At 41.7% G+C, this 144,179-nt stretch overlaps 1 protein-coding gene and 1 pseudogene across 1 annotated transcript; one reads left to right on the top strand and one right to left on the bottom strand.

The window, feature by feature from the left end:
• The first annotated feature begins 25,657 nt into the window (after window positions 1–25,657).
• MAOB (monoamine oxidase B) lies at window positions 25,658–139,457 on the top strand. Its single transcript, XM_065901093.1, has 15 exons — window positions 25,658–25,824; window positions 70,388–70,482; window positions 71,912–72,049; window positions 110,462–110,566; window positions 111,822–111,913; window positions 116,404–116,545; window positions 117,777–117,926; window positions 119,132–119,291; window positions 125,573–125,669; window positions 126,701–126,754; window positions 128,733–128,790; window positions 131,539–131,636; window positions 136,872–136,983; window positions 137,549–137,611; window positions 138,469–139,457. Exons 1-15 carry the CDS (start codon window positions 25,779–25,781, stop codon window positions 138,619–138,621), a joined length of 1,563 nt encoding a protein of 520 aa, XP_065757165.1. The 5' UTR covers window positions 25,658–25,778; the 3' UTR covers window positions 138,622–139,457.
• On the bottom strand, window positions 61,772–62,072 carry LOC136142976 (non-histone chromosomal protein HMG-14 pseudogene; annotated as a pseudogene).
• Window positions 139,458–144,179: the final 4,722 nt, after the last annotated feature.

Genomic DNA, 144,179 nt, shown 5'->3' with positions numbered 1-144,179 from the left:
TAAGAATGGAGAGGATTTAGATAGGGGAAGAGACTCAGGCATTCTTAGGCAAGACGGAAAGGTTTCAACGAAAGTATTAGAAGAAAAGGTACTTATGCCAGATTCTTAACTGAATGATTTTAATATTTATTCTGTTCCCAGTATTACAGTTTATGAGTAGACATTCGTGCTTACCCTCTTTAAGTTAAAGTATAGCATCATGTACATTTAAAGACTATTAAGTAAACTTTTAAGGAAATTTCATAAGAAGATAAGCTTGTGTTATTACAGGGCAATTAGAGACTTTGTAGATTAAAAATAAGGACAATACATACTAAAGAGCTGACATCGAGATTAAGTAAAATGGATATTGGAAATTCAGTGAGAATTGGCCAAGAAGGAACTCTAGATTTAAATTCCTTGAAACTTAATATACTTTGCCCTAGGTAAGATTTATGGCCTGCATGCTTGTGGTTTTGTATTCTTAATAAAATGCATCTAAGGCAAAGCCTAAGAATGGCAAAGAGAATGAATTTAAGCTTACTTTGGCAAAGTAAGCCCTTTAAGGTGTAGGGTACCTAATATATTAATGCCTAGTTACAGGGCAGAGGTCATGGGATCTCAGTGGATTTATTATGGATAGTAGTAAAATTATGTCATGATTTGAAGTCAGTGACATTATCACAAACCAGCAATTAAAAGCCTTTTTCTCCACCTTTTATTCTTTAAAAGAAATGTAATCATAAAATATATAGGTATGCATGAAAATGCACAGATAGTAGTTCTTTCTTTATTCTCAAACTGGGCAGGACCATGCTAAAATGCCATATCTATTCCATGCTCTCTAACGTAGGACGGATCTAGAGACCTAATAGTTCAAAGGAAAGTCACTTTGCCCAGGAGAACAAACTCCATAAAAAGCTGTTATTATTTTTGTCTGAGAATGAGATGACCTAGGGGTCAACTTAACAGTGCTTTAAATATACAAAGCACAGGTTGATGAGTGAGGTTTATTTTTCCATTTCATTGAAAGAAAAACCAAAGCAAGACTTTAACAGAATGAAGCTCTTAGATAAGATGGAAGGAAAGAAGGGCTTTTTGATAATAAGTATCTAATAAACACTCAAATGAATTACTCGATGACCTTGGAAATCTTCCATCCAAGTCTTCTGTAGACAATTACAAGAGTACTGGGCTGGGGATCAAAAGACCTTTAACCCTTAGTCACTAATTAGTTCCATGACCTTCGACAAGTTACTTAGTTTCTCTGGGTTCTAATTTCTTTATCTGTAAAGTGACAGCTTTTGACTAATAAAGGACACTTTCAATTCTTACCTAGATTCTCATCTTGCTGAGATGATTCCTATCTCAAGGAAATGGAATAGATTTCCTTGCTGGGCTAGCTAATGGCTGACCTCTTATGCTTTTCCTCTTAAAGCACTAATTCCTTCACATTTTCTTATCATTTCATCAGCACTCTGAAATAGAAAAATGCAAAATATCCTTTTTTTTCCTAAAGATTCATATCAAACATATATTTACACTGAAAGGTCAAACTTCTATGTTGTTTGAACGTTGATGCTTTGCAGAGAGTACTATATGATTTTTTGGAGCTCTATACAACAATTCACCTAGTACCAACAATAACTTCTATATGCTATGATGGAGGCAGATGTGTGAGTCCAAATGTGCCCAGAAGAAGGTATTCAGGCCAACTGAGGGGATTCAGGGAAGGCTTCCTGGAGGACAGGACATTTGAAATGCATCCCAAAGAATGAGTAAGAAAGCATTCTAGTTAGGGTGGCCAGATACAACACAGACACACACTGAAATCTGAATTTCACACAAACAAATTTTTAGCATAATTTTTAGTATAAATATGTCTCAAATATTGTATGGGACACACTCACTCTAAAAAAAATTATTTATCGTTCATTTGAAATTTACATTTAACTGGGCATTCCAGTTTTTTGGTTTTTTTTTTTTTTTGCTAAATCTGGCAACCTGAATTCCAGCCTCAGCTCTATCTGCTCTTCTATGCCTCTGACATACTACATTACTCATCTCTCTCCAAGGCAGTATCTCCCTTCTATAGCATCTTCCCAGAATGGCCATCCCTGACCATGGGGGCCCCACCCCCATTAAAGTTAATTACTCTCTACTTTGTGCCAACCCCATTCTTTAACATTAATCTCTATGTCAGGACATCATACTGTATTGCAATTATTTTTTATGTCTTCAATAATATTTTATAAAGAGCCAAAAATACACAGCGGGGAAAAGACTGAGTCCTCAATCAATGGTGTTGGGAAAACTGAATATTCACTTGCAAAAGAATGAAACTGGAACCTTATGCCACTTTAGAAAACCTGAAATAGATTAAGGACTTAATTGGGATTGTAGCCATAAAACTCATAGAAGAAAATATAGGAGAAAAACTCCTTGACATGGGTCTTGGCAATGATTTTTTAGATATGACACCAAAACTTCAAACAATAAAAGCAAAAATAAACAAGAGACTTAATCAAATTAAAAATCTGCTGTACAGCATCAGTAACAATAAACAAAATGAAAAGACAATGTACAGAATGGGAGAAAATATTTTCTTTTTTTAAAAATTTTTATTGGAGTATAGTTGATTTACAATGCTATGTTAGTTTCAGGTGTGTATTGCAATTATTTATTTAGTGTCTATCTTACTATTGGAACATAAGCATCTGGAGGGCCATGTCTCATTTATCTTGGTATGTTCAGAGTGCCCGGAAGCAGATGAGATCTCCGTGAACATTTGTTGCCTAAATGAATATATGGATGTAGATATGAGTGAATGGTCCATGTAACACTGATTTCCAAATTAATCAGAGGACAAATAGGAATGACACTTTGTATAAGACCGTTTATATATTTTTTTCTATTTTCTTCTGCAAGTTGCATATATTGGACATTTATCATGTAGTGGACATTTTTCTCCCTTTTGATTGCCCAGGATCTAAACTCCTTTCTTTTATTTGGGGAATCTGCTATTGAATTCACACAATGACACGGTGGGAGACAGGTCCTAGCAACTAGAGCATGGTCATGTGACCCAAGCCCAGTCAATTAATATGGATTTTGAATTCAGAATGCATTCAGGGTTTGGAAATCAGAATGAATGATAAGGGGAGTTTAGGCTTTATTCTGCCATTGCTAGTGGTGGCCAGCAGTGCCCAAGGGTGACATGCTAACCAGGGAATTTTCCTTCTGCACGACTGTGACAGTCCTGAGTGCTGTTTGTCATCTATTTCCAGTTTTTTCCTTCTTCTGGGAACATGGTACAGTTTCATTTCCTGGCTGCCTTGTGGTCGGGTGGAGCCATATGACCAGTTATGGCCAATGAACTGGGCTGGAAGCGATGAGCGTTCCTTCAGGGCTGAAGATTTAATTGGTCTAGTGAGAACCTCCAGAGTTATCTTTTCCTTCTGGTATGGCCACTGGCAAGGTTTGTATCAGCCTGGGGCCCTGAGCAACTATATTGAGCAGAGGTCCTCTGTCAACCCAAAATGGATATGTGGATTGAGTAAGAAATAAGCCTTTATTGATTTACGCTGCTTAAACATAACCTAGGCAACCCTGTAACTTTGGTTCCTGTTTATTTATTAGCCTAGTTCTTTAGTCTTCCCACTGATTCTGTTAGCCAACCTATATCTTTCCAACAAATCTTTGTTTCGTAAGATAGATAGAATTGATTTCAGTTGTTTACTCAAGAATATAAAGTGGCCCACTAGGGATATAGTGACAACTGTGACAGAAGATGGTCATTGCAATGTTCTACCTTTAATTTGTAAGAAGAAAGTTATTTGTGCCTAAGAGCTGTTTTCCCAAATTGTTATGAAGAAGAAGTAGAATATCCAGGAGGAAAGAACATTGTCAGAAATCCTAACATTTTATGGCTTGGTAGCTATGCTACCTCTGGAATGCAGCTGTCACTTTTACCATTTACCTATTCCTCCAGGGTTGATGTGAAGGTCACATAAGAAATATCATGTGAAAATGTTCTGTAACTTTAGCAAGGTTGTACACATGTGACAGCTTACTCCTCACCCAGGCTGGGACTGAGCCAGTCTAGGCCATGGAGAATGGAAGGAGGCCCATTGCAGTAACACTTGAGACTGAATTATTAAGTCTTTATGCAAAGAGCAGATCACTGCGACCACTGTGTAAATATGGGAGGAAAGTAGGGACCTTGGGAAGTAAGAAACCCTAAGACATCAGCTTGAGTTTCAGCTGGGCTTGGGTACATGGCATGTCAGAAGAACATCTGCCTGGATGTAAGCTTTTTCTATATAGAATGGATAAATAACAAGGTCCTACCATATAGCACAGAGAACTATATTCAATATCGTAGGATAAACTATAATACAAAAGAATATTAAAAAATAATGTATATATGTATAACTGAATTGCTTTGCTATACAGCAGGAACTAACAGAACATTGTAAATCAACTATACTTCAACAAAAAAATAAAATAAGTTGCGCTTCCCTGGTGGCACAGTAGTTAGGAATCCACCTACCAATGCAGGGGACGCGGGTTCAAGCCCTGGTCCGGGAAGATCCCACATGCTGCGGAGCAACTAAGCCCGTGCGCCAGAACTACAGAGCCTGTGCTCCAGAGCCCGCGAGCCACAACTACTGAAGCCTGTGCACCTAGAGGCCGTGCTCAGCAACAAGAGAAGCCACTGCAATAAGAAACCCACACACTGCAATGAAGAGTAGTCCCCGCTCACCACAACTAGAGAAAGCCTGCATGCAGCAACAGACCCAACGCAGCCAAAAATAAATGAATTTCAAAAAATAAGTAAATTGGGGCTTCCCTGGTGGCGCAGTGGTTGAGAGTCCGCCTGCCGATGCAGGGGACACGGGTTCGTGCCCCGGTCCGGGAAGATCCCACATGCCGCAGAGCGGCTAGGCCCGTGAGCCATGGCCGCTGAGCCTGCGCATCCAGAGCCTGTGCTCCGCAACGGAAGAGGCCACAACAGTGAGAGGCCCGCGTACCGCAAAAAATAAAATAAAATAAAATAAAAAATAAGTAAATCAATAAAATAAGTTAAAAAGAAGAAGAAAAACATCTGCCTGCCCTCCCAAGCTGTCACTGGGATGAGGCCAGAAGGGCTATAGGCTAATGGGAAGAGAATTACATCCAACTGAAGATTCACTTGAAACCTTGTTTCTTATCATGAGGCAACTGCTTCTGGATTCTTCTACTTGACAAAAGCATTGTATCAGACCCTTCAGGTGCATTGCCTCATATCCTGCTAGTACATCATTTACCACCACTCTTGAAGTAGCAGCCCGTTTTGCCCAGGTATATGCTCATCGTTCTGTCATTTATTAGTTGTGTGATGTAAGGAAAGCCCCCATGCCTGGTAGTCATAGTGTCCTTCTGTGTGTGTTTTAACTGAGGAGGAGACTTGGGTTTCAAGTCATCTTGTAAATAGCCAAAGGTAAGGCTGTGACCTCTGGAATTTGGACTCTGCTACCCTTGCCCCTCTGACATTGGCGGCCTCTGCCCACTTAGGAATTCTCAGTCGCTCTGCTATTGCTTGTGCGGTCGTTATTTTTCCTCACAGTGATTGGGTATACATTTACTTTATTTTAGAGTTATTTGTAGCTTGGCATTTCTGGTTTTGTACACTCTTACTCTGTTTAGCCTATTTTAAATAATTTTTCTATGAATTACTACTCTATTTTCTTTTCTATTCTTTGACCCTCTAAGATTTATACTTAAAAAAATTCTTCCCTTTGATTATCTCTTCATTTTACATGACATTTTACTTTTCAAATCACCTTTATAGTATTTTCATTCTTTTTTTACTTCCAAGACACTAACAAACTCTTTTGATTTCAACTCCTTACGTTTCCACCATTTTGTTTAATTTTATTCAATTGTTTAATATGCTAAATATTCCTTTTTACTATAAGTTTTTAACTGTTACCTTTCCCCATCACTTTCCCCATCATTTCTACCACTCACTGTAATTGTAACCTGCTGTTACAGTTTTTCAGGAAGAAACTGTTTTGGTGTGTTTTTTTTCACATCCAGACCCCAAGCTGAGATATGTTCTTTTTCTTCTGCCTTTCAGGCAGGTGGCTTGTGTCCAATGAGCCCTTTCATTGACCCATTCTTCTTAGTGTTTGGGCTTCATCCAGTGGTCTCAGCTTCAACATCTCATGCAGCATGAGTCCAAAGCACTGCCTCCTATCCTGTGCTGCTCTTAAAAGCCAGTTCCCTTGGTTAGGAAAATCATCAAAGCCGCACCAGAGCTATAGTTTCATATGACCACTTGCATTTCCATCTGCCTCCTAAATTTTAGCCCCTCGTGATTTCTATCACTTTCTTATTAACCTGGCCATACATTTATTTACTTATTTATTTTAATAAATTTATTTATTTATTTATTTTTGGCTGCGTCGGGTCTTCGTTGCTGCCATAGGCTTTCTCTAGTTGCAGCGAGCAGGGGCTACTCTTCGTTACGGTGCGCGGGCTTCTCATTGCAGTGGCTTCTCTTGTTGCGGAGCACGGGCTCTAGGCATGTGGGCTTCAGTAGTTGTGGCGCACAGGCTCAGTAGTTGTGGTGCGTGGGCTTAGCTGCTCCGCAGCACGTAGGATCTTCCTGGACCAAGGATCAAACCTGTGTCCCCTGCATTGGCAGGCGGATTCTTAACCACTGTGCCACCAGGGAATTCCCAGGCCGTACATTTAAAAAGATGTTTGTTATGTCTCTCTATGTTTTGTATTGAGACAAATTTCACATAACATGAAATTAACCATTTAGAAGCGTACGATTCAGTGATATTTAGTACCTTCACCATGCTGTGTAACCACCACCTCTGTCTATTTCCACATTTTTATCATCCCAAAGGGAAACCCTGAACCCATAGAGCAGTTAATCCCCCGTTTCCCACCCCCCAGCCCCTGGCAACCACTATGCTGCTTTTTGTATTTATGGATTTACCTACTCCGGATATTTCATATAAATAGTATCGTATAATATGTGATCTTTTGTGTCTGGCTTCTTTTATTTAGCATAATGTGCTGTCTGTTATATTTTATCTAGTGTTTTTAGCTGTTTTGTGTTGGGAGAATTTTCAGGACATCTAGTATATACATCATGTTGCTGGAAATAGAAGTCCTATATCTGATTATTACCGTGAGTAGGAAATTAAGGGACGTTACTGAAAATCCTTTTCACTGATATTTATCTGTTGGCGTTCAGAAACTTTCACTCAATGTTTTACTTTTTTTTTTTAAAGCAAGAATAAGAGAGTTTCCTCTACAGTGGGCATTCAAAGTATACTTTCATTTTATCCATATTTTGAATACACTAAATTACACTTAATAAATTACTAGAAAAAGTGACTTTTTTCTAACTTCACTATAGGGAAAACAAATTCTTGAATCAGGAAAAAATGTGTTGTGAATACATCTCCTTGCTTATCTCTCCCATAGGGATCAATTCTTAATGAGCTTCCAAATACTAGTTAGAAGTAGCAATTGTTTCTCAAAGTGAGGAAATAGAGGCTCTAGGATAGTATAGCCAGACGCAAACAGTATTCTTTTGATAGAATAATTTTGAATGTGCAAGATTTTCATGCGGTTTTGAACTGATAGAACAGTGTTTATCAGCTGAAGAGATTTGCCTCTTGGGAAGGACTCCGGATTTTCAAGGATCTTTCTCCTTTTCCTTTACCATGGGCAATTTTTCTTCTCCCCCAAATTGTAGATGAAGAAACATTTATTAAAGGTAATCATCTCTGCAATTAGCCAGTAATAATCCGGCTTTCATTTTCGGATGCACTTATTTTAATGAGCGAATCTGACGAGGTCAACGCAGGACCACTGAAGACAGGATCTTTGAAGTGAATGTGTGTGATCTTAATGGATGTAGTTCATCATTTGCCTTTTCATCACCCAGTATTCATGTCTCGCGGCACCTTTATTCATCTTAGAGATGAGCTTCTCAAATGCCTTATTTGCTCAAATTGTCCCTTATTTTTCTCAGGTGGATAGGAAAATAATTACATTAGAGACTTCTTAGATATCTAATTCAACCAGTACGGGGTGCTTTCATCTAGACCAATGGTTCTCAGCAGGGGGTGTTTTTCCCCCCCAGGGGACATTTTGCTATGTCTGGAGACATTTTTGTTTGCCATTAACAAATGGCGAGGGAGGGGAGAGCAGTGGTGATGCTACTGGTGTCCAGTGGGTAGAAGCCTGGTATATCATTTAGGGTTCTCCAGAGAAACAGAACCAGTGAGATGTACATATATAGATGACGAGGACTATTGGCTCACCCAACTGTGAAGGCTGAGAAGTCCCATGATCTGCCATTTGCAAGATGGCGATCCAGGAAAGCCAATGGTATAACTCAGTCCAAATCAGAAAGCCTGAGAACCAGAAGAACCAGTGATTTAAATTGCAGCCTGAGGGCTGGAGATCAGATGAGATCCTTCAAGTCAAGCAGGCAGGCAGGAAGCAAGAGGGGCAAATTCTTCTTTCCTTCACCTTTTGCTCTAGTTAGGCCCTCAATGGATTGCGTGATGCCCACCTACACTGGAGAGGGCAATCTGCTTTACTAAGTCCACAGATTCACATGCTAATCTCATCTATAAACGCTCTCATTGACACACCCAGAAATAATGTTTAATCTGGGCACTCTGTGGCTGGTCAAGTTGACACATAAAATTGACCCTGGTACCAGGAGTGCTGCTAAGTACCCTACAATGCTCAGGACAGCCCCCATAACAAAGAATCTTCCTGTCCAAAGTGTCAGCTGTGCAGAGGTTGAGAAACCCTGATCTAGCCTGAAGCAATTTCAGAATTTAAATCATGTTCCTTCTTGGTCTCAGATGATTTTTTAAAATTATTTATTTATCTATCTATCTATCTATCTATTTATTTATTTATTTTTGGCTGTGTTGGGTCTTAGTTGTGGCATGCGGGATCTTTCATTGTGGCATGCGGGCTTAGTTGCCCCACAGCATGTGGGATCTTAGTTCCCCTTCCAGGGACTGATCCCACATCCCCTGCATTGGAAGGCAGATTCTTAACCACTGGACCACTAGGGAATTCCCTCAGGTGATTTTTAAAGACTTTTTTGTTGTTGTTGTTGTTGTTTATTTTTTTTAACATCTTTATTGGGGTATAATTGCTTTACAATGGTGTGTTAGTTTCTGCCCCATAACAAAGTGAATCAGTTATACATATACATATGTTCCCATATCTCTTCCCTCTTGCGTCTCCCTCCCTCCCACTCTCCCCATCCCACCCCTCCAGGCTGTCACAAAGCCCCGAGCTAATATCCCTGTGCCTTGCCGCTGCTTCCCCCTAGCTATCTACGTGTACATATATCCCCATATCTCCTCCCTCTTGCGTCTCCCTCCCACCCTCCCTATCCCACCCCTCTAGGTGGTCACAAAACACCAAGCTGATCTCCCTGTGCTATGCGGCTGCTTCCCACTAGCTATCTATTTTACATTCGGTAGTATATATAAGTCCATGCCACTCTCTCACTTCGTCCCAGCTTACCCTTCCCCCCACCCCGTGTCCTCAAGTCCATTCTCTACATCTGCGTCTTTATCCCGTCCTGCCCCTAGGTTCTTCAGAACCCTTTTTTTTTTTTAGATACCATATATATGTGTTAGCATACAGTATTTTTTTTCTCTTTCTGACTTACTTCATTCTGTATGACAGACTCTAGGTCCATCCACCTCACTACAAATAACTCAATTTCGTTTCTTTTTATGGCTGAGTAATATTCCATTGTATATATGTGCCACATCTTCTTTATGAGGAAATAAGCAGTCTACCTGAAAAAGAATTTAGAGCAATGATAGTAAAAGATGATCCAAAATCTTGGAAATAGAATGGAGAAAATACAAGAAATGTTTAACAAGGACCTAGAAGAACTAAAGAGCAAACAAACAAAATAAATGAAATTTAAAATTCTCTAGCAGGAATCAATAGCAGAATAACTGAGGCAGAAGAATGGATAAGTGACCTGGAAGGTAAAATAGTGGAAATAACTACTGCAGAGCAGAATAGAGAAAAAAGAATGAAAAGAACTGAGGACAGTCTCAGAGACCTCTGAGACAACATTAAATGCACCAACATTGGAATTATAGGGGTCCCAGAAGAAGAGAAAAAGAAAGGGACTGAGAAAATATTTGAAGAGATTATAGTTGAAAACTTCCCTAATATGGGAAAGGAAATAGTTAATCAAGTCCGTGAAGGGCAGAGAGTCCCATACAGGATAAATCCAAGGAGAAACACACCAAGACACGTATTGATCAAACTATCAAAACTTAAATACAAAGAAAAAAAATAAAAGCAGCAAGGGAAAAATAACATACAAGGGAATACCCATAAGGTTAACAGCTGATCTTTCAGCAGAAACTCTGCAAGCCAGAAGGGAGTGGCAGGACATATTTAAAGTGATAAAAGGGAAAAACCTACAACCAAGATTACGCTACCCAGCAAGGATCTCATTCAGATTCTACAGAGAAATTAAAACCTTTACGGAGAAGCAAAAGCTAAGAGAATTCAGCACCATCAAACCAGCTTTACAACAAATGCTAAGGGAACTTCTCTAGGCAGGAAACACAAGAGAAAGAAAACACCTACAATAACAAACCCAAAGCAATTAAGAAAATGGTAATAGGAACACACATATCGATAACTAGCTTAAATGTAAATGGATTAAATGCACCAACCAAAAGACATAGACTGGCTGAATGGATCCAAAAACAAGACCCGTATATATGTTGTCTCCAGGAGACCCACTTCGGACCTAGGGACACATACAGACTGAAAGTGAGGGGATGGAAAAAGATATTCCATGCAAGTGGAAATCAAAAGAAAGCTGGAGTAACAATTCTCATATCAGACAAAATAGACTATAAAATAAAGACTATTACAAGAGGCAAAGAAGGATACTATGTAATGATCAAGGTATCAATCCAAGAAGAAGATATAACAATTGTGAATATGTATGCATCCAACATAGGAGCACCTCAATACATAAGGCAAATGCTAACAGCCATAAAAGGGGAGATCGACAGTAACACAATCATAGTAGGGGACTTTAACACCCCACTTTCACCAATGGATAGATCATCCAAGATGAAAATAAATAAGGAAACACAAGCTTTAAATGATACATTAAATAAGATGGACTTAATTGTTATTTATAGGACATTGCATCCAAAAACAACAGAACACACTTTCTTCTCAAGTGTTCATGGAACATTCTCCAGGATAGATCATATCCTGGGTCAAAAAGCAACCCTTGGTAATTTTAAGAAAATTGAAATCGTATCTTTTCTGACCACAATGCTGTGAGACTAGATATCAATTACAGGAAAAAATCTGTAAAAAATACAAACACATGGAGGCTAAACAATACACTACTTAATAACCAAGAGATCACTGAAGAAATCAAAGAGGAAATCAAAAAATACCTAGAAACAAATGACAATGAAAACACGATGACCCAAAACCTATGGGATGCAGCAAAAACAGTTCTAAGAGGGAAGTTTATAGCAATACAGTCCTACCTCAAGAAACAAGAAACATCTCAAATAAACATCCTAACTTTATACCTAAAGCAATTAGGGAAAGAAGAACAAAAAAACCCAAAGTTAGCAGAAGGAAAGAAACCATAAAGATCAGATCAGAAATAAATGCAAAAGAAATGAAGGAAACAATAGCAAAGATCAATAAAACTAAAAGCTGGTTCTTTGAGAAGATAAACAAAATTGATAAACCATTAGCCAGACTCATCAAGAAAAATAGTCTCTCACTTTTCAGTGTTCCAGCTCAAGAAACTTAACACCTATATTCTGGTTGGATATTTCCCAAAATACAATCCTTAAAACACTAATGGGTGACAAGGGTTCCCCTGGAGAGCTGTAAACAGACCTAAAAATGTAAATTTTTACATTGCATCAGTGTTTCTGATCACATGCAATTCCATAGACTTTTACTGAATTTTGTGGTACTAGTTCTTTTTCTACTGGAAAGTGCAATGAGTAGCAACAACAGCTATGGAATCTTTTTCTCTGCAGAAGTCATTCTCAGTCAAAAAACGATCGAGAACCACTGCTATGAAAACTTTTCTTTTCAACAGCTCCTCCTGATCAGTCTCCTGCTGAGATGGTCCATTCTTTCTGTCTGCTACTCTTTTCCTATAGATCTTGGTCTTCCTTCAAGACCTACCTCAAGACCCCTCACACTCATGGATGCATTCATTTATTTGTTCATTCATTACACGCATTGAGAATCTACTAAACACCACCACCACTATGCTAAGGGCTAGGGACATTGGAAAACCCCCCAAAGACAGAGTCCCTTGAGTAGCTCATTGTTGGAAGAATTCTGACCTCTGTTAATACTTCCCTTTCCCTGCACCCCACAATTGAATACTTAATTATATCCTGCTACTTATTACTCTCAAATTGACTTTTTTGGCATTGATTTCTCCTCCTGAACCAGAACAAAATATCTTTTCAGGCTAGGGTTGCCAGATAAAGTATAGGCCATCCAGTTAAATTTGAATTTCAGATAAACAACATCTAATGTTTTCAGTATGAGTGTGTTGCAAATGTTGTATGCAACTCATTTATATTTTAAAAGATTATTCAAACAACAAAGTCCTACTGTATAGCACAGGGAACTATGTTCAATATCCTGTGATAAACCATATTGGAAAAGAATATGAAAAAAATGTATATATATGTATAACTGAATCACTTTGCTATTCAGCAGAAATTAACACAACATTGTAAATCAACTGTACTTCATTCAATAAAATAAATTAAAAAAAAAGACTATCCAAGTGTACCTGGGCATCCTGTATTTTTATTTGCCAAATCTGGCGATCTTGTTTAGAGCAAGCGTTCTCTAGTGTTTTTCCTACATCTCCAAGGACATATGAGAGAGGCCCGGATGTGCAGTCAGGACTCAAACAAGCACTCAAATAAGCAGCTGTCTCATTCCATTGAGGAACACAGAAAATTAAAATATTCGTCCTCCAAAGGTAAGAACAGTGAGTAATTTGTTCTGGTTGATAGTGACATCAGAGCTAAATCAGTTGTGATCTGAAGCAGGAGGATAGGGTGGATGACAGTCTGTCTTTTAGTCCCATCCATTCCAAGGTGAGTTTCACATAGGGCATGTATACTGATAATGCAGGGAAACAACTTGTTTCAGTCTCAATTATTTGGATAATTAATCACGGAAATTTAACCACAAATAGTATTTTTTTTTTCATCTAGCACTTTGCTATCAATGAACACTATGCTATTTCTGTGGTCAACATTGTAACTGAAAATACCCAGAGTTACTCCTGAAATCTCGACAGTGATGAAATGACTTGACTTAAATGTCCAGAAAGCATAAACAGCCATTGCCAAATAGCATCCATTCTGAGCCCAGCAGGTCAGAGTTTCTATTTGCAACCTCAACTACAAGTATTGCTTTTTGGAGCCTGAAAATGCCCTGCTATGTGGAATTGGTCGGTAAATGTCACACACATATAGTCCAAGTATTATATAAACAGGAACTACTGTCACACAAAATGCCATGACAACTTCACGACACGTGAGCTTTTTCATCCTTGTTTTTCATTGCCAGGAGTCCTGCGTTTTAATCTTGGCTGTATAAAAGGGTGCTGTTTTTTGCAGGAGGAAAGAGTATCAGAGATGAAATTACTTCCTGTTCCTATTTAGAGCCTTCTGTCTGTCCCATTGTCTCACTAGTAGGGCCTGCCTGACACTGACATTGCTCCTTGGTCCCGAGGCTTTAGGTGGACTGCTGTAGGGACGTGACTGGAGATGTAGACCAAATAGCTCCAAAGGTCTTTTCTAGCTCTGTGGCCCATATCATCATTCCTCTTAAGATGGGAAGGTATTAACTTTTCATCTGTCTTGAGGAGATGGAAAGTTTATTTGAATTTGTTCTAGGTTATTCCAGGTAAAGAACCAAGAAACTGAATAATTTACTAGAGTAGGAAGTAAGGAAGATGGGGAAACTTTATGTTCTCTGGAATACAGTAAATCCTCTATTATCCAACATAATTGGACAGTATTTTTTTTTTTTTTTTGGACAGTATTTTTTAGATTAACACAAATTTATCAGCCAATTACCAGTTTTCAAATGTTTTGAACATAATCAAATATGCTTAATAAAATTACAGTAAACAGATTTTTAAAAATATCTTATTCTGAAAAATTTCATAAATGTACACAAGTAGAAAGAATAGTATATAAGTGAAGTAAGTCAGACAGAGAAAGGCGAATATCATATGATATCACTTATATATGGAATCTAAAACAAATGATACAAATGAACTTATTTACAAAACAGAAATAGAGTCACAGACTTCGAAAACAAACTTATAGTTACCCAAGGGGAAAGGTGGGGGGGAGGGAAACTAGGAATTTGAGAGTAACGTATACACACTACTGTATATAAAATAGATAAACAACAAGGACCTACTGTAGAGCACAGTGAACTCTACTCAGTGTTTTGTAATAACCTATGTGGGAAAAGAATCTGAAAAAGAATATACGTGTGTGTGTGTGTGTGTGTGTGTATATATATATATATATATATATAACTGAGCCACTTTGTAGTATGACTGAAGCATTGTAAATCAACTGTACTTCAATTTAAAAAATAACAAAATAATGTATTCCTCATGCACCTATCACTTATCACCCAGCTTCAATATCTATCACCATTCTGCTAGTCTTGCTTTATTTATAGCAATCACTATGCCCTCTTAGTGTATTTTAAAGCAAATCTCAAACACTATGTTGTTTTACACTCAAATATTTAGTATGCATCTCTAACTGTTAAGGATATTTTCATATAACCACCATGCCCTTATCACATATGTCAAAATGAACAATAATTGCTTAATATCATCTAGTAGCCAATCCATAGTCAAATTTCTCCATCTGTCCTCAAAATATAATTGGTGTACTCTAATCAAGATACAAACAAAGAAAAAAATGAAAGGGCTTCCCTGGTGGCGCAGTGGTTGAGAGTCCGCCTGCCGATGCAGGGGACACGGGTTCGTGTCCCGGTCCGGGAAGATCCCACATGCCGCGGAGCGCCTGAGCCCGTGAGCCATGGCCGCTGAGCCTGCGCGTCCGGAGCCTGTGCTCCGCAACGGGAGAGGCCACAGCGGTGGGAGGCCCGCGGACCGCAAAAAAAAAAAAAAAGATCGAAACAAGTCTACACATTGCATTTGTTTGAGCCTTTCAAGTTTCTTTTCTAGTGAGCACAATTTAATCTGTTTTTATTGGACAATTTAGAAAGCATTCCAGGATTTCAGAGACTCTTGGGATCCTTAGCATAATAATAATTACACTGCATATGGCCAGATGTCTGTGAGTAAGTGATTATAGTATACAGAATATCAGACTGTGGTTTAGAGCTTTGGGATAGAGAGCTTCTTCCAAGTGATACACAAAGAACCAAAGTGAGACCATGGCCTTTGTCACATAGCTTCTTTCAGAAAAATGTGTAAAAGACTTAGTTGAGCTTTGTTGCCTTTGTTGTACAAATGCTTTAGCTAGCATTTTCCGGTTTAAAACAAACACCTCCAAAACACTACCTAAAGTCAAGACTATCAATTAGAGAAATCACAGTAAAATTTGAAGACATTTCTACTGCAAGATTTTTGTGGGTGTAATGTATGTCAAGAAAGAGCTAATGGGTCATTTGATTTACTGAGAGAGAAAATACACTGTTTCCAATAGGACGAGAGGCTTCACCAAAGCAGCTAGCTAGGCTCAGGAAATTGGGGAAACCACATGACAGGGGACCGAGAGGGAAAAAAAAAAAAAAATCAAGCGGTGGTAACACAGAAGGTATTGGGTTGGCCAAAAAGTTCGTTCGGTTAGTGAATACATTGTTCAATACACTTCTTGGTGAAAATGAAAAATGTCTTATTTTTACTTAAAACGGAACGAACTTTTTGGCCAACCCAATACATGAGGTTTCAGCAAAGTGACTCAGAAAAAGGTACCTGAAGAGGGCTAAGATAAGGGGAGAAAACAATCCTGATACTGTGCATTAATCTGCCATAACAAAATATCACACACTGGGTGGCTTCAAACAACAGAAATTTATTTCTCAGTTTGGGAGACTTGGAAATCTGAGATCAGCGTGCCGACATGGTCAGGGTGTGGTGAGGCTTCCTGGCTTGTACATGGCCACCTTCTCACTGTATCTTCACATGGCAGAGGGAGAGGGAGCAGGAGAGAGAGAGAGAGAAAAAAAAAGGAGAGAGAGAGAGCTAGAGGGCTTTGGTGTCTCTTTCTAATAAGGGCACGAATCCTATCATTAGGGCCCGAGGGGACTCATCTAAACCTAATCACCTCCCAAAGGCCCTACCTCTATATATCATCACACCGAAGAAAGGGCTTCAACATATGACTTTTGGGGGGACATGTAGCACACGGGAACCAAGGGAATGGAAAGGAATGAAGGGCAGCGTACCGCCAATTGTCTGAAGACAAGAGTGCCACTGTTCTCTTGGGAAATGCAAAGACAGAAAGTATATTTAACAGTTTTCCTACCCCTGTATAGGAAGTGCAACCTATATATGCCTTGGATGGAGCAGGAAAAAGTGAAAGTGATAATGTAAGAAGCGTGATGCTGACTTATATAAAGTATAGGAAAGCAAGGCTCAAGAAAGGCAGGCAACCATTTGGATTTTCCAATTAGTTTTGGGTGCAGATAGAACTGTTAAACAGGGCTTCCCTGGTGGCGCAGTGGTTGAGAGTCCGCCTGCCGATGCAGGGGACACGGGTTCATGCCCCGGTCTGGGAAGATCCCACACGCCGCGGAGCGGCTGGGCCCGTGAGCCATGGCCGCTGAGCCTGCGCGTCCGGAGCCTGTGCTCCGCAACGGGAGAGGCCACAACAGTGAGAGGCCCGCGTACCGCAAAAAAAACCAAAAAACTAAAAAACCCCTGTTAAACAGCTGGACTTAGCAAACTGCTGAAAACTAGACTGAAAGCTCTCTAAGGGTAGGGTCTGGGTCTCTACATCATTGCTGTCTTTAACACTTAACAGTGCATCTGCCCTGTGATGGGCATTCAATCTATACATGAATAAGTGAACTATTTAGTCCTCATGGAAATAAAGTGACCACATGTGTGCGATGGTTACTGTGTGCCTGCCAGCCTGGCTATATCAGGAGCTTTGAGGATGTGATAGCATGTTTCCTGTCCTCAAGGTAGACATATTGCAATCAACAGAGTTTAAACCGAGTGATAGGGAATTCCCTGGCGGTCCAGTGGTTAGGACTCCACGCTTTCACTGCTGTGGCCGCGGGTTCAATCCCTGGTTGGGGAACTAAGATCAGCCAAGCAGCCAAAAAACAAAATTAAATATTGGTGTTTTACGGATTCAGTGTAGGTGGAGATGAAGGGGGCCTGAGGACCCCGGAAGGTTAATGTGAGCAGAGAGACTGACCTAGACATTACAGGAGAGGCAAGGGGCTTGGGTAGGCAGCGGGAAGACAGAGCAGTCTGGTGATGGGTTGGTAAAGACAGGGAATGGGTAAAAAGCAAAGATGCAGGGGCTGGAATGAGCCTGGGTGGTGGTGAGGAGGCTTGCTCAAAAGGATATGCATGGGGAATTATGGGGAGGGCTGTTAAAAGCAGGGGGACCAAGGTCAGCTCAAGGGATGCCATGAAGCCAGGTAAAGGGTCTTAGACGTCATGCGAACACCACGGGGGCAAGGTTGATCACATTTTCCCCTCTTTTCGCTTAATATTTCTGCATTCGAGTCATTGTTAGGAAAGTTTTACCTACTCCTAGTTTATAAAGGATTTCTCTGAGCACTTGTATAGTTTAATCTTTCACATTTAAATTCCTGATCTGTTTGGAACGTATCCTGGTATATATTGTGAGACATGGATTCAATTTTATCTTTTGCTTTATGGCTATCTAGTTATTTCAGTACCATTTATTAGTAACTCCATCTTCGGGGGGACATGTCAGAAAGACAAAGAAGTCAGCTTGAAGGGGCACCCCAACTCACAGACAATTTGATCAAAATAAATATAGTAGTGGATTATAACCTACTGAATAAAATAAGGATCCATGAGTCCATCCTGCTGTAAATAATAAGCAAAATACATTGAAGATTTGATGAGGAATAAGATATTTACATAGTCTCAAAGTACCTCTCCACAAAATAGTTATTAACTACAAACGAAAAAAGTAACTTTACAGAAGAAGCCTGGAAGATACCACCTTAACCAAGATATCAAAATTAACATCACTAGTAACGGGACCAATTGAAATTGCACCTGATAGGATGCAATTAGGAGAACACAGACTTCTGTGAGATCCCTACCAAAGATGCATAAAATGAATCTAATCACAAGGAAACAACAGACAAACCCATGCTGAGGGACATTCTACAAACTTCCTTGACTAGGGTCTTCTAAAATGTCAAGGTCATGAAAGTCGAGGCAAGACTGAGAACTGTTCCAAATTAAAGGAGTCTAAAGAGACAGCACAACTAAATGCAACATATGATTCCGGACTGTGTCATTTTGCTAGAAAGGACATTATTGGGACAATTGGCAAAATCTGAATGGAGTCTGAGGAGTAGATCACAGTTGTGAGACAACATTAATTTTCTCATTTGGGGGGCTGTATTGTGGTTTTGTAGGAGAATGACATTGTTCCTAAGAAAGACACACTAAAGTATTTGGGGGTCGTGGTGATGGGACATCATGCCCACAATTTATTCTCAAATGCTTCAAGGAATAAAAGGTTCTTTGTACGTACTTGTAACTTTTCTGTAAGTTTGAGAGAGACTGTGTAAAACAACATAGTTACAGAGAAAAAACCACCTCCACCTTTTCCTGATTTGAGATTCACCTTTTATCACATGGTAAATTTCCATATGCAACTGAATCAATTTATGCAATTCCATTCCATTGAGCTGTGGATTATATAGTTCATGAATTAATGCCACCCTGTTTTAATCATAGAACCTTTTCTACTGTTAAAAAACAAAATTCAACTGAGTAAATTTAAAGATCTAATCGGCTTTATTCAATGGTTCATGAATTGGGCCAATATTATAAAATATTGGCTATATTCCCTGTGCTATACGATATATCACTGTAGATGAGAGATTTTAATAAAGTAATAGGCTATAGAATAAATATACAAAAATGAAAGTCCTCCATTAAAGAAAACAATATTATATTCAAATATATAATGAAACAAAAGACCTCATTCACAATAGAAAAAAAATACCTTGGCATAAAATTAATAAGACACATCCAAAACCTATATGAGTAAAATTACAAAACAGTTTGGAAATACACAGAATTCTACTTGATTGAGTAGAAAAATATATCATGTGCTTGGATAAAAGGAGTCAACATCATAAAAATGCTCGCTCTTCCCAAGTTAATTTTATAAGTTTAACAGATTCCAGTAAATCTGTCAGCCCCCTTTAGGGGGTGCCTCAGCTGTTGAAAGCCGTGTCACCATCCCCAGGCAGCCCACTGCCAACGGAAGATGAGGCAGGAGTACAAAGGCCTGGCCCCTGCTCCAAGGCGGAACAAGTATGCAGGGCCATTCCAGTCCCAGAATTCCCTGCACAGTTGGCTGAACCTTCCACTGGGACTGAATTACAGGTCAACTTCTCTAACTTCCTGCTTCCTTCCTTTCCCATCTGCAGTCCTGGATCCTGAGAGCACTCCCTAATAAATCTCCTGTTCACTAACCTCTGTTAAAGTGATAAACACCCAGATGCCTTGATAGTTTATGTGAGCAAACTGATACCTAACTCAGTTCAGGCAGTTGTATCCAAGAAATGGAAATTCAAGAACAACCAATCACAAACAGCCAGCTAGGCTTTTCCAGATAGGCAGCTGCTTAAGCTCTAGCCAATCAAATAATTCCCTTGCTTTGCTTCCTTTTCTGATGTGTAAAAGCCTTGCCCCTAGCTCCTGCCATCCAAGTGCCCCCCAATCACTTTCAGTTTGGCGCTACTCCATTCGAATAGATTTTTGCTCAAATAAACTCCTGAAAATTTTAACGTGCCTCAGTTTATCTTTGAACACCTCTATTTCAGAGTCTGTTTCCTGAGTAATCTAGACTGTGACCGAGGCTGTTGGAGTTGGCTTGATCTGTGAGGACAGAATCCTCAATTCTTCATGCTTTGGGCACAAGGCTGGTCTCTACCCCTGAAGAAAATTATCTCAAACTCATTATGATACCACTTAGGTTCCTGAGGAACGGTAAATTCCTGCAGTGTCTCTAGGTTGCCCCCTCTCATCGAATATTTTTCTTTCCTTGTAGATGTGGGTGTCTGACTTAAAAAACATGATGATGCTATATACCTTCTGAAGAGCCCCCCACCAGCCTCGGCTGTCGGTCCACAATCCTGGCTGCACTGCCACAGACAAGTGGATCTCCGTGTGCACTGCCAAACACCATATTCATTATGTAATATATCTACTTAAGATATATTATTTTATGTGAATAGTTAAATATACATTAATATGGACTACATTAATATATGTATATGTAATATGTAGTTCTATGTTTACATTCAGTCTATTACTATATATTTCAGAGGTATGCTCAGGTTTTCTACCTTCTGTATTACATTTCAGGTTTTTGTAGTAGACTGCCCAATTCCCGCTTCACTTATCTTTACAGTTGTTCATAGTTAAAGCCCCTAATGGTCACAACATCCACAGTGAAGAATACTTTTTTCCTTCTTTAACACCTTGATTTCAATCATTTTGTATAAAGTGAATGTCTATTACTTAGAAGAGTTCAAGTAGCTCAAGCTCCAGCTATTAGCATCATTCTGTAATGTGTAACCCTCTCCACCAGGAATATGTCTTGCTGTGATAGCCGTCTATGAGGGGAGATTATTCAACACAGGACTACATAAAGATAACCAAAGGATTGATTCTGCATCCGTGACCTCACACTATGAAATGAGAATCATATAAATAAGAATAATTAATTTATTCAACAACGAATAGTTAGTATATGGTGGGGCTCTAATACTCATTTCTAATTTCTTCTTCCCCGAAGAATTGGTGAACACCCTTAACACGGTGTCCTTGGGAAATGTTCTGAGCTTCTCTTCTTCCTGAGCTGAATAGTTTGCAGTTTGCTCTTCCGCTGTGTGTCCCCTACAATCCTTGTCATGTCATCCGATACGTCACCCCTTGTTTAGGAAACTTTATTGTGATTCGTAGAAATATTCTTAGTCGCAACATACAGTCGTTGTAAAAAAAAACACACCACTTTGGGTCCAGTTGGTTTAGCACTTATGTTGCAAATAAGATTTGTTTTGCTTCATCAGGCTCTGCAACATGTCTAGGTATGACCTCTCTCTTTCTGAAGCCTTGGAGCTTGGCGTTTTGGCCTGAGGCCATATGTTCTGGGGCCCACCCCTCTGTGTTGTGCCCCTTTGTCCCAGTCCTGCCCTGTTGTGGCAATGAGGTCATAGAGGAAAGAGCCATCCTCTGGTTCCTTGGGCAGGAAGAGTCATTTCTCTTTCCTCTCAACCTTGTGTCTATGAGCCAGCTCAGAGCATCCATCTCACTGCCGGCCTGTTAAGGGCAGTCGTGAAGACCCACCTGTCCTCTGCCTTGTTCTCTGCCAATTCTGCTTTGATCCAGTTCCTGACCAGTCCCCTGTCCCTGGGGCAGGTCTTTCCTTTGGCATCTCAAACCAGCCTGTGGACTTTTGAGTCGAACCTCAGGCTTCTAGCCCAAAGTCCCGTGAAGGGCTTTGACTTTGAATGCAGCTAGGCTCCCCCAACTCTCTGGCTGCTTGAGGCTGTGATTCCCCTCTAAGCAAGTCCTTGAGGCCAAAGGTAAGGTCTTGGCCCATCGAAAAATCCCCTACTGCCTTTTTGTTGTCCCCAAGGAGGGGATTTAGACACTCTCAGATTAGGATCCAAGCTGATGATGGATTTTTCACTGGGCTGAACCAGAGGCCCTATAATATTTAACCATTGTTAAGTTGTTAAAATTCCTATTTAACATTGTTAAAAAGCAGCTATGGCTGAGACCCTTTCATCATTTGATACTTCCATGTATATTTTAAAAAAAAGATTAACAGAGAAGTTGGGGAAAAGAAACTGGTAAACCCTAAAGAATCTAATTTTAAAACAAAATTTTCTATTTCCTGTCAGGCTTCCAGTGTTCAAAAAAAAGTGAAATGTACAACTTAGATAATATCTGGTGAACTCTGTTCTGCACAGACTGCCTCTTTATTGAAACCTCCTGTGGCCATCATAAGAGACTCACCTAGACATCTGTTAATGAAAAGCTGGACAGCAAGAAAGAAGTAATAAGGACATTTTATCTCTTTGGCAGTCTTCTAATAAAAAAAAATGAAAGGAAAGTAAGTTCATTTTAATTGATGAAAGAAACACGGATTTCATCAAGCTGGAAAAGGCAGATAAACACTGCTCGGGGCAAACAGCATTCCTCTGTGCTTCTTGTTTAAAGATGCTGAGCATCGCTCTACTGGATGAATTAGGTTCATGGTAATTATCTGTTTTCATATTTGGTTTTCCTAGGATTAGCATCATTTCTGATCGATAAGGGAATATTTCCAATGATAAGCAGAGTGCCTGACACAGAGCTGGTGTTCAATAAATCATTCTGGAATGGATGAATAAAAGATAATGCAAGATCTCTTCCTGCAGGAATTTATTATCTACTTGGGAAAAGAAACACACACACACACACACACACACACACACACACACGATGCTTCCTATCATTTTCTTCATTGTTAATATTTCACTGTTATCTTATTTTTCATTATTAGTTTTGTAGTGCTTGTAATAAGTCCTAAAGGTGGTCAAAAATGTTCTTTGTAGGGCTTCCCTGGTGGCGCAGTGGTTGAGAGTCCACCTGCCGATGCAGGGAACACAGGTTCGTGCCCCGGTCCGGGAGGATCCCACATGCCGCGGAGCTGCTGGGCCCGTGAGCCATGGCCGCTGAGCCTGCGCGTGCGGAGCCTGTGCTCCGCAACGGGAGAGGCCACAACAGTGAGAGGCTCGCGTACCGCAAATAAAATGTTCTTTGTACCCTGGACTGTGTCCAATTTTTCCAAGTCTCCAGCCTCAAGCTTTCCTCCCAACTCTGCCTGGAGTGCTCATCTTCCTCGGCAGTTGATTAACTCCTCTTCATCCTTCAAGGCTCAGCATAGTTGATGTTCCATAAATGCTTGTATAATGAACAGACATCTTATCATTAAGATCACCTTGAGATAGGTCAGGGGCTCTGGACCGTGGAGCTGGTTCTGAAACTGATGGGGAGCAGAGGCCTGGAGAAGAGTGGAATGTGTTCAAGGTGTGTGGTCCACAGACAGCAGCACTGACATCACCTGGGGCTTGTTAGAAATGCAGCTTCTCAGGCCCCACCCCAGACCTGGGTGATTTGTACCCACATCCAAGTTTCAGAAACACTGCTCTTAGGGAGGGCTTCCCTGGTGGCACAGTGGTTGGGAGTCCGCCTGCCGATGCAGGGGACATGGGTTCGTGCTCCGGTCCGCGAAGATCCCACGTGCTGTGGCCGCTGAGCCTGCGCGTCCGGAGCCTGTGCTCTGCGGCGGGAGAGGTCACAACAGTGAGAGGCCCGCGTACCGCAAAAAAAAAAAAAAAAAAAAAAGGAAACACTGCTTTTAGAGGCTTCATTTTGCTGCATGATGCCAAGGGAGAAGATGGACCTTGGCAGTTACCCCACCTAGGAGGCTGAGGACCCTGAACAGGCCTGGACAACTGCCCGGATGTGTCTCTAAAGGCTCCTTTTCCCTCCACAACCAAGGCTTGAGTTCAAGCCATTTTTGGCCTCGTAGAGCACAACGTAACTGATTACTTTTGTCTGGGGAAAATGCTGTTTGCCAGTGAGTTTTCTCCGTAAACACCATGGAACTGCAGTTCCTCTCCCGGCCTTGCTGCCCGTTGAATAACGAGAAAGGATAGTCAACCTTCATTGGACTCAAAGTTTTATATGCTCAGGCCTCTGGCTGACCTTGCATTGCTGGAACCAAGCAAAGGACATTCCAAGCAGATCTCACAAGCATCCTTTCCACCCATCCTGTCCCACCCTCCTGGATGTGTGATTCTCTTGCAGGCTAGGTAAGGGGACAGAGTGTACACAGCTAAGGAGCCCACAACTTCAGGGACCTGTGGATGGAAGTGGATGAGTAAGACTTGACAAGGAGGAGGCCAGCACAGGCTGCCTGCTGGGTGAGGCAGTGGGGATGTGGGCTCAACATTCAAACACAAGAACTGTTTTACACCGAAGCGTGAGAGATGGAAGTTTCCAGAATTCAGCTTAGAGCTGGACCAAGACTTTCTCTGCCACCAGTGACTTCTTAGTCACAGACATGCCCAAACCCTCTTCTAGCCTGAGGGCGGCAAGAGCTCAGAATTCTTTGGCAGCAAGTGGATACATGGACTGGGGTGGGATGAGATAGAGGTGTACTTCAGGCTTCATCAATTCACCAGACCTGGAGCCAGGCCCCCACCAGGCCCACAGCTTCCCTATTCTGAACAGAAGCACTTCACAGTTATTTCTTGAAAAAGCCACACTACACTGCTTCTTTCTGCTTTTGGTTCTCAGAGGTGGCTTTCCGGGTGGTATGAAGAAGTACACCTCTGTATTACTTAGAGCTGCCCCAGCTCAAACATCTGTCATCTCGTTGAATCATCCTACGTTTGGCAAAGCCCAGGCCCATGTCCCAGGGCCATAACTAACTCCCCTTGCTGATTCAGGGAGGCCTCTGAATTCTACCCCGACCATCCAAGGCCTCACGCTGACACCACCAGTTTCCTGGGTTCCTGCCTCGGCAGCTCCCACAAGGGACACACTGGGCTGCTCAAGGAGCAGCTGGCTGTTTTGATCACTTGCAAACATGAGACTTCTTAAGATAACCTTTAGGTGTTGCATTTGCAATACCAGGGAAGAACCTGCTTGAGTTCACCGTGGGCATAAGGGCAGGGAGAGTGGGGAAAGAAGTGGGTATTCGGAAGCAGGTGAGAGGGGTTGGCAATCCCACTCAAGTATATGCCAAGGTAATGGCAATACTGTGTGGTAGATCAAGGTGGGTCTTGGAATCTTCCTGGCTTTTTAGAAAAGCATTATTTCTGGCTTTTTATCCTGCCTTTGCCCCTCGCTAACTACTTTATCTCACTTACCTCATCTGTAAAATGGGCTGTTGTAAGGTTTAACTGGGAATTACGCATGTAAAATGCTTAGTACGGTGCCTGGTACCAGAAAAGCCCTCATTTACTGTTTGCTATTCTCTCCACTGATCCTTTCCAGGGAGTCACTGGGGTGCTGGAGGAAGACACCCAATCTGCCATGCTCCCAGCCCCCAAGCTGAACAGCGCACCAGGGAAGCTGATGGGAAAATACCGTGCAGTGCAGAAGGCCAAAGGGTGGTGGTTCCGGGCATGGACTCTTGCAGGCCCTAAGTAACCTCTCTGCCCCGGCGTCCGCCCTCCGCAGGTTTGAGCGGCGGAGCTCCGGGCGGGGTCGGGGGCGGTGCGCTCCAACCAGGCCGGCGCGTAGGCGGGCGGGCGGGGCTCCGCGACCCGACGCCCTCGGCCGGCAATATAGCCGCTCGGCTGAGGCGCTGGTGCGCGGGGGCAGCGCAGCGGGCGGGGGCCGCGATCCAGACACGGGAGCAGCTGGCACCGAGGTGGCCCGGAGAGGGACGAGCAACATGAGCAGCAAATGCGACGTGGTCGTGGTGGGGGGCGGCATCTCAGGTCAGTGGCGGCTGCGCGCCCTCCTTCCTCCTCCCGGGCTCCGACAAGTGGCCGCCCAGGGAGGCACGCAGGGCGGCAGTGGGGCGGGGTGCCGCCAGGAGCCCCTAGACCCTTCGTGCGCCCCTCGGGGGAAGGATTTGGTGCGCCCCTGGACAGAAGCCGAGGGCTGGAAATGTGTTGAAGGTCTGGGGCTGGACTTTGAACTTTTCCCCGGACAGCTGCCAAGCCTGAGCTAGCTGGAATTTTCAAATCGCGGGGGAAGAAAATGGGCAGGGGACAGAGTCTTACTAGGGGGTGGCATAAAGGTCAGTCACTTGCCCCAAGCAAAGGTCAGTCACTTTGTTGCAGCCTGACCTGGACACTCTACATCCTTACTTGGAGCAGGCGTGCACCACTGCGTGTTGTTATTCTGGAACCAGGAAAACGACCTTGAACAGCTCCCAGTTCAGAAAGGATTGGACCCTGGGGCAGTCGATTACCAACGACCCTCCTCACCCTGATTCTTTGTGGTTCCATGATTGCCATGTGTCTGCCTGGGGCTGCAGGGCCTTCTTGTCAAATGCCTCTTCTCCTCTCATTCCCTCCTCCCCGCCCTCAGTGGCGGTGGCCAAGAAGCCCAACAGGGATGGGGACAGAAACTACCCTCTTAGACACGGGGGGAGAGGGGCCGTGCACACAGCAGGGCCCCCAGAAAAACAGAAGCCAGAAGAGGGATGGGGTCAGTGGGGGAACCCACCCTCTCAGGAGGGTCAGGCGGCTCCTATGGGATGGAGTCAGTGGAAATAAGGAATGCTTCCAAAACAGCCTGGCTAACAGACCCCTGGCGATGCTTTGGCCGAACCCGCAGGACCTCCTGGTGCTTGAGCAGTAATTAGGACACCTCCACAACCCATGAATGTGTTGGCTAAAATGTGCCCTAACCAGATCTCAGGAGCAGGGCTCCACCTTGTTCCCTGTGGGGCGGGCAGGGCAGAGGTGCTCTGACTCCCTTGTGCCGGGTGAAGAAACCAAGGTGTTGGATGTTGGGTGCTGCTCTTCCACTCCAGCCTACCTCACCTTTGAGTCAGATCTCAGGGGTTACCACTTCTGTCTGCCCGGTTCCTCCTGAGCTCACCCATGCCAGGCTCTGTGGCCGGTGCTGCAGGTACACAGGTACATAAGCGCAACAGCATGTTGTGGTAGGCTAAGGCTATATAGATGCCATTGGCTTTCAGTATTTTTGACATCTTCTCTCCTAGAAGAACTTGGACTCAAAATCATATCTACCTAGGTGTTTTAGAAAATATCGCTAGATGTGCCTCCATGCTGCCTTGCACAGCACCCCATCTTAGGGAAGCTGAAGCCTCTCTTTCTAGGCCCCCAAAGTCCTTCCTTTTCTTGCCCAAACTGTGTCTAACGGGTTCAGATTCTTCTGTTTTCTCTCTCATTTTGGCCTTTCTGATTCATACTCCAAACCTTCAAGCTCACTCAAATTATTCATGTTAGACTCGTATAGGAGAGATAGATAAGGTTTTAGCTATTTTTTCCAACAGTGATGAATCTCTACTCTGACCCCCAAACTCTCCAAACAAGGGACTGGTGAGTAGATCTGCCTTTTCTCAAGAACCTTACATAGAATAGGCATTGTTCTACATGAGGATAACACCAACTAGTCATAGCTAGGTTACAAGGTCCTTGTGAAAGGTAAGTGAAGCAATGTGTGTGAAAATGGCTTTGCAAAGTCCGACATATGTATGACACAAGGTCTTGCAAGAGTTTTGCTCATTTATTCAAACAGTAGGCATTAGGGCCAGCTGCGGTAGAGGATGCAAAAATGGGTCACATTGTTCTTGTCCTGGAAGATTTGTCCATTCAGGAAGGGAGGTGAGGTATCCAGGCAAAGACAATACAAGGTAGAAAGCGGTAGGTGTCACAAGAGGAGTCCACTCATTAATTCATTATCCATTCATTCAAGGAACATTTGCTTCCTGTCCCACATCTTATCCCAAAGGGAATGGAAGGTTAATTAGGCAGAGCCATTGCCCCTGGGGTAGTCACACGCTGAGGCAGAAGGCAGAGTCATGAACAAGTAAAACTCATGACCTATGATAGATGCCTTAGTAGCAGGAAGTTCTAGGCAAAGTGCGTGTCCAACTCTGCCTGAGAATATCTGGGCAGACTTCACAGAGGAGGTGACACTTGAAGTCGATCTTAAGGAATGGATATGAATTCACCAGGAGACTAGATGAAGAAAGTATTTGAAGCTAAAGAGCAGCTTATATAAAATCACAAATATGTGAGATGTTCTCATGCTTAGGAAACATAAGAACTTCAGTGTGGAGTGTTGGGGGGACTTGTGAGAGACCAGGCTACGAAGGTGGGTTGGGATGAATTGTGGGGAGCCTTGTATGTCATCCCACAAAGATTTAGTTCCTTCTGAGGTCAGTGAACAGCCACTGGTGATTTTTCATTCACAGATGGCATGTGTCAAGTGACAGGAATATGGTGATGCAAAAAGAAGAGCAGGCTTGGGGGAAAGATGGGACATCTAGAGTTGGAGGTGCTGGGTGAACTCCCAGGGAGAGATGTCTAGCAGCTGGAAGTGCAAGGAACAAGTTGGGCTGACAGAGTTGTGTGACAGAGAAATTTTAGTTGAAGCCACTTAAGTCCATGAAATGACCCAAACCAAGAGCAGAAAGAGAAGAGAGGACGCCTGGGACAGAACTGGACAAGGGCGTGCTTACCTCCTCCACTGCGAGGAAGATATTACAGTCACTCTTTTTTCTTTTATAATAATAATAATCTTTTTTTAAAACTAATTTATTTATTTATGGCTGCGTTGGGTCTTCATTGCTGCGCGCAGGCTTTCCCTAGTTACAGGGAGCTGGGGCTACTCTTTGTTGCGGTGTGCGGGCTTCTCGTTGCAGTGGCTTCTCTTGTTGTGGAGCACAGGCTCTAGGCACACGGCCTCAGTAGTCGTGGCGCACAGGCTTAGTTACTCCGCAGCATGTGGGATCTCCTTGGACCAGGGATCGAACCCGTGTCCCCTGCATTGGCAGGTGGATTCTTAACCACTGAGCCACCAGGGAAGCCCTACAGTCATTCTTTATAGTTTGATGAGAGAGATAGGAAACTGAGAAACTGAAAAACACTTAGTTAACCTCAGATCTTAGCTCAGATGTCATTTCCCTGGGGCAGCCTTCCCAAATCCCTCTAAATGGGATTAGATGCCTTTGTTTAATTTTCCTCTGCCATCTTGTTCTTTTCCATGAGTTTTTCATTGTTCATATATTAATGTCATTTCTTGTTCAATATCTTTCTCCTCCACTAGGCTGTAAGCCTCTGGAGCCCCGGGAGGTGTTTCTTTTTCTCCCTGAGAACCCCTAACCCCAGCTCCAGAGCTCTGCCTGGCCCAGTTAGCACTCAAAATGAGTTGAATTAATGAACTTTAACTTTACACCAACAAAGCAGCAGTTGATTGGATCTGATATTCACATCCATTCACTACCAATCCTTTTGCAGGTCCTGCCAAATCATATTGAGAATGGGAAAAGTGGTAAAATCAGAATTTGGGGATTAGTCGGTGACTGACACAGTGGTTTAAAAGGGTCTGAATTAGGGGCTTCCCTGGTGGCACAGTGGTTGAGAGTCCGCCTGCCGATGCAGGGGACACAGGTTCGTGCCCCGGTCCGGGAAGATCCCACGTGCTGTGGAGAGGCTTGGCCCGTGAGCCATGGCCGCTGAGCCTGCACGTCCGGAGCCTGTGCTCCGCAACGGGAGAGGCCACAACGGTGAGAGGCCCGCGTACCGCAAAAAAATAAATAAATAAAAATTAAAAAAAATAAAAGAGTCTGAATTAGACTCTGTTTTTTTAACTTTGTTAATTATTAAACTTGGGACATTCTGGTCATTCTGGTACTTCTCTGATAGTTTGCAAGGCTGTCAGCAAATTTTAATCACTCCCTTTGGGATAAACAGGTGTACTGGGGGTACAGCTGGTTAATATGTAACTTTCTTTTTTAGTGTTTGAAAAATTCCAAGGCAACTATAGAACAGCTTTTTGTTTTTGGAAATGTGTGTGGTATATAAATGCACACCTCCTGAAATCTCTTTCGCCCGAGGAGCAGCTCATCTCTGGAGACTTGGCAGAGTAAATGGCATTTCCCCCATGGAGCTGGACAGCAGCATATGGTTTCTGTTCTGAGTCTTGGTTTTAAAGTTTGGTTTGGTAGAACCATGGAAACTATCTTTTGCAATTCTGGAATGACTCTTGCTCAAGCCTCGAAATAAAAGCTAAAAAAGGAAACTTGAAGCAGAAAGGAGAACTTTTTCTCCCCCCAGGCTTGAGAGAGGAGATCTGGTCATGTGAGGGTGGCAGGCACTTGGCTAAGAGTCTGGAGGAATCAGAGCCAGCTTTCCAAGTGGTAACCAACACTTGGGAGGTGATCTGTGCGGCCAGGAGGGCCAGCTTGTTGCTGGTTGGCAGGAGTGGCCTGGGGCGTCAGAGAGGGCCCACGAGGGATCACGAGTTGAGGGACGCAGTAGGCAGACGTGGCCTGTATGTTAGTGGCAAAAGCCCCACCTCACCTTTGATGAAGAAAGATGGAGAACTTCCCTGGACTCCTATGACCCACCTGAATGTTCTAAAAAATAGTAATCGGGTAGAAGTGCTTGGAAATCTGTATATCCTGGTCAAGGACAGGATATAGAGAAGCAGTATGGCAATGTTTAAGCAGCATACATCAAACATCAAACAGACTTGTTATGAATCCCACTTCCTACACTTACCTGTTGTGTCACCTTAAAATTTCCCTCACCTCTCTGCTCTTCAGCTGCCTTATCTTTAATTTATTTAATTAATTAATTTATTTATTTTTGGCTGCATTGGGTCTTTGTTGTTGTGGGCGGGCTTTCTCTAGTTGCGGCGAGCAGGGGCTACTCTTCGTTGTGGTGCGAGGGCTTCTCATCGCGGTGGCTTCTCTTGTTTTGGAGCATGGGCTCTAGGTGCACAGGCTTCAGTAGTTGCGGCACACGGGCTCAGTAGCTGTGGCTCGTGGGCTTAGTTGCTCCACGGCATGTGGGATCTTCCCGGACCAGGGCTCGAACCTGTGTCCCCTGCATTGACAGGCCAATTCTTAACCAGTGCACCATGAGGGAAGCCCCCAGCTGCCTTAACTTTAAAATAAGACTCCTAATGCCTTTATTGGCGGAGAGGTTGTTGCTAGGATTAGAAAGAATGCACATGAAGGACTGTACACAGTGGTCATTATGGTGTCAGCTTGTACCTTTTGAAAAAGATATCTTTTTTAGCTCCTAGGGTTTTTTAATCTGTGGGAGCAGAGGCAGGCACCTCTGTGTAATCACATCTCCCTCTTTACTAACCAGTCATTTTTCTTGCTGTGAGGCATTTATAAGGTGGCAACAGGATGCAAGGTATATACGCACGCATGGTTCCGGCCTCATCCTGCCCCACCCCCATCCCTTCATTCCCTCTGGTGCGGAGCCTGAAGAGCTCAGGCTTACCTTGGGCTTCAGAGCCACTAAACCCACTGTGTTCCTCTTCAGAAGACATTTTAAAAGCACTAGATCTGTATCTCATCACTACCCCAGCCTGGCTGTTATTCCGATTCTGACCTGGTCCTCATTTTCAGCCACCTGACTCCTGTCTTAATTAGAAGAAATAGTAAATGGGACTATTATTTATGTCTTTAATAATATTAATTATTTACTAATAATAAAAGAGCCAGCATTTTGAGTGTTGTCTATATGCTAAATCGAGTAACAGTGAGGTGATCCTAGTATTAACATCTGCTGAGTACCAAATGAATTCGAAATCTTCGTGTAGAAATCTGTTCTGTGTTTAGAATTTCTGACATGTTTATCTCTTAAATATATATTAAAAATAATTGGAGTTTAAGATTTTTCTTTCAGTTTAGCTGCTGACTTTCGTATATCATCTGAGTTCGTAAGTCACATACAAGCCAAGAAAGTAGGGCTGCGAAGCAGCATCCCTGTTACAAGATAATATTCCATGAGTGTGTTTGTGTGTGTGTGTGTGTGTGTGTGTGTTAGGGTGTGTACATGCACAGCCACTAGCCACTCCCTCAACCCAAGGTTTGACAGTGGAGTCGACTGGCACACCGCCATTTCAGATCCATTAGTGGTTAGTGGCCATGTTGTCTCCTGTGTGCTTGCCAGATGCCAAGCCCCATTCCAAGCACTTAACATGCATTTTCTCTTTTAACCCTTTAAACTGCTTTTTGAAGTATTAGCCCTACTTTCTAGATGAGAAAACTAAGGCATGGAAAGGTTACCAACTTTGCTTAAGGTGGCACAGCTGGTTAGTGGTGAAATCACAATTAACGCCATGCTCTTAACCTCTATGCTCTACCACTGCTGATTTCTTCTGCTCCCAGAGAAAATGTCACTGCAGGAGCAGTTAGTTCCAGCCTCTTAACCTTTGCCCATCATCAGAGCAGCCATTTCCTCTGTAACTATAACTTAGAATTTGTTTTGATACAATTTGTTCACGCTGGAACAATGGAAAAGACATACACACTGAGTAATACAACTGATATGTATGTCATCAGAGTTTGAAAATCAGCTGGTTTAACAGCTCATACAGCTTAATATTAAAAAAACAAACAACCCAATCCAAAAATGGGCAGAAGACCTAAATAGACATTTCTCCAGAGAAGACATACAGATGGCCAACAGGCACATGAAAAGATGCTCAATACCGCTGATTATTAGAGAAATGCAAATCAAAACTACAATGAGTAGTTGACCTCACACCAGTTAGAATGTCCATCATTAAAGAGTCTACAGACAATTAATGCTGGAGAGGGTATGGAGACACTGTTGATAGGAATGTAAATTGGTACAGCCACTATGGAGAACAGTATGGAGGTTCCTTAAAAAACTAAAAACAGAGTTACCATATGATCCAGCAATCCCACTCCTGGGCGCATATCCAGAGAAAACGCTATTTCGAAAAGATACATGCACCCCAATGTTCATAGCAGCACTATTTACAATAGCCGAGACATGGAAGCAACCTAAATGTCCATCAACAGATGAATGGATAAAGGTGTGATATATATATATATCTTATTCAGCCATAAAAAAGAATGCAAATGCCATTTGCAGCAACATGGATGGACCTAGAGATTATCATACTAAGTGAAGTCAGACAAAGTCAAATATCATATGATATCACTTATATGTGGAATCTAAAAAATGATACAAATGAACTTATTTACAAAACAGAAACAGACTCACAGACATAGAAAACAAACTTATGGTTACCAAAGGGGTTAGCGGTGGGGAAGAGATAAATTAGTAGTTTGGGATTAACATATACACACTACTATATATAAAATAGATAACCAACAAAGACCTGCTGTATAGCACAGGGAACTATATTCAATATCTTATAATAACCTATAATGCAAAAGAATCTGAAAAAGAATATATATATGTGTATATATATACATATATATATATATATATATATATATGAATCACTTTGCTGTACACCTGAAACTAACACAACATTGTATATTAACTAGACTTCAATTAAAAACTGGTTAAGAGAGGGCTTCCCTGGTGGCACAGTGGTTAAGAATCCACCTGCCAACGCAGGGGACATAGGTTTGATCCTTGGTCCGGGAATATCCTACATGGCGCGGAGCAACTAAACCCGTGCGCCACAACTACTGAGCCTGTGCTCTGGAGCCTGCGAGCCACAACTACTGAGCCCACGTGCCTAGAGCCCGTGCTCCTCAACAAGAGAAGCCACCACAATAAGAAGCCCGTGCACCGCAGCGAAGAGTAGCCCCCACTCACCACAACTAGAGAAAGCCCGTGTGCAGCAACGAAGACCCAATGCAGACGAAAATAAATAACAAATAAAAAATTTAAAAAATGGTTACGAGAAAAAAGAAAGAAAGAATATACACAGATATATGGATTATCACTGAAAAAGAAATCTGCTTTTTTTTTTAACATCTTTATTGGAGTATAATCGTTTTACAGAGGTGTGTTAGTTTCCGCTGTATAACAAGGTGAATCAGCTATACATGTACATATATCCCCATATCTCCTCCCTCTTGCGTCTCCCTCCCCCGCTCCCTATCCCACCCCTCTAGGTGGTCACAAAGCACCGAGCTGATCTCCCTGTGCTATGTGGCTGCTTCCCACTAGCTATCTGTTTTACATTTGGTAGTGTATATATGTCTGTGCCACTCTCTCACTTCGTCCCAGCTTACCCTTCACCCTGCCCGTGTCCTCAAGTCCATTCTCTACATCTGCATCATTATTCCTGTCCTGCCCCTAGGTTCTTCAGAGCCATTTAAAATTCTGCTTTTAAATGCAACTGATAGGGCAAAAAAAAGAGAAAGAAAATCAGCTGTTTTGATGATTTCTGCATTTTTGACAGTAAATACAGAGGTGGCCTCTGACTCAAATTTATCCTATGAACTTGAAGAGATAATTTAGCTTCTAACTTATTTCTCTAATATTTTGGGCCTCAGTAGCCTTTTCATGTTCTATTGACATGGTAAAGTCAGTATAATGTTCCCGTGTCAAGTATTTCTCCAGATATCAGTAATGACAACAAATGTTGCTATCACCAAATTCTAATGTTTGTACATTTCTTTATTCCTGTCAAGATTCAAACTATATATGCATACGCACTTGACTGATGGACACTGAAGTAGAACTTCTGCAGTTTAATAATATTTAAAATTAGTGAGTATTGAATTATTACAGGTGACAAGGTCATAGTATAATGGTAGATGTCAAGTCAGCACCTGGGACAAATGAAATGTGTACAATAGCATGTGACTGTATCAGAACTCCCACTAACTTTTGTTTCATCTTTGGATTTGATGGCCATTATACTTATAGTCTTAGCAGTGTTCCATGTGTATGTCTATTACTGGATATCATTTACCATGTTTAATGTAAATTACCTGTTTAAGTATCTGTGAACCCTCACTTGATCATAGGCTGCTCAAAATCAGGGACTTTGTACAATGTATCTCCCTATCTCTGGTGTTTAGCAAAGAACCCAGCTCACCCTAGCCCCCAGAAATTGATAGAATCCCTTGATCAGGATTGTGGGTCTTCTCAGGCTTTGGACCCAGAGAAGGTAAGCCTTACAACAAGAAATCTGTTGAAAGAATGGACTTAACCTTTTATTTCCTGGAGGAAGCAGGATAACACAGAAGTTAAATGCAAGGACTCTGGGAGCCTAAGACTTGGGTTCAAATCTTACCTGTGTCCCTAACTATATAGCTTGGGTTGGTAACCTACTTCCACAGCCTCCAGATTTTTACTCATTAAGTGGAGTGATGGTCCTGGGGCTAACTTCTGGAATGTCAATCAATATTAACTCTGCTGCTTTTACAAGTCAGCAGGCAGTACTTAACTGAGGGGATCCTGGAAACGTACAAGATCAAATGCACTTGTAAGTCCAAAAAGTGAGCCAAATTGAGAGGCCCTGTTCAGAATGAGTGTTTTTGTCCCCATAACAGAATACTTTGGAAGTTTGCTGAGGTGAAAAATGCAGCATTGCCATTTGGCAAAGGCCCCAAATTTGTTGGGCTTAGCGTTTTAGGACTGTTTCTGAATAAAAGTCATTATTTCCCTTGAGAATGGTATAAAATTCTTTCCTGACTTTGACCATCCAAATCCCATAAATTCCTCCTGAGCTAAAAAAATGTTTGCTCTAGGGAATTCCCTGGTGGTCCAGTGGTTAGGACTCCGTGCTTCCACTTCAGGGGGCACAGGTCCTGGTCTGGGATTTCAAGTTCACAAAATGGGTCCATCTTCAGTCTCCTCGGTTAACTCAGTAAACGAAGGCACTACAGAAAACCAAGTTCCTACCCTCAGGAAACTTAAAATGCAATTGGAGACACAAGAGCAGCACATATAGGCAATAAGAAAAGACTAGAAATAATAAATAATTGAGTTCTGGGGCCTTCCCCAGCGGTTCAGTGGTTAAGACTCCGCGCTTCCACTGCAAGGGGGGCGTGTTCGATGCCTGGTCCTGGAACTAAGATCCCACATGCCACGCAGCATGGTCAAAATGATAATAATAATAATTGAGTTCTGTACTGGGGGACCCAAGAACTAAGTTAGATAGAGGAAATCACTGAAGACCCCAGGAGTTGGAGAAGTTCTCCTTGAAGGAGTGGAATTTGAACAGTTCCTGAAGAACAGTTAAGGTTTGGGGTCGGCAGAGAAGAAGAGAGAGGCTTTAAAGATGGGAGGAATAATATAGAGGCAAGTCTAGACTAGTAGGATGGGGAGATAATGGGTAATAAAGTTAGAAGGAGGAGGGCAGTATCAAGCAAGGAAAAGCAAAGTGAGTTGGTTACGTTTTTCTGTGGTTGGAAAGAAGGAAGCATTGACCATTTTTACTATAAAGATAAGATGGGCAGTTGTGTACCTGATAGGTGAAAGAGGGCAACCCTAGAGCCAGGGCAGCCAAAAGATGGGTAGTAATTCAGGAATAGGTTGAGAGGTGATCAGCTGTGTATAATGAATTGAGTTATCCTGAAGCTCAAGGAAGGTTGTAGGAGAAAGGGAGGGGAGACAAGAATGGAAAGAAGCATTTCAATGGTACACTCTCCTTTTTTCTATTTTGCTGAGAACATGCCCAGAAAAGAAGTATCACAAAAAATAGTATTTCCCCCCTGAAGTTTTATAATTGAAATGGAAGGACTTGACTGTATTTTTAAATTTCCTTTTTTTAAAAAATAAGATCAAAGAGGTTTTCTTCCTAAGGGTTGTGACCCAGCTTACTAAATGACAAACACACATCTTGGGCAATCTCAAACACAAACTGAATAGTTCATCCTGTTTTGTAACATAAAAGCTGTCATTGAAACTTGTTGTTTTGTGAGAGAGGGCAAAATCAGAAAGCAAGTTCAGGTAGGTTTGGCCTTTCAAATGTTAGTTATGTTACCGTAGTCTCCTTTTAATGGCATCTTAAATGTCATGTTCTAGTTAATTTCAACTTCATGTCAGAAGTTTACACTCTTGATCTCGTGTCATCTCATCCCTTACCTGGGCCATTTTTCACTCTGGACTCATCATCATCATCAACATTTATCAGAATTCCACAACAGTGAAGGTGTCCTTCTAGGTCCTTAGTTTTATTTGCTCTCCTTCCAGCCTAAATAATCCCCCCTTTTCGTTTACCTTGCAGACATTTCCAATGATTCTTTTATAGTGAATTTGGAATCCTGACCTCATCTTTTGGAATTGGAGCTACTTTTTATTCCTGTGATCCCAGTTGTGTTTCTGTCTTAAATTGTTTCTTTATAATTATGTTTAATTCTATCTCCCTTCTTTGGGTTATTTTCCAGTTGAAGCAACACGCTCTTTGGAAATTTTGTTATCCAACACGGCTCCCTTTCAGATAACTTAGGGTAAAGTGAAGAATTAATAACCAAAGTTCCCTGGAAAATTTTTAGGACAAAAGGCCACTGATGTAAATGAAAGATGAAATCACATTCCTTCTTGATTATTTACAGCTTAAGGAATTTTTTTGGAGATGTGGGAACATTTTTTTAATAAGGTGAATTGCAGAAATAATATATATTTATTGTGAAAATCTGTAAGTTACAGAAAGAGACAGAAAGAATATCATCTATAATTGATTCCCCCCCCACACACACAAAACAGCCACTGTTACTACTGTCACCTATATTTTCTTTTTGCAAACCATCTATTGTATTTACTGCACTCGCTGGTAGTTCTTTTTAAATAAATAACATATTATGAATGTTTAACCATGTCTTAAATGCTCTTCTTCTATACGATCTTGATAACTTTATATTATTTCATCTGATTATATTTATTTACCAATCTTCTATTGCTGAACGTTTGTGTTGTTTCCAAATTTCTGCTATTTTAAACAAAGCTATTATGAATATCCTTATACCCAAACCTTTGTGCATAACTCTGATTATTTCTTTAGGAAATTCCTAGAAATAAGTGTTGGGAATCCTTTTAAGGCATTTAGTAATGATTACAGAATTGTCACCCCAAGAAAGTTTCATCAGTTTAAGGTGGAATTTTAATGATGGGCTTCTTAGTTACTTCACTAGGAAACCAGTATTTTTCCCTCTCTGACACAGCACAGAGAAAACCATCGTTCTTCACCAGCTCAGTGTTGTAATTTAATGAAATTGTAGGTGCTAGGTTTTGTAAATGATCTTTAGTCTTGTAAAATTTCAGTGGTGGCAAGTAATTCTTGCTCTCTACGACATGCAGGCAAACCACTTTTGCAATTAATGCTCTATGCCTACCATGATTTACTAGGTATTTATATATTTTTATAGCACTTTAAAATTTTTTGAATACCATTATCCTGTGCTTCTAGAAGTTTGAGATCATTAATTAGATATTTCTGTTGTGTTTCAGTGCAGAAAAGAAAAAAAGGATAGTCCTGTAGCAGACCATTTTCTATGATTATTTTTACCCGTCTAGATAAGACATGAATATAGCCTTGGTCCACAGTCTATTGTAAAAGCCGATCAACCAGCTGTTTCATGTTTTACATTTTAATTTCCTCTCTAGTTTGCATTCAAATCCTATGATAGATTTTGGTTTATTTAGGAGTCCTATAAGATACAGTTGATTGTTTTCAGAATAGCCCTTTTATGCTATGCCAGTTAAAGGGAAACAGCCCTTGTTAAGTACCGATGATAAGCACACATAAAGGCATACACTCAAATGAGTTATCCTCTTTTCATCAAACATGTTTTCTTATTTTGTTGTTTCTGCAGGGGAGAAAAAGCAGTCAGCTTTGCCCATTCGTTGATTGATTGATTCATTCAATAAACCCTTATCAAGTGCCTTATTTACCAAGCATTGGGCTAGGCGTGGGAATATGCAGATGGGTAATCCATGTTTCCATCTTTGAAGGGTACGCCAAGCAGAGGGAGGTGCATGCAGCCACATACAGGTGAATTCTCTGAGGGATGGTGTGTGCTGAGAAAGATAAGTTCATCTGGTTCTGATGACACAGAGGAGAGGAGGATGGCAGTTCCATTCACCTCAGGGCCTCAGAGGACCCAAAGGAAGACTTGGTGATAGGATTTATTAGAGAGATAATTAGCCAATTCAAATATTCTGCCATAAAATATAGCGTTAAGTGGTTGAAATTTAAATCTACATTCTGATATACGCATGGCACTGAAATTTCAGGTTTGTTCTTCTTGCCGTTGGCCTTAAAATGGCAGTGTAGTGGATGCTGTAGTGGGCTGCCCAAGCCCCATTTAGGACAGTTATTCCCCCATCTGCTGAGAGTGTTGGCTGCTGCTTTGTTCACAGCTGAGTCCCTGTCTGGAAATTGCCCTTGACTGGGGGGAGCTGACTTCCTGCAACAGATGTGGGGATATAGAGGCCTGGCCCCCTTGCCTCAATGCAAGACAACTCTGAAGGGCCATCTCAGCTGTGGAGCCCCCTGTAGGATTGACTGAGGCCTATGTTGTGACTGCATTTCAGTTCAACTTCTTCCTCCGTCCAATCCTGCTTCACTTACATTTTTACTCGTGTTGAACCCTGATAAAGCTTCTATATGCAAATCAGGTTCAGAAGCTTCTTGCCACAGACCCTAATTTAGACAGACAATAATTGAACAGCATTTTTGTTCTGCACATCACAAGATGTTCTAACCACGAAGCTTCAGTCAGTTGGAGGTGGAGGCCCTTAAAGGATTTGGCCCTTTCCAGGATGCAAGATGCCAACAGGGCTGGGGAGGGTGGTGAGCCTTATCAGTTCTGGATAATCTCTCTTAGGTGTCCTGAGAGTCCCTGGAACAGGGGTGGATGGTGGAGGCTGACCACTACACTGGGCCGTACAAGCTCTGGGGAATTCAATTCTTCTCTCACCACTGTGTGTGCTGATTTAGAGGTGAGATTCATAGGCTCTGATCTGGACTTGCTACAAATGTGGATGTCTTTCTTTATTGGAGAAATTTGTGGCAGTGCAGCCAAGGCATAAATTATGAACCAGACACCCCTAGTCTGTGAAGACGATTCAGGTCAGGAGCCATCCATCTCTCCCAGGCTACCATTTTGGATCCAGCTCAGATTCTGGGTTATTGGCAAAATGGTGCTGTTGGTGTCAACCTCTGTTCTTCCCCTAATACTACAACCATTTCATGCAGCTTCCTGTAGGATTTCTTATAGGGAATTGTAGATACGGAAAGTGATTCTAGAAATGGACGGTGGAATCCCAGAAGGAGAAGAGAGAAAGTGAGGCTGTGAGGGAGCTGTTGGTAGGATTTGAGTGGAAAGGTTCATAGATCGAGGGTCTTGGGTTAAAGGACATTGATATGAGATGGATTTGAACAAGTGAACTAGAAGGATAGACGATCGTGATTGCAAGGGAGGGTGCTGTAGAGTTTGGACAGGTAACCTTTTGACTGTACTTCTTGGAAATGACCATTAATAGCATTTAAATGAGTTGCAACATTTTGAATCACCATGTCCAGAGATAGTATTCTCTGTGTGATTCAACAAACAATTTAAAGGCCAGAAAAATGAATGCCTTTTAAAAAAAATAGTAATCTGCTCTTGGTTTTGCAACTGGGCAGAGGACACAACTATTCATTAAGTCCAAGTTTAGGGATGACTTAAGTCTAAATTTAGGGAAGGCCCATCTGCTGGATTGAGAAAGGCAGGAATCCTGTGCTTTGGGTCCTGAAGATTCTAAGCAGAGGTCTTTGTTCAAACTGCACGCACATCACTGAAAGGATAACCCCTCAAATGCTGACTTGTGTGTGACTGATGGACACAGGATAGGGAGGGGACCCAAAGCAAGGTGCCCAAGGTCTGGCAGTGCAGAGCAACAGGGAGACAAAGAGAGACTTTCCCTACCAGCCTACTTGTTTGAAGATGATTGGAAAAGCATGGAAAAATGCAAGGGCTATATATAATTCAGCATTATATAAAGTCCAATAGGAACAACACATTGTCACATTCCACGGCAAAACAGAGAGAGGAGAGAGAGAGACAGCCGGTCCTTCCCATGCCCTGCCAAACCAAAGATTATAGAGCTAGACTATTAGTATTATGATGACATTGACACTTTGAGGATTCTGTTCTCTGATGGAAAAAGATGAAACACATTACTTATGGAAATGTCAGTAAAAGGAAATTGTGGGCTAGTTTTTAATCCTGTGATTCAGCCTCTTCTGTTTACTATCTACTGAAAAATCTTGTCTGGCAGCACGCCAATCTTTCTGTCCCTCTGCTGCTAGCCTTTGATTGAGAAAACATTAAGTGAGGGCCTTCTACGTGCCAGGTGCTAGGAATGAACAATCAGGAGACAGTTCCAGTTTAACACAGGCGCGCACACACAAGGAATCATGTTAAATTACATTTCTTGTGCCTATTTATTGTTGATGCATGCACAAAAATGTCCCTTTTCAATGAAAGAAACCTCCGTGTACCTTTCAAGAGATCACCCTTGGACCAAGTTAGAATAGATGCTAAGATAACTTTGGTTTGGGTTTCCAGGTGTTGTGTCCTCTGTTACCTTTTTTAGTCTTACTCACAGATGGTGTGATACTTCTGGCCTTAGGAGGGGTACGGAGAACATCACAAATGCCTTTTCTGTCGTCAGAAATCGGGTTGCATGCGGGAACGGCCACAATCTGAAAGGAAATCACATGGGTCACCCTAGTCGATAAAAGGCAGAACATCCAAAATTCACTGCCTGTGATCTGCTTTTCTCCCCTTGTTCCTTTCTCTCTGATTTCATGAAGAATATGTCCAGAGGGAAATGAGTTTTCTGTAGATAAATCAGTCTGCTGGTCCACAATATTGCGCTTCCAGTGGACAGGTCTGAGAAATACGGAAAAGTACAAAGAGGTTGAGCTGACTGCAAGGTAGGCGAGGCAAAAACATTTTATGTGCAAAAGAAAAATCATCTGGGGCTTATGCTTGCTTTATTTCTGGATTTTATTTGTGAACAGAATACTATGAGAAGCTGATGGAAATGAGAGAGCATTTTTTTCTCCTACTGTGTTCTTTTAAAAGGTATATTTCAGTAAACAGATATTTTTAAAATATGGCTTCCTTTCCCATAGATGAATTCCTTTGAAAGGAATTTATAGGTTTAAAGATTGCATGAGAGCAAGTTTAAAACCAATCTGTAAAATTCAAAGCATTAGTGAATTGTAAATTTCCAATGAATATATGTGTATGTTAAGATATTTGAATACTTTTTCATAGAAAAATAGGGGTTTTTAAAAGTATGAGCAATTAGAATTTAAACCACTCTTCAAATCATGCATTCTATATATAAATTCTTGGCATTATTTTTCAATATTTTTTAAATACAATGGATGAAGACCTCAATGACAATGAAAAGTGATGCCTGCATTTTTCAAGTTACAAGTAATCTGTAAAGTGAGAGCTTATTCAATCTTGCCACTAAAACCTTTGCATCTATGTGTGAAGAACACGTGCAAAATATAGTAACAAAAATACAGTATCTGCCTGGTATTTCTAAAGGACCTTGGTTACATATAATTCCGTACATATAAGAAAGGCAATATTAGGGGTTTTTTCCCTCCACAAATATATCCTTCCTATAAGGTGGTATGTGCAGTATATTGATTTGTACAATTTTACATGAAGCGGAAAGTCAGAAATAGATGGAGCGTGGAAACACATTGAAACTTTTATTTCTCTCACACTGTTACTTGTCTGGTTGAGTATTGTTTCCTCTGTCTGGCATCTGAGCCTTGTGGTACAGCACAGTATAAGGGTGTTTGGGTCCTATAACCTGTTATTTAACTAATACTGTTTTCTAGAAGAGTTCCCACTAAGATTTTTCAGCTTCTCGTGCTATGTGTTAACCAGGCATTTTAAACCATCGCTTCTCATCACTCCCATGATCCCACCGTTTCATGCTTCCCTCCTCCTTCTCTAGCTGCTCCTTCAGCCTCCTGTGCCAGCACCTACACGCTTCACCTCCAGTGTTCCCTGTTTTGAGAAATAGAATCACCTTCAGACCAGTTTTCAAGTCAAGACCCTTGACACTGGTAGCAGACATTGGAGGGATCCCACCATCTCCCCTCGGCACCCATTCCCACATACAGGGACCTACGGCTACTGAGTGTGGCAAGTCTATGCCTGAGGGCTTTCTCTGGCCACTGGAACCCATAAGGGCTTCCACTCAGGACAGGCCAGCAGTGGGGCGGGGTTAATGCCCCCAGGAACAGCCGTCTTCCTAAGACTGACATGATCAATCAATCCCCTCTTAGTTGGAATCACTAAGGCATGTTCTGCACAGCCTCCCAGAGGTCTCGAGTGGGATCAAGCCCCAGTTGCCCACAATAACAGCTGCTAGATGCTGTGTCTTTACTGCCTACCTTCCCTTCCTTGTTTCATCTCCCCAGAGTCCTACCGGGGCTTCTTTTAGGTCACCTCCCAAATAAACTAGTGGCATCCAACTCCTTGTTTCAGGGTCTGCTTTTGGATATTAGATACTTTCTTCTTTTCTTATTCCTAAAGTCCTAGTTGCAAAATATAGCTTGGATCTGTCCACCTCACCGTCTCCGTGTCCCTCCAGACCTGGGGTTCCACACGTGGGACCGCTATAGTTCTGAGTCTGCTCGTTTAAGTCCCGTCATTTGGTCCAGCCCTTCTCCAGTCCACTCTTTTTCTTTTTCCTTTTTTTTTACTGTGGAAAAAATATATATATAATGTAAAATTTACCATTTTAAGTGTACAATTCAGTAGCAGTAAGTACATCTGTATTGTTGTGCAGCCATCACCACCATCCATCTCCAGAATTTTGTCATCAACCTAAATTGAAACTCTGTCCCCATTCCTCTCTCCCCTCAACCCCTGGTAACCTCCATACTACTTCCTGCCTCTATGAATTTGACTACTCGGGAACTTCATATAAGTGGAATCATACACTATCTGTCCTTTTGTGTCTGTCTTCTTTCACTTGGCGTAATGTCCTCAAGGTTCATCCATCCAGTCCTTTCTTACACTAAAGGAAGAATAATTTGTTTTTAGTGGGGAAAGCACAAATTTGATGTTTCTAAGTTACAAAAATTTATTGTCAGAAGTGATGTAAACAAAGTTGTTCAAAGACAAAAGCTAACTACCCATCGGCCTTTATCCCATCCCAACCCTTCTGAGGTGACTTGTGTTGACAGCCTGGCATGTATCCTTCCAGACTTTTCTCCTGGAAGGATAATCTTTCTAAAATATAAATCTCATGAGGTTACTCGTGTGCTTCAGACCCTTCAGCAACCTTCCATTAAACCCAAGATCAAGTCCAAAATGATGACTGTGGCCCAGACACACTGCAGACCTGAGCCCTCCCTACAATGGAAGCCCAATCTCCCATGACTTCTTCTGTTCACTGCTTAGCCACACTGGCCCACTTTCAACTTCTCAAATAATCTACCATGTTCTCTATGGTCTCTGGCCTTTGCACTTGCTCTTCATGTGGATCTCTTCCTAGCTCTCCTACTGTTACTGAAAGTGGGGTCTGGCTGCTCACCTCTCGAAAGCCAATAAAGAGGTAAGGTTGGTGGAAAGGAAAGTTTGCTTTATGTCGGAGGCCGGCAAGCAGGGGTGGGAGGGAAGGGCAGAGTCCTGTCCAAAGGCCGACTCCCCCGCCACTGACAATCAGGGGGCAAGAACTTTTATAAGCCGAGGGAGGGGGCCACATGCAGAAACAGCACAGTCAGCTCTGACAGTCATCTTGAAATTGGTCATGCGGTGGTCTGACCAGTGTGGTCTTGATTGTTTTAAGTACGGTTAGTCTTTAGTTCCAAGGTCGGTTTGTTCATATATCTTTGAGGCCAGCTCTCAGAATTGTGGCTGCTTATGTCATGGCTCCAGTCTGGTCATCATGTAGTTAACTTCTTCCACCTGTTGGGGGTTTGGTATCTATAAGACAGCTCAAAAAATATGGCTCTGAATATTATCTATAGCCCTTGAGGAGGAACTTAAAGGTCCTTGACTATTTTTAATGACTAAACTATTATTAGTTAGTCTTGTTGGACTGTTTTCCTTTGTTTCTGCATTTTCTCACTTCTCTGATTAAACTTATTCTTTGGCTAAAGTTTTTCCACAGACAAAAGGCAGGTCGAGGACATGGGGGTCATGGACCATGGGGTCCTGCTCCGTTTTCCTCCTTCCTACCTACGACTTTGGTGACTCTTGATCATCTTTCAGAGTTTATTTTAAAACTTACTTTTTAGGGGGAGGGTCTCCTTATCTGATAGCTTTTCCCGCAAACTACACTGCACCCCCAGTTCTTCCTTCCTATGGCACCTTGTTTTATACCTTTCCTGCCCTCCCTGGGATAAACTCCAGGAGTGCAGACACTCTGTCTTTTTCACCACCTAGCACAGTGCTTGCACCTAATAAGTTCACAGTAAATATTGATTGGCTAATTAAGCCTTTCTTTGAGAACCAAATTTAGAACTTTGGGTTTTAAATTTCATTTGGACCCCTCTGTGTTATCCCTCTTTTCTGAGTTACTTTAATGTAGTTATTATGATGGGTTAGTAACTTTTTTTCCCAAATAACAGGGTTGATTTTTTTTTCAGTTATACATATATGTGTATCTATTCTTTTTCAAGTTCTTTTCCCATTTAGGTTATTACAGAATATTGAGCAGAGTTCCCTGTGCTAGATAGTAGGTCCTTGTTGGTTCTCTATTTGAAATATAGCAGTCTGTACGTGTCAGTCCCAAACTCCCAATCTATCCCTCACCCCATCCTTCCCCCTGTAACTATAAGTTCATTCTCTTAAGTCTGTGAGTCTGTTTCTGTTTTATAGACAAATTCATTTGTATCATTTTTTTAGATTCCTCACATAAGCGCTATCATATGATGTTTGTCTTTCTCTGTCTGACTTCACTTAGTATGATAATCTCCAGGTCCATCCATGTTGCTGCAAATGGCATTATTTCATTCTTTTTAATGGCTAAATAATATTCCATTCTATACATGTACCACATCTTCTTTATCAATTCATCTGTCGATGGACATTTAAGTTGCTTCCATGTCTTGACTATTGTAAACAGTGCTGCAATGAACATTGGGGTGCATGTATCCTTTTGAACCATGGTTTTCTCTGTATATGTGCCCAGGAGTGGGATTGCTGGAACATATGGTAGTTCTATTTTTAGTTTCTTAAGGACCCTCCATACTGTTCTCCATAGTGGCTGTACCAATTTACATTCCCACCAGTGGTGTAGGAGGGTTCCCTTTACTCACACCCTCTCCAGCATTTATTGTTCGTAGACTTTTTGATGATGGCCATTCTGACTGGTGTGAGGTGATACCTCAGTGTAGTTCTGATTTGCATTTCTCTAATGATTAGGGATGTTGAGCATCTTTTCATGTGCCTCTTGGTCATCTGTATGTCTTTTTGGGAGAAATGTCTGTTTAGCTCTTCTGATGATTGGTTAGTAACTATTAAACCACCTAGTTGGCTGCCAAAATTATATTTTTAATGAAGGGAATGTCCTCGTTTTCCCCGAGTCTTCTTGTCCCATTTTCAACATCCATGTGCTCAGCACTTATTTGATGACAGCTATGACTCTAATCTACCATAATATAGGCCACAGTCCCTTATCTGCAATTCCCAAACACCCAGAGCTCTGAAAATTGAAAGTATTTTCAGGAGCTTTCAGTAAGAGCTGACCAGAACCGATGTGTCTGGTTTGCTATTAGTCATATGTTTTACTGCAGACATAATAATGCAGGTGATCTCAGAGTGGTTGTCCCAGTTGTCATTAGGACTATTACATAATATACACCTACGTACTGTTTTGTCACTCTAAAATCTGAAAAATTCGAAGTTCTGAAATGCATTTGGTTCCCAGAGTTTCAGAGCAGGCCCATCTTTAAAAATATAAACTAGGGGGCTTCCCTGGTGGTGCAGTGGTTAAGAATCTGCCTGCCAATGCAGGGGACACGGGTTTGAGCCCTGGTCTGGGAAGATCTCACGTGCTGCAGAGCAGCTAAGCCCGTGCGCCACAACTACTGAGCCTGGGCTCTAGAGCCCTCATGCCACAACTGCTGAGCCCGTGTGCCACAACTACTGAAGCCCTCCCACGGGCCTAGAGCCTGTGCTCCGCAACAAGAGAAGCCACTGCAATGAAAAGCCTGTGCATAGTAACGAAGAGTAGCCCCCCCTCGCCGCAACTAGAGAAAGTTCTCATGCAGGAACAAAGACCCAATGCAGCCAAAAATAAATAATAAATAAATTAATTAAAAATATATATATAAACTAGGAGGATGGTATACTTTGGAAAATATAATACCAAAAATGAAACAGTCATACGTTTATTCTGTTCGTGAGGTTTTAGTTTGTTAGTTGGTGGGTTTTTGCTAAGGAACACAATTAGTTCATCGTTCTCAGAAACGACCTGAGTATTCCCACCAAACTTTTCAGCAAGAATTCAACATGTAGGAGTACCAACAAAGTTTCCAATCTTAAGCTTTCAGTACTTTGGTGGCAGTGCTTCCATGGCGTCTGCTGTTCTGTCCCTCTGAGTAGGGCCATCATGCTAACTGAACCCCAGAGGACAGTAGGGTTCCCGACTCACCAAAACTTGGCTGACTCTGGAACCTTCCATCTGCTAGTCTCTGCCAGCTCTAGTGTCCCTGCTCTGATCCCCTGAAGCCCTTGCTGCTGTTTCCATGGACTGGACACGCTGCAGTCGCGCCATCCACAGCACTGCACTGGGAGGTGCTCCTTCTACACCTGTAGGCTGAGGTCTCGGAATCCTCTGGTTGGAACCCCCAGGGAAGACAGTGGCTCCAGAGACCCCTGCTCCAAAGGCCACCATATTTCCCATGCAGCCTGGTATGTAAAGATGGGCTGTAGCTATTATGGCAGTTGAAGGAAACTCGGCATTATTTGTAAAACCGAGTCAACAAAATCTAATTCTAAATCTATTTCTCTGTGTCTGTGTTTTTTCTTTTAATAACTTGACCAATTATCATCATTCTAGATCTTTCTAGTGGGGCAAGATATGGCTATTGTTTGAGAAAGGAAGAAAGGGTAGCATGTATCTTGGCTTGGGTTCCCCTAGAAGCTGACCCTAAGACAGAATGTGAGTGCAAGTCATTTATTTGGGAAGTGATCCCAGCAAACCCCAGAGGGGTTTGGAAGCCTAGAGGAGGTAAGGAAGTCAAAAAGGATGAATTTTCAAGCTTGTTTCCATTGTGAGTGACTGGAGCTCGATCCTGCTGGGGACCCCGGGGGAGACAGTGGAGGATACTCCTCATTTATCCCCACTGAGTTGTGAGGCAGAGTCAGTCAGGGGCTTAAGTAGAAACGAATGAGGAGGGGACGTGGGGGGGGGGCATGGACAACACCTGTTACAACATCTTTCATTAAAACCTCAACATAACTTTAAAAAGGAATGATAATAATTGTAAACCTTATCGAGTTCTAAAATTTCATCTTCTTAAAGGTTTTAGATGACAGCTTCGTTGATATATACAATTCATATACCATACAATTCACTCACTTCCAGTGTACAGTGTAATGGTTTTTAATATATTCACAGGGTTGTGTAATCATGACCCCAATGTAACTTCTGAGTTTTTTTGGCCCCACAAAAGGAAACCCTGCACCCATTTGCAGTCATTCTCCATTCCCCATCACCACCACCACCATCACTACCTGCCTACCCTCAGCCCCTGGCAACCACTAATCTACTTTCTATCTCTAGACATTTGCTTGTTCTGAACATTTCATATAGATGGAATCATACCATAAATGACTTTTATGTCTGGCTTCTTTCACTCAGCATAATGTTTTCAAGGCTTATCCACATTGTAGCATGTATGAATACTTCATTCCTTTTTATAGCTGAATAATATTTCATTGTATGGATAGACCACATTTTGTTTATCTCTTCATTAGTTGATGGACATTTGGGTTGTTTCCACTTAGGGGCTATCGTGGATAGTGATAGTGCTGCTATGAACATTCATGTACAAATTTCTGTGTGGACATACGTTTTCATTTCTCTTGGTTAGATACCTAGGAGTGGAATCGCTGGGTCATATGGTAACTCTATGCTTAACCTTTTGAGAATCATCTTCCTAAGATTTTTAAAAATTTATATAATATATATAATTTATAATGTATATAATTTAACATATATATAACATATATATATTATATATATAACGTGTTAACTTCTGCTGTACAGCAAAGTGATTCAGTTATATATTCTTTTTCATATTCTTTTCCATTATGGTTTATCACAGGATATTGAGTATATTTCTCTGTGCTGTATATACAGTAGGACCTTGTTGTTTATCCATTCTATGTATAATAGTTTGCCTCTGCTAATCCCAAACTCCCAATCCATCCCTCCCCTACCCCCCTTGGCAACCACAAGTCTGTTCTCTGTACCTAAGATTTTAAAATGTCATCTTCAGTGATTTTCTGGATACCACGTAGTGTGGATGCACCTAGAAAGATGGTATTTTGTGTTGCCTTCTGGGAAGAGAAGTTGACTGTATTAGTCCAGGAAACTGGAAGGAGACAGGAGGGGCTTGGCCAGCTAAACTGCCTGCTTCTCCCGTATGCTTTTCCCAGATGGTTGGGACTGGAAGAGATAGATCCTTGGGGCAAAATGCCCCAACATTCACAGGAAAACCCTGACCAAAGAAAATACTTACTGGTGTATTTAAGTATATGCTTATATATAAAATGTGTATATTTACATGAATATATTTATGTGTATGTTTAACATGTAATAAGTATTTTCCTTAGTAGCAATTTTCCTATGAACGTTGGGGCATTTTAGTTGGCCTGTGAGCCTGGAATACAGATCTTGATGCCAAATTCAGTCCCTTAATGGGTGAGCGATAATTGCATTGTATTCGTCAGTTTAGAAAGCACAATATAAACAATGTCATTAAGTTCCAAAATGTACAGGGTAATCTAATAAAGATGTATTGGTGGTGTTCAAAGAAAAAGCAATTAAGGGAAACAGCTCCTGAGCCTTGAAAAAATAATGTACATCCTTCGCTCTTTTCCCCACTGTCATCATTAGGTTGTAATTGAAGTAAATTTCATAAAATTTCAAGTAGTTGAGTTTATTTTTATTAGATTTGATATACAGCTTTGGGAAAGCACTTTTGTCAATTTACTTGCATACAATTTTTTTCTGAAATAGGGAAGGTTAGTGACAATATAAAGGCAGATAGACTGATTTATAGAGAAGTTTTGCAATTATGTGATTCTAAGTGCTTAATTTTAGGTCTCTAAAAAGTACAAATTTATAACAAAAAGTCAATCATTTATACAGTGAATCCTGGAAATAGCCCAGTAAATGAAACTACTCATCACAACTAATAAATTTTTTTGACTAATTCTGGATGAATTATTTTCATAAGTTTATTTTTAAGTCTTATCATCCAAAGACAACCACTCTTAACATTTGGGTATATTTTATTTCAGCCTTTTTTCATGCATTTGTTTGTTTTCTCTGTGTGTGTGTCACACATTTATATTTATAGTCATAGAACAAACACAATTTTATATCTTTTCACCTGATATTAAAACATAAGCATTTTCCACATTATTACAGTCTTTATGAACACAATTTAATATCAAATAAGCTTACCATAGCTTACTTAACTGATACCAGATCATTGGACATTATGTATTATGTGTGTTCACTGTTACTATAAATGACACTGCACTAAAGATCTTTAGGAATGATATTTTTTTCCACATTTGATATTATTTCTTGGAATTGAATCAGAAAGTAATAATTTCCGATTTAAAGATATGGATACTTTAAAGTTTTTGACAGATACTGCCAAATTGCTTCTCTCAAATGTTTTACCAATTACTATTCTAGCCAGCTTTGTTTCATCACATTGTTGACAGCCTTTAATATCATCCTTTTTTTACAATCTTTCTCAGATTGCAAGTGAAAATGGTATTTCTCAGTTTCTCAAATTGAGAGGTGAAAATGGTTGTTTTTAATTACTAGAAAGTTGAACATTTTTCTTGTGTGTATTAGTCAATTACATTTTCTGGGAAGGCTAATTTTATTTCTTTTTTTTCTTCATTTGTGGTTAGAATCTGGGGTGGAATCTATTCTTCTTTTTGAATAAACCAGTATTTACATATATGTTTCTTGGTTACAGTTAAAAACTTTAACCAAGATGTTTAAATGCTCTTTGAGAACGATTATGCCCTTCTAATGCAGGTAGTCTTCTGTGAGCTTCTCGACCCCTTCCAACGTACAGATTTCACACCCAGGTGTCTGGCCAAAAGCCACGGGATGATTCTGATACTGCAATTAAAATGGTTTAGTCCAATAAGTAGACTTCCTTGAACATGTTTTCCTTGTGGTATTATTCTATGCAAAACTTGTATTGTGATTCTACTACTTTTACAAACCCCCAGCGGAACGTAGCAGTTTCAAACTTCACCTGTGCTAAGATGACTCCCAAATCACTATGTATTTCCAGCCAAGGTCAACAGATGGGAAAATAGATAACTATTGGCTTTGTAGTTGGGTCAGTTATGAGAGACAGAAGGAACTGGGGAAGTGTGAAATACAGACGGACATAGTAAGACTAAGCTAAGAACATACATGGAGACCCACACAAGAATATACACAGAGTAGAGGAGCCCCAGAAATAGACTCATTGAATCAAACAGAAATTCAGCTGGACAAGGGGACACAGAAGAACAGAACATCACAGCATAACTTTCTAGATTGAGAATTTTGTTACTAAAGGCTGTTAAATGTATTCTTGCAATTGTGGGTGTAAGTGTTGACATTGGCATTTTCAGTTCCATTTGCTCCTTTGTCTAGGAGGAATTTGTCAAGGATCAGAGGACCCCCAGGTCTGGATTACACCTCCTTTTAACAAGATGGAAGCCACCTCTAATGAGAGGTGGTTTCACCTTTCAACTTGGAATGCAGATTGGTATTACAACTTGGTGCTATGCACAAAGCTTGGGAGTACAGAGTTTGTTTAAGGTACTTAAACACACACACACATACACACACACACACAGTTTCAGCTAGAGCATAATATTAAAACACATTTAATGTATAAGAAACTTCTGTAAGTAGCTGGTACAACATAGACCAGGTACCTTTCTGTTGCACAACCTAATGGTGCAGGCTTAATATTTAAATGCCCCAGAGGAATTCATAATTAACAAAGCCTTTAAAAAACCTTTTTAAAATATCAGATGCTCAAGTGATCTTCGGCTGAGGAAATAGTTTAGTTTTCTGATGGGTGCCCAGACTATGTTATTGATTAAAGGAAACTCTGTAGCCTTTAGATGTGAGGCAGGCAGGTTGTGGAGCTGACATTGTACTGTTGATATTTGGAGACCTGTATGAATCCTTCTCCAGGTGGAAGACTCCATTTCTATGTTGACACTTTTTTCCTTGCAAATTTTTTGGAATAAGTTTGTAATTAAAAAGATATTTGGAACAGAAAAGTTGGGGTTGAAAATTTTAAAGGGCACTTGTGATCAAATGGTCACACTGACATTAAAATAAGTTTTGTGATACATCAGATTTTGAGTAGATATGCATTCTGATGAACCCACTAGAGTAAGTTCTTTGCAAAATGAGCCCCTGTTCATTCTTTGCAGCTGAACTAGTTGACTTGTCTGAGTTGTTTCATGCCAGCAACAAATATTTATTGAGGCTGTCTACATGTCAGATATTCTCCCAGGTTCTGGGAAAAAAGTAGGAAACAAAACAACTAAGACCCTGCCCTCACAGAGCTTATAATCTAGTGAGGAGGATCACACAGTAAATAACCAATAAATCAACCAAATAAATACCTACCTACATACATACATACAAAGTACTACCAGTGGCAAGTAATCCATGAAAAATAAAATAGATGGTGTGATGGAGCAGAGTCAGGGAATACCTCTTCCTTAGAGGTGAGGTATAAGCTGAGATCAGAGATGTTGAACATGTAAATATCAGGGAAAAGGGTATTACGGGAGATGGGAACAATTGATGCAAAGCACCTATGGTGGGAACAACTTTAAAGTGTTCAAGGAAGAGAAGGAAAATCAGCATGGCTGGAGTGGGATGAAGTGGGTACTAAGGCAAGATACGTAGGCACGAGTGAATTCATATGTGGCCCTGTAGGTTAAGTAATGAGGTGGGATTACCTCTTTGCAATGTAAGTCTTTGGAAGATTTGAAACAGGGAAATGTCTTGAATTTGATTTTGCTTTAAAGGATATTCTACCCTATGTAAATTGAAAACAGAGAAGTAAGAGTGGAAGCAGTTGCAGTTGCAAGGCTATTGCAATAGTCCAAAGGAGAGATGCTTTCATCTTAGACCAAGGTAGTAGCAGTATGGGTTCTAAGAAATGGTTGTATTCAGGGAGAGTTGACTTACTGATGTATTGATTGGAGGGTGGAGTGGCCAGGGGGAAAAAAGAACAAGGATAATTCCTGGATTTGGGCCTGAACAACTGGGTGAAGTGTGGTACCATTACTGAGGTGGGAAAGACTGCAGAAGAACTGGTTTGGTGGAGGGGACTCAAGACCTCTGTTTGAGATATGTTAAGTTTGAGATGATTATTAAATAGCTGAAGGCACAATTAAGAAGGCAATTTCTATATCAAGCTTGAAGCTTCAAGTCTATAAGATTGAGTGAGATCACCCAAGAATGATTAAAAAAAAAGAGAGAGAGATCCAAGATCTGAGTCTTGGGGCTCTCCAACATTTAAAAGCTGGGAAGAGGAGAAAATCCAGCAAAGGAGTCTGAGAAGAAGCAGAGTTAGAGAGGAAGAAACCCAAGGAAGTGTGTGGCCCAGAAACAAGTGAAGACAGTGGGTCAAGAAGGAGGACAAGGGAGTTCCCCGGTGGCCTAGTGGTTAGGATTCTTGGCTTTCACTGCCTTGGCCCAGGTTCGATCCCTGGTCGGGGAACTGAGATCCCGCAAGCTGCATGGCGCGGCCAAAAAAAGAGACATTAAGGCAGATCCTACAGACATTGTAAAGAGAGAGAGAGAGAATAAGAAGGAGGACAAGAGGGGAAGCTGCTAAGAGAACAATTAAACTAAGGACCCAGACCGGACCACTGGGTTGAAAATCACTGACATCCTTGAAAATCACTGACATCCTTGACAAGAGTAGTCTAGGTGGAATGGTAGGGATGAAAGCCTGACTGAAGTGAAGTGGAGAAATAGAGGCAATGGGTGAAGATAACTCTTTGAAGAAGTATTATGAAGAGATGCAGAGGGAAGGGGTTGCAGCTAAAAGGAGATATTGGGCCAGTTAGGTTTTTTGAAGATGAGAGATACCAGAGCAGGTTTGTGTGTCGATGACAGTGATCCAGGAGACAGGGAGAAATTGATGATGCAGGAAAGAAAGTATATGATTAGAGGATCAAAGCCCTGGGGGGAATAGGATCCAAAGAGAGTGGCGAGGGTTTACTTCCTTAAAGAAGTCACTTCACTTAAGTCATAAGACGTAAAGAAAGCAGCACATGCAGGCATAGGTGAAGGTATGTAGCTGGATTTATTATGGAAAGATGATATTTTTATTTTCTCAATAAAAAATGAAGCAGAGTCATCAGTCGAAGAGGGCTGGGGGCAGGGGAGGTGGTGTCATGGAAGTTGAAGAAGAAAAGGCATGAAATAGCCATTTTGGACAGTGGGAAATTACATACTACGGTTCAAAAACATTATTCATTTAATTGCGTGAAGGTATCTGTCAAATACAATAGTCTTAATTTTAGAAAAGAGATATTAAAATATTCTTCCCGAGGATGATTAATCAAAAGATAGCTGCTGGGCTTCCCTGGTGGCGCAGTGGTTGAGAGTCCGCCTGCCGATGCAGGGGACACGGGTTCGTGCCCCGGTCCGGGAAGATCCCACATGCCGCGGAGCGGCTGGGCCCGTGAGTCATGGCCGCTGAGCCTGCGCGTCCGGAGCCTGTGCTCCGCAACGGGAGAGGCCACAACAGTGAGAGGCCCGCGTACCGCAAAAAAAAAAAAAACAAAAGATAGCTGCTTAGATTGCTCCAAGTCCATGATAAAAATGTTATCAACAGAGAAAAAATTGCTTTACCTCTTCTCTGCTATGGTCAGTGGGCATTTGTCCAATCTATGATACAATTTATCCATTTGTTTTAAGTTAAAAAGAAGGTGGTTTAAGACCCAGTCATTTTTTGTGTGATGCACAGTTTGAAGAAATAATAAAACCTGGGATGTTATGCCAATATTGTAAGACGTGGGTCTGTAGATAAATCATCTATACTGAATCAAAGGTTGATGAGACATGCTATAAAAAGGCTTGAGTTGCCAATAAGTATTTGTGGGGAGGTGGAACTTAAGGAAGCAGAGGCATGATTAATTCCCTGGCAAGGCCCAGCCTGCCTATCACTATATGACAACAGCAGGCCCAATATATGCAAGTAGTTTTGCACACATAATCTTTGTTTCAACTCTGCCTGCAAGGTACATCCCTGTTTTACAGATTGGAATTAGGAGGAGTTCAGAAGTTATTTGCCCAAGATTCCACAGTGCCTAAGAGGCAAAGTGGGGTCAGAACCTCATTCTTCCAATTTCAAAGCCAAATACTTCCTAAGATGTTGGATCCATTCATTGAACAGATATTTGTTGAGTATATACCATGCAACAGGCAATGTTCTAAGAGCCTTATATATTTTGCCTCAATTTCTTTTCACAACTACTTGATGAGGTAGGGAGTAAATACTTCCACTCTTTACAGGTCAGGAACTTGAGGTTTAAAGGAGGGGATAAATTTAATCACCTAACCAATGGTAGACCCTGAATATGAGAGATGTCTAATTTTTCAGAAAGATGAATGTTTCCTTTTTGAAGTGATACAAAGCCAATTTCACACAAGGAATTAATTAAGACAATTGGATTGGTAAGGGTTGGGGCCCACTGCTCAGAATGAAATCTAGATATTCTGACTAAAAGCACCTCAATTTGTTTTTGATTTGGGGTAACTGAGTAGATGTCCTAAAGTGAATGAGGAAACTGGATCCCAGCTACAGATACCCCTGAAATAATTTGCCCAGACAGCAACAGATATTCTGTTTTTCTATACATTTTGGCACTAGTGTTCATTTTTGTGTGGCAGGTCCTCTTCTGATATTAACCTAACAACTGAGTCCAGGACCTCTCACTGAGATTTAGAGTGATCCTTTTTTACTCTTTCTGAGAGTATAATTTTCCCTAAAAAGAATTGAACCTAATGAACATACAAGTAACTTCATCTGAGTTCCATTTGAGGCCCTGTCTGCACAAACATTGACAGCTTGTTTTGACTTTCCGGAAGCCTTTTATCAAACCACAAGGTGGCTTTTGGCCAGACATGGAGAGCTTTCAACCCATCTCCAAACAGTTGGTATGAAATAACAGGAAAAGCCTCTTTCCAAAAATAATTTGAGTGAAAAGTTTAAAATTATAGAGCTCCCAAAATATTCTTGGGGATTTAGATGCAAATTCTGCCTCAGCCTACTTTCTCCTGGCCCACCATGTTCTCCTCATTTCTTTCTTTTTTTTTTTTTTTTTTTTTTGCGGTACGCGGGCCTCTCACTGTTGTGGCCTCTCCCGTTGTGGAGCACAGGCTCCGGACGCGCAGGCTCAGCGGCCACGGCTCACGGGCCCAGCCGCTCTGCGGCATGTGGGATCTTCCCAGACCAGGGCACGAACCCATGTCCCCTGCATTGGCAGGAAGACTCTCAACCACTGTGCCACCAGGGAAGCCCTGGTCTCCTCATTCTTACTGTAGGTGCTCTAATAAGGGGTAAATTATTCATTGCTATGGTAACTGTGACTCAGGGCTCATAACACACCTTGGGGGAGACAGTTGGGTAGGGCAGATTGTCTAGAGCCTGAGCTATATTTGGGGGGATGAGATGGTATTAAGTGAAATTTTCGCAGGAGAACAAAGGCCTGGAAACACTAAACAGTGTGGGATATGGAAAGAACCACAGGGAGAGGGGATTCAATATTGCCAGAGTATAAGGTACAGGGTGGGGAGCAGAAGGATAAAGCTAGAAAAGTTGGCAGAGGTGAAGTCATGCTGGATCTTTAGGGCATTAAGGGTAAGATGGGACAAGGGATCAGGAAAACTCAAGGATAAATTCTAGGTTTCAGACACAGACTCGTGGGCAAATAACTGGGCCTAAGTTACGAGTCAGAAAAAAACCTGGGAAAATGGATAGGATATGGTCATTCATCAGTTTCAGGTTTGTCAGTTATCCCTACATTGTAAATATAATGAAAACTAGGGATTTCCTTACTGGTTTGATGAAGAGCCCTGCTTTGGAACAGGAAGAGCTGCCATCTTTGAAGCCATGCAAGGAGCTGACGAATCAGTAAGAACCCAAGAAAACGGTGACCTCTGCTGAAGCCGTATCCCTATTAATGAGATGAGGTCCAGATAGCTTAGAGCAGAGGTTCTAAACTGGTAAGCCCATGGGCCTTCCTGCAGCACTGCATGTCTTGAAAGAAGAAGAAAGAGGGAAACTTTTAGTTTCTTACACTGTTGTTTCACCATTTTTCACTTGGTGGAACTAAGTACACTTCCAGCCTTCCCAGGAAGCTCCCTTTCCAAATATGCATATTACAGTCACCCTCGTCCCACCCCTGTGGTGCCTTGCCTGTTAGGCTTCGTTCTCTTCTAGAAGCACGTTAGGCTTGGATATCAACTCCTTGATAACATGCAGCTTAAGGACAGTAGTGTGGTTGAGAATGTTTGATATGTAGGGAGGAAGAGAGGAGGGGTTTTTTTTTGAGAGGGGATTCTGTGACCAACCCATCACCAGTTGTAGCCACAATGGCTACAAATTGACCAAATGGACCAGTAGTTGCTTTAGGTAGTATTTCCCAAAATATGTAAGGAGACATTTCTGCCCTTGAGAAAATCACTTCCATCTCCTGTCCCCCAATAAGTTATAGAGACTAAGAAATTATGTAAATAGTATATAGTATCTCCTGATGGAGGTATGCAATACGTCCAGCTGGATAGAAACCAGTTTAACTTTTTGTGTGTGTGTGTTTATTTTTATTTTATTTTACAGCAGCTTGGTAACATTACTAACAACCATTGTTGATACAGAAAATGTCAGCAAACATTTGTACTTAAACAATGCTTCATTCATCTTTTTTTTTTTTTTTTTGGCTGTGTTGGGTCTTTGTTGCTGCGCAGGCTTTTTCTAGTTGCGGCGAGTGGGGGCTACTCTTCGTTGCAGCGCACGGGCTTCTCATTGCAGTGGCTTCTCTTGTTGTGGAGCACGGGCTCTAGGTGCGCAGGCTTCAGTAGTTGTGGTGCACGGGCTTCAGTAGTTGTGGCGCGTGGGCTTCAGTAGTAGTGGTGCATGGGCTCTAGAGCGAGCGCAGGCTCAGTAGTTGTGGCGTACGGACTTAGTTGCTCCACGGCATGTGGGATCTTCCCGGACCAGGGCTCGAACCCGTGTCCTCTGCATTGGCAGGCAGATTCTTAACCACTGTGCCACCAGGGAGGCCCCATTCATCTTTAAGTTGGGCAAACCTTAAGTATTTTGCAATTAAAAATATATATAATCTAAGAAAACCCACCTATTATTTCAAATAATCATCTTCATAATTTTGATTTTATAGCCATTTAAAAAAATTGATATATAATTGACATATTAGCTTTAGGTGTACAACATAAAGATTCAATATTTGTATATACTGTGAAATGATCACCACAATATGTCTAGTTAACATACATCACCACACATAGTTACAAAAATTTTTTTTCTTTGGATGAGAATTTTTAAGGTCTACTCTCTTAGCAACTTTCAAATATACAATACAGTCTGATTAACTATGGTCACCATGTTGTACATTACATCCCCATGACTTATTTTATAACTGGAAGTTTGTACCTTTTGACCACCCGATTTAACTTTTTTTTTCCAGAATTTTTTATTGTGAGAATTTTCAAGGAATTATACACTCATATACCTACCAAGTAGATTGTACAGTTAACATTTTTGCTATATTTGCTTTGTTCCGTATTATCCATCTATCCATCCCTCTCTTTATCTATCAATCCCTCTTTTTTTTGATGCATTTCAGAGGAAGCCACAGACATCGGGACCTCCTGCCTCTAATTACCTTAGCACGCCTATCCTTAACCAGCTTTGTTTGCATTTGCATTTTCTTGTCGTACAACAAGCAGAAAAATCACGTGGTTTTTTTGGGTTTTTGTTTTGTTTTTATCACAATGCTTTTATTATAACAAAATTCACATGTTTTTTATTAACACCTATTGATGTCACTCAAATTTCATGCTCCGCAGGGCAGACTTTGGGCTAATGCTTTGGAGTTATGAAGACACCACCTATGTAATGAAATTCCAGGTTAATTAAAATTGTTGTCCTGTCTCATGTAGATTAATCACAGAATGGAAAGGGGGTTAATCATTCAGTTTACAGATGGGGAAAGTGAGGCCCAGAAAGGTGGGGACTCTTGTTCAAGGTCATAAAGCCCATTAGACCTATTTGGAATAGAGCTTTTCTACAGAATGACAATGTTCTGCCTTGTCCTTGAATGAGGCTATGTTTCCTTTTACTCTGGTCCTTGCACACCGCTGACTGCCTTGGTCTTTGGCTCACAAGGGTGTTTCAGCAGCAAAGTAAAACTCCTGGGCCAGGCTCCAAACTAGGCTCCCAAATGACTGCTTTGTAACTTCATTTCTTCCAGTTACTTGTCACATCTCATCCAGATTTCTTTTCCTTGGCAATGTCCACATTTTATCCTGTTCTTCTAGAATTCCAAATTAATCATCTCATTTTTGGTGAAAGGAGATGTTGAAATGAAGAAGTGTTCAAAGTATTCTACAGCAGGCCTGTGACCCTCTTCTGGGCATTTGTAACACCCAGCTCTTTCAGAGACTAAGATCTAGGGAGTGGGTGAGCCAAAGGGGGAATGGATCTCTCCTATTTTATATTCTACCTTAAAGATGTTTGTGGTTCTAAAAATCATGTTGGTAAAATAAATAAATAAAAATCATGTCGGTAATCCATAGGAGGGCAGAGATATTTCACCCTTAAATCACAGTCAAGGAAACTATTGTAGCATCATATGATTATTTTCGATACTTAAAAAACAGTATTCTTAAAGGAGTGTGTTTATTTATATATATTCCATTGAATTTCCAAAAGGTGAATTAAACGATTAGTTTTATATAACAATTTTTAAAATGAAGACTATAACACACAAATTTGGGAAAGACAAGGCTGTAATTGCTGGGTTTGCCTCCTTTTTTTTTTTTGCAGTACGCGGGCCTCTCACTGTTGTGCCGCACGCGTAGGCTCAGCGGCCATGGCTCACGGGCCCAGCCGCTCCGCGGCACGTGGGATCTTCCCGGACTGGGGCACGAACCCGTGTCCCCTGCATCGGCAGGCAGACTCTCAACCACTGCGCCACCAGGGAAGCCCTGGGTTTGTCTCCTTTTTTCATGGGAGACCATACTGAGGTCAAGTGGAAACAAATTTTGTCTACCATGAGTATAATACACGAAAGAGAACCCACTTTCACACAACAAAAAAAAAAAGACAAGAGCTTGGCTACGAAACGAGGCTCATTATGATTGCTGACATTTTAGGGAAATGCAGTAACTTACATGTAAAGCGTGATGAAACAATTTTTATGGTTTTAAATGTATTTTGAAAGGCCTTGGAAGGCAGTCTCATTGTAGTATCTCAGAAGCAGCCGCATCTGGAGAAAGGTTTCTATGGCAACTCATGAAAGCTTGATGTTTTTTTTCTCCTTTTCAAGAGCATAAATCATCACATGGCCTGAGGCTTCAGCAAAGGTCTTCTTTATTTTAGAAGCTATTGCCATTTGTTTTTGTGTTGTATATTTTGACTAAGAGAAAACAGAGCAAAGGGCTTCCAAGAGGGCTTGGAGTCTTTTTCATATCTGGGGGCAAGATGTGAATAACGTAATTCTAGACTTTGCTTCTCAGTGATCAAAGTGATAGTACATACACATTGATACGTTTGGTTTATATCATGTGTTATTTCAGTTTTCAGGAAAGTTGTGATCGGTGCGTTCTCAGGAAAGAGTTAGCCTGGACTTGAGGAGGAACTGTTTGGCCAAAGCACCTTTTTTTTTTTTTTCATAATTGAGATTTTATTGGTTGTTTTGAGGATCGGTTCACAGACATTTCAATTTGTACACAATTCTCAACATACGTACCAAAAACCTAAAAAATCATGTAGTTGAGATTCTTTTCTGAACAGTTATTCCAGTGACTTTCCAGCTTAAAATTTGGGGGCAAATTTTCCTTCACAGGATATCAAGTACCAATATCTTCAAATATTGATATGCTGTTACATTGTAAGTCCCACGAATTCACAATTTAATATCACATACACTACCTACTCAATCGTTCACAGCACATTAACAGTTACTAGAACTGGACTACCACGACCAAAGATGTTACAGAGTGCACAAAAATCTGCCCAGGAGAGCCAAGACCAAGGGGTGAGTGGTTTGCTTTAGGAAACAATTCTACCAAAAACCACATCGGAAGAGAAGTAATCTAAAGTGTTTAAGACATTAAATGCACAACTGACTCCAAACTGCCATTTAGTATGCTTTGTATTATAGGATATAAAAGCTACCCTCCATCTGTGGAAGGTTAAGCTGACACACAAGACAATCAAAGCCTCCCATATTTAATATCCCACTATTTTCTGGTTGTACCAAAAAATAAACAACCAGCAAGTGATTTCACCTCTTAAAAAAAAGCATTTACACTTAAAAAATGGGATGAGGTGGGATTCCTTCCTTTTTAAAAATGTTTCTAGAGCTACTAAAAAGCTTGCATTTACAAAATAGTTGATAAAAATATTCCCCTGGATTGTACAAGGGAAACAGGGACCACTGATAGGACCAGGTGTGTGATATTAATCAGACTTGGCCTCTTTCTCTCCTGCTTCTTCAGAAGCTGGGCTCTCCTCATTTTTAGTTTTTCCATTTTCTGCAGGTCTTTATAGTTTCTTGGTTAGCCACTTCAGCCTGTTTTCCCTTTGCTCCCCTTTTCCCTTTTGTTTGCACTTTTTTGTCGGAAGATTTATCCTTTCCTGCCGCCTTTTTTGGCTTCGTTTCCACTTTTGCAGGAGCCGGTTTAGCTGACAACCTCGCCGATCTCCTCTTGGGCTCCTCCTTCGCCGCCCCCTCGGCGGAGCTGACCTTCCTCTTGCGCATCGTGGCGGCGGGGCGGGCGCGTGCCGGGTGCCTGCGGGCCGCGGCGCGCCGAGAGCCTTCGCGAAGCTGGGCTGCCTGGTCGCTGCCGCTCCTCCCGCCGCCCGAGCTGCTGCGACCCGCGGCGGGGGCGGTAGGAGAACCGGATGGAACCGGATTGGGGGCCCGCCCCCTCCTCCCCCCGCGTCCCCCAGCAGCGAGCTCCCATTCCCCGTCGGCCGGGCCGCCCCCCGCCCCCGCCCATTGGCTACGGGGCCCACCGCGCCGCGGCCCGGGCCCCGAATAGGTGAGGCGGGCCGTCACTCGACCACTGAGCCCCGCCCCCGCTCTCGGCGCCCCTACCCGCCCGCCGTCTGGCGGGGCCCCAGACCCAGGAGAGGGGGGCGGGGCCCAAAGCACCTCTTAATGAGTAGTTCAATGGCGGTATCCTAGAGGGCACTGCGGCGCTCTAAATGTCTTCAGATCTCCCTGTAAATGTCTTGGTCCCAGGGTTTTGGGCACTGACAGACTCCAGGTGGTTTTTATCAATATAGTCTTTCCAAGAAAGTTAATAAAGAAATATTCTATTTTTAAAACTCGGCATGCTTTGAGAATTTTTTTTAACAACATTGGCCCTTGTATGTTACAGGAAGTAATGTGAGTAATGAAGAACACACAGTTCACAAAAACAGAGCCGGATTTTAGACCGAGCTCTGCCATCGCTAGTTGTGTAACGCTGAGCAAGCTCTTGAATCTCTCCCAGACTCCATTTTCTAATCTGAAAAATAGGAATAACAGTGAGAGCCTGAAAGGCTTATTGTTAAGAACTTAATGTGTGTGAATATTGGAAACTGTAGTGCTGTGGAAATACAAGATGGTTATTATAATTGGTTAGCTGGCTTTCTTTCCAGCTCTTTTTCTTTGAAAAAGTCAAGGGTATCCCTTTACCATTTCCGGTGTGACGAGAAGAAATCAGTTTCAACGTGTGTCAATATTTTAGTTTCCTATACTATATTAAATATATCATGTTTATATAGACACCATTTCAGCCATTTGTTTATTTCTTGACTAAGTAATTAAATGTCATCTTTGCTGCAGGGTATTAAATGAATACATTCAACAAACATGTAAGTGCCAACTGTGTACTAGCATCGAGGACACAGACTAGATAATTAAATTCTTATCATTCAGGAAATAAGTTTTCTGAGTTTCAAGGCCACGGCATAAGCTTCAGGCTGATGCCATGAAAGGGGTTGTAATCCAGCCCACACTGCTAGCCAAGCACCGATGTGAGCTGCATTCACCCAAAGAAAAGATGCCTTTTTGAAATTCACCTGCCATGAGTGTGTGCCTTTGTTACGGAGTCCAAGCTCGCTCTGCTCACCGCTCAACTGGCCAATAAATCGGGAGACAAGGTGTTGAGGCAAAGGAATAGCGACTTTATTCAGAAAGCCAGCAAACCAAGAAGATGGCAGACTAGTGTCACAAAAGAAACATCTTATGGGGTCTGGATGCCAGTTTCTCTTATAGAACAAAGAGGGGGAGGAGGTGAGGAAGTAAGGTTAAAAGGCCGTTTGCAAATATCACCTGGAATGGCCAGCCTCAGGGAGGGAATGTGTTAATTTCTTCTTTCTTGCAGCCATTCACAGGTGGACAGGGTCAGGATGTTTCCTTGAACAAAGGCACTTTGGTTTAACATTCACAGAGAGGGGCAGGGTTCCCTGAGGCAGGCCATTATGTATAGACCTGTCCTTTTAGGGAACAAAAGCAATGGGAAGCAAAGGTTAAAGTAAAAGAAACAGATCCAGCATGCAGTCAGTTTTTGTTCTTCCCTGTAACACCTTCTTGTCATTTCCACAAAGGTATGGAATGTGCTAGCAGTGACCCTGATGTTTATGTGGTTCGTGATGTTCTATGGAAGGTGTTCAGTGTTTCACCCTTTAGTAAAGGCTGCTGGCCATGTTTGTTATCTGGAGTCAGATTGTCTGGATTTGAATACTGGCTCTGCCATTGGCCAGCTGTGTGACCTTGGGTATATTACTTGACCTCTCTGTGCTTCTCTTTTTACATCTGCCCACTTCATAGAGTTGTTAGGAGGATAAATTCTTATATGTAAAACATTTGGAATAAAATGTACCTGTTTTCAGTGATATCTTTACCTGCCTCTACTCTGTGTTGAAGAGTTCAACAATCAACGTCTGAATTCTACCTACAAATGCCGCTTTCCTTTAATGAATTTAATCTCAGATTGGTGATATTTTTCTTTTTCCCCAGACCCTTTTGTTTGTGTGTGCATGTTTGTGTTAAATAACTGGAAAGGCATTCTCTGTAGAGACATCAAAGAATTCCAGTTCTTTGATCAGAAGGTCACTTGGTTGTTTCTAGAATTTTCGCATAAAACCATTTGCTTTGTCAGAAGTGACAGAGGTGATGAGGGCTGTTTGCATACTTTGGGCTTTTATCCTTTCTGAGGGAGTGCTATTTATATGGTTTACCAGTGTTATAAGGGTTGAGATGCTTTGAGGTACAGTGAATTTTTTTTCTCAGTTTCGGTTAACACGATACTTTTTTTTGGTAACTTTAAACTGAGAAAAAGTCTTTATGTAATATTGAAGTACTGATGTTTCATAATGTTTTCAAAACAATTAACTTTGCATTTGAAAATGCTGACAAATTCTGTTAAAGATCAGGTTTTGATAGGAAGGACATGAGACATATCGACAAAGCAAGAAGAGGCCCCTTTGTTACCTGCACTGTGTACTTTTCAGTCTCCTACAGTATGTTACTCTTCGGCCCTTTTCCGTGGCACAAAACTGGAAGCACATAATGTTAATAAAGCTGCAAACCACTGATGTTTAGGTATTTTAAATAACTTGAGTGTCTAATCCAAATTGAAGTATCCAAATAATTTAATTGAAATAGTCATCACTTTGATGAAACATTTTCCAAGTGAATTACCTGGGAAGGGAGATGAAATATTTTGATCATTTCATGGCATTAGGCTTTAGTCTACCATTGGTAAGGTGCGCCATGCTTTGCTTATCCATCCGAAGGAGACTCCCTGAGCCAAAATACTAGGGATCCTGCACCATTTAGAGGTAACAAATGAGATGATCTTATCAAGGGCCTGTCAGGGACACATAGGGGCTCCCTCTGAAGTTGCCAAATGATCATTGTGAAATGATCCTGCATGTTAAACTCAAGTTTAATTAGCTTTTTAAAAGTAGGAAGTCATTATACCCTTGTTTCTAACTTAGTTGCAAAAATTAAATATCTGTTTAAGAGAAAAACTGATATTTTAAGATTCTTCTATTTAGATGGAGAGCAGAATGTTTTAAAACACTTTGCATCAAACAGTGTATAGATTACTGCATTTAAAATTTTTCCTTTTTGGTCCGTGGGTGGTGGCTAAGAGTTCAGGTTTGGGGCTGAACCCTGACCCTGCCATTTACTAATTGTATAATCTACGGCAAGTCAGTGAATGTCTCCAAACCTCCAGTTTTTCTTTTTAAAATGAGGATGATAATACCTCTCAGCACTGTGGTGAAAATCCGATGTGCATTATGTATGAAATGCTGTTTCTTCACACAGCAAAGCAATCCTCAATGCTTTATGATGGTGGCTGCTGTTACTGTGGGGTTTTTTTTTTAGCTGTTATTGCATTGTGTCAGGAAATGATTGCCTGTTTCAACTGTGCCAATTACACTGTCTAGTGTTCTTAAGGCAAATGTAATTCTGCTACTTTATGATTTTTTTTCACAATAGTATTGCATTTTAAAATTCCCAGACTTCCCAGAGAATGTACCATCTCTCATATTTTTGTTCTATGGCAAAATGTGTTAAAAGTTCCAAATGGGGCTTCCCTGGTGGCGCAGTGGTTAGGAATCCCCCAGCCAATGCAGGGGACAGGGGTTCGAGCCCTGGTCCGGGAAGATCCCACGGAGCAACTAAGCCCGTGCACCACAACTACTGAGCCTGCGCTCTGGAGCCCGCAAGCCACAACTGCTGAGCCCACGTGCCATAACTACTGAAGCCTGCACGCCTGCAGAGCCCGTGCTCTGCAACAAGAGAAGCCACCGCAATGAGAAGCCCGCGCACCGCAACGAAGAGTGGCCGCCGCTCGCCACAACTAGAGAAAGCCCTCGCCCAGCAACAAAGACCCAACTCAGCCAAAAATAAACAAATAGATAAATTTATTTAAAAAAAGAGTTCCAAATGACTGACATAAACATGAACTCTTGGGAAACAACCCTGTGGTAAGCTGGGGCGCTTCTGGATACTTAGTTGTTTGCTTATTCTTTGCTTAATCAAACCATCAGTCCTTTTGCCAGTCTCATCACTAAGGAATCCCTTGAGATCTTAACAATCTTATTTTATTTATAAAAAAAGTTTTATTGAAGTATAGTTGATTTAGAATGTTTTGTTGATTTGCAATGTTGTGTTAATTTCTGCTGTCCAGCAAAGTGATTCCGTTATACATATATACACATTCTATTTTTTAATATTCTTTTCCATTACGGTTTATCATAGGATATTGAATATAGTTCTCTGTGCTCTACAGTAGGACCTTGTTGTTTATACATCTCAACAGTCTTAATCAGATCCGGGCCAGACTCTAACTCCTCAGTTTCTTCTTCAGTTTCCTAAAATTCCCTCCTCCTAAATTTGCAGGGGCTTTCTTAAGCCATTGGTATTTGCGTCAATTATTTTTCAAATCAGTTTTTGTCAGTTGATATCCAACAAGCATGAGTGAGACAAGTTGTGAGGTATTTCTAACAACATATTCTCGTATTGCCCTATTTAAAGATATTTTTGTAATTTCTATTTATGCCTTTTGAAGGCACATGAGCATAAAGAGCTCTATTCAATGATTTGATAAGACCCTGGCTTGTTTTAGTAAATGTTTCTGTTTAGCATCAGATACTATTGGGTAACTGCACTTACCCAGTAGTACCTTTTGTGGAATATAAAATGCTAGTGTATATGAGTGATGTTGTGTTTCGTTCTGAGCCCTTTTGTTTAAGCCTCAACATGCTCAGCAAGTGTATCTGAATTCCATGATAGCAGCTGTTACTATGGCTGCATGTTATTTCATATTTCATTTGTTGAACTGATGCTTGATAAGAGAAACAGCGTTGAATCATCCGCAATTTTGACTCTAAATAGAAAGGTTTTCTCTCTCTCTTTGTTTTTTCCTTATAAAGGTAAAATTAGGAAACTGGAGTTAAAAATCCAAGCCCTGTATTTCTAAATTAGGGTTCTGCAGTGCTTGTGCACATTGCTCGTGGGGCTGTGGACTTTGGCACCATCACCCCACCACCAACCAGAAGTCCCGGCCTTGCACCCAAGGACAGGGATCGGAAGATGGATTAACTCAAATAATGGAATTTCACATTAGCCTCTTTATTTTTTTTAATTAATTAATTAATTAATTTTTGGCTGTGTTGGGTCTTCGTTGCTGCGCACAGGCTTTCTCTAGTTGTGGCGAGTGGGGGCTGCTCTTCGTTTCAGTGCGCGAGCTTCTCATGGCGGTGGCTTCTCTTGTTGCGGAGCATGGGCTCTAGAGCGCAGTCTCAGTAGTTGTGGTGCGCGGGCTCAGTAGTTGTGGCTCACGGGCTCTAGAGTGCAGGCCCAGTGGTTGTGGCGCATGGGCTTAGTTGCTCCGCGGCATGTGGGATCTTCCCGGACCAGGGCTCGAACCCATGCCCCCTGCATTGGCAGGTGGATTCTCAACCACTGTGCCGCCAGGGAAGCCCCACATCAGACTGTTTAAGAAAAAAAAAAAGGTTTCTTCTTTTAGGGCAGCTCAGAGAGGGGGAATGAAGCCTCGGCTTTTCATTGTGGCTTTTACGGTAGGCTCATATCTTATGTTCCATGGATTCTTATCAAACCACAAGATACAAGTGTGTGTGCTTTCTTTAGAATATTCTACTTATGTAATATGTATGTATTTATTTTGGCTGCTCTGGGTCTTAGTTGTGACACGTGGTATCGTTGCTGTGGCATGCGGACCTCTTAGTTGTGGCGTGGATGCGGTATCTAGTTCCCCAATCAGGGACGGAACCCGGGCCCCCTGCATTGGGAGCGCAGAGTCTTACCCACTGGACCACCAGGGAGGTCCCTACAAATGTGTTTTAAAAACACGTTGGTCCAAACAAAGTGAAAAATATCTTTTGAAATGTAATCTCTCCCTGAAACAAAAATTGAGAGATGCGGTCTATGAAAAGGATGGCTCTGAGGCCCCGTGAAAAGCAATACTCGTAGTGGTTACAGAAACGGACACTGGAACGAAACTGCCCGGCTCTGCTGCTGGCTCCTTATGTGACTTTGGACACCTCTTTGTGCTTCAGTTTCCCCAGCCATAAAATGGGAATATCAATAGTACCTTTTTTATTGGATTGCTGTGAGAATTCACTGAATTCTCACAGCATTAAAAATATACATTAAAACACTTAGACTAGCATGTCAAATGTTGTGAGCACTATATGAATATTAGCTATTCTTATGGGAATCATTTTTTTTCACACTAGTGTGATCTAAAAGTCCCAGAACTATTATTTTAAAAAGACGGGATAGAAACGGTTTCACTTATCTGTAAGGCACAGCATCTTGTCATTTCCTTGATTTTGTTTGGTCTCATAAAGCAAACGAGTAAGGTATTTGGAACTGAGCAAATTCAGTTTATTGTGGTAAGAGCACCAGAGTTCTCTTGTCTGAGAACACTCTGTAAGTTAAAGATGCAGAATTTTAAGATCTGTGAGGTCAAAAACTACATTCAGGATGTACTTATACCAAAAACTACATATTCGAACTCTACGCTAAGCTTTATACTTTATCAAAACTCACTGAACTCATTGGGTAAGGTTTATTGTATGTAAATGTACCTCAATAAAACTTTTTTCTTTTTTAAGTTGAACTCATGATGGTGGAAATGTAGTCGGCATACAATAAGTATTTTTGACGACATTAATAATTAAATGAATGAATGAATGGAGTCATTTCATTCTTCAGTGATGGATCATATGGGGAATTAGGACAATTAAGTGGGTTGAATCTTATGTCCTTGGTTTTGAAACTTTACATCAACTTCTAAAAGTTCGGTTTTAATAGTAAAGCTTAGGTCCTTTCACATGTTTTGAAGGCAGACTCTACACCTGTTAGACCCAAACGGTCTACGAGGGATTCCAACTCGCCCAAGAACCGCCAAGAGTCGAGAGCCGCTGCAACACGCAAGAGGTTTATTAGGAGCCGATGCACCGGGGTTCCCTGAACCTCACGCAGGAGGCCGATGGGGAACCCCTAAAAGCGGAATCACATACTTTTTATAGGTTTATTTACTCATAGGGCGGGTATATTCTCACAATGATTGGGTAAATGTGGTGACTTTTGAATTCATTGGCTTAGGAACTTTTGTCCCACCTTCTGGCCGTTATAGTTGTCTGTTCATTGTGGCGGTTAGGGCGTATACCTGTTACGGGCAACTGGAAAATTACCCGCTGTCTGGCAAGTCCCCGTCAACTGAAAAACTCCAAGAATTGGTTTCGATAGGGAGAAGGAGTGGCGCACGATAGGGAGAAGAATTGGTTTCGATAGGGAGAAGGAGTGGCGCACGATAGGGAGAAGAATTGGTTTACGGGAACAAGTGAGGGGGTGGAAAGTCCCTAAAGGCCCCACACCCCCCACTCCCCAATTTACCGGATTTTCAGATTTGCCTTGAGAATGAAGTCAGTGGCTCCATTTCGTCCTGTGTCTGCTGGGGCTTATACATTTCTCTTTTGTGTGGCTTTGTGTTTTCTTTCATGTTGTCAGTCACATAATCATGTAATTTAGTCTTTAAAGATAGACATTTTGATATAGTGACCAAAGAAGTTTTTTTGTTTTTGTTTTGTTTTGTTTTGTTGCGGTACACGGGCCTCTCCCGTTGCGGAGCACAGGCTCCGGACGCGCAGGCTCAGCGGCCATGGCTCACGGGCCCAGCCACTCCGCGGCACGCGGGATCCTCCCGGACCAGGGCACTAACCCGCGTCCCCCGCATCGGCAGGCAGACTCTCAACCACTGCGCCACCAGGGAAGCCCCAAAGAAGTTTTTAAGATTTGAGACCTTTACCAAAAATGAAATCCCTTTTATTCTTTCTAGAAATAGCAGTTGGTTTCCCAGACTTGGACTCTGGATCTCTATTGAGAAACCCTAGCCACCTGTAAGTTGAATAACTTGAGCGTGATGATAAGCCATGTGTATGAGCTAACATGGGCTTTTCTCATTGGCTGTTAACATGAGGAGCTGATCTGGAGTCCCTGTAAAGTGTTTGATTCTGATTTTTTCTTGTATTTTCTCCTAGGTATGACAGCAGCCAAACTCCTGCATGACTCTGGCCTGAATGTGATTGTTCTGGAAGCCCGGGACCGTGTGGGAGGCAGGACTTACACCATCAGGGTAAGACAATAATGATGGGCTGGAGAAACGTGACACTGAAGCTGAGTTTCTTGTTTCTTTCTGAAGGTCTTGAACTTCATTTGACTCTTTTTAAGAGAGTGAAAATTACTCTCCACAGCCTCTCAATTTGCTTCCTTTTCAACCCTTTTCTTCTGTCCCTTTTCTCACGTCATGATACTTGGCACTTGCCCAATAAATGATTGCAACAATAATTCGGTGTTTGAAATACATTAGTGAATAAAACAAAGACCACTGCCCTGTGAAATGTATGTTCCCTTTTTTCTTAGTCAGAGAACTATATAGTCAACAAACAGACAAAAACAGAAGAGGAGGACCTGATCTGGTGTCCCTGACTATTAGGAATCCAGTTACGTTTGGACATGTTCAAACATAGGAAGTTTTTCTAGTCACTCTTTTTCAAAGGTTGGTCCTTAGTTGTTTCAAGTGAAGCTAATTCATAACCATATAGAAAACTTCCTACTGAACATAAGAGCAGTTTCAAAGGTTTGAATTAGGACCAAATATTCCCTAATGCTGTCTTTCAAATGTCTGGATGAGCAAACCACAAAGAAAGTGGTCATTTCCTGGATGGACTTACAGTTTATCATACTAAGTGAAGAAAGTCACACAAAGAAAGACAAATATCCTGTGATATCACTTATATGTAGAATCTTAAAACAATGATACAAATGAACTTACAGAACAGAAATAGACTCACAAACATAGAAGACAAATTCATGGTTACCAAAGGAGATAGAGGGGGGAGGGATAAATTAGGAGTTTGGGATTAACAGATACACGCTACCATATATAACATAGATAACCAACAAGAACCTACTGTATAGCACAGGGAACTATATTAAACATTTTGTAATAACCTATAATGGAAAGGAATCTGGAAAAGAATATATATATGTATATATACACATATATACATATATATATATATAAAACTGAATCACTTTGCTACACACCTGAAACATTGTAAATCAACTATACTTCAATGAAAAAAAAAAGGAAAAGAAGTGGTCATCTCCTTTCTCGCTTTTCCTCTAGCATTAGGTGCCTCAAAATTAGCCTGAAATGCTAAGTAAAGAGAAATTCATCAATAATTCACAGCTTACGAATCTAAGCCACTAAAACACAAAGCACGTTGTGGTATGTATTGAGAATGATGGAGTTCAGAAGTCTCTTGCCTATTTCAAGGTCAATCAGTTTTGCTTTACATTAAGGAATGATTCTATAACTGTTAAGTTGCATGACTGAAGTAGAGTTGCTAACAGAATCCAGGTTTCTATGGATACACCTCAACGTGTGTCTAGAACCTATGAAATGACAATTTGCTTATTTCAGGGCTGTCTTTTTTTTTAATCTTACAAATAACATTTTTACATATATTTATTTTTATTTTTTTTCCATGGGAAAACAGAACCAAAAAGTTAAATATGTGGACCTTGGAGGATCTTATGTTGGCCCAACTCAGAATCGCATCTTAAGATTATCCAAGGAGCTAGGATTGGAGACCTACAAAGTGAATGAAGTAGAGCGTCTGATTTACCATGTAAAGGTAAGCCTGGACCAGCCTTTGAAGGATTTGAAGATTTCTCTATGGGTGTTTTCCATATATGAATTCCAGATCCTCCCCTCAGACAATCTCCTTCATCCTTGAATGATGCATATGTATTTTATAAGTATATTTCAACCATTCTGAGAATTTTTTTTTTTTTACTGTTATCAAAGGAGAATTCTAAACCTATTTGGGAAGGTTATTGATGAAGTGGTATCGCCCATTTGGTGAAAAGTTTAACAAAACCAATAGAGAAAAAACATTTGTGATTGATTTATTAAATACCTCTATTAAAATAACGGGCTCTTTCATGTGATACAAAAACCTGTGTATAGTTTTACTAATGCTGCCCTAGACTTCACATTATAGAGTATTTGCAACATGTCTAACGTAATATTTTGAAATTTAGTCATTATGTCCTGTATATAGGCTAAACTCACTCTCTTAGAGATTTACATAAAAGTAAGTCAAGTCTCAAATTCCATCTTTCATGGGGAAGCTCCATTGATCTCCCCCAAATTCCTGTGAGTTTACTGGGTTTCAATTCCCATGATCATTTGTAGCTCATGGTTCTTGCTTCCATGATACTTATGCTCATTCAGATTCATGGCCAGTGACTCTCTTCTTTCCTTTGTTCTATGTCAACCTGGGTTCAAATTCATCTCTTTCTCTTGATTTTCTTCGGACCACCCCAAGCATTTGGGTACAGCAAAATTGACTGAAGTTTTGAACAGTGTGGGTAAGGGGTTCAATTGCAAAAACATAAACAACTTAGAATTGAATACTGGACGTTCTGATTCTAATAAGCTCTTCAAACAGTGTGCCCCTGGGGATTTCTCACTGGCCACATTTCTCTGTGGTTTCCAGTCTCCCACTATGTTTCTGCCTTTAGACTCTTCTGGCATCTCCCTGCTCCTTGTTTTCCCAGCATCATTTTCTTGGTCCACAATGTCACTGATGTTCTCTGACAGGCAAAGACTCACCTACCCTGGACCCCACTCTGTAGTCCCACGGAAGGACTGGCAGAGGTTTTGAATTTCAGTCTTTCCTCTCTCTCCCTCACTTGCCTCCGTAAGTGGAAGCGAGCAGTATAGAGCCAAGTTCCTCACCAGAAGAAATCATCCCCTTAGGAGACAGAAGAACTCGCAACAGTCAGTTTTGATATACATAACAGTGTTGACACCTGGATATTATTTGTGGGTGATGATATCAAGAAGGACAAATAATAGACTGTACATTGTCAATCGTTTAATAAAACAGGAAATAAACATCTATCTGATTTGGTATAATGCGGGTAACATTTACACATAGATGTTGATGTTCAGATTTTGTTTTATGAGCCTTTTCACCTTGCTTCCCTATTTGTCTAGTGGAAAAAGAGACACATGAATTAGAAATGAAAAAGTAGCATGGTGATAGAGTGATTTGTTGAACATCCATCGGCAGCACTTAGTAAACATTCTTCATTGCGTTCCTTGCTTTTATATGTAGCTCATCTTGACTGATTTCTTCTGTCTTTCTTGTCCTAACCTTTAAGACTTGCAGAGACTGAATTCCCAGAACACTACGATCTCTTTTAGGTTTCTCCCGACAAAGGAGATGACTAGAAATTATATTCACTTTTCTGTCCGTGTGTGGGCAGGGTTTCTTGGCAGTCAGGAGCTAAGTTCAGGACGCTTTGTTTATCTGGAAATCTTATGGCCGACATTATGGTCCTTGTTTGAAAGAGATGGCTCATAGTTATCAACTGTGGAAACGATGTAATACTTGAATTTCTCAGAGTGATGACCGAATAATGCTGCTTTCTTAAGCTATTTCGTATAACCCACGTGCAGCTAAGAAAATGTAATTAAGCAGGTATCTCTGACTTGATACAGAATAAATATATATGCCGACATTGCTTTGTACGAAATTCAAAATAAATGTTACTGCTTTTGAATTATTACAAAAGGAAAGCATGTTTACTGTAAAAATATAATAAGAAAATGTGGTAGAGAAAAACAATTAAAAAACCCCTCCAATAATCCTGTCTAGAGAAAATCACTCTAAAATATTCTTTTGGTACCTAGATTTTCATGTTCCTGTATTGCTATTTTCTGACTTCTGCTGTACGTGTCTGATATACTTACTTACTCTCTAATTAATTCTCATCCTGACACGATTGAAACACTAATGAATTTATGAAACAAAGGTTTTTTTCAGTCTTGATAAGGGTGCTAATTTGACCTCCTTGTGGCTGTATCCAGTGAAGCGCTACACGATGATAAATAATAATAAAGCCCTTAGAGCTAAGAAGTCCTCCCCAAACTAAGTATTTGTTCTCCACCATCATCACCTCCATGTCTTTGCTTATATGTCATTTTTATTATTTTGAACCTGTAAAAAGCATCTCAGATTACTCCATCCATTTCTGGGATTATTGAGCAGAACTCTTGATAACTCTACATGCCGAAGAATGTAGTTCAAAAAGTTGTCTTCTCTGTCATGGTAGGCAGTACTTTGGCCATTTGGACATTACTCTCTATTACCTATATCAATAACTACTGTTCCCAAGTGCAAATACTGTTCCCAAGTGGTTCATGCAAATATCTAGTATATTTATGCCTTGTTTCTTCAGCGGACCTGCATGTATTTCTCGACCCAAAGGCTGAGCATATCAAGAGTATCAAGTGTGTTACTTCTCATATTGTCAGATCCTGCAATTCAAATCAGCCTGCTCAAGGACTGTTTTTTTCAATTTTTTACATGGTCGCTAAAAGAAGACAGTGTTTTACATGCAGCCTTAATAACAGTAAGCTAGGGAATTTGGATATGATGGTTGGAATTGAAACTGGTGAAATGGAGCTACTCACAAAAGGGGGCAGGGCGGTGCTACAGCAGCCCATGATAGGCTAACTATCCAAAGGAAGGGTGTGTTTCCCAAGAAAGCAGGACTCCCAGTATCACCAGTTCTCTGATAGTTCTGGAAGAAATGGTCTGTTGACAGATGGGATGTGCTCATGCTGGGCCCATAACAAGCATGCATCAACCCCTGGTGTGCTGTGATGTGCAGGGCGTTTTGCTGTCTGCCTCTGATCTGCCAGAAATGTTTCTATCTACTGAGTGGCATTCATTTTTAGTACTACAGTAGATCTGTCTTATGTCGCTAAAATGTGATTTTCCAAAACCTTGTTTGTGATTCAAAGACGTGGTACTGAGCTATATTGGGATTTAATTATCAGTGGGAAAAGTGATCGCTTCAGCTCAAATCTATATAAGTTAGAAGGTGTTTTCTGCACTTCTCAAATCAGTGATGCAGTCCTTCGTGTATCGTGAAACATCTACGGAAGTTTTTAATCTGTTTCACAAATCATCATGCTAATTTCTGCTAGGATAGTTTAGAAGGCAGCTGTTTACATGCCTTGAAAGTGACTTGTGAAAAATGTTCCATTTTAGGGACTATCTCATAATTAAAAAGAAAAAGATAAAAAATATAAACTTCTTAAGGGATCTTGCTATATTTTAATTTGTGCCCCCTCCTCCTTCATTATGTGTGTGTGTGTGTGTGTGAGAGAGAGAGAGAGAGAGAGTGTGTGTGTGTGTTTGCATGTTCACATGTGTGGTCGTTTTCTTGTTGCTTGTTTTTTGTTCTTTTGGGTTACTTGGAAGGAGTTGAAGAAAATCCTGAAGTTTGGTACAATTTAGGCTATTGGCAAATAGAGTTCCTCTGTCTCAGAAGCTTTTATAAGTCTGAAATTTGGAACTAGTGTCTAGTTAAAGTATGCATGAAACTGCTTTAGGCCCAAAAGCTTAAACTGTTAGGAGTTTGGTGAATGTAAAGATGTAGCGTGACTTAAATTTAAGAGCCCAACTTCACACTGATCATCATTTCCAAATTTCAGCTGTGGGGAGAAACTGAGAAAAAAAGAAAAATGCTCTGGTCTTACTTCCCAATGAGCAGAAGCCAAGCTCACTGTCAAAGTCCCTTTTGTGTTGTATGTGGTCAACCTCAGGGCTTGAAGAGGCCTATGGATGAGGAGCCATCTCTCAAATATATTGCCTACTACTTGTTGCTACAACTGCTATTGCACAAACAACCTCATGGAACAGGCGCCATATGGCAGAGCCCCTCAGTTTGGTGAGAACTCTGAAAGCCAGTGGAAAATACAGGAAAAAAAAAAGCACATAAAAGCATACAGCGGGGCTTCCCTGGTGGCGCAGTGGTTGAGAGTCCACCTGCCAAAGCAGGGGACGCGGGTTCGTGCCCCGGTCCGGGAAGATCCCCCATGCCGCGGAGCGGCTGGGCCCGTGAGCCATGGCCGCTGAGCCTGCGCGTCTGGAGCTTGTGCTCCGCAACGGGAGAGGCCACAGCAGTGAGAGACCCGCGTACCGCAAAAAAAAAAAAAAAAAAAGCGTACAGCGGAAATAAGATCTCTAATGATAAGACCAGTTGAGTGATCTGCTTGGAAGAGATCACTGTCTCTCAGTGTTGGGGAACAGCAACAAAAGTAGAGGCGAAATGTTGAAAAAGAAAATATTCAAATTTTAATTGCATTTGGCGAATGTAAACTATCCTATGATGCAGGACCTCAGCATCTCCCAGAAATCAGCAGACGGGGAGTGCCCAGTCCTCTTCAGACTCTTAGTATCCCCTTCTGCATGCCTCTTCCTCCAATCCTATTAATCCAGAGAAGCCTGGATCAAAGTCCGGGGTGTACTTGCTTCTCTCACGATGACAGAAGAATCCAGAAACAGGTTAGACAAAATCTTGTATTTCATCCAGGAACAGCTGCCCCTTTCACATGAACGTCACACATGCCACACAGAGCTCACTGGTTCCGAGAGTCTGCCCGAGCTGAGATGGGCTTCCTGAACCTTCTCTTCCACACCCACCCCCATTCCATTTCATTTATTTGTTGGAAACATATGTCTTATCATCATGGGAGATTTTTCCCCCCAGATGGTAGAATAGTCATTTCCTCTTCAGCAAGTGAAACCCATTTGTTTAGTGATCATTCTGAAGCTTGTGTTAGTTATTCTGGAAACCAAAGTACTCATTTGTGTTCTTTAGAAAATACAGACAGATTTTCGGCATGTAATAATTTGCTGAAAACGATGCTTTCAATGGCTGGATGTGGAGCAATATTCGGGGATATGAGATGAACTTATTCTAAGCCTTCAAAGTTTCCTTTTAGAATATAAAATATGATAAAATCAGTAAACATATTCTCTGTGTACAAATACACACGCACACACATCTGGATAAACTTAACAAAAACTAGAGTTGGGGGTAACAGAGTTAGTTTTAAATTATACTGGAGGTGGAGGGTAGAGGATGTATAGAGTTCAGTTATGATGGTGAAATTCATGAAAGGAAACAAGCCTGTAGCTTAAATTCTGTGTGAAATTTTATATGACATCTATACGATGTCATCATGGGGTATGGCCAAGTAGTCCAAAGGAGATGCAACGACATGGGCCCAGCTCATCAGAGGATGGTGACTAATAAAGGTGATCATGTAACAGGTGAAAGCTTCAGCAGCGTGTAGGGATTGGAAGGAAGTACAAGATGACCTAAAATGTGTTAGCCTACCTTGCCACACCCTCACAGAGCCCATGCCTTTCTATTGGCCTCTGCTACAACCAGTAAATAATAACAATGGTAACGTTACTCTGGTATGGACATCTAGAACTTCCAAGTTCTTTCACACTTATGTCTTGTTTGGACCTCACAAACGTGAGTCCCAAATAACTGGAAGTTATTTGGCTGTGAACTAGAAGTTTTGTTCCCATTTAACAGGTAAGAATATAAAGGCTAAAGAAATTAATTGCATATGGCAGGAAGTGATGGAGTCAGAGCATGAACTGAGGCGCCAAGAATACACATTGAAGAGCTCGCTGTCCTCTGGATGGGAGGGTTTCTGTCATTTCCTTCCGAGCCCCAGCACCTAGCTTGCCCCCCTTCCTTCCTGCCAAACTTACCCTCTCACTTCTTGGAAAAACCCTGTTAAAGATCCACCTTTCCCTAAAATGTTCTGCAATTGACTCCAGTTATTCCACTGACTCCTTCCCAAGTCCTGTCTCCTCCTCACATTCTTTTTTTTTTTTTTTAATTTTTTTTTTTTTTTTTAGTTTTTTTTTTTTTTTTGCCATACGCGGGCCTCTCACTGTTGTGGCCTCTCCCCTTGCGGAGCACAGGCTCCGGACGCGCAGGCTCAGCGGCCATGGCTCACGGGCCCAGCCGCTCCGCGGCATGTGGGATCTTCCCGGACCGGGGCACGAACCCGCGTCCCCTGCATCGGCAGGCGGACTCTCAACCACTGCGCCACCAGGGAAGCCCTCCTCCTCACATTCTTGATCACATTTTGTAATTTACAGTTATTTGTACTTTAAGATTATGCACCACACACACACAACATATTTCGTTTATATTTGACTTTCTTGGATTCTTTTTTTTTATACTTTCACTTATAAATATTTCACAAGTATTTTCTAATGCCATTAAAAGTTCTCTGTAGATACGATTTTAATATTCTGTGACAAGAACATTCTGTAATATGGTGGATACTTTGCCAATCGGTTACTGTTAAGCTTCTACACTCTATTCAAATTGTCTAACATGTAATGCACATCTAATATAGGTGACTGCTGTGCAGGGCACAGGGCTAAGTTATTGAATTTGAGACAATTTGGGGTGAAGTCGGTGTGAGATTTGTGGGATCAAAGATTTTTCTTTTAATATGGAAAGAAATAACAACAGAAAAGGAAAAGTGACTAACTAAAATAAAGCCAAAAAAAAATCCCATGGCACAATTAAACCAGGAAAAGACAGCAGCCATAGATCATAAAATTTGAGAATTGATGACAAGAAAGGGTTTCCAATCCTGGCTCTTCAATCCCAGAGCTACACCATTGCTGAAAGCAAACATGTTACAAAGTAAAAAATCACTAACAGGGCTTTCCTGGTGGCGCAGTGGTTGAGAGTCCGTCTGCTGATGCAGCGGACGCGGGTTCGTGCCTCGGTCCGGGAAGATCCCACATGCCGTGGAGCGGCTGGGCCAGTGAGCCATGGCCACTGGGCCTGTGCGTCCGGAGCCTGTGCTCCGCAACGGGAGAGGCCACAACAGTGAGAGGCCCGCGTACCGCAAAAAAAAAAAACCAAATCACTAACAACTCCAACAGTTTCTCTTAGAGCTTCAAGGTTGGTAAGTACTTGGTCTGCCTTTCCCAATCATCCAGGCGACAGTTTTGCAATGCTTTACCACTTTCTCTACCTTTCAATCCTGTGCCATTTCTTTTCTGGGCACCTGCATCCTGCCCACTAAGCTAATGGCACACAATTTAAAATTTTGTCCTAGCATCACTCCACTTCAAGGTATCATCAAATGATGATTCCAAATAAAGAACTCAGGAATAATGGATCAGCTTGGATGAAATTGGCACTAAACATTAAATACGTTTCAATAAAGATTTAAACAAAGAATTGGAAGAATTACGACTCTAGTAAAGAATGTACTACAGATCTTTTTTTAGAAAAGCCTTTATATGGTAAAAATATATATATAATCTATAAAATCAGAATGTGGAGAAGGTGAGAAGGGAAGAGGTATAAGAAAGGTGAGGGCTACTGAAATCTTCCTTCATAGCATGAAATCAGTATATACCAAAATGATACTTGTAGCTAATAAAAAAACAAAGGCTCAAATCTCTTAATAATTTTTATGATCTTTTGACTTTATGCTACAGGGCTCTTTTTCTTGGGTTATGCAACATTTATTTGAAGTTTAGCTCTTCCTTCAGTTCCTTCAGTTTACGTTTCTTCCATTAAATGTAAGTACATTTATGTCAGTGAAAACAACAAATATGATTTGAATCTCAGATACTCGTATTTCTTTCTTTGCCCTTTCTTTCCTCCTTCCTTTCTTCCTTTTTTGTTTCCTTCCTCTTTCTCTGTCATCCATTCGTTCGCTTGTCCATCCATGTCAACCATCCAGCCAGCCAGCCAGCCAGCCAGCCATCTTTCTATATTGTAGATGCTTACACAGAAGTCTGGAATGTAATGTTATAGGTTTTTCTTTTTTCTTTCTTTGTGGTACGTGGGCCTCTCACTGTTGTGGCCTCTCCCGTTGCGGAGCACAGGCTTTGGACGCGCAGGCTCAGCGGCCATGGCTCACGGGCCCAGCCGCTCCACAGCACGTGGGATCCTCCCGGACCGAGGCACGAACCCGTGTCCCCTGCATCAGCAGGCGGACTCTCAACCAACTGTGCCACCAGAGAAGCCCTATTTTTTTTAACCTGAATGGTACGATTTGAGGTAATTTGTTGCCTTCTTCATTGTATTTTTGAGTACTGCTTGAACTTTTTATGAAGAGCTCCTCTCATTTTTATTTTAAAAAATGCAATTAGAAAAATGTCTCTACGTTTTTTCATATTCTTTTCCATTATAGTTTATAACAAGATATTGAATATAGTTTCCTGTGCTATACAGTAGGACCTTGTTGGTTATCTATTTTGTATATAGTAATGTGTATTTGCTAATCCCAAACTCCTAATTTATCCCTCTCCACCCCTTTCCCCTTAGGTAACGACAAGTTTGTTTTCTACGCACAGACTCTACTTTTGATAGTTTATGGTCTATGAGAAGAGGTTAGGCCCAGTGTTTCCAGCAGATATCAGTGATTCTCACCTGCCTAGGCAGCAGTCTCCTGGGTGACATATCTATTAACAATAACCAAACTGCTTCCAGCCAGGCTTAGTGACTGAGCTTTGACCCTTTGAGTGTAGACAGTCTAGATCCCAAAGCAGCTGTTTGAATGCAAACCCTCAAAGACTCTTATCCTGGTATTACTGGGCCACAGAATTTTCGCAGTGTCTGCTACAGACACACACACACGCGCACACACACACTTCATCATTGACTTTTTTGGTGACCTTGGCCATGTTATTTATGCTTTTGTACCTTGATTTCTCCATTTGCAAAAGATGGACATTTGTACCTGTCCTGCTGAGTGCTTTAAGATTTTAAAGAGAAAGAGAACAGAAGACACTAACATTATTTTCACCAAGAAGCCTGCTGTGACACACTGAAGATACTAATGATGTTTTGATAGAGCTTGTTTCCTTTCCTTTTGAAAACAAACTTTTCTAATAGGCTCTGAGGAGCCTTACTACCAAGTAAAAATTTAAATGGTGAGACACCAGATAGGATAAAGCTTTACAAATTCTTTTCAAAAGAGAACCAGGCCAATAAACTCATCCTGAAAATATTTTCGTGGGCTCCTTAACACTCTGAAATATAACTTCTCTCACTTTAAAATCCAGTCTTCTCTTCTTTATTTATTTCCCGTATTACTAATAGGCTAGGACATCAGCATTTGGATGCATCTTTTTTAGTTGTGTTACCTTCTAAGTTTCCTTCCGCTCCACTCTTCAGATCCTGGCATATGGGACCATGGTTATTATTTGGCCCAATTGAGACCCTTTCCTTTGGGTTACTAAGTGGCTTTCCTTTGGGTTACTAAGTGCTGATGGTCTTGTAGAGCTGTCAGGAGACAGTGGGCATGTCAGAGTTTACTAATCCCTAAATAACCTAAGTTCAGAGAGTCAAAATGCATTAATTTTCCCCCTTTTGACAAATATGTGAAATCTGGACTACTCATTAAAATAGCTTAAAGCAGCACTCTCCGGTAGAAATATAAGATGTGCCACATATGCCATTTAAAGTTTTCTAGTAACCATATTGAAAAGTAAAAAGAAAGAGGTGAAATTAATTTTAAGAATATATTTTATTTAATCCAGGATATCCAAAATATTATTATCTGAACTTGTAGTCAATATAAAACATTATTTAATAAGATATTTTACATTCTTGTTTTGTATTAAGCTTTTGAAATTTGGTATGTATTTTATACTTATAGCACATCTTAATTTGGACTTGCCCCATACTAAGCACTTTATAGCCACATATGGCTAGTGGCTACTGTACGGGACAGCAGAGGCGTAGAAAGTTAGCAGATGCTATGGATTTTTGCAAATGTTTCTAATCCATCTTCAGTTTTTTAACAACCTGTCTAAAACATATGTCTAGATCTTATAACATAAGCCCTACATTATGGCATAGATTAATTTTACTTATTCTAGCAACTCCAAATATATGGCATCACAAAGAACTTGGAAGTAAACAAAGAGTGAAATTCCTTATGTGCCTGTTGCCTCTTAAGGGCAAACCAGCTTGGAATCCCTTTTTAAAAAGTCTCCTAGGGGGCTTCCCTGGTGGCGCAGTGGTTGAGAGTCCGCCTGCCGATGCAGGGGACACAGGTTCATGCCCCGGTCCGGGAAGATCCCACATGCCACGGAGCGGCTAGGCCCGTGAGCCATGGCCGCTGAGCCTGTGCGTCCAGAGCCTGTGCTCCGCAACGGGAGAGGCCACAACAGTGAGAGGACGCGTACCGCAAAAAAAAAAAAAAAAAAAAAAAAAAAAAACCAAAAACTCCTAGGTGCCCAGGAAAATGCCATGTCCCTGAGATTTTCATGCATAAGGCAGCGAGCAAGTTGGAATTAAACGAGGTCGAGATGGTCAGAGATACTGCCAGAGAGTGCTTTGGACACTTCTCAAAACCTTGAAGGACATTGCTAAATAAATGTAACGGACTAACTTCGTGGAGAGCATAAAGACTTTTTGTATGATGGCATTACCTTAATATTATTTTAATAAAGTTTTTAAATTGTCCCTGTTTATGGCTGACACTGGAGAAACCACAGAACTGGCCCAAAGTGTTATAAAAGATTATTGGCTTAAAATATAGTTAAGGAAGGTTCCCACAAGTAATGAGTTGTAGAGAAGATAAGGCTATAGTTCAGTGGAAGATGTTTATTTATTCATTTCATCTTTTAGCGCACATGCTCCGTGCAAAACTCTGAGCAAAAGGACTGCAAAGTGACCTGGAGCCTTTTACTTCTGACATTTACTGCTTCCTCTTTTTTAAATTGGCAAATGTTAAGGGCAGCTGCTACAGACAGCATCTAGTCATGTGCAAACCAAGAAAAAAAAATCACAATTCATAATCACCTATAGTTCAGGCTCTCACAGTGAACCAAACACACATGTGCATTGTGGTTCCTGGAAACTCAGTTCAAAATTGAATTTAATAGCAACAACAATAGCCAACACCGTTTGAGATTTCAATATGTGCAAAGCACCCGTGTAAGCATCTGATATGCATTATCTCAATCCTCAGAAAAGCTTGATGGCCGTTATTATCTCTTATTTACAAATGAGGGCACTGAAACACAAGGTATTTGGGTGATTTGCTCAAGATCCCTCAGTTGGTAAGTGATGGAGTGAGGACTCCAACTCTGATCCACCTCACTCCAGAGTTTGTGTACTTGGTCCCTCAGCTGAGCTGCTGACTGACACAGAAATCGTACATAAGAGTTGGGGGAAGTCTCAAGAAAAACAAGGAAAAGGGTAAGGGTGCTGAGAATTGAACTGTGGACTCAACCCTCTTCTTTCTGCTCAGGTTCTTGCCCCCTAATACTACCTTGCTACTGTCTTATGCCTCACTGCTAATTTTTTTTATCCCCATTTGACCTCCTGAGAACCACCTGATCTCCTAGTGGCATTAGGAGCCCACGGAGGCCACCGACATGAACTTTCCATTTGGTTAAATAAAGGGCTATTGAGAGACATTGAACCATCTCATTTCATTCTTAATCCAGGAATTTTTAAAAGTATTAAAGCTGCTCATTCTGGTAAGACTGCTGGAACTCTGTTATATCAGATAAATGTGAGAGTAGACAGCCATACACGTATCTCACATTCATTTCATTTTCCCACTGCAAACTGTAAACATAATATAGTTAGAAGAAGCATTGCTTTATGTACAACTTCATGCTTAGGCAGAAAAGAGAAGATAAAACAATATATTTAAGGGTGAGCTATGTAGAGTAGATGTTTTGGCAGTTGAAGGGGGTCATTATGATACCTAATGACATTGATCCTTTGGATTAGAAAGGATGAGAGTCTATCTAAAAACAACACGTTATTTTGAGCTGCTACCTCTCTTTCTAAGGCCAGTGTAGTTGTGCTGCTGCTATTTTAGGGACCTCATATTTCTCCATTGTTACTTACAGGCATTTCTCCCAGATCATTCCTTTTTTGTGTGTGTGGTAAGCGGGCCTCTCACTGCTGTGGCCTCTCCCGTTGCGGAGCACAGGCTCCGGACGCGCAGGCTCAGCGGCCATGGCTCACGGGCCCAGCCGCTCCGCGGCATGTGGGGTCTTCCCGGACCGGGGCACGAACCCGCGTCCCCTGCATCGCAGGCGGGCTCTCAATCACTGTGCCACCAGGGAAGCCCTCTCCCAGATCATTCTTGACATCTTGTCTATATATCCAGGCTGGTTTCTTGACTGTAGACCCCTGAGAGAGAAAAAAAGCGATAAAAAATAAATTAGAAGAATGAATGAAACTAAATTTTTATTATGGCCTACAAGTACCTAGGTGATAGCCCCTTCCAACCTCCTGACCCAGCCCACTCTAGTCCAGGCACTCTGGCTTCTAGTGTGTCAAGTTTATTCCTATTCCAGGGCTTTTTCACTTTGAAACATTAAAAATGGCCACATACAGAATCTAAAACAACGATACAATTGAACTTACTTACAAAACAGAAACAGACTCACAGACTTCAAAAACAAATTTATGGTTACCAAAGGAGAAATGTGGGGGGAGAGATAAATTAGGAGGTTGGGATTAACATACACACTACTATATATAAAATAGATAAACAACAAGGTCCTACTGTATAGCACAGGGAACTCTACTCAATATCTTGTAATAACCTATAATGGAAAAGAATCTGAAAAAGAATATATATATATATATATATATATATATATATATATATATATCTGAATCACTTTGCTATACACCTGAAACTAACACAACGTTGTAAATTAGCTATACTTCAATTTTTTAAAAGTTAAAAAAAATGATGGCTAGATGTTCTTTGACACCCCTCCTATGGGAAGGGAGAGGGGGGTTCTATGCCCCCTCCTATTGGGAGGGCTCTGTAGCTGATTTGACCAGTAGAACATGATGGAAGTGATGCTGTTCCAGTGTTGGGGCCCAGGCCTTGAGAAACTGGCAAATCCACTTGTCTCTTGGAATAGGCACTCTTGGAGCTTTGAGTTATATCATGTATGAAGTCCAAATACCCTGAGACCACCATACTGGAGAAGCTACATATACTTTGGTCTCCTGTCCCAGCTGAATCCAGCCTTCCAGCCTTACCTATCAAGGCACTAGACTTGGCAATGAAGTTGTCTTGGACGTCCAGCACAGTCGAGCCTTCAAATGACTCCAGCTGCAGCCTCTCTCTGATACAGCCACACTAGGAACCTCCAGCAAGAACTGCCCAGCTGAGCCCAGTCAAGCCATAGAACTATAAGAGATAATAATAGGCTAATGTTTTAAGACATGGACTATTTCTTTATGCATCAATAGATAATCAAAACATACTTGCTATTTCTTCCATTTGGAATGTTCTTTCTCGGGTCTCAACTCAAGTATCCCCTCCTCAGAAGCACCTTCCCTGATAACCGCACCTTAAGGAGTAGCCTCTTCCACCCCACCTAATATTCTCTATCCCTAATTTATCCCTTCCCTGCCTTATTGTTTTTTCAATGCACTTACACATGCTTAACATAATATATATGTATTCGTTTTTCGTATGCCTTCTCCTGGTAGAATGTAAGCTCCATGAAGGCAGAAGTTTGTTTCTATTTTGTCCTCTGAGGTACTGCCAACACTTGGATGAGGACCTTGTGCATAGCAGGCTTTAGGTAAATGTTTTTTGCCTGAATGACTGAAAGAATGGGTCTTTGTCCCTATGTGAGCCTGTCCCTTTTAGAGTACAATTGGGCGGACTTTGATTTGGTATTGTTCTTAGGGGCAAAAGTGAAATATTTTAGTCACAAGTAATCTAGTCTTACAGATAACAAGTGCCTACCTCATCTGATATCAAGAAACCAGGAGACCCCCACCCCCATCTCAACACGTACACCACCAGCTTCCACCACAACTGAAGGCTACTTTCTTTGTCCACAATTAAGTTACAAATAAACTTACAAATACAGAGGTAAACAAAACAAATCCTTGCCCTGATGGAGCTTACATGTTAGCTGTGTAGGACCAGGAGTAAGTAAACAAAAAAAATATAGAGATATATATTTCTATATTTTCAAAATATAGAAAACCCAACTTATATACTTAAAATAAAATTGGAATTAGCCATATTTGATTTTATATTGCTTTTAACTTGCAGTAACTGACACAATCAAGAAATATGATAAAGGGCAAAATAAAAAAGGTGTAAAATATGGATTTTCTTAAAAGTGAAGTTAATTTAGATGTACCAAAAATTCATATATTCTTTTGTATGAAACTTTTAAAAAAATGCTCATTTTAAATTTAACACTCTCAGCTCTAATGGGTATATGAATTGATTTTCAATTTTAGAGTTAAAAATCGGTTAACCACCAAGTTGTGGAATTATGCAAAAAGCCTTGGCTTTTAAAATCTGTTACTTTTCTCACGTCAAGATTTAATAATTTCTACAAAGGCTTTAAACTTTTTAACCAGATCTGCTAAATCTCCCATATACATTAAAGCGATGTGTAATAAAACATCTGCTCAGCCATATTTGAAAAAAATATATATATATACACATACATATATATATGTTATCGGAAAGTCCCAAGTGCTACAAAGAATGGGAGGTGTGGGGATGTGAGAGAGTGGGATCCAATATCAAATAGAATATAGTCAGGTAGGGCCTCCCTGAGGAGGTGACATTCTAACAAAACCTAACTCTCATCTGTAGGGTTTGCATGATGTAAATACTTCACTGTGGCTCAGGTCAACCTACCAACTTCTCATTAATTAATACAGAGTTGGGAAGAGAGGAGCACAATCGATTCTCCTGAGTCAGCATTCACAAGCCCCCAGCGCCACACTGGAAGGTCAGAGGACCTATAGGCAGTTATAAGAACATTGGCTTTTACTCTGGTCATATGGGAATCCACTGGAAGATTTTAAGTAGAGAAGTAACGTGATCTGACTTTTGTTTTAAAAGTTATATTCTACAGAAGTTCACTCATGAGCAAATAGATACTCTGTGTGTTTATGTGTGTGTATGTAACGTGTAGCCACACATGTACATATATGCACATGAGCACATGGTTATATGTATATTTCTTCATAGATGTTAGTTAGTTCCCCAACCACCACTCTGCTCTTGCTTTTGGGTAGATACAAAAGAAGAATTCACATCCTTTCCTGCGAAGGTCTGATCCTCTTTCTTCATTGAGGCATTTAACCAAGAGCCTGCTGAAATAAAAATGCCATATATTATCATTGCTTTTAAGAATATGTTGCTTATTTACCCTTAGAGCTTCTCATAAAAGTGAAATCAGGCACACATTGTGAAGCCTTAAGTTGTAGTCACAATTAGTTACATTACTTCATTTCATTAATTGGTGATGAAAGTATTCTTAGGATTCTGCTCTGTCCTCCAACTGAGGCTCATAGCATTCTATCCAAACGGATTTATGTACATTTAGGAAACATAAGGGTTGTCAGCAGACATTCAGTAACTTTGAAGGGGAACATTTTGAGACTATACTTCGGCCAGTCTGCCTTTCTCATTTCTATGGTCACGTTTAAATTTACTTTCGCTCACTGTAAATTAGCTAGCACCCTGTGGGCTGCTTTGGAATTCAAAGCAATCATATGAGACAGTATCCCTGAATGGAATTTTACAGTTGAAGCTATGCATAAGAATGGTGTTAGAGGTATTTTAGGAACCTTCTAAGTTAATAGATTAATTTCGAGTGAGTCTAAATGATACAGATCAAAGGAAGAGAAAATACTTGTATGGTGACAGGCTATAATGTCCATAAATTTCACAGAAGACATGAATATATCTTAAATACAATACATCTTAAAGAGTGTCTCTCCTAGCTGTGAGAGAAACAGCCTTTGTCTCAGTGGTCTTTTGCTAATATCTTCCACCAACTTGAAGATGTGTTGGCATTATTATATTAAAGTTCCTCATAGCCTTGAAAATATATTTTTTGGGGGGAAAGTCAAAGATAAAACAACCAGCCCATCTGTAATAATATAAAGATTGGGATAACATAGGTTTAGAACCCAGAGGACCTGGATTTGAATTTCTGACTCACTACTTATTAGCTGTGTGATTTGAGGCAAGTTTCTTAAACTCTCTGAGCCTCTATTTCTTAATCTAAAAAATGAAGATAATGATAACACCTTCCTCGTAGGGTTGTTGAGAAAGAGAGAAATGAATTAAATATGTAAATTCCTTGAAAGAATCCCTGGTACACAGCAAACGTACAGAAACTGCTAGCCATGATGATGATGATGGTGGTGGTGGTGATGGGGATCATGGTATTTATGATGTTTGCCTATCACAATCCTTATTTCTCTTAGCCACCTTCTTCTTGCTCATGACTCATGAGTGGAATTCCCCTAGAGGTTTTTTTTAAACATATAGGTGTTGATCCAAAGTACCCCTTAAGTGAATTTCTTTGAAAACTCTTTCTTCCTGAAATGAATTGTTTCAAATAAGCAGATGCCTCTGGGATATTCCTTTCATCTCAGTCCAGCTGGTAAAGTTTGAATTTCCTTAAAGTGTCTTCAGAGTGTGTGTGAAATTCACAAGTTGCCTCTTTGCCAGACTTGCCTCTTTCTTCATCTGAATCTCACTCCAGGTTTCTCCTGCCAGGGCTCTTCTCTGCTAGACTCCAGAATGTTTTTCTAATTAGAATCTGCTCGGCATCCTTCTTACTGCCTCAACAAGTGACTCCCTCAAATCAACACTATCCCGCCACCAGGGATTAATGTTCATAGCAGCAAAGCTCATTTGGGGGCCAAGGCAACCTTTCTGTTTATGCACAAAGTCTCTTTAGATTTATTCCAAAGTGGAGTTCGTATTTCAAAGCATTGAATTTGAAATCTGGGAATCTTCTGACTCAACTAAGTGAATCATCATTTTGGTCTGTACCGTTAGAGAGAGTAAGCATTTTCCCTCACACTATTTATGGAGTGAAAAGTTGGTGTCTTTACCGGCATTAATCAGTGGCCGACTTTGGAACTGGGTGAATTATTCAGTGGAAAGTAGAATACATGTTGTGTTGGAAACATTCAAGGATATGAATTTCCATCTTGTGAGGACCTCTCCATAGAGAAAGGCAGACTGACTCTGGAGTCACAGCCCTTTGTTAAAGTCCTGGGCTTTCAGTAAATTCGCTATGGACCCCGGGTATGTCATTTACTGCTTCCCTCTAGTCTATTATCCCTCTAGTCTGTAAAGAGGGACTATTATCCCTCCCAGTGTTGTCATGAAAATTAAATATGATAATATATAAATGACTTTATAAATATCAGGTACTTTTACTATTCTAAAAAGTCTTATGTGGTAGAGAAACCCTTCAGGAGGGAAATTTTTTTTTTGATAACTTGCTTTTTATTTTATTTATTTAAACTTGCTTTTTAGACACAATTTTTCTAGACCTAGATCATCACATTTCCTCAGATTTCAAAATGATAGTCTGCTAACCCAAAGAGGATAATTACTGACATCCGAGGAAAAACGCATTGTGAGAAAAATCGTTTCTTTTAGAAGTCTTAATCTCTCTCTCTCTCTCTCTCTCTCTCCCCTTTGATGTTGTCTGTGCCTGAGTTACAAAGAACTTTTTCATCTTCTCATTACTCTGTATAGTTTGGGGACATCAAAAGCATTCGGATAATATCTTTGAAAGACTAGGGATGCACCTGTCGTCTGGCACCTGTGACCCCAGTGAGGCTACAGTTGGACTAGGAAAGGGGTGCAGTTGTTTGGGATTAGTTGAGCTGCTCTCTGAGGCTGGAGTTCAGGGTCCAGGTCTGGAGGTTCAGAGAGTACTTGACAGAGAAGGTGACTAGATGAGCACCTTCCCTCACAAGGGTGTACTGGGGTGAACAGTTGGGATTGGTTGTTTCTGCTGGTAAATCCCAGCATGCAGAGTGATGTAAGGGCAGGAAGCTTTGTGTCTTCTGCTACAAAATCATCCATGGGCTCACACAGTGGAATTCCCCTAGAGGGCCCCGGAGAGATGTGTTTGGAAAGAGACATTGTATTTATTAAAATTATAACAATAGCATCCTTCTAAGCACTTTACATATAGCATCTCATCTAATCCTTGCTTCAGCCCTGGAGGTAGGTATTATTATCCACATTTTATAAATGATGAAAGTGTCGGCGATGTAAAGTGACTCACCTCTAAGGTCACAGAATCAGTCTGTTTCTAGAGCCAATGCTCTCAACCTCTAAATGACAGTTGGTGAATAAAAAAGAATGAAATAATGCCATTCTCAGTAACATGGATGCAACTAGAGGTTATCATACCAAGTGAAGTAAGTCAGAAGGAGAAAGACAAATACCATATGATATCACTTATATGTGGAATCTAAACTACGACACAAATGAACCTACGTACGAAACAGAAGCAGACTCACAGACATAGAGAACAGACTTGTGGTTGCCAAGAAGGAGGGGGTTGGGTGAAGGGTGGAATCGGAAGTTGGGGTTAGCAGACGTGAGCTGTTATACATGGAATGGAAACGACGAGGTCCTACCGTGTAGCACAGGGAACCATATTCAATATCTTATGACAAACCATAATGAAAAGAATATATAAAAAAAGTATGTGTATGTATAACTGAATCACTTTGCTGTACAGCAGAAATTAACATAACATTGTAAATGAACTGTACTCTAGTTAAAAAAAATTAATGAGAGTTGGCCATACCTTTTGTGGAGGGACGCTGGATCTTGATGTAATCACCAGTGCCCAATGATTTAATCAATCATGCCTACAAAAATGAAACCTCCATAAAACCCCTAAGCAAGGGAGTTCAGAGAGCTCATCCACGTGCCTGAGTTCACATGTGGTTACCTAGTGCTGTGTTGAACATCACAAGCTGTGCTCTCGCCTCTAATCGCATGTATGTGGGTGCAAAAAGGGATCCTTTTCAAGTGACTTCTGATGTCTGAGTATTCTAAAATAAGGGTTGGCCATGATTATGATTAAGCCAGTGTCCCTTTTTTGCTAAGACTAAATGTGTTAGGTTTTATTTCTTTACTATCCTACAATTCAGTCACCTATGATCTATTTTTTACTCACCACCCCTCTGACGCCAAATGTGTGGGGTTTTTCCCATGCCAACCAATTCTTTAGCTCTCTGGACATCAACTGGGTAACCTACAGTTAAATTCAATTCTGACACTACCTGAAGTTAGCGTAGGCTCCACAAATTAAGAGCTCAGTCCCACAAAACTGCCCCCACTTCAGATGCCAGTCGAAATTTCCAGGCCTCGCCTACTTCTGACTGACAAGCTAGAAATCAAAGGTTTCCCGTGACATACTCTTCAGGTTTGAAACTTTGCTAGAACAGCTCACAGAACTCAGAGAAAACAGTTTACTTACTACTACTGGTTTATTATAAAGGACACAGATGAACAGCCAAATGAGGATGTGCATAGGGTGAGGTCTGGAAGGGTCGTGAGTACAGGAACTCCTGTCCCCATGGAGTTGGGGTGTACCACCCTCCAGGCACGTGGATGAGCTCTAGTTCACTGACCCGGAGGCTCTCTGAACTCCCTTGCTTAGGGGTTTTTATGGAGGTTTCATTTTTGTAGGCATGATTGATTAAATCATTGGGCACTGGTGATTACATCAAGATCCAGCGTCCCCCTTCCTCCCTGGAGGTCCAGGGAGTGATTAGTGGTTGGTTGCCAAGGGAACCAACCACTAATCACGTGGTTGGTTCCCTTGGCAACCGGCCCAGATCCTGAAGCTATCTAAAGGCCCATTAAGAGTCACCCTCATTAGCATAAACGCAGGTTTGCTTGCAAAGGGTTTGTTACGAATAACAAAGACACTCCTCTCATCCCTGTCGCTCAGGAATTTCCAAAGGTTTTAGAAGCTCGCCAGGAACTAGAGACAAAGATCAAATATATATCATCACAATGTCACACTATTGAAGAAGTGTTGACTTAAAAAAATGCACAACGTGAGAGTTGTGAGTTAAGTTTGATTTGGGGCAAAATGAGGACTGCATCCCGGGAGACAGCGTTCCAGATAACTCTGAGAAACTGCTCCGAGGAGGTGAGCGGGGCAGCCAGGATATAGAGGAGTTTGCAACAAAGGGCAGGCAGTCAAAAGATTATTGTTAATTAAAGAAAACCAGATATCTCAAGTTAAGGAATTTGGCGCTTTTCTGTGTATGGGAAGATGCAAGAGTCTGGGCTCACTGAAATCATTCCTGTGATATGCACCTCAGCTATCTGGGGCCTGTATATTCACGTGCTGAGTTTCCTCAGGGCTCACCTCAGGGAGTGGCTGCAGTCTGATGGCTGCTAGATGGCACGTATTCTTTTCAGCCCTGAGTTTCCTCAGGGCTCATCAGCTCACGTTGGAGGGCTGCAAATCATTGGTGACTGTGACACCCTTTGTTTATTAATATGGCAGGAAATATTCCATTTATAAACATTCCATCCCATTTATAAATATTCCATTTATCAGAAGTAAAATTTTCCAAACCGTAACATATGAGCATATGAGCATGCAATTTTACAACTCTTTAATAATGGTTATTTTAACAAGCATTTTATCAGTTTTTTTTCTGTGAAAAACCACACTGGATTTATTAATTAAACTGTAATATTAGAGCTGGGGAAACTATCTTTCGTGTAAACTATTTATGGAGGATTTTATGAAGTCTTAGTGAGAGTAAAATGATCTTTTCTCTAAGTTTACATATAAGTCAATGCAGCTAGCAGAACATGTAACAATGCACAGAAGGGAAGATTTCAATATTTAGACTTGTTTAAAATTTATTGGAATTTGGGGATCGTGTGGATTTTAACTCCCAGGTCCTTTCCTAAATAACTCAAAACATACAATAGTAATTATTTTTGTAAGGTCCTTGGAAACATTTTTACGACGGCAAATTCACTCTTGCTGCTGGCACAAAGCTCCATGTGAACATTAATGGGATTTTTAAATTATGATCTGTGATGTAAAAGTGAGCTTTGCTTTGTAGGCCGTCTGTTGCCCGAAAACTGGGTTTGCCTCTTGGTGGGTGTCAGTAGATACCCTCTTGGTGGTTGAGCCAATAGACACAACCAAGCCAAAGCGAGGGAGAGGGAAGGATTTATTATCACTTGCAGCAAGTAAGGAGAACACTGGGGATCTTTCCCAAAGCAGTGTCTCCCCAACAGCAAAACTGGGGAAGTTGTGAGCTACAGGTATATGCATAGTCGTGAGGGGGCTTGAGCAGAGGAGAATTCAGCATAAAATTGGGGCAAAGGTCTACAGAGTACCAGCTTTAGTTGATTGAAGTCGGGAGGGTCATCATCATTCCAACTTCCACCTGGATGGGGGTGTTAGTTCCTGCAGAACTCAAAGGTATTGCTATGTATATCCCTTGAGGGAGAACCAGGACCCTGCCCCAAGGCTGCGCTGTTGTTTCTTGACTACTCCTCCCTTGTTTCTACATCCCCTTCCTTCCCGGATTAGCAAATGTTTGAATCTGCCCTTTGGAACTCAGGCAAGGTCAAGGAGGCTGAATGAAGCCCATTTCCTACAAACAAGAAAAGGGAGACACAGAAAGGATTTGTACCCGGGAGCCCCACAGGGTCCTGCTCAGTTTCACTTAGATTTGATTACAGGCTTTCTCCTCTCAATTTCCCCCTGTCAATCTGTTAAACTATGTGAATATGTTTGTAGCAGCCCTGGTAATATTTCTCATTTCCTTCAGCAAGTCTCCGGTGAGGATCACGGAGAGGATTGGGACCTCCCCACTAATCCTCTCCAAAGAAAACACCCCTATTCTCAAAGGAGGTCCCGTTGTGCCTGGTTCTACATGTTTTCCATGAGGTTTGGGCCCCCCCTAGAGCCCAGGGATTGCGAGTCTTTAGACATTGCTATAGTCTGTTGTGCCCATTCCACTGAATGGCTGCTGTGGTGGAGTTTCCCAGGAAGCCAACTCTGAGATGGAGATGGACATGCAGGAGGGTTATTAAGAGGTGCTCTGGGCATCGACAGTTGTAGATAAGAGGGGAGAGAGGCAGGAGTTGGCAGAGGGAGAAGTCAAACTGTTGCAGGAAGGAAAAGGTGGGGTACAAGAGGAGGGTCACGTCCCAGGTCTCGGATGAGTCCCTGGGACGGGCTGCCAAGAGTGAGTCCTTGGCTTCGAGCAGGAAAGAATTCAAGAGTGAGCCGCAGTAAAGTGAAAGCAGGTTTATTTAGAGAGATACACATTCCATAGGCAGAATGCAGTCCACCTCAGAAAGTGAGAGCAGCCTTGGGAGAAACACACTCCACAGGCAAGAGTGTAGGCCATCTCAGAAGGCAAGAAGCCCCCAAATATGGGGTGATTAGTTTTAATGGGCTGGGTAGTTTCATAGGCTAATAAGTGGGAGGATTATTCCAACTATTTGGGGGAAGGGGTGGGGATTTCCAGGAATTGGGTAACCACCCACTTTTTGGCCTTTTATGGTCTGCCTTGGCCTTTCATGCTGCCTGTGGGTGTGTTATTTATCATATGCTAATGTATTACAATGAGAGGATAATGAGGCTCAAGGTCTAGTGGAAGTCAACTCATCCACCATCTTGGATCTAGTTGGTCCTAACGAGTTTATGCCGTGTCCTCAATGGCTGTCATTCTTTTAAAGGTTGTGCCCTGCCCCCTTCCTGTCTCAAAACTGTTATATATTTTCAGTGGAAGCCTCCACTAACTCTGCAAGGGATTCTGAAGATGGCTGACACTTCAGAACTGTCCTGAGTGGGGCAGGAGGACAAGACCTTTCTACCTTCACATCAGTCAGTCATTGGAGGTGGGCTTCCCAGAGAAGGCAGCATGACCTTGGGCAAAGTGGTTTTTCTGCAGCTGGGGACATCTCTGAAGGGGGCTAAGAACCAAGGGCTGCCTGCCAGGAACACTCCTAGCAGGTGAAGAAATAAGACCCTTACTTCTGAATGGGGAGATGGGCAAGCTTATCACGATGTCCACCATACTGACCACTTGGGTAGACCACTCTTCTCTTTAGTAGTTCTAGACAAATCTTTACTTATTGGGGCTTTTGTAGACCTTGACACCTGGCTAACAGAATGGCTGTGGATGGAGAAGCATAGGGGCGTTTGGGGTAAGATAGATGCAGTCGTGAATCCTGCTGACTGTACTCTCCATGAAATAGCTCCCTTTACCCAAAAACTGCGGGGTCCATCAAGGGGCTTTGCAATACACAGCCATGTAGCCAGGTGACACTGTGAAGCCAGCCATGTGCCATGTTATAATTATGGTGCTATAATTCTGTCTCTATGGACCTGCCTCTCCAACTAGACTTTGGAGCTCCTTGAGCCTGGGATTGTATCTTATCTCATTTCTGTGTCTTCAGAGCGTCACATGGTACCTGTCTCATATCTGTGGTCAGTATGTTTTTACTGAATGAAAGAAATTGTCCAAGTGTTCATAGCACTTAAAAGGATGATGCCTAGAGATTTTTCCTGGCCCTTTACAAGCCTATCAGTAAAACAATTCTAATTCTCTTCATCATTTAGCTAAATATAGTGTTAGCTCTAATTTAATAGTTAGATTTTGGTTAGGATTTTGCTTAGGGCTTTTAAAGTCACAAACACATTTAAGCAGACAGAGTGGAATGGCGATGAGGTGGACCTTATTGGTGCCTGCTGTTTCCTGTGCCCTGGTGACCATCCAGATCTTGGATCTCCTGCTGCACGAGAGGTGGTATGAGCTGGGGAACAGGCTTGACTTTAAGCATGGCTGAATTTGAACCCCTCTCATTAGCTGAGTGATCCTGGTGAAGTTGTTCATCCTGACTCACTCGCCTCAATCTGTAAAATGGATCAATATACAAATGTTCATGCAGCATTATTCTAATAGCCAAAAAAGCGAAAACAACCCAAATGTCCATCAACAGATGAATGGATAAATAAAATGAAGTCTATCCATACAATGGAATATCATTCAGCCTTAAAAAGAAATGAAATTCTGAAACATGTTACTACATCCATGAATCTGGAAAACATTACGCTAAGTGAAATAAATAAGATGCAAAATCCATTTATATGCATGTGGTACCTAGAATAGGCAAATTCATAGAGACGGAAAGTAGAATGAGGGGGTTAGTGGGAGGGGGAAATGAGGTGTTAGTGTTTAACGGATATGAAGTTTCTATTTGAGATGATGAAAAAGGTCTGAAAAGGGATCGTAGTGATGGTTGTACAACGTTGTGAATGTACTTAACGGCACTAAACTGTGTACTTAAAAATGGTTAAAATGGGGCTTCCCTGGTGGCGCAGTGGTTGAGAGTCCGCCTGCCGATGCAGGGGACGCGGGTTCGTGCCCCGGTCCGGGAAGATCCCACATGCCGCGGAGCGGCTGGGCCCGTGAGCCATGGCTGCTGAGCCTGCGCATCTGGAGCCTGTGCTCCGCAACGGGAGAGGCCACAACAGTGAGAGGCCCGCGTACCGCAAAAAAAAAAAAAAAAAAAAAAAATAGATTAACCAACAAGGACCTATTGTATAGCACAGGGAACTATACTCAATATTATGTGATAACCTATAAAGGAAAAGAATCTGAAAAAGAATATATATATATAAAACTGAATTGCTATGCTGTATACCTGAAACTTAACATGATATTGTAAATCAGCAATACTTCAATAAAAAAATTTTTTTAACTTGCAAAAATGATCTATGAGAAGTACCATGCACAAGCACCAAAGGTAGTTGTTAACTAAGCATGACCTAGAAAATAAGCATTTGTTTTATGCAAAAGACCGCATAATTCTAAAAGGCAATGGTGCTTAAGGACGGAGGTATGCAGCTCTTTCTCTGGCCTTGAGATGGGTGCAGGAATCTTCTCTAATAATAATCCATATATGTGTGTGTGTATGTGTGTGTGTCTGTGTGTATACAATTGGGTGAGAGCTGTCCTTTCCCAGAGGAAAAACAGAGTGCGTCTCCACTGTACATTGACCCATTTTAACAGAAGGCATATGTTGGACATTGGTCACTGCCCTCCCACCAGCCCGAGCCATCCTGTGGTCAATGGTGAGTGTTGTCAAGAGAGACACAGTGGTATTTCAGTTAATCACCGTAGGACAGTGACGTGACTTCACAGATGAACTCATCACGAACACCTTCCAAATACGTGATTAAAGCATAACTGCCCTCTTGGCATTGCTATTATTTGTTTTGAATATCCTCTGGCCTCTAAACATGGTTTCAGGTGAACACAGCATTAGATTTTCTTTTTTTTTTTGGCTGTGCCTTGCGGCATGCAGGATCTTAGTTCCCCGACCAGGGATCAAACCTGTGCCCCCTGCATTGGGAGCACAGAGTCTTAACCACTGTACTGCCAGGGAAGTCCGTAGATTTTTATTTATGGGTAGCTGTAGATCATTCATTGTCATTGCTGTAGAGTATTCCATTGTGGGACTAGAACTCAATTTGTTGGTCCTTAATACAGTTAATGGACATTTCACATTCTTGTGTATGTGTTTGGAGAACATTTTCTTGGGCATCTAGAAGTGGGTAGCAAGCTGTATACATAAGCATCTTTAATAGATACTGATAAAGAGTTTTCCAAAGTGGTTATACTATGTCACACTCCCATTAGCAGGACATGACAGTCTGGTTGCTTCTTAATCTCACCAACACTCGGTATTGTAATCAAATTTTCTCAACCTCAAATCCGTGCCTCTTGGGGAAGAGCCCAAGATAAGTTTCAGTTACACTCCCCGGTTTTATATATAGAATTGTTTGTATGTGTGCACTTTACTGGAGAGATTACGTGGTTTTCTACAGAGTTTCAGAGGGACCCTTATCCCAGAGAAGAGCAAGGACCACTGCTTCAGGTTTTTGGCTTTCTTATAATGGTACACACAGTGTTTATTTGAGCCAAGATTTCTCTTGGGAAAGCTGAAACTGCTGGGTAGCTGTCTCTATTTTTGAAAGGCACATTATGGAAGGCCTGAGCACTGTGGCGTTTTGCTAGTGCTGACGACGCATGTTGGGTAATGTGTTGGCAGTGTTCAAAATTACACACCCTAAGAAAAAGAGGTGACATTTATTGGGATATTCTAAATGCCTGTGCTAATTTGATCTAATAAACACTTACGTGTCTACAAATTGAAAGAGTGAAAAAATTGGAACAGGAAAGTAGATTTTAGCTGTGGGCGTTATTCTGCTCTGGAAACAACCTCTTAACATCAATGGTGTGTCCTGATGGTTTGACATGTGATACAGCTGGAAATGGCTAATACAAGCAGCAGAGGATTAGGGGCACAAAATCCTGCATCCTTCTCAACACACTGTTATTCTTTGATGTAAATGTATGGGCTGATTTTGGAAACTCTCCCCTGTGGAGGCCTCTGTCTCCATCAGCATGTGTATTTACAACAGATTATGAAAGTAAAGAGGACAAAGATATTGATCAGGTTTGCGGGGTGGGGGGGGGTGGGGGGGGAGAATTACAATTCTCAGCTTCCTAGTTAAAACATTTTAATTTTTTTCAGAAGATATTAACTTTCATTGTATTTAGAAAACATTCAGTCAGACTTCTGTCTCAGATCCTGAAGAATTCCTCTTCTTATTTTAATACTATTTGCCTTAGTCAATTTAGGCTGCTATAACAAAATACAATAGATTGGGTGGCTTATAAACAATAGAAATTTATTTCTCATAGTTCTGGAGGCTGGGAAGTCCAAGATCAAGGCTGCTGGCAGATTTGGTGATGCCGTCTGCTCACTGTATCCTCGCTTGGTAGAAGCTCTCCAGACTTTCTTTTATAAGGGCGCTGATCTCATTCTTGAGGATTCAGCTCTCATAACCTTATCACCTCCCAAAGGCCTCCACCTCCAAATACCATCACACTGGGGTTAGGTTTCAACATATGAATTTGGGGAGGCACACAGACATTCAGTCTATAGCACTATTCATCCGATCAATCATCTATCCTTCCATCCATCCATCCAATCATCCAATGCTCGTCGAACACCAATTGAATATATATCACTCTTAAACATTATAGGAGGAGGCAAATGTTTCTTTTCCTGAAGTAGCTGGAGAAAAAAGGCATACTCACGTGGAACACCTTGAGAATAATATCAAGATAACAATTACAAGCTGCTATGGTAAGGACTCAAAATGGAGTGAACCTTATGTTTCGAGCACTGATGGGGGATGAGGTGAATTTCGGAAGGCTTCTTGAAGAAAGTGAGTCTTGAGCTGGGCATAGAAGTAGTTTAAGCTTTGCACTGCTGGAGATTAGAAGGCAAAGGAGTCTTTGAAGGACAGATGCAGCAACAATGCAGTGGTGAGGATGGCCTGCTGACATCAGGGCACAGAGGCCCTGACCAGAGCACAGAGGCCATCTCCTTGGCATCCCCCTTCTTCTGGCAGCCTTGAGGCAGGAGCCTGGATTTGTTCTAGTGAGCAAGAGTACGTCCCTGTGGAATAAGAGAGAGGATCAATCTGGCCTCCTTTCTGTTCCTTGTGCAGTCCATCTCAGGATGCTTGCTGGGGCCTCTGCCTGAAGTGCTCTGCCCCCCACCCTGCTGAGTCACATGGTTTCCCCCTCTCCTCTCATCTTTTCCCTCAAATGGTACCTTCTCTGTGAGGCCTTCCCTGTCCACCTTATTTAAAATTATAATCAACCCCAAACCACAACACACCCTCTTTGCCTTTCCTACTCTCTTTTTCTTCATAGCACTTATCACTCTCTAATATACTACATGATTTTCTTCTTTATTTTCTTTAGTGTCTGTTTTGTTTAGTTATTTTGGTTACACCTGTTAGAATGTAAGCTCTCAGGAGAGCAGAGACTTTTGTCTGTTGTCACTCACTACTGTGCTCCCAGAGCCTGGAACAGTGACAGATACATAGGAGGTGCTCAAGAAGTATTTGTTGACCTATGTGATTTTAAAATTTCTAATAGCTGCATCGAAAAAATAAATAAACAGGTGAAATTAGTTCTTGTTAATCCTCTCAGGTAGCAATGGGGGAGCTACAGCATTATTGACGTATAATAAACTGCATGTATACACCTGTGAAACCATCCCCACGATCAAAGGTCTTTTTGCCCCTTTGTAATTATATATGTTTAATAGTATATTTTGTTTAACCCAATTTATCAAAAATAGTCATTTTTACGTGTATTCAATATGAAATTGTTAATGAGGTATTTAACATTTTTTTATACCAAGTTTTCAAATTCCAGTGTGTTTTACACTGTGTGTAAAGAAATATTTGTTGAATAAATGAGTGAATGAACTGACATGGAAGTCATTTGAGGGTGGGCTGGACTGGTCCTTGCCTGGGATCAGGAGGGAGAGCCACGGAAAAGATCCGGCTGGTCATTGAACCCATCCTCAGCTTCTACCTGGTTTGTAAGAATCTCAAGTGGTTACTGGGTCAAAATGTCTTCCAGAGACCTTCTTTACACCAACTGAGCAGTGGCTCATGGAGCAGAGATCTAAGTAAGAGCTTGAGTTCTGAATGCACAAACCCGAGGTTAAATTCTGTTTCCCATGACGTGCAAGCTGTGTGACCTTCGAACAAGCTTCTCAACCTCTCTGTGCTTCAGAACTCATCTGTAAAATGAAACACACAATTAGCAATTTACTGACTGAGTTGTGAGAATTAAATTAAATTATTTAATTAAAACCATTAGCCTAGTGTCTGACAAATGGTGTTCAATAATTATAATTAAGAGGCTGGGAAGTTTCATGATCAAGAGTATTGGCCTTTGAATGTCTGAATTGCAATCCTGCTGCCACTTAGCAGTTGTGAGACCTTGAGCAGACGATAATTATTTCACCTCTCTATGTCTCAGCTTCTCCATCTGAAAGGGTGGCCGTGAAGATTAATGAATCAATACATGTAAAGTGCACAGAACAAGGCCTGAACCGGGTAAACAGTCTCTGTCAGCTGTTGTCATTATTGTTTGTTAATATTATTCCTGCAAGGCTTTGCCTAATTTCTCAGCCAGTACCATCCTCATCTTCCCTATTTCTCCCTACATGGACGATTCTGTTGCAGGAAGGTGGACCCCTTCCAGGGCCCGAGAGTGGGTTCTTGTCTAACACCTGGAAATGAGTTGTCCAAGGAGACACACGTGCTGACAAAGCAAGAGACTTTTTTAGGAAGGGGTGCTGGGCGGAGAGCAGGAGGGTAAAGGAACCCAGGAGAACTGCTCTGCCACGTGGCTCGCAGTCTTGGGTTTTATGGTAATGGGGTTAGTTACCAGGTTGTCTCTGGCCAATCATCTTGCTTGGCCCCTAGTCTGACTCAGGGTACTGCCTGGTGGCGTGTGAATCTCTCAGCCAAGATGGATTCCAGCAAGAGGACTCTGGGAAGTTGGTCCTCTCCGCCCTCTTTTGGCCCCTCCCGAATTCACCTAGTTAGTTTTCAGTGACAGCACCATGTTCCTTATCAGGACCTTCTGTTGTGAGACAACTCAGGCAATCGGGGTCTGGCCAAGGCGGGTGGTTTCAGTCAACGGTTCCCTAACAACTCCAGGCCTTTTCTGTGCTAAGTGCTGCTGGCTTGTTCCAAAAACGTTGTCACTGTTGTCTACCCCGTCCTCCAGCTTCGCCCATGTGATGATGCAATCAGAACCCCGTGCTGGGGCTTCCCTGGTGGTGCAGTGGTTAAGAATCTGCCTGCCAATGCAGGGAACATGGGTTCGAGCCCTGGTCCAGGAAGATCCCACATGCCTCGGAGCAACTAAACCTGTGCGCCACAACTAGTGAGCCCGTGCACCACAACTACTGAAGCCCGTGCGCCTAGAGCTCGTGCTCTGCAACAAGAGAAGCCACCACAACAAGAAGCTCCTGCACACCGCAACGAAGAGTAGCCCCCGCTCGCCGCAACTAGAGAAAGCCCGCACGCAGCAACAGACCCAACGCAGCCGAAAATAAAACAAATAAATATATTTAAAAAAAAAAAAGAACCCCTGTTGACCACAGGCTCCAAGTGCTTAGAAATGAGAACAGATAAACAGAGGAAGAAAACCATTTGCCTAAGTAGAGCTTCCTTCCCTCCTCCCCCATAGGGTAGATTAAATTTCTTTTCTTCCAAACTGGAAATATAGATCAAAAGTTAAGCTTGGTCCTCCTATTTTGTTTGTGGCCCAAGCATAGTCCTTTCCAAGAGCTGTAAAAGTCATTGAGTTCTAGAGGGGCCGGATGGCCTGCTCCACAGTGAGGAAAGCGACATTCCCATGAACGGCAGAAGAGACACGGAGAGGGAAAGGTCACTGTCGAGAAGCGGGATTGAAGAAAGGCCAGGCCACCTGTTCTTACTGCAGAGACTGGGGTCAATGTGGGGAATAAGATGGCAAAAGGGCTTCCCAGATGCGACAGACTTCAGGGTGTGCAGTCTTTGCCTCAGAGAACAAGGGTCAGGAGAAGAGCAAGACGTCTGGAGCATCAAAGTTGACATTAGTGATGTACTTGCCGCCAAGCCAGCCCGTCTCAGAGCCCTGGCCCACTCGTTAGGGGGAGAATTGAGAGGCAGATTTCAGATGTTTTTACTGAACCTGCCGAAGCTCTTAGGCTACAAAATAAGGCCATGTGATAATCGAGTTGCTTGCTGGTTTTCAGCAAGTCTGCTTTAGAAAGTCAAACATAAATCTTCATGCCAGGGTGTCTGATTCTAGGAATTTACCCAAAGGACATTAATCAAAAATGTGGGCACGGGGCTTGCCTGGTGGTGCAGTGGTTGGGGGTCCGCCTGCCAATGCAGGGAGCGTGGGTTCGTGCCCCGGTCCGGGAGGATCCCACGTGCCACGGAGCGGCTGGGCCCACGCGCCATGGCTGCTGGGCCTGCGCGTCCTGAGCCTGTGCTCCGCAGCGGGAGAGGCCACAGCAGTGAGAGGTCTGCGTACCGCAAAAAAAAGTAAAAAATTGTGGGCATGGATTTATGGGTACGAAGTGGTTGTATAAACGACGGGGTGTTCGTCATGATCCCAGTACTGTCAGCAGCATTCATTTAGTGAGTGCATCCTGTTTGCCATGTATCATTTTGGTTAATTCTTACAATACCCCTGTGAGATGGGTACCATTATTCCAAATCTAAAGATAAGAGAACACAAATATTGAACAACTTGACTGTAGTCACACAGCTATCAAGTTTCCGAGACCATTTTGAATCCATTCTTTGGTCATTTAAAAGCCACCCTGGGGACTTCCCTGGTGGTGCAGTGGTTAAGAATCCGCCTGCCAATGCAGGGGACGGGTTCGAGCCCTGGTCCGGGAAGACCCCACATGCTGCGGAGAAACTAAGCCCGTGTGCCACAACTACGGAGCCTGCGCTCTAGAGCCCACGAGCCACAACTACTGAGCCCACGTGCCACAACTACTGAAGCCTGTGAGCCTAGAGCCCGTGCGCTCCGCAACAAGAGAAGCCCCCGCTCACCGCAACTAGAGAAAGCCAATGCGCAGCAACAAAGACCCAACGCAGCCAAAAATAAATAAATAGATTTATTTAAAAAAAAAAAAGCCACCCTGCATCCCTTCTCCTGTGGTTCTATACCAGCCCTTTTCAGACTTTTACATTCTTGAAAATTACTGAGAACCTCAAGTAGCTTCGTCTCAACTGACTCCATCTCTTTGTATTTTCCATATTAGGAATTGAAACTGAGGATTTTTAACAATATCTATTAATTCACCTAAAATAACAATAAAAACCCTGTGACAAGTTAACATTTTTATGGAAAAAAGTGATTTCTAAAGCAAACACATGAGTGAGTGGCATTGACTTTCATTTTTGCATATCTCTTTCACATCTGGCTTGAGAGAAGACAGCTGGCTTCTCATATCTGTGTTGGCATTCAATCTGTTGTGATATGTTGTTTTGTCCCTGAACTGGGGACTTACTCTGATGTCATGATTTCTTCAGACGAGACAGGCCTCCCTGGACAATGTTCTAAATAGTAACAATCACTGGACTGTTTCTACAACAGCCAAATCTGAGGCACAAAACTCTCATGTTACCTTTGGTCACGTCAAATAAATTTAGACGTTCCCGCCCTCCCCTACTTATTCCCTGAAGCTTGAAGACTTGACATTTTTATGTCTCTAACAATAGTTCTTTCCTGGGTTTGTCAGAAGCTTTCTCTAATCTTATAAAAGAATACAGTTGGCTCTCCGTATTCGCAGATTCAACCAACTATGGATCGTGTATTATGTTTATGATCGTGGTTGGTTGAATCTGTGGATGCGGAACCCGTGGATACAGAGGGCCGGCTCTGGGACGTGAGAATTCACAGATTTGAGTATCTGCTGTGGGTCCTAGAACCAGTGCCCTGAGAACACTGAAGGACAACTGTAATTGTTTTTATAAACTTAGCTAAGATGCTACCTGCTTGGACGTTAAGACACCAAAGACTGTCAGTAAATGAGAACATAAAAAGGGTGAAGTGTTTTATTCTTCTTCATCACGGTGCTCTTTACATATTGTTTGGCTTCCATTTACTCACGCAGAGCCCTCTGTGGTGGTCACTTCTCACTCCGGTTTTGGCTTTAGAGTTCTGAACACACCTCCTATCTAAGAGCGTTCCTGATTTAGGAGGGCTTTGGTAGCTGGTCTCTGACACCATTGAGTTGCTGGAATGATTGCTGTTGGTGCAGCCCTCACTGTGTTTAGGACCCCATTGAATGAGAATCCCTGGGCTTCAGCTGGGGTGACATTTCAACTGGGCTACTAAGCTGGCATCTATCAAGAACAATCTTGGAAGCCCCACCCCACCTCCATCATATCCCTTCCATAAGACACGTGCTGTACAAAGACCTTATCCTTGAGAAAGGAGGGAGGGATGGTAGAGAGGTGCGCATCTCACAATGTGTCCCTGAGTTGAAGGTTAACGGGGAAGGAGAAACAGGTTACTGTTGTTGATGGGGCTCCCTGTGCAGGTCATGGTTTTCCGGGTAACTCTGCCCTCACCCAAGAGCTGTTCTTCACCCTTTCCCGAGCCAATCCATGAGTCAGACTGGAGTTCTCAGTTTTTTAAGCGCTTGTCCCTAAGTTCCCAGGAGTTGCCATGGCTGTTGGTGCAGACCTTGGCAGTGACAGAGCAGGCACCAATTAACCAAATCTGCGGGTGTCACACTCTTCTTCAAGCCATCTGCTGGTGATTTCTAGCAGAACCAAAGTGTTTGTGAAAACAAGCAAACACAAAGCCCTGAATAACTAAATTATCTGGGCGACTACCAATTTCTTCCTCTCCATTCTTGGTCCTAAAGATTTTTGCGACAAAAATGGGCTGTTTTTCCCATTTAAGCGGTGGCTATTCAACCTGCTTGTGGTTTTATCTCTTTCTGATGCCCTTTACCTGTGGGCACAATGCCACACTGAGGAGTCCAGGGAGAGGTCTCTGTATGCCGGTCTTGGATGTACTCTGCCCTTGCGAGGTAGCCTGACTTGGTTCTTCACAATGGGAGTTCCATCTCTCACCCTCTTTGTATAAATGCATCTCTGGTGTGTGGTGGGAAGCAGGGCAGGTGTTGCTGGTGAGGATCTTTGGAGGCCAAAGTAGGTGACTTAAAAACAAGGAAGTTAATAATAGCATAGGAAACCTGCTATAAACTGAATGTTTTTGTCCCCCTCCAATTCATATATTGAAATCCTAACCCCCAATGTGTTAGTATGAGACGTTGGAGCCTTTGGGAGATGATTAGGTCATGAGGACAGAGTCCTCATGAATGAGATCGGTGCTCTTATAAATAGACCCAGAGGGCTCCCTTATCTCTTCCACCATGTGAAGATACAGTAAGAAATGGCCATCTATGAACCAGGAACTTGGTCCTCACCAGACATCAAATCTGCCAGCGTCTTGATCTTGGACTTCCCAACCTCTAGAACTGCAAGAAATAAATTTCTCTTGTTTATAAAGCACCCAGTCTATGGGGTTTCTTTTGTTATAGCAGCACAAATGGACTAAGACAAAATCTAAGTACAAAAGATCTTTTTAGAATTCAGGACATTGTGTGCCAAATAAATAACAAGTTCAAGGTCACACAGCTGAGATGATATCCAACATTTATTGTGAATTTACTGTGTGCCATCAATCTACGCCTACAGGTCCTAGGCGTGCAAAAATAATAATTACAGTAGTAACAGCTGCAGTAATAGCAACAACAACATTTACTGAGAACTGACAACACGCCAGCCACTGTTCAAAGTAACTTACGTGAATCATCTCACTTCATCTTTCTAGTACATCTGTGAGGTAGCTACTGTCGTCCCATTTATACACAAGTAAACTGAGGACAGAGAGCTTAAGTAACTGAACACAACTAGTGAGTGGCAGAGCCATGACTTGATCCAGGTAGGCTGACTTGAGTCCGTGATCTTGCAGCTTAGAGCCCAATGGGTGACACAAAGTGGTAAATGCATGAAGCTGGTACAGTGGAGTTAGTGGCAGGTGAAAGGTAAACGGGGAGCTCTGGGACCCTGAGAAGGCCACCTAACCCAGTTGTTTATGGTAATCTGGGCATAATTCCTGGAGGAAGATGATGAGGCCAAGAGATGTTGAGTTGGAACAACGAGATTAAGCAACTCACTCGCTCGGTGTCAGTCAGTTTCAGGGAGGCAGTGCTGGGGTGGGACCCACATGTGCTTTGCGGAGAATGATCCTATGGATCCATCCATAGGTTTCTACTGAATAAATTCTATGTGCTGAGCTCTGATGGAGGCATAAGTAGAGGTTTAAAAAAGTCAGCATGCAAATTGCGTGGTATGTGAATTGTATCTCAAAAAAGCTGCTTTTTTTTTAAAGCCAGCATACACCTAGTTGATTCTATTAAATTCAACATTTTTAAAAATAAAAGAAATGAAGGCTCCTTGGAGAAATGGCAGATCCTAGGGCTGTGGCAGAGACAATAGACAATGAGCCTGGAGAATCTTCTAGTGCCAGAAATGAAGAAAGCGCTCAAAAAACAGAAGGATGAAGCCATGTCAAGAGGACACAGGAGCCCCCAACGACCACAGATGGAACAATTTGAGCAAGAAAATAAAAATGTAGTATTGGATTATAACCCAAAGTATAAAGTGAATATATATAAGTCCATACTGATATAAAGAGGAGATTGAATAAATAAATAATAGGGGAGAAAGAGGCAAATATTCCCTAGAGAAGAATTTTAAAAATGTATCTGGACACCTCCCTCCAGGAAGTAGTGTTTACTCCCTACCATCTCCTCTTGAGAATGGACTGAACTTAGTGACTCTCTTCCAAGGAACAGAGCAGGGAAAGGGGGAAATATAACTTTACAGTGGAGAAAGCTGGCAGGTACCACCTTAACCAAGGAATCAAGTTAATATCAGCAGAGATAAGTCAGGTGCCCCCCAAGGTGATGTGGTGAGAAGGGCACTTTCCTCTGTTGTATTCTTCCCCCAAACCCACAACCCCCATCTAAAAATGAAAAAAAAAATTCACACAGATCCAGATTGAGAGACAGTCTACTAAATACCTGACCAGTATCCTTCCGAACTGTCATGGCCATGAAAAAGAAGGAAAAACTGAGACACTGTCACAGACCAAAGACCAAGGAGACTTGGTGATTAAGTGTAATGTAGTATCTTTTGTGGGATCCTGGAACAGAAAAAGTACCTTAGTTTACAAATTGGTGAAGTCGAATAAGGTCTTAGGTTTTATAAATAGTCATGTACCAGTGTCAATCCCTGGGTTTTGAGAAATGTACGACGGTAATGCACGATGCTAACATTAGGGAAAACTAGTTGAGAGGGATCTAGACACTTTCTGTACTATCTCTGCAACTTCTCTGTAAATCTAATATTCTAAAATCAACAGTGTACTTAAAGCATAAAAGAAAAGTCGACAAGTGTTGGTTGGGATGTGGAGCAATTAGAACTCTCATACATTTCTGGTGAGAATATAAAGCAGTAGAACCACTTTGGAAACTGTTAAACTTGAAAAGTTAAACATACACCCACCATGCAGCTCAGCCATTCTGCTCCTAGGCATTTATCCAAGAGAAAAAAAATATATGTATGTAAAAAGACCCGTACAGGGATGTTCATAGCAAACATCCACAATGAATGAATCAAAACTGGAAAGAATCGTCAACAGAGGAATGGATAAACAAAGCATGGTACATCCATACAATGGAATACTACTCAGCAGTCAGAAAGGACTGACTGCAGCATGGATGAACCTCAAGAACGTCATGCCAAGCAAAAGAAGCCAGATAAAGGTGGAATCATACATACTGCATGATTCCATTGTTTAAGAAATTCTAGAACAGGCAAAACCAATCTATAGTGACAAAAAACCGATCAGTGGTTGTCTTGGGCCAGAAAGTGGACAGGAATTGACTGGGGAGGGGCAAGAGAGAACTTTCTGGGGTGATGGGAATGCTTTATATCTTGATTGTGGTAATGGTTACACAGGTGCTTACAGTGTGTCAAAAACTTCTCAAATCGTGCATTTAAAATTGTTTCTTTGGGTGTAAATTATACCTCAGTAAAGTTGACTAAGAAGTGTGATAGTTAATTTTATGTGTCTACTTGGCTAGGCCACAAAAGACATTTGATCAAACACTATCCTAGATGCTTCTGTAGAGGTTTCTTTTTAGATGAGTTTAACATTTAAATTAGACTTTGAATAAAGTAGATTATCCTCCATAATGTGAGTAGACCTCATCCAATCAGTTAAAGGCCTTAATAGAAAAACACTGAGGTCCCCCAAGGAAGACGGAATTCTGCTAGCAGATGGCCTTTGGACTTGAACTGCAACTCTTCCCTGGGTTTCCAGCCAGCCAGCCTGCCCTGTAGATTTTGGAGTTGCCAAGCCTCTACAATTGCCTGAGCCAATTCCCTAAATTAATCTCTCTCTCACTGCCCCCCGCCCCCCTTCTCACACACACATACATCCTATCGGTTCTGTTTCTCTGGAGAACCCTGACTAATACAAGAAGCAAAGTAAGCCTGTATGATAACTCTTCCCTGAGAATCTTAGGGCCTTGTTGGAGAACAAAGAACAATATGACCATAGAATTAATTATTAAAATAGTTTCTGTAACTACAAAATCAGTATGAGATGAATCTTTGCCAAATGACTGAGAGTTATTGTGAGATCTTGGTTGACTGTGGACCTTGAGTTACTCCAATTTGGTTGCAAGATGATGTCAGAATGCATGGCCTGACTTCTGACTCAGGTTTTCAAATGAACCTAAAGTGGTTTTTGTGGATGTACCTGAACTGCCATTAAGTTAAGCCTCCCAGAGATGACATACAAGCTGCCATGTTAGTAATCCTTGGAGAAATATATGCCCTTTGTCTCTGTGTCAAAGCGTCCCTGCTCTTCTGGGAGAACCAGGCAGTGTAAACATGTCACAAAGAGAACCTTGAAGTTGTGTCTCCTGTTTTTGCAGTATGCGGGCCTCTCACTGTTGTGGCCTCTCCCGTTGCGGAGCACAGGCTCCGGACGCGCAGGCTCAGCGGCCATGGCTCATGGGCCCAGCCGCTCCGCGGCATGTGGGATCTTCCCGGACCGGGGCACGAACCTGTGTCGCCTGCATTGGCAGGCGGACTCTCAACCACTGCGCCACCAGGGAAACCCTCTTTTCTTCTTTTTTCTTTTTCTTTTTTTTTTTTTTTTTTGGCTGCACTGCTCGGCGTGCGGGATCTTAGTCCCTGACTAGAGATCAGACCCCGGCCACGGCAGTGAAAGAGCTGAGTCCTAACCACTGGACCACCAGGGAACTCCCTAAGTTGTCTCTTCTTTCTGCTTTGACCTTGATCTCTGGGAACTCCTGTGTTGACCTAGCATATCTGATTCCTTGGAGAAGCTTGCTCGGCCCTGTTTTGTGGCTCTTCCTACAGATACTTGCATTCCTGCAATCGGTTTTTCATCCCCTTCTAACTTGTGTAATATTTATAGTTGTCATTTTCTGACCCTCCACCACGCAGAGTCTCCTGGCTCTGAGATATTTGCAAGTATCATTGGCAAATGAGATTAGGTAACCCCACTTCTGTACTGGCATTTACATTTTACATGATAAGTGTTCCAATTTCAGAGAGAAACCTTTCTATTGTGTTTGGTGTGCCACCAAATTTCTTTAGGTAACAGGGAATTTTGCTGGAAATCTTAATGCTAAAAAGTTAAGTTGGGTTCTGAGGACACTCAGGAACTAAAACACTTGAGTGTATATCACATATTGATAACGTGATTTTGCCTACAGATATTTAACAACTTGGCATATTTAACTACTTTTCCATTGTAGTAAATGTTTCCTTTTAAAATTATCTTGTATCTCACAGGGCAAATCCTACCCCTTCAGGGGCCCGTTCCCACCTATGTGGAATCCAATTGCCTGCCTAGATCTTAACAACCTTTGGAGGACGATGGATGACATGGGACGAGAGGTAAAGCTTCCTAAAGCTTCTTTGATGACATTTGTATTCTTCGTAATAAGTTTAGTCCTTAAAAGAAAGAAGGTGAAGCATGTCAACAGTGCCTGGCACGTTGTGTAGCACAGTAACTTGCAGTAAAGATTTGTGAGATGAATAAGTGAGTTTCTAACCTCTAAAAGAATGACATGTCCAATAGGCTGCAATTTGCATACTACTGATGAGGGGGGAGAAGATCTTCTATCATTCAGCTTTCTTGGGATGATGTTTCTAATTTAGAATATCCTCAGGACATAGCAAGTAAGGCTTCTGGGTCTTTGAGTCACCACCGTGCTCAAACCTGCAGCTCCTGAGTAAACACACACAGAGCTTGACCTGAAACTCCAGTTTAGACATGATCTGGTACATCTTTCTGATCTTTGTTAAGGAGTTGATTTTTTTAAAATTATTATTTATTTATTTATTTTTGGCTGTGCCAGGCCTTAGCTGTGACACGAGGGATCTACGTTGCCACGTGTGGGATCTTCAGTTGTGGCATTTGGGATCTTTTAGTCGCAGCATGAGAAATCTTTAGTTGTGGCATGCAAACTCTTAGTTGTGGCGTGTGGGATCTAGTTCCCTGAGCAGGGATCGAACCTGGGCCCCCTGCAGTGGGAGCGTGGAGTCTTAGCCACTGGACCACCAGGGAAGTCCCAAGGAGTTGAATTTCTGAATTGTTCTCTCTAAACTATATTAGTAACTTAGTAGTTGATATTTGGAAACAGCCTGATTACAACATAGCCTCCATTTATAGCACAGGAAAGGTTATCAAAAATTAAATATGGGGCTCCCCTGGTGGCGCAGTGGTTGAGAGTCCGCCTGCCGATGCAGGGGACGTGGGTTCGTGCCCCGGTCCGGGAAGATCCCACGTGCCGCGGAGCGGCTGGACCCGTGAGCCATGGCCGCTGAGCCTGCGCGTCCGGAGCCTGTGCTCCGCAACGGGAGAGGCCACAGCAGTGAGAGGCTCGCGTACCACAAAAAAAAAAAAAAAAAAAAAAAAAAAAAAAATATATATATATATATATATATATATATATATATAAAATATGGATTGAGTGAATAGGAAATCTACACAGACAACATGGATTGTGCAGTAATAAACCACTATTGGGGGAATTTGGAAAACTTGCATTTTCCTTCTTTAAGTTAGAGTTTTGAATACTATTCAAATAGTTATTTAAAATGGAAAATTACATTTGCTTTTCCCCTCTGAATCGTCATCTGAATGTAGATTCCCAGTGATGCCCCATGGAAGGCGCCGCTTGCAGAACAGTGGGACCACATGACGATGAAGGAGCTGCTGGACAAGATCTGCTGGACGGAGTAAGACTCGCCATTAGGCACAGGCATTGACTGTGACTCTCTTTCAGGTTTAGTTAGCAATTCCGTTCAGCAGCTATGAACCGAGTAGCTGCTCTGTGTCTATAACCACACCATTTGGCCAGGTGGAGTGCTGAAAAATATTGGAACCATGTCCTGCCCTAAAGATGTCTATACATCAAACCTACTTCTTTGGGATAGTTTTGCATTACAAAGGTGGTATTACCCCCTAAAGTCCTTAGGACAGACCACATTGTGCCACTTCCCTTATTTAGAACAGCTTAAAGATCTCACTTATCAAGCTGTCGATGTAGGGATACTTGTATACTCCTCACTGGTGGTCAAGTATGGAGAGAATGCCTCAGCACATGCATTTCAAACACCTATGGGATGGAGTGGAATTCTTCAAAGCTTTGAAGAGGAACTTCTAGAGAAGTTCTCTGATATGGAAGTAACCAAAAGACATAAAATGTACACACTTCTTCATACATAAGTTCAACTTCTTAGAATTTAGCTTAAAGAAGGAGAGAGAAAAGAAGAGAGGGAGAAACAGAGAGAGAAAGGGAGAGAGGGAGATTCAAAGCATTAGTTTTAAAAGGAAAATCTAAATGTCCCATAATAGAAGACTGGTTAAATTAATTATGGTTTGTCTGAAAACTGGAATACTCTAAAATCTTTAAAAATCGTGTTGAAGAAGAACATTTAATGGCTTGAAAAACATCATACTATTAAACAGATAGAAAATCAGGCTGTCATCAAGTATGTACAATGTGATATATCATCTCATTCCTAAAGAGAAAACTGTACATTCACTGCAAGCAACGGATATCCATCAGAATGTTTTTTAACATCTAATACTACAATGCAAGCAGTTATCCACGTCATTAAAATTCTTCATCAAACGTCATATTCATGGTTGCAGACTATTCCATGGGAAGTGAATACCATAATGTGTTTATCTATTAGCATTTGACGTTTCAGTTACTTCCATCTTTTAATCATTACCGTTATTACTATATAATACTCTGACGAACACGTGCCTCTCCTACATCTTCAGCCTTCGAAAGCAACCAATTTTGAAAGAGTAAAACCCTTTTATTGTCACGAAACCAATGCCTATTATTAATTACATCCTTTTTAACACTTATCTGATACTATTTACCACTCTGTTTTAGAATGTAGTTTGTAATACAACTTATTTTGTTTGTAATAAAATTGCATGATTTACTTTTAAATTTTATACATGAGATTTTCAAAATATAGTGAGTATTTTTTACCTGCATTTGTTTTATAACTCCTGTTACAAAAAGCTTTTAATAAATTCATTAGGTCTTCTCTCTCCAGAGAGCTTTGAAGCTCATTGAAGATAGGACTAATTATATTTCTTTGGTCTCACAGAGATCTGAGTTTTTCTGCTATAGTCCTTGACCTAATCCTCCCCTTAGCGAATATTCTAGGTTGTTGGCTGACAAAAGAAAGCATTCTGAGATGTTAAGAATATATGAACACAAAGTAATTTTTAAATTTTTCCTAAGCAAGATAAGCATGATGTCATTTCCTGGTTTTAAAGGAAGTAATCCCCAGAATATCCAACCTACCGTGGTTCAAACTAAAGCACAATCATATATTCAAAGACTAATGTTGATCGTTCTTTCTGTTATCATTTATAAAGTGGTTTTCAGAAACAGATTAAATTTATGATGTAGTCACAGCTATGTAAATACACTTTTTAAAACCTATAACTAGAAAAAGGAATGCACCAAAATGAGTCTAGGGATTATCTTTGGGGGGGCAGAAATGTGGAAGATACTCATTCTCTCATCTTTTTATTTTATGAATTTTCCAAATTTTATATAATAAGTGTATATTTTTCATGTAGAAAGCATAATAACGTTTATCTTTTAAGGAGTCAACAGGGCAAGGAACACGAAAATATTATTGCACTAGCTTCCTTGGCCTTCCATCCCTCAGATATTTTTCTTCTCATTTGTTTTCTCAGTAAAGCTCCTAGAGTAAATCAAATAAAGGATTAAGAATGGCCTGGCCCTCCAGAGACAAATTACTTTTAGATCTCCCTTGATTTCAAACCAGGGTTATTTCTTTCTCACCAAATTGGCAACAGTAACAGCTAGAATCACAGCTCTATTTTTATATTTAATATCGGTTATCTAGCTAGGGCAACATTGGGTTTTAGTGATTTATGACTCCCTTGTACCATCCGAATTCACCTATACAGTAAAGAACAAAGAAAACGGGACATCAGGAAGCAGCAAAGGATGTTTTCACTTTGAAGTAATATTTTAAACCAATCTTTGGATATTTGTTTTAGATAGAAGCCAAAAATTGCCTCTGCAAAGAAAGCATGAGTCAGCAATTTCCATCCCTTCAGTTATCATGAGGAATGTTGCAAAACTAACTTGAAGTCACTTCAACATATATATTACACTATATGCAGGCTTAATGATGGGGACTGTCACAAAAGTGCTACAAGTAACTGGTATGTGTGTTAGGTGTGATTCTACAAACTTCCAGAGTCAAGGTACACTAGGGTAGAGAGGTGTCCCTTGGTCAATATTTGTCCCTTCAAGGTTGTCAACTGACTGATTTTAAAGCATTTTGAGGCATTAAAAGCATGAAGTTTGAATCAGGTATGATGTGGTTTGCAGTTGTACCATTTAGTGAGCTGTACGCTACATGTTATTAACTTCCCTGAGACTCAGTGTTTGGGTTTGTGAACTGGGGAAAAATAATGACTGTCATTTTGGTGACAAATCGATAAGACAATGGGTTTTAAAAACCATGGAGTATGAAAGAGTTCAATAAATGGAAGACGGTATTATTTATTCCACCCATTGTCAGCACTACCAGGTGGAAAATTCTGCCTCAGGTATAACCAGATTAACAACATGCAAACTTTATGTCAAAGTCAAAAGCGGGACTGCTCCTAATTAAAGATATCCCAGAGTACACATTACTACTGGTGAATTTTAGGATATGTTAGATTTCACTGAGCTGTTGGAATTGCATGAGATCATTCACTTTCTGGTGTGGTTCCAGATAGGACATAACCTCTCATCATTTACCTGCCAACCTCAAGCAAAAGTTCGTCTGTCTATACTCTATTAATCACTTTTTCCCCTCATCCATTCTTTGAGCTGGTCTTCCATTAGACAGTAAAATAACTGAATAGATAACTGTGACTAATTCTGTACTTGGTACAGCACCTAGCATATCCTTTGAGCATTATGGATCATTTAAAAGTAATGTTTAGGGAGTTTCCTGGTGGCCTAGTGGTTAGGATTCCAGGCTTTCACTGCCGTGGCCTGGGTTTAATCCAGTTGGGGAACTGAGATCCTGCAAGCTGTGTGGCATGGCCAAAAGAAAGAAAGAAAGAAAAGAAAGGTAATGTTTAATTGATATTTCCCACCAACCATGTATTCATTCAGTCATCTAACAAGTAATTTATTAAGTGCTTACTATGTTCCAGTCACTATTTTATTAAAGAGGATACTATGGTTAGCAAGAAAGTTAAGATCCCTGTCTCACTGGTTGATATTCTAGTGGGGGAGACAGCAATAAAAAAATAATAAACCAATAATTAAGATAATTTAAGACAGTGAAAATAGTTTTAAAGCTACCACACTGTAGTAAAATGATAGAGAACGCCAGCGTGCTGGGAATATAGAAGCTGGTGCTCATTTTTATAGACATATAAGAGTTCATCTTTCTGAGGGGACATTAGAATAAGTACAGAAGGTACAGGATGAGATAGGAAAGGTAGGCATGGGCTAGATCACTTAGAACTTTGGAGGCCCTGGTAAAAGATCTGACTCTTATTCTGGTTTTGATAGGATGCCACTGGAAAGTTTTAAGCGAGGGAATGACATGACTTAATTTACACTATAGAAAGAGCACCACGGAGGGGAGGGCAATAAAAACCTTTTGGCTTCAAGTGTGGTACATAGATATTCAGTGAGGACAAGTGGAACGAGAGAGACAAGTCTGGAGGAAATAATTCTAATCATCCCGGCAAGAGATGATGCCAGTTTGGTGGTAATGAAGGTGGAGTGATGTGGTGAGAGACAACAGGACTTCCTGATGGATTGGATGGTGGGAGAGTGATGGAAAGAGAGAAATTAAGGTTGATTTCTGGAGTGTTGGCCTTAGCGAGTGGGTGAATGGTGATGCCTTTTACTGAGATGGGGATGCCTAGGAGAGTAGCAAGTGTGTGGAGAGCAGCCGTAACAGCATAGCATATGGAATACATGCTGATTCTGAGCTAGGTCTTTTGATTAAGGGGAAAATATGTCTCCTATTCCCCAAATCTCTGACGTCATGTTTTATAATATTAGATTCTAGTGGCAGTTTTCTGAAACTTGCTAAATTGTTCTCCACTTATAGCCAAGTTAAGTTTACTGCTTGAATGATTTCCAGAGAATGAAGAAGATGCTCCCCTGCATTTGCCAGCTTTGCTCTTGTTTCTCCCTGAGCAGATCTTCGAAGCAGCTTGCTACTCTCTTTGTGAACCTGTGTGTCACCGCAGAGACCCATGAGGTCTCCGCTCTCTGGTTCCTGTGGTATGTGAAGCAGTGTGGGGGCAGTGCCAGGATCATCTCAACAACCAATGGAGGGCAGGTACCCATTCATACCCCGACCGTTGAAACAGAAAACCACCACTGCCTAAGTGAAAGATTGGCATCATCCTTCAGTCATGAAAGGATGGAACAGGAGGCAGGCTTGTGGCTTTTAGAGCTTAATCATAGCAGCTCAAAGTGACTTTTGAAAGGGACAGTCTGTTGTTAGGTACCCAGTGTGACAACCCAGTGGCCAATGTCATTTTAAAACTAGGCTTGTCTCCTTTTTTTATGTTCTTTTGCAACTTTCCATTTGGATATACATCCGATGATTATTTGGTAAGTTTGTAAGAGACCAGCTGATGAACATAACTTGAGTACTTCTTGGAAAGTTGAACAGAAAACGTCAGAAACGTATTTTCAGTTTAAAACAAACGCACCGCATGGAATTCATTCATTCATTCATTCAGTGCCTATTTCCTGAGCCTCAGCCTTGTATAATGTGCTATGCTGGGCACAGTAGGAAATGGATTAGAGTTCTTAGCTAATCTCCTCGACAGTCATTTTCCTTTCCTTCCCTTCCTCTTCCTGCCCCCTCCTCCATCTCATCACCCTCTTTCTTCTCCTTCTCCCCCTCCCTTCTCTTTCCCCTTCTCCGTGACCTTCTTTCTAGACCTATTTGAAATAGTCTTTTTTAAAATTAACTGAACTGAAAATGTAGGAGAAGACAGTCAGCTCAACTGTGGGCGCAATCACGCAGGACATTTGGAAACTTTTGCAGGTGGGTGCGGTGAGGTGAAATGGCCTCGGTGGCCACAGAAACAGCACGTACCTGACCCAGGATGAGACAGACAGAGTGTAACAGGGAGTAGGCTGGCCTGGGGATGGGTGGGCCAGCAAGATTCTGAGACTGAGTAACAAGGAAACAGGAAACAGGCCTAGGTGTGCTCAGGCAAGTGGTGGCCCAGCAACTCAACCAAAGGATGCAGGTAGGACACAGAGCAGGGGTCTCGGCCAGGCAGGTGGGACATGGGAGTCAGGCTGAGGATGTCCAGCTGAGTTTGGAGTCTGGGGGTCCATCAGAACATAGCCTGGAAGGCTCGAAAACGTGTAATTTTGTTGAAAGCCAGCAATCATTGGTTAGAAAACAATGGTGAAAGACACTACCCACAACGGCAGCATGAAATTATATACCTCACACAGTAAAGATATGTGAGGAAAACTAGCAACTTAGCAATTTATATCCATTCCTATATTTCCTACCCACCTCTTGGGTCCTTTTTTCTTTCCAGGAGAGGAAATTTGTGGGTGGATCTGGTCAAGTGAGTGAGCGAATAATGGACCTCCTCGGGGACCGAGTGAAGCTGGAGAGGCCTGTGATCCACATTGACCAGACAGGAGAAAATATCCTTGTGGAGACCCTAAACCACGAGGTGTATGAGGTAACCAAGAGCCTTAAACCAGGGAGAAGAGACCAGAGTCCCATAGATAACCAGAGCTTAAATAAAGCGAAGAATATTCTAGACTTTGTAGACAATGCCTTTGCCAAAAGCAAAAAAGCTACCTCTGGGGCTTCCCTGGTGGCGCAGTGGTTGAGAGTCCGTCTGCCGATGCAGGGGACACGGGTTTGTGCCCCGGTCCGGGAGGATCCCACATGCCGTGGAGTGGTTGGGCTCGTGAGCCATGGCTGCTGAGCCTGCGCGTCCAGAGCCTGTGCTCTGCAATGGGAGAGGCCACAACAGTGAGAGGCCCACGTACCACAAAAAAAAAAAGCCAACTCTATCTGAAAGAAAGGAAAACAGAACCATAATATTTGGGGGTGAGGGGGGAGATTTACAAAACACATATTATCAACCCTCTGTATTGGGCTCCTACATAATTAGAAAATCAAAGAAAATATTTATTTGGTAAACATCAAGTGCCTCCTATGTATCAGGCATTATTCTAGGAGTTGGGAACATAGCAGTGAACAAAACAGGTAAAATTGTCTGCCTTCATGTGGCTTACATTCTAGTAAAGGAGAAAAGTTGTAATCAGATATATAAAATATAGACTATGCCAAATAGTAATGAGTACTGTGGAAAAAACCAAGCAGGGAAGGGGGAGAGGGTGTGCCAGAAGGTGAGGTGGGACGATTGGTCATGCAATTTTAAATAGGTCATCAAGGAAGGCCTCACTCAGAAGGTGATGTTTGAGCACAGAACCCAAGGAGATGAGGGATTGAGCCAGGTGGCTCTCTGGGGAATAGTTTTCCAGGTAGACTGAAACAGCCAGTGCAAAGGCCCTGAGGTAAGAGCAAGCCTGGCACGTTGAAGTAACAGCAAGGTAGTCAAAATGGTGGAATTAAGAGGATTGAGGGGAAGAGTAACAGAAGATGAGATCAGAGATGTGACAGGGGTTCCTTTCATGTATGACCTTGAAAGTGACTGTAAGGAACTTAGCTTTGACTCCAAGTGTGACGGGAAGTCATTGGAGGTTTTGAGCTAGGGAACAACAAGAGCTCATTTTGATTCTAACAAGTTTGATTCTTCTAGTTTCTCTTTTAAGAAGAGATTGAGTGGGGGACGAGGGTAAATGAGGGAGAAACATTAGAAAAAGAGCAAAAACAACCCACCAGCAATGTTTAACCACGCCGTTTTTCTTCCAGGCTAAGTATGTGATTAGCGCTATTCCTCCTGTTCTGGGCATGAAGATCCATTTCAGTCCCCCTCTGCCAATGATGAGAAACCAGCTGATCACTCGTGTGCCTTTGGGTTCAGTCATCAAGTGCATAGTTTATTATAAAGAGCCCTTCTGGAGGAATAAGGGTGAGTACTTTTCTTTGCTTAAAAGGTCCAAGAAACTTGGTGCAAAGTCACACATTTGCGTGTAACTGTTTTTCTTAGAATTCGGACGTAAAACATTCATCCAGGTTCTATGGTCAGTTCCATCGAGTAAAGTACATTGGCACACACTCATGCAATTAAGTTCCCTTAGAATATGATCAACTCTTTTCATAATTCAGTATAAAGTTTACTAATCCTTTCGCAAAATCTTCCGAAAATAGGTTATTAACATTTTCTGATACAGGTTTTTAAAGTATGAGTTTATAAAGCCGTTCAGAAAGGTGGGGATTCTGAAAATTTCCAGGCAATTTCTCACTAGTGTCAAGATTCTACTATACGAAATTAAGTTCATTTATGCATTCATATATATTCAATAAGTGTGTGGCTCTACTGGATAGAACATTACAGGGATGCCCACTAAAATACTAGATTCTGCAACGATGGAAATGTTCCAGAGCGGCTCTGTCCAGGACAGCAGCCACTAGCCACGTGTGTGGGTATCAAACAGTTGAAATGTAGCTAGTGAGATTGAGGACCTGAATTTTTCGATTTTATTTCATTTCAATTGCTTTAAAGTCAGATATAAAAAGCCACGCATGGCTATTTCATTTTAATAGCTTTAAATTCCAATGTAAAAATGCCACGCATGGCTACTATACTGGACGGCACAATGCTAGAGTCTTATCACATTGACTCTCATCACAGCTCCTTTTGTTCCGAGAGGAGTCCACGTAAGAACCATCAGTACCTGGGACTGAGGGCAAAGGGAAGGATGGACTGAAATGAGGAGCTAGATTGCAGAAGGGAGAGGAAGGATGTGCTGGAGGCAAAGGGGGAAAGTTTCATATTCTTACCTTAGGGCGGTTCTTCCTGTATCTACCCCTTTCCACCACATTGCAGCCTCCTGATTCTCCCCCTTTGCAGGAAATTCTGTTTAGGACTGTTATTGGATTGGTGCATCAGTTGAACGAGTAATCTATCTCTCACAAAGGACGGTGCAGTGACCCACCATGGAGAGCTTGCTGGTGCTAAGCTGCTTCCTCTCGTGATCCAGGCCACCCATTTTAGACAGCTGGTTGCTGGCGAGTGGATAAGGTTTAGGACCGTGGAATGGAGATTTTTTTCTCTTAATGACTCAGAATGCCTTTATTTATGGAGAGAATCTCTAGCTTTCCATTCATGTCTGCAGACCTTTCTCTTAGGTCTGCAGTGTGCCAGGCAAGTTCATTGTTAGGTACTAGTATCAAAAAGAAAACCCAAGACGCGAACTATTATATATAGAATGAGTGAACAACAAGGTCCTACTGTATAGCACAGGGAACTATATTCAATATTCTGTGACAAACCATAATGGGAAAGAATATGAAAAAGAATAGATATATATGTATAACTGAATCACTGTGCTGTATGGCAGAAATTAACCCAACATTGTAAATCAACTACACTTCAATAAAATAAATTTAAAAAAAAAACAGAGAAAAGCCAAGTTCTTCATCCTCAAGAAGAGGCTGGGTCTGACTCGGTCCTTATTGGTAATGAGCCTTGAGTTACACTTTAAAGAATGATTGTAGACATGAGAGCCTCTTCAAAGCATTTTCAATTTCTTTTGAGAAATTGAATGTGTTTCCTCAGCCAACCTCTACTGAGCATCTATTGTATGACAGGTGCTGTGCTAGGCATTGGGAATTCAAAGGCACGTTTCCTTGCCCAGAAAATCCAGACTTGGGAGGAAGCCAGTCTTGTAAACTGATAATTGCATTACAATGTATTGAGTACACTGTTGGTGTTACCTAGGCTTAATATAGAAACACAGGGGAGGGCTCCAAGACTCACATCCAGTATCATTCCTGTTACATCGATACGCAATTCAATAACAATATTTTGAAGGATTCTGTAAGGGAATGAAATCTGAGGAAGTTAACTCTTGTAAGAAGGTATTTGCTTTGCGTCAGACTTTCAACGCCATCCCTAAAGGCACTGTGGTTAATGAGTAACACAAAAGCACAGGGAATATGAGTTAACCAGATTCAAAGGGGGTGATTTTTGCAGCCCCAAACAGCCTAGCACAGTGACTGGCACATATGAGGCACTCAGCAATCAATCAATCAAGATTACTGTTTGTTTGTTTTATAAGTGCAGCGTGGTTTGGACTATTAAAGAGAAGGTAACTTTTTGCCTTTTGATACAGGTAGCCCTAGCCAGTTCTTGCTGGCTTGTAGAATGATTGTCCCAAGAAATGCTTTCCAGTTTCTTAAGTGTGTAATATCTTTGTGAGTTTACAAGGAGGGGCCCCCTCTTCTTTGCTGGTCTCCCACCAAATCATCCCAAGCTTATCCACCCTCACCATCAACACCCTGCCCTCCCGGGGTCCCTGCAGGGGCAGGGGGTGCATCACAGCCACCTTAGCTTTGCCTCCCATCCCCACTTACCTGGAGAGAGCAGGCTCTTGCCAAAAGCCTTATATCTTTCAGTATCCCTCGCTTTTGCTCATCTACACCATTTCTATTTTCCCTTAAATCTAAATGATTTCAACTGAAGTTTAAAATAGCAGAAGCAGTACCTGCTTTTAAAAAAAATTACAGAAGTGAACTTATTCACTATAAAACTTTCAAAAAAAAAAAGTGTATGAAAAATGTCCCTCTCCAATTGCCCCTCCCCCCTTGGGGAACCACTGTTAAAAATGTAAGTTGTTTATCCTTAGAGATTTATTGTAGGCACAGGTAATATTTTCAATATATTGTACATATATATTGAAATGTATATATACTTTAAATGTATATTAAAGAATATGCATAACATTTATATGCAAATATAATTTTAAATAAATGTTATATACTTTCCCCAAACCATTTTTTTAAAAAATCATAATACACATTGTACTGAAATTTGCTCTTTCCTCTTAATGGTATGCCACAGACATTTCTCCACATCAGTGCATTTAAATCTACCTCATTTCAACAACTGAATAAACAGTATTTCACTGTATGGCTCTATCAAAATGTACCCGATAGGTATGCTGCTGATAGGCATTTCGATTGTTTCCAAGTTTTTGCTATTATACACTATGCTACAATAAACAGCTTCCTTCATATTGCTCTGAAGATTTGAATAAGAGCATTTCCTTTTGATAAATTTGTAAAAGTGCAATTACAAAGTCAATTGACTTGGGTAGACCAGCTAATTAATATTTTTAACTTTCTGCCGATCAGTAGGGGAAAATGTCCCATTTATCTATAATTTGTAAGTTTCATCATGAATAAGGCTTCAGGGCTGTGTGAAATCATTTTGTAAATTATCTATTTATCCTGTGCTTATTAATTTTTTTCTGTATGTGTTGCAAATATTTTCTCCCAGTGTACCAGTTTTTAAAAAATTTTTTATGATGGTTTCATTCTCCTATGAAATATATCTACATTCGGCTTTTCTGGACCAACAATTCTTTTCCACTGATTTTTGTCACTGGGCTCCAAATATTTTGTATAGCCCTATATATAAAAAATTAAACATCAACTACCACTGAATATATTTATTCCTAAATTATGTACATGGACCACTGGAAAAAAAGTGTATTGTTTTTCTTATGAAATATACAAGAGTAGTCATTTTTGAAAAGCTGGAATTGAAAAATAAGAACCTCTAATATCTTTCTCCACTATCCAGATGTGCAATCTAGGTGTGCACACCCCACTTTGGAGAACACAGATTTATATTCTCTAATCCTTTGGCAGCACTGTACTATTTTAATCCCCGTAGCTTTATAATATGTTTGACATCTGGTAGAATATTCTCTCTTCATTATTTTTCCTGTAATTTTGTCCTTGGTAAATGTCAGTTATTCTTCCAGATGAATGTGATTGTCTTTTCAGAACTCCTCCTTCCACACTTCACACTCAAAAAGCTTCTCCTGAATTATTTTATTCTGAATAGTCCTCTTTGTTACCTCCCATAGGTACAATATCTTCTTTTTTCTCCTTGAGAATGTTACTTGCCACTTTGGGGGAAATTTCTTCTACTCTTTGTCTTTTCTTCCTGAGAGTTCCTTTTTGTTTGTTAGTTTGTTTCTGCTTTTGTCTTTACTTCTTTTGTTAAAGAATTTGGTTCAATGTCTAGATGTCCTTGAATGGCCCTTCCTTTTTAAGAGTGAGGCTGAACCAGGCTAACTGGAAGTCCCATGTGCATGGGCAGAGCTCCTGAGCTTTCTACCTACAAATGATAGAACTGCTGCTGATGCCACGTGGTTTGTTCTGGCATGAACAGGACTCTTCCCTCTGCCCCTTGTTCCTTCACTTCTGCCCAGTGCACATGCATGGTGCAGAGACCAACTTTGTGCTGTGAAGGACGTGTCCAAGGAGCCCCTCCACCCAGAAAGCAGGGCCTCCACCCCAGCCAGCCTGGTGACCTGCATGATCCCTCTGTCCAGTCCAGCAGAACCCCAAGTGACCCGTGTGCCCTTGCTCTTTTCTCTTATCACATCCTGTCCTCTTTCTTGTCTCCTTATAACAAGGTGATTCCTTAACTATTTCTGTTGTATTCTTTTTTTTTTTTTGCAATAGCAGGATTGAGTCCTAGTTTTATTTTGTATTAAGAATTTTTTTCTTCCAGTTTTATTGAGATATAATTGACAGCCAGCACTGTATAGGTTTAAGGTATACAGCATAATGATTTTTTTTAAACATCTTTATTGGGGTATAATTGCTTTACAATGGTGTGTTAGTTTCTGCCCCATAACAAAGTGAATCAGTTATACATATACATATGTTCCCATATGTCTTCCCTCTTGCGTCTCCCTCCCTGCCACCCTCCCTATCCCACCCCTCCAGGCTGCCACAAAGCACCGAGCCAATATCCCTGTGCCATGCGGCTGCTGCCCACTAGCTATCTACTTTACTACGTTTGTTAGTGTGTATATGTCCTTGACTCTCTCTCGCCCTGTCACAGCTCACCCTTCCCCCTCCCCATGTCCTCAAGTCCGTTCTCCAGTAGGTCTGCGTCTTTATTCCTGTCTTACCCCTAGGTGCTTCATGACATTTTTTTTTGTTGTATTCTTAAATCTTCTTAAATTCTTCAACAAACTTTAAACATTTCTCCTTCCCCTATTTCAGTTTTTCTCAATGTTTTTTTAGCCCCAGTACACCTGAGGGGCATGCAAGTACCCCTCAATCCAGTGACTGACTAGGACTATAGATGCAAAGTGGGGAGAGTCGTGGGGGGAGAGAGAGAGAAGCAAGTGCAGGTAAAAAGGCCTACAGGTGTGTCTGCTCCCACACAGGTCGGGACAGTGCATACCCTCCAAGTTATTTCTCTGTTCTTTCTTCCTCATTTTGAAACCCACTCATTGGATTTTCTATACAACATTAGTTCCCAGGTCTTCCACCATAGTTTTGTTCGAACAACCTCAATTTGCAAGTAAATGATGAAGCAGGAGGAGTGGTACACTGTAGCCGGATCTTATTATAACATTTCAAATTCTGCCCTGACATTTTCGCCATTGCTCTGAGAGAGCAATGAGAGAATGAGAGAAGCACTTTTGTGCAGAATGAGCTGAAATTGTTTTCCAAGTTGTTCTGGAGGTCCTGTTTGAAATGAGGGTTTGGGACTCTGTGCATTTTATTTTCTTTTATTTTTTCTATATCCAGCAAAGATAGCTTTTTTATTTATTTATGTTTATTGGAGTATAGTTGCTTTACAATGGTGTGTTAGTTTCTGCTGTACAACAAAGTGAATCAGCTATGTGTATACATATATCCCCTCCCTTTTAAGGAGGAGGGTGGAAAAGTGGAGGGACTCTGCATTTTAGTCATCTGGGTCCTCTCTGCCCTGTCTCTAGATAATCAAGAACTAGTTAGCATCGAATAAGTGGCTCCTCATAAAAGGTGAATGCTCAGTCCCTTCTACTTTACAGTAATAGACTAGCATTTCTTTAACACATCTTTGGTTTTATCTGATTTCCTGTGAAAGAGGAAAGAGGGGCACACGTATTAACAGCAAGGAAAACAAGATGTCATTAAATGTTGGCCTGGATTAATTCATAATATCACGTTGCTTCTTTGCAGAGAGGGGCTTACCGTTTGAGTTTTTCACCAAATGTTGGCTCCTTAGCCTTCCTTTTGACATCAGCTTGGTTGGACTTTGTATATTTAGGGTATAATATCTTATTTTCAGCCTTTGGGCTTCTCAGGTTGAAAAATGTGTGCTTCATCGTAACTGCTAAGGGTAGCTTGATAGGGTGATGAATGCCTTTTTCCATTTTGCTCTTCTCCAAGATTACTGTGGAAGCATGATTATTGAAGGAGAGGAAGCTCCAGTTGCCTACACGTTGGATGATACCAAACCCGATGGCAGCTATGCCGCCATAATAGGGTAAGGCATGCTTATGGTGGTGTGATAATCTTCCATGTTGACAACGTATTCCTATACTGTTAATAAATGTGCCCCAAACTTTGTTCAATAATTTTTTACCCAACGTCACTCTTCTCCAAATTCAGCAGTTGGAAAAATCTTATTGCTTTTTAAAAAATAATGTCTTCGAACAGATTAATATTTAGAAAGGAATTAGAATACCAATAACATTTGAAAATTTGTTAAACTAGTTTTCTGCTTCATGTTTGATACTAGGGGTTGATATATTCTGGTAAGTTGTCTTTTGTGAAAGCATGATATGAAGATTTGACTTAGGGTGTTTCACTAAGAGGGCTCTTGTGGAGGCTGTGGAGGCATCTCTGGTATTTACATGGGATGCTGAGATTTTCCAGGTCCCACTAGAGAGGAATGAAGACCAGCCCAGTTCTCAGCTTGGCAGGGAAAAGCAGCACAGATGGGGATGTCATGGGTGGTGGTTACCTGGAGAAGCCAAAATTGAGATGGGTTTCAGGGTCCGTATGAGTTTATTTCAGAGAGCCAAGGGTCAAAACAGGGAGATCAAAGCTAGCTGGTAAGTTGAAGGCAATCGTAGGGCTAGAAATGGAGGCGGATTCTAAAAGGCTGGGCACTAGGGAGATACCACCTTGAAGATAGAACCAAAGAGGAAGGGCTGGATGAAAATGGAAAGTCTCAGACACATCTAAGATAGATATTTGAGGCCCAGGGCATATTCCTGTTGAGCACCAGCCATGCAGTGGGAGATGGGTCAGTCATGGTATTATCCCAGGCAAAAATTATGGCCAGTCATCTGTTTTGAGTCCCTTGAATCCCTAAAACTAGAAGGTGCCTTTTAGTGTCAAGAATGTAACCAGGAAATAGTAAAACATGGAACATAAAATTAGATAGTGTATGATTTGTTTCTTCCGGTTCACTTTTAACTTGTACACTAGGCACATGTGTAGCTATAGAAATGAGGCCAGGATGAAAGCAGCCATTGATTTCCCCTCCTTTTTCTTGTTTGTACGTTTTAGATTTATTCTTGCCCACAAAGCCAGAAAACTGACCCGTCTTACCAAAGAGGAAAGGTAGGGGAAAAAAGTACCTCTTCTCTCTTCCCTCCCTCTCTCTCCCTCCCTCACTCCCCCCTTATTTCCTCTGCCCCTCTATCCCTTCCTGCCCACCTCTGTACTCCATCTCCCTTTCTGTGCTACTTCTTTTCTTCTTTCTACCCACTTTCAACTTTGCTTAACTTTTAAACTTAAAGACTGCTTAATACTATGTGTATTCCCAGCACAACATGTCTGTTATGTTCATTATAAGGGTCTTGTATAAAGGCACAACGCTGATAACTGAAGAACCAAGCATTCAAAATAATATTTATTGAGTTCATCGTACATAAGATACCATGCAAGGAGCTATGGAGGATACAAAAATGGATATAGCCCAGGAGCTGAAATTTTACTTGGGGAGGAGATAACCAGGTAGACAAATGACCTCATTGCAGGGCAGTCTGCAGTACATCCTGCATGAAGGATGCATAACTATTACAGATCATAAGTACAGAAGGACTAGTTTCTCTGGAGGTGGCAATTTCTCTCAGCAATTAGTATTCACCACTACCAATTATTTATTCCCACACCACCACTGATAACATATTTACCAGCTAAGAGCCCCTGAATTACGTTATGGCACATTCCTAACCCTTACAACCCTGCACCCTCCCCCCACACCATTAGCGTGCTGCTTTATGACTATTGCCATCGCTGTGCTTGGCCAGGGCTATGGAAGTCTGACTGACCCACTCACTAAAATAAATGTCCTGGGCTTCCCTGGTGGCGCAGTGGTTGAGAGTCCGCCTGCCGATGCAGGGGACGCGGGTTCATGCCCCGGTCCGGGAAGATCCCACATGCGGCGGAGTGGCTGGGCCCGTGAGCCACAACTACCGAAGCCCGCGCGCCGCAACTACTGAAGCCCGCGCGCCTAGAGCTTGTGCTCCGCAACAAGAGAAGCCACCGCAATGAGAAGCCTGCGCACAGCAACAAAGTGTAGCCCCCGCTCGACGCAACTAGAGAAAGCCCGCGCACAGCAACAAAGACCCAATGCAGCCAAAAGTAAATAAATAATTTTTTAAAAATGCACTTAAAAAAAATAAAATAATAATAATACTTTTGAAATCATTGGCCTAACTCTAAATCACCTGTAAGATCCCCTTTAACAATACTATTCTGTAAAAATCAGAATGGAAATAAGTCTAATCTCATACCTTAACTGACTAATTATAACTTTTGGCTTACATCCAATTCCCCCATAAGACTAAATTTCTTAAGAGGTACCATTTATTGAGCATTTATTACGTATGTACCAGTTATTGAGCTGGGAACTTCATATGCTCTATATCAGTGGTTCTCAAACATAATCACCTGGAAGGTTTATGAAAACACAGTTGCTGCCACTGCTGTTTCTCAGTTAGAAGGTCTGGGATGAGGTCTGAGAATCTGCGTTTCTAACAAGTTCCCGGGTGATGCAGCTGCTGTTGCTGGTCCTGAGACCACATTGTTTTACCATCATTAGTGAAAAAAATCAGGTGAGTTTGTTGATAAAACTAAAGGTCAGAGAGTTGAAGTAACCTGCTCAAGACCTCATAGCATGGAAGAGGCAGAAGCAGAATTCAAAGCTTTTCCTGCTCCACTTTGCCCATTTCCTCTTAGTGGGATGGGGAGAGAAAGGTAGGTGAGCAAGAATCATGTCTCAGTCCTCCCAGAATCTCCAGTGCTTAGGAAATTGACAGCAGGTACACAACGTTTTCTTGAATGAATGAACAAATTGCTGTGTGCCCCCAGTGACGCAGGCAGTGCATCACTTTCTTTTCTTTAAAACTATTTGTGACCTCACAGATTTAAGATATTGGAACTAGAACAAGGTGCCTTGTTTTGAAAAATTACAATGAAATGTCAAGTGGAAGCAATAGCTCAGAATCTTTTTGAATGATGGGAATCATAGGTACATCTTTGACTTTTTCTTCCTTTCTCATTTTCACTTATTTTTCCCCCTCTCTTCCCATAGGTTGAAGAAACTTTGTGACCTCTACGCAAAAGTTCTGGGCTCACAAGAAGCTTTGCACGTAAGGCTTCCCAACCCTTCCCTAAGGGAGAGAGATCTTGCTTTGTTGTCAGGGGGCTAGCAGGGATGGGCTTGTGCAAGAAGGGCTCTAGAGCTCATGTTTTCCCTGATCTATTCTCGGAGGAGTCTGCACCAGAGTTGGTAAACTTATGAGTTGTCCCAGAGGGTATGGGCCCTGGCTCTGCTAGTGGCAGCTTAGGCACCTTGCAACACTGATGTGTTTTAGGTGGTGCTACCCTTGTCCCTGAGTTCAGAGCTCTTCCTGTAGCAGGGAAGACATGCTGATTGGCTCAAGGTGAGCCCTGTCAGCTGAGTTTCCTAGACATCTTGGCAGGTAGCCTGAGGAAGCTGTGATCTTCAAATTCAAAGTAGTTCCCCTCCCCACTGGGTGGTTAAAGGTGGGATGGGATGGGTAGGGAGGCAGTGCGGTAGGGGCATTTGGTGATAGTCAAAGGGCCCAAAGGGCCCATAACCATTAGCCATAACGACCTCCTTCATCAATATTTAAAACAATGAACCGACATTCTCGTTCCATTCAAAACTGCTGGGTTTTTAATGTTTTGACACGGATTACGTCACCTTTTGAAAGCTATTATTAAATCCAGTTATCCGTGCAGCACTTGAAGACAATGGAAAAGGATGTACAAATGAGCAGTTAAAGCATGAGAAAATCTAATAAAGGGGCTAAGAATGTTTAACTTGTTAAGCCTCTTAAATCCATATCTCTGCAGTGCACGCCATGACCTAGTTGAACAGCTACAAGGCTTCATCTTATCCCTCAGACACTTCCTTTGCTCAGCTTTGCAGTGGCTTTCTTCCTCCTAGTCAAGCTGTTGTGGCTTTTGAATTTGTCATTTTTGTTCATCCTTTTAAAGCAAGAGTTACTCGTTATAGGTGAAACACACGCTCTTGAAGGTTTGGGGGATTCCTCCTCAGTAAATGAACAAGAATGATGAATTGACTGGTTTGGAGAGAAACATAATAATAATGAAGAATGTGTTCTGTTTCATTTTTTGCTTTCATATACCATTTAACAAGTTTAAATATAAGCATAGCCTCTGGGCGCAAGTGTAATATGAGTGAAGCGGCAAGACCCAAAGTATATACACATTAAAAATTTATCCTACCGCAGCTGCTAAAATTGACTGGTCTTTCTGTTTAAATATTCGGTTCAAGATATTTCTCCCTGGTAGATACTCAAGCTTTTTTGAAGTTATGTTCTGAGACACCCTCAGGCTGAGGCAGTGCAGAACTGAGGATTCTACGACAACCTGTGAGATGGTTGTTCAGGGAAAACCCCAGTGGGAGGGGAAAGAAGTTGTGCTCAATTTCCCAAAAAGTTGATCATTTTGAATATGGGAAAGTCTCTTTTCCTAAGAAGAATGTGGATGATTAATTGCTGGTGATAAAAATGAGGTGGTCCTGGGAATTCCTGGCCGTCCAGTGGTTAGGACTCCGAGCTCTCACTGCTGAGGGGCTGGGTTCGATCCCTGGTAGGGGAACTAAGATCCCACAAGCCACAAGGCGTGGCCAAAAAAAAAAAAAAAAACGAGTTGGTCATGCTGTTGTTTGCTCTTGGCACAGAGATGGGCACTTGCTTTGGCGTCTGTCCTGGGAGCGAGGAAAGGTGAAAGATGAAGTCCAACCTTTCTTCTGATCGGCTGGCTGGAGACAGCCAGAGAAGGATGCTCATGAGGTGGAAGAGGGCCGGGCCTGAGGCATCAGAGCAACTTACACCCCTCAGACAGGGCCTCCTGCTTTGTAAATAGGATTCATTACAAGTGACTATCCGAAGTCCCGTGTGTGACTGCAAATTTTTAAAACAAAACATCTTTTCCAAATCTCTTTTTATGCTCATGTTTTTCTCTTAAGACTTGCCGTGTTGATTTTATCTTTTCAAAATAATACCTGGGCCTCCCTGGTGGCACAGTGGTTGAGAGTCCGCCTGCCGATGCAGGGGACGCGGGTTCGTGCCCCGGTCTGGGAGGATCCCACATGCCGCGGAGCGGCTGGGACCGTGAGCCATGGCCGCTGAGACTGCGCGTCTGGAACCTGTGCTCCGCAACGGGAGAGGCCACGACAGTGAGGGGCCCGCGTACCGCAAAAAAAAAAAAAAAATAATAATACCTAATGATAACACTTATGTTTAGTTATTGTAATAAAGAGCTTGAACTTTGCAAAATCTCAGCTAATGTTTTGCCTGTTCATGGCAAAAACATATTTTTCAGACCGATAGCTGCCTGCATCGCCATCAACAGAAGTGCCTACATCCCATGAAAACATTAATCTGTGTGTTCTAGCTTCTTTTAACGAAGTTGACTTGCATGAAAAACATGAATCTGGTCATTCTTTTTCCTTAACAGGCATGCTTTTCTACTTTTTTCATCCTCCTTACTCCAGTAAGCATAAATCCCTTTTTAAACTTGTCTTGAAACCATTAGGCACCAAAAACTTCTTAATACGTAAGGCCAATTTAAACATAGAGCTAGACAATTGCAGCTTATGAACAGCACCCGGGACATGAATGAACCAAGTGAGAAAACTTTCTAAGTCAGAATTTCTTAGAAGTCTATTACCAAGGACATTTACCTGCCCAAAGTCCTATCTCTAAAAATATCGGGATAATAAGGCTCTATTTCAGACAGATACTGGTTGTCCAATGGGAAGCCTACTGGACCGTGTTTGATTTATTCGAGACTAGATTGCTTCCTTTGAGTCTCCTTTGAGTTTCTGTCACTCTGCCTTGCAGCCGGTGCACTATGAAGAGAAGAACTGGTGTGAGGAGCAGTACTCCGGGGGCTGCTACACGACCTACTTCCCCCCAGGGATCCTGACTCAGTACGGAAGGTAGAGTAAAAGTGGGCTCAGTTCTAACTGAAACTCCCTGAATCTGAGTCCATAACTCTAAGAAGGTCCGTGGAGCTCTTCTCCACTGTTCCTTGTAAATGCTGGGAAAAAAAATCCCCAAATCCCCAATTTCCTTTGGATCTCGTGAATCTCACTAATGAAGTCATTATAATTCTGCATCATGATGGGGCCCTTGGCTCTTAATCCTTCTGAAGGAGCAATCCCAATCAATAGAACCAAAGAAGGTGGCAGCGTAAGAATAGGAATTCAGATAGAGGGTTCACTTATATTGTCAGAAGAAGTGTCTTTATACTGAGTTTAGGGCTCAGTGGAACTTCCTCAATGGGCACTGTATGAGTGCCAACATGGGTACAGCATTATAAAAGCAAATTGTGTTCTAGACTGGGGGTAAAGGGACTCGGGTTCCACCCCCTGATCCTACCAATAACCAACTTTGTCATCCTGGACGGGTCACTTCTCCTCTCTGGACCTCACTTTGCTTAGCAGGTGTATGAGGAAGCGCAAGATGGCATACAGTAGACAAGAATCAGTATGTTAACAGGAGCGTAAGTTATTTTTCACATCTTCATTGAGATATAATTCACATACCATACAATTCACCCATTCGAAATGTATAATTCAATGGCTTTTAGCATTTACAGTGTTATGCAGCCAAGTGTGACTCATTGGTGTTTAGTTCATTGTATTTGATGACAACAACCAGGTATGAATTAGTAATATAGTAGTAATTATTATGACCATCGAAGTAATACTAAAGGAAGCAATCATTTAATGCCAAGAGCTCAATCTAAACAAAATGGGAAATGTAGAGTGACGAGTAAAAGGCTGAGTATGCGACAAAAAAAGGGTATTAGTAAATGTAAATGGCTAATCAATCTGTTCGTGAAAACCAGTCAAAGAAGGATTAAAACCTGCTTGTGGGCTTCCCTGGTGGCGCAGCGGTTGAGAGTCCGCCTGCCGATGCAGGGGGCACAGGTTCGTGCCCCGGTCCGGGAGGATCCCACGTGCCGCGGAGCAGCTGGGCCCGTGAGCCATGGCCGCTGGGCCTGCGCATCCGGAGCCTGTGCTCTGCAACGGGAGAGGCCGCAACAGTGAGAGGCCCGCGTACCGTAAAAAAAAAAAAAACCTGCTTGTGAGAGGATACATAATGGCTTTGGTGAGCACTTTCCTCATCTTCCTGAAGATGGCAAGATATCATCTATGAGATCATTCAGAGGGTGCCACCTGATTAGCTACTGGTCATTAAGTTAATTTTTGGATATGCTGATTGTAGAATATGTCAGTAGTAATTGTTTCATTCCGCACTTATCGGCTAAGTGCCAACTATTGGCCAAGCGCTCTGCCGAAAACTTCAATATATAGGCAGACCTCGAAGATATTGTGAGTTCGGTTCCAGACTACTGCAATAAAGCGAGTCACACAAAATTATTTTGTTTTTGGTTGCCCAGCGCGTACAAAAGTTATGTTTACATTATACTGTAGTCTGTTGAATGTGCAAGAGCGTTATGTCTAAAAAATGTACATATCTTAATTAAAAAGTACTTTGCTGCTAAGAAATGCTAAGTAAGCATCGTCTGACAATGCCGGGTTGCCACAAACCTTCCATTCGTGAAAAAATAAATGCAATATTTGCGAAGCGCAATAAAGCAAAGCACGACAAAACAAAGTTTGCCTGTACCAAGATAAGCCCTCCCTGCTGTAAAGGAGCTGACGGTGTTAGGAGCTAGGGTAGGGATGGGGAGAGGAGAGAATATCAAACATTGACTCAAACATACTATGGTAAGTACTCTAAGAATAGAGGGGCACAAAAATGCCATGGGGGCCCAGGGAGGGATGGGCTAGCCTTACCCAGAGAAAGCTGAGAAGGCTTCGTAATACACATACCACCTGAGAATTGTAGAAGGCAGAGAAAAGGCTATTGGGGAATGTATTCTAGGCAGACGGAACCATTGGAGCAAACGCTTCCTATAGGAATCTAACAAGTTCATGGAATGTCTGGGGAGAAGTTACACAGCTGGGCCCTATGGGTGATTTTGAGGATAGAATAGAGAGTAAGAAAGGCAGATAGGATCCTTTGCTTCATAAAACACATTTAGGAATACAAAACTTAACCTCTCAACAGAGAAAGACCATCAGTTTTGTGATGCGATTAGATTTCTGACCACGGGGTAGCTAGTTTCATGCTCAATCCCATAAGGAGTGTCAGGAAAATGCCTTTGGAGTGATGGGGTCAGTGGGGGGCGGGGCGGGGGGGGAAGGACACTCACCTGCACTAGCCTGACACTGACCACATGAAAGAAGCAAGATAAACCCCATCATATCAGGCATTTGTGGTGACATGGCAGCACCCTCCTTCATCTTTATGCCTTCTCAGGGCCGTGTTTCAGGCTTCATGTGACTAGCTTCAATCTGTAGGATGGAAACTGAAGCAGAGCATATCTTAGTGACATACCTCTCAATCCAAGCAAGGACAACTGGCCCGCAGGGATTCCCTTGACCTTTCGGGTCCATGACATTTGGGATACTGCAAGGAATTTTATCTTCATGGCCTAGAAATTACACAGTAAATGTTCTGCTTCCAAATGGAAGACAGAGGACAGTATTGACAGTACAACTCTAGTAAAAAAAATCAACTCACATTTCTTAAGGTTTTTTACTTTAAGAAATGTGTGTTTATTTCTTAGACTGAAATATGGGGTTGGGTTTTTCTGTAAGATGTTATGAAAACCCGAATGAACTTTTTGGCCACCCCAACACTTTAGTGATCAAGTAGTGGTAAAACACATAAGGAAGTGTACGTGGAAATATCCTATAGTGTCTCTTCCCTCACCTGCACGAGAAACGGCAGGGATTTTTCTTCCCCAGTTTTGGGGCTTTCTTTTTCCCCAAAGGAAGAAGATTTCCACGTGACAAGTGGAGGGAAGATATCTTTGCCTGTTTGAAATAAATTCTTGGTTTCTACATGTTTACATTCCAGTAGTCAGCATGATTAATTCTCTAAGCCTTTATTCTCTCTTCTAATATTTAATTCTAGGATTTGGCCAGGCCTCCCAGAGGTTTCCAATTTGGGTTCCGTCTGTTTGAAAACAGTGATTCATGTGGTGAAAGCAGCACTGTTTAATGAACATGGAAAAAGCAAAATTACCTTCTCTTGCTGAGAACCCTTCCTGAATACGCTTAGGCTCTCCAGCCCGTGCTGGCTATGAATAATTCCAGATTATGCTATGTATTATTATCGGCATTCTAGTATTCTATAGTATCTTCTATTCTCCTCCCCTCTTTTTGCTTGATGGCAACAATAAGGGTAGGTGAAGGAAAACCCACCAATTCAAGCCAACTCATTTGGTTTTCTGTAAAAGGCCCAGTGGTATACAGTGTTGACTAAGACAGAGCCTGGATGTTAGCTCTGGACATCCACATCCATTATCTGTAATATAATGGAAACCTGGAATAGGATGAATAATGACATGTTGATGGCGCTTCCCTGATGGTATTTTTGTCAGGGTAACAACAAACTGCCCCTTGTAGAAACTAAGTGCTGTGACACTCTGTCCTTTCGTGTAGCATATGGGCACTCTTTGTTAACTAGTGATGATGATGATACACCAGGAAAAGTGTATAACATAAAGACAGAGACTTTGACATCTGGTCGACCTAGTTCAAATCCTAGCTCTGCAATTTTCTAGCAAGTGGGTCTTGGCAAGTCAGCACACATTTCTCTAAGCCTCAGTTTCCTCATGTGTAAAATGGGATAATTGTAGCTATGCCATGGAGTTCTTTAAAAAGATTAAAAAAAATAATTCAATAGAGGGAGGATGTATAACCAAGCGGTTAAGACTGTGGGCTCTGGAGTCAGATGACCTGGATTCAAATACCGGTTCTGCTACTTACTGGCTATGACCTAGTGTAAATTACTTTGTCTTTGTTGCTGGTTAGATTCCCCAGCAAAGCAGACTCTGAAGCAAAGATGAGCATATAGGATATGTACTAGGGAGAGCCTAGGCATCAACATCTGTGGGAGGGAGAGGAAGGAAGCAGGAGCGGGCAGAGAGAGAAGTTGGGTTTCTCCCAGTGAAGTTCCAGTGAAGACCTCAGCTGATCCTTCAGGGAGCTCTAGGACTAAGATGGCCCTTCAGAAATGTCCCAAGTTGGGGCGAGGGGTCAGGTTTTTATAGCCCTGTGATGATCAGTCACTGGATGCAATTGCTGCTGGAAGGAGGCATGACCTTGAACCAGGCAATTTTCTTTAGTGGAGGCAGTTGCCAAGGAGGGCTGACGTCAGAAGGCCATCTTCCTGCAGCACTTCCAGCACCTGGGAATAAGTCCTTCATGTTTTTTTTTTGTTTTTACCATATGATTCCATTTATATAAAATACTAGAAAATGCAAACTAATCTATAGAGGCAGAAAGCAGATCGGTGGTTGACTGGGGAGGGGGGCCTGGAATGGGCCAAGAGCAGGGAAGAACAGCAAGGTCCTTCATTTTTGAAGGGAGGTCTAGGCAGGGCACCACAGTGTCCACTACAGCCTCTGTACCTCCATATTCTCACCTGCAAAATGGGGATTATAATCGTACTGACCTCATATGGTTGTGGTAAAGATTACTGCACTTAGAAGAGTGTTTGGCGCCCCCCAAAATGTTAACTGTTATAATTTAATGCAGTAAAACTCTTCACACTGGTAGAGCTAAGTGCTCAAGGAATGGTGGTTTTGGAGCCGTAGTCATACTCACAGAGTTGTTAAATGTTACTAATAGAAAAGGTTTTAAAAATTATTGGATCATGCCCCTTAGGAGATGGGGAAGCCAGAGCTCAGTGAGAGGAAGTGATTTGCCAAGTTCATTGGTGGAATGACCAGGCGGGAAACTGGGGGCACGTGTCCCCTCGCTCAAAGTTGGTGAACCGGCTATCCATGACTGGGCATATACAGTCCCTCACTTTACGTATGTGAAGCAAATACTTATTTTACCTCCATTGATGTCAGTCCCTTTACCTGTAAGCTCTTGGTGCAGGAGTGAACTTTGACTTTTATTTCATTTTGTCTGTGACAAAGATCATGTAAGAACTGGAGGAACTCATGAACATTATTCCAGAATTGCCAGTGGACTTCCTGACATTTAGAGTCTGAGGAAACGGACCAGCCTTGGTCTTTGTGGGAAGGCTCTCCTCTGGCTTTCTGAGACTGACCACTTTTATCTCTTTGCTTTGCTTTCAAGGGTTCTACGCCAGCCAGTGGGCAGGATTTACTTCGCAGGCACGGAGACTGCTGCACACTGGAGTGGCTACATGGAGGGGGCTGTGGAGGCCGGGGAGAGAGCAGCCCGAGAGGTAAGGCCTGGGGTCATGGGCTGTGGGGAAGGAAGCAACTCACGGGCCTGACAAACAGGTTAAATATGTCTGAGATCCTGGAAGCCAATTCCCCGTGAACCCCCATCTGAAGGACAGTGAAACACCTTTTTAACAGTAGTCACAGGTGAAATGAACACCTTAACCAAAAAGTAACAATGAGTCCAAGGTAAAAAGAGTCCATGGGGCAAAAGATCACCATGGCTATACTTGAGAGATAACCTAGGTCTAATATTATAGAACCAAACATGTTTACACTAGGATTCAGAATTCATTTATATATTTTCCGACAGTTCCTCTCATCTCATCCCTATTAAGGCGTGTTCACGGCTATTAAAATTGATGGTGAGTCTAACGGTTGGACCTTCTTATGCTGTAGATCGGAGACCTTTTGGATCTTTTCAAAGGTTCAATGGACTACACTGGCTTTTACCCTGGTGTTTTTGATGGATATCCCAAAAGACATCGTTAGTCCTTTATTTAAAGAGCAGATTAGGAGAAAGATGGTGTCATTTTTGTTATTTACCAAGATGCGCTTTCTTTTCAGATCCTACATGCCATGGGAAAGATCCCAGAGGATGAAATCTGGCAGCCCGAACCAGAGTCTGTGGTAGGTTATATTTTATATCATGAATTTAAATCTCTTTCCTCTAAAAACAATTACTTATGAATAGAACACACTTGTATATATTCACAGACCTTCCCCTAAGTGGTTCAACCCATGAATGTTTAAAGAGATGCCACGGGTTAGGGCAGAGGTGAGGGATTTAGAAGAACTTTGATAAAATTGCAGCTGCCACATGCCTTGCAGATTATTAGGAAAAAATAAATTATTTTTTGGTCGGATGAGACATTACTCGGAGAGTTCTAGACTTATTAAGAACTCAATAAATGTCTGTTGAATAAATCTCTAACCTGGTGATAGGGGGGAGGAAATGAAAGGAAGATATGTCAGTATCCCCTGTCTGGGGACAAAGGAGTGGAATGAAATGGAGCAGATTTAGGTTAAAAATGCATTTTCAATATACCTATCATTTTGTAATAAAACCCCAGGAAATTTTCCTGACTGGAAGGAAGCATACACATCATAGAGGACAAGGGTCCAAAAGGTCAGAGTTATTCGTCTGTCAAGTGTAAGGTTAAAAACAGTAGCCTGGCCACTCCAAAGTCATCGTCTTAGTGCTTCTGTCAGAGATGGGATGACACGCTGAGAATGTAAAAAGAAGGGGTCATCTTAGTTTGGGGACACTGGAAAGGCTCCCAAAGGAAGTGAGATATAAACTGAGACTTGAAGTTAGTGGTCAGAATTAGTTGAGTAAAGGGCCCAGTGGGGAACGGGGAATGAATGTTCTGAACAAAGGGAATGTGACGTTTCATGGCCTAGAGGTTGGCAAGTGTGAGTCACGTTCGGAGAACCGGAAGAAATACAGACTTTCTGTACTGACACCAAATATTCTCTGAACCCAGGATGTCCCTGCGAAGCCCATTACCACCACCTTCTTGGAGAGACATTTGCCCTCCGTGCCCGGCCTGCTGAGGCTGATTGGATTGACCACCATCTTGTCAGCAACTGCTCTTGGCTACCTGGCCCACAAAAGGGGGCTACTTGTGCGGGTCTAAAGAGAGGGCATCTGTAACCACACCCTCTTCTGCTTCTATTCGGTGTGTGGGTTTGGGGAAGGAGTTGTAACAAAGTTCCATGAAGACACAAAGAATGTAGAGCGAAGTGGAGAGCATGACGATAAGTCAGACTTCGACCACAGGAAAACACAATATCTCTTTCTCCATTTTGATTCCTGTGTATTGTCTAGTACCTAGCTTAGCACTCTGTCTCACCCATTTCCAAGTTCACCGGTCTCAGAATCTTTACAGGAGTTAAACAGGCTTGTTAAAGGTCCTTGCTATCCTACAGTATACATTACCCAGGCACAAAAAACTAGCTTTTTCCTACCTCTGTGGCTTTGTGCTTGTCCTTCCTCTTACCTGTAAGGTCCACATCTTGCAAGATCTCTGCATTTGTCCTTAGAATCCTGTATTGTTACGGCTGGAAGAACTTAGACACCACCGTGTCCTTACTTGCTATTTTAGAGTTGAGCAAACTGAAGTCAGGAGCGGTGGGACTTAATTGCCCAAGGCCCACAGTAAGCCACTGATATTTTGTTGACTAGAACACAGGTCCATTGCTTTATCCCGTTTCCCAGGATGAATTTCCCGATCACCCTCTCTACTCCCTGCCATGGTCGCTGATCGTGTCCCCCTTGTGTGGGTTTACTCTGTACTAAGTTGTTTTGTGCTACTATTTCCTTAAGTTTTATTGTCTTCTGCAGTGTGTCTTCAGCTCATTTTAAGTTTTTTGAGGGTAGAAGTCTTGTCTTTTCTTCCTCTTGTATCCTCCCTTGTATCTGGATACGAAGGTTAATACACATTTGGGTAATTAAAAATAAAGTTGATTGACCAGATGTCTGTTGCCTTTTCTTTTTGGGTAATGACTTTCAAGGGTTTTGACAAATCAAATCAAGATCCAGTATTAGGTATATAATTGAGGCTTAAAAGCATTGAGTCAAAATTTCCTTGAAGCTCAGATGATGCGTGCATTTAGATTGTGTGATCCATCATGGGTGGTGTCTATGTGAGCTGTTGGTAAATGATTTATAATGATATCATAAGGATGCTAAAAGACACAGCTCCTTGCTTTCACCCCCTCTGCCCCCGAAAAAAGGCTGTCAAAATAATTGACATATTAATAAGTAAGATGCTTTAACTATTAAGACAATTATAATATTTCAGTTGACCTTTCATATTCCTTATCAGTGCAAAGCTTTTTACTAGGTACACATTAATTTAAAACCATAGTTCCACAGTCCATTAAATCCTATTTGAACTACTTTTTAAATGAGATCATCATTTCAAAGTATTCATACCTCTTAACTCCCAAGATCAGTTTTTATCAGGATATATATATATATATTTTAACATCTTTATTGGAGTATAATTGCTTTACATTGTTGTGTTAGTTTCTGCTGTATAACAAAGTGAATCAGCCATATGTATACATATATCCCCGTATCTCTTCCCTCTTGCGTCTCCCTCTCTCCCACCCTCCCTATCCCACCCCTCTAGGTGGACACAAAGCACCGAGCTGATCTCCCTGTGCTATGCGGCTGCTTCCCACTAGCTATCTATTTTACATTTGGTAGTGTATATATGTCCATGCCACTCTCTCACTTTGTCCCAGCTTACCCTTCCCCCTCCCCGTGTCCTCAAGTCCATTCTCTATGTCTGCGTCTTTATTCCTGTCCTGCCCCTAGGTTCTTCATGACCTTTTTTTTTTTTAGATTCCATATATATGTGTTAGCATACAGTATTTGTCTTTCTCTTTCTGACTTACTTCACTCTGTATGACAGTCTCTAGGTCCATGCACCTCACTACATATAACTGTTTCGTTTCTTTTTATGGCTGAGTAACGTTCCATTGTATATATGTGCTACATCTTTATCAGGATATATTTTAAATCCATAAATGACTATTCTCACATGCTGCTTTAGAAAATGAAGGTTGTTTTTCTTAGCATAAATGAAATTTAAGAAATCTCCCAGGATTAATCAATAATAGTATAGTTTCCAATTTTTACAGTGACATTTAGATTCATGAATTTGTAGGAACTTTAGAGACTAAATGAGGAGATTAAAGAACCCACTAAGACTTCTGTAACCGTTTTGGTTTGGGGATCTGTTAGAAATATAATGTATTTGGCCTAGGAGCGTCTTCTTGGGCATGCTCCCCTCGGAAGCACTCCCGCCCACCCTGAGAGTCGTCATACTACTAACTCCAGCACATACATTAAGAAAGAGTCAAATAAGGAATTAGCTTCTGCAGGAATCTCCTGGACCACTCATCCTCCAGCTGGGCCAGTGGAGAATGCTCAGCGTTCTCCCAGTGTTACACGCCTGGACCTCTTGTCCTGCACTTACCCTATGATACTACAATTGCGCCATCTTGTTAAATTACGTGATTTGAGGTGCCAAGTTACATTCGATGTTAGTTACCAAGGTAAATCCTGAGATAGACAAAAATGGGAAACTTTAAATGAAAGACCTAAAAACCAGTTTCTTGTCTGATGAAACCCCTCACCAGTTTTGAGTGTATGAAAAGAGTGGGGAGGGTTTTAAAAATTTTTTTCTTTAAATATAGTTGATTTACAGTGTTGTGTTAGTTTCAGACGTACAGCAAAGCGATTCAGTTATACATATATATATATATATTCTTTTTTACATTCTCTTCCATTATAGGTTATTACAAGATATTGAGTGTATATGTCAAATCTAAAAAATGATATAAATGAACCATTTTACAGAACAGAAATAGACTCACAGACGTAGAACACAAACTTATGGTTACTAAAGGGGAAAGGGGGGGAGGGATAAATTAGGAGTTTGGAATTAAAATATACACAGTACTATATATAAAGTAGAGAACCAATAAGGACTTACTGTATAGCACAGGGAGGGGGTTTTGAAGGGGTAGACTCGTGAAGAAGTCTCTTTAAACAGAGCTGCCATGCTTTGAGTCCAACCCACCCCAAAAGGGAGGGCCAGGGTTTTACCTTCTCTTCTGAAATCTTATGAGAGGGGCTTCAAGGAGACCCCTTTGAGAGCTTGAGACACCCCAGAGGAATCTAAAGCCTTGGCTTCTGTTCAAGATGCTTCTGACTTGAGAATGAGGGAATGCTACTAAGACTGCCAGAAAACAGAAGCTGAATGGAGATCAAAATGGACTAACCAGACAATCTTACATTACCTACTCTTTTTAAAAACAATGTATCTGTGCCGTCTTTTGCAGAGAGCTAATTTTCACTTTTCTTCATACTCATTTTCAAAGTTTCAACTGCCTTTTTGACTATATTTTAGTTGAGGTAGCTCTAATAACTGGTTGGATCTGGTTCTCTCTTGGGTAGGTGATGAGTCTCAAGCAGTGATTCTCAGCTGAGGGTACACATCAGAATTACTGGGGTGCTTTGGAAAGACTCACATGTCTAAGCTTTACATGGAGAGTTTAATTTAGCAGCTTGGGAAGAAGACAAGTTTCTTCATAGATCTACTCTGTGAAGGTCTTAGCCAAGGGCTAAGAATCACAGGTTCAAAGGTACAATAGGGCTTGGGCATATGGAGTTGAGCTTTTCTCAGAGGCCTGCTGCTCTGTCTCTGTCCTCTGTTATATCAACGTGAAAAGAAGATGCTTATAAGATACTTGGAGTAAAAGGAAACAGTGGGACTTCCCTGGTGGCACAATGGTTAAGACTCCATGCTCCCAATGCAAGGGGCCCATGTTCGATCCCTGCTTAGAGAACTAGATCCCACACGCGTGCTGCAACTAAGAGTTCACATGCCACAACTAAGGAGCCTTCAAGCCGCAACCTGGAGCCCGTCTGCCACAACTAAGGAGCCTGCCTGCCGCAACTAAGACCCAGCGCAAGCAAATAAATAAATAATAAATATTTAAAAAAAAAAAAAGGAAACAGTGTTCCTCTATGAAAGTTAAGCATTAATTCGACGTGTTAAAGAGTGAGATGTGTTCCCTGTATCATAAGAACTGCTTGACTGGGAATTCTCTGGCGGTCCAGTGGTTAGGACTCCAAGCTTTCACTGCCGAGGACACGGGTTCAATCCCTGGTCGGGGAACTAAGATCCTAAGATCCCACAAGCTGCGCGGCATGGCCAAAACCAAAAAACAAAAACTGCTTGACCAGAGAAAGGCTATCTTGATTGGAAGGCATGGTTGTCTTAGGCTGGGTCCTCCCCCAAAAGTAGAACCTCAAACAAGGGCTTTTATGTGGATAGTTCACTTTTGGAAGTGATTTCAGGGAGCAGAAGTGGGATTAGGAAGAGAGTGAAACCGGGCAGGAGGGAAAGCCAATCCAAGGGTGAGTTATTGAATTGGTCACAGCTGTGGGCTACTGGGGCTCAGTGCGGCCAGGGACCCTCTGAGGAGCTATGCAGAATGTACCTTAGAAGAGATCACCTGAGGGAACCAAAGAAGGGTGTATTTATCTCCCACTGGCTTAAGTTTTCCTTGAACTGTCAACTCCCTTCCAGTTTTGTCCATGCATCAGAATGGCCAGTGAAGAAGGTGCTATCAGTAACTTGCACACCTGGTTGCTGGCTGCTGCAGCAATGGCTGGAGTGAAAAAATATGCTGGGATGTGGTGATTCCCAAGAGATGTCCTATATGTAAGGCCCACTATACAACTTAAAAGACAAGTTAAAAGAAGCACAATATGTTTTTGTTTGTTTGTTTGGTTTGGTTTGGTCCAAGGGAGAGATTCTGAATCTTGGGGGGGGAAAACATCTGTTTATGTGACACTCTTATGGATACTTTAGTTTTAAAAGAATACATCCCAATTTGAGATCTTCAAGGCTGCACGACGGGGTGCGGGGCAGTGTCAATCCCATCTACTGATAAGGTCCCAGGCAAGAAAGAGATCGACGAAACACTGTTTGCCGTGCCTGTGGTCTCCTTTTAAAAAAGTGGTCAGAAGTGGACCTTTGCATACCAGGCACCTGCTTTTGTGATCCTACTACTCTGGCCGCAACTGATTGGACTAGGGTTGATTTCCTGAGTCAAAGACAGAACTCTATGAGTAGCCAGTGGCCCATGAATTGGCCTGGCCCAAAGTCTTTCTGTGGCAGTGGTGAAGATGAAGTGGACACAAGGAGGGGGCAGACTAAGGCACAGGAATGGGGTAATGATGGCCGATCCTGAGGGAGTGACGGTAGAGTGGCTGCTGTGTCACTTGACCTATCGATGCATCTCAACAGCAATGACCGATGTTCCAGGACATCAGAAGACTTGACTGAACCCCAGTGGCCTGATCTCCCCTACTTCTTCACTTCCTCTAGTTTTTCTCTGGAAACTGAGTGTATTTAACAGAGATGTCTTACCTCTGCCAACATTCATCTCCCTCCTATCTGCTTCCTCTTGAACTTCAACTTCTGCGTGTCCCCAACAACCTGGTCCTCTGTCACTGTACACCTTTTAGGATCTTGTCTCCTGGACAATCTGTTAGGATCCCTTAACTTCCATCTTAACCTCGGCTCCAAGCTAAGAAGGACAAGTTCTCATTTCCACAATAAATTACGTCTTGTAACCAAAGAGAATAGTCTAGAATGCTGTGTACTCT

This window comes from Phocoena phocoena, chromosome X, assembly GCF_963924675.1.
Source record: "Phocoena phocoena chromosome X, mPhoPho1.1, whole genome shotgun sequence".
Lineage (NCBI taxonomy): Eukaryota > Metazoa > Chordata > Mammalia > Artiodactyla > Phocoenidae > Phocoena > Phocoena phocoena.
The sequence above is the reverse complement of the archived record's forward strand: the minus strand, read 5'-3'. Positions and strand labels throughout refer to the sequence as shown.

What these genes read in the sequence shown, in the direction of transcription:
- MAOB (XM_065901093.1), top strand. Translation starts at nt 25,779, where the DNA reads ATGAGCAGCAAATGCGACGTGGTCGTGGTGGGGGGCGGCATCTCAG. An exon ending in GGTGGGGGGCGGCATCTCAG is followed by an intron (nt 25,825 to 70,387) that starts GTCAGTGGCGGC and finishes ATTTTCTCCTAG; the next exon opens with GTATGACAGCAGCCAAACTC. An exon ending in GACAAGATCTGCTGGACGGA is followed by an intron (nt 111,914 to 116,403) that starts GTAAGACTCGCC and finishes CTCCCTGAGCAG; the next exon opens with ATCTTCGAAGCAGCTTGCTA.